Source organism: Dasypus novemcinctus, chromosome 13 (genome assembly GCF_030445035.2).
Source record: "Dasypus novemcinctus isolate mDasNov1 chromosome 13, mDasNov1.1.hap2, whole genome shotgun sequence".
NCBI lineage: Eukaryota > Metazoa > Chordata > Mammalia > Cingulata > Dasypodidae > Dasypus > Dasypus novemcinctus.
This window is the reverse complement of record NC_080685.1, coordinates 48,651,114-48,795,292: the sequence shown is the minus strand read 5'-3', so window position 1 is coordinate 48,795,292 and position 144,179 is coordinate 48,651,114. Positions and strand designations below refer to the sequence as shown.

The window sequence follows — 144,179 nt, the reverse complement described above, 5'->3', positions numbered from 1 at the left end:
ATCTTTTACTATAAAACTATTTGTATTTGGATCTATTTCTGGATTTCTTTTTTCTCCCACAGGTTTGTGTGTCTACTCATGTGCAAGTACCAAATTTTTAATTTTTAACAGATTTCTAATATGTTTTAAAACCCGATAGGAATACTTTCTTTCTCACTGATTTAGTTTTTCAGAAATTTTCTAGCAATTGTTACTTGTTCTTCTGTATGATCTTTGTAGCCAACTAGTTAGAACCACCATGATCCTCTAAAACAAAGACATCAAGGCTTTAAATTAACTTAGGTGAAATTGATACCTATATATTTTTGGATATTTCTAAGAACTTGATATTCATTTCCATTTATTCAAGTGTATATGTGTGCATGTGTATGTGTATGTATGTGTATGTGTGTATTTGTTCATGACTTTCAAGAACAGTTTTAAATTTTCTTCACATTCATCTTATTTATTTCTCTTAAATATATTCTTAGGTATTTTCATCATTTGTTTTGTTTGTTTTTTTTAAGAGGTATTTTTCTGCTATTAGATCATCCAACTGGTTACTGTTTGTATGTATAAAAGCTATTATTGTACATTATTTTTTACCCAACCACCTTAATGAATTCTCTTATTGTATAATAAGTTTAAAAATTAATTCCCTTGTTTTTTATCATCTGTAAATGATGATAATTTTTACCTCCTTTCCTTTTATACCTTAATTTCTTTTTCTTATTGAATTATGTTGGCTAATACCTCCAAGACAATGCTAAATGATAATAGTGATAATAGATGTCTATAACTTGTCCATGACTTTAATAGAAATTGTTCTCTGAAACAGTTTAGATACTGAAAAGATCAATTCTTTAAAAATTTGGTAGAAGTATCCCCTTACATAAGATGATGGTTGAGATGTATATGTCCTTGCATTACAAAATATAACTGCCATTCTATTTTACTGAGTTTTTAGAAAAATCACCACATACACAGGCAAGAAAAAAATCATTTAGCATAATATTTTCAAATGGAAACAATAAAAAAGATAGCATGATATGAATGATAGAATTAAGACCAAACAATACTGGCCTTCATAAATATAAGTGGATAACTCATTGTGGTAGTTTAAAGCTGTATGTACCCACAGAAAAAGAGGCCTTGAAGGTAATCCATTCCTGTGGATGTGAACCCATGTAAGTAGGACCTTTTGATGAGGCTACTTCACTTAAGGTATGACCCACCACACTTAGGAAGGGTCTTAATTCTATTACTGGAGTCCTTTATAAATGGGATGAATTCAGATATGAGAGAGAGAAAGCCACAGCCAAGCAGCTGTAAGCTGAAATCAACGGAACCTGGAGGAGATGAGAGAGAGAAGGAGACAATGCCATGTGCCTTGTCACCTGATAAGCTAAGGACAAGGACATCTGGCAGTCAGCCTCAAAACACCACAGTCTTGGGGAAAAACCCTTGATGATGCCTTGATTTGGGCATTTTCCCTACATCAAATCTGCAAGCAAATAAATTCCTGTTGTTTATGCCAAACCATTTCATGGTACCGCTGAAGCAGCCTAAGGAATGAAAATACTCATCTATTAAAAGAAAATAAAGTCAGATTTGAACACAATTCTATGCCTTATGAAAGAGTTATACTTAAACAGTCATGGAAGAGTTGAAAAGGAATAGTTTATGAAAAGGGAAAACAAATATGGTTTAAACAGATAAAAGATGCTTAACCAAACCATACTAGACAAATGCAAATTACAAAATAGCTCTTTTCACCTATGAGATTGGAAAAGATCATAAAGTTTAATAACATAGTTTGTTGGTGAGGGCAAGTGAAAACCAGGCATTCTTATATATAGTTGGTGTATGCATTGTTAAACCTCTTTGGAGAATAAATGGTGATAGCTATCAAAATTACAAATACATATAATCTTTGTCCTCACATTTCCACTTGTAGAAATTCACCATGTAAGTACACTTGTATGTGTGTATTTATAAAGATATTTGTTTCAGTATTGTTTGTACTATCAAGAGTCTAAAAACAGCCTACATGTGTAACAATATGGACCTGATTAAAAACATTATGGTACATTTGTACAGTGGAATAATATAAACCCCTTAAAAGGAATAAGGCAGTTCTTTAGGTATAACTATGGCATTATTTCTGAAATACATTTTTAAGTTTACAAAACAAAGGAAGAGGCCAATGTATGGTAAATTATCATTTAGTATTAAAATATATGAATATATTATGCATATATACATATACACACATATGTACACATATACACATGCATGCCTGAATATATATAGTCTATTTCTGTAAGTAAGGATAAATAAGAAAGTGTTCAAAGTAATTGCTTCTAGGGAGGAGAAATAAATGTCTGGGTGGAGCAACAGGGAAAGAACGCATATTTACTTTTCAAAATATACCCTTCTGTACCTCTTGAATTTTGTGTCATTTGCGTTATATGTAAGAGCGAAGACAAAATAAAAATATTCCAAACATAAACATTCTTGGAAATTTTATTTTCTTTATATCTTTACTGTAAGAACCACAGAAAATATATTCCAGCAAGAAAAAATATAGTAAGCATTTTTGAACATTACTGTAGTCTAGGTAGTATTCTTGGTGTTTTAAATATACAATCTAATTTAATCTTCACAATATCTGGATAAGGTAAGAATTATTATTATCTTTATATTGGTGGTGTGGAAATGGAGATTTCCAGAAGGGAAGTAGTTTTCCCAAGGTCACATGATAAGTAATGCGAGAGTACGGATTTGCCTTCAAGTAGCCTGGTGTAGAGCCTGGGTTCTCAGTAAGCTGCTATGCTCTTCTGTCCTTGTAAAAGGTAAGAGGGGATGTAAGAAGCAAAGGTGAGCAAATAAAACAGTAAAACACATTTATCATTCTAAGTAATTACTTTCTGTTAAAATAGTTTTTGTTTTTTTCAAGTGGGTCAGATCTAATTAACAATAACTTGATGGTTATTTTGTCTTGTTTGAAAGCAGAGTAGAAAAACTATTTCCCTTTAATTTTTAAAGAAAATATAAATATTTAGAATACAAAAAGGGTAATGATGAAAATAATGAAGTTAATTAAGTAAAAGTAAAGGAAACAAAGAAATGTAGTTCATGGAAGTTAGGCAAGGAGGAAAAAAGAAAATAATTGTTATAAATGGATAAAACAAAATAAGAAAACGTAAGTTCATCATATCCAGATGCATAAGCACAAAACTATAAGTGAGTTCAATTCATCTAATAAAGGCATCTTTTATAATATGTTCTTCATAAGAAAGACAAAACCAAATGACACAAAGGTCTGAAAATAAAAGAGACAAAGATACGCCAGACAAAAATTAACCAAAGAAAGCAAATTTAGCTTTACTTGAATCGCCATAGACAATTTAAAGTGGTATGCATTCCACATTTCCCAAACTTCTTTTAATAAATATTCAATTTGCCTTCAATAAATTTACTTAAAGACTCTTTAAGCAACTTTTTACTTTTCAACTAGGAATGTGTCTTTGGAGAAGAATTTTTATATCTTTTTGACCTTTTGTTTAAAAAAAAACCTTACAAATATTGATATATAAGCTAACTTTTCCAACTTTAGAAAGGATCTAACGTATCCCTATTTATTTTTTTTTTGTAAACTTAGGCATTTTACCATTTTCATCTTCTCTCTTTTGGATTAAAGAGCACTCTTGTTATTTTTTAAAAGCCTGTATTCATACAGAAGCCTCTCCCTTCTCCGTGTTTCCCAGACATCTGCTTTTCTTTCTCTGGCACCTCTTCCCACCTTGTTATTATTGAAAGAAGTTCACTGAGAAGATCTTTTGCTTCCAAAATTAAGATAAAGTTTTCTTTTTAATTTCTGGCTTGTTTTTGGGTGATGTGCAGAATAAAATTGCCCTGTATCTTAAGGATATAGTCTTTGGTAACACCAGGTTTCTTCTTTTGCGTGGTGACATCTTAAATCTCTGGAATCTCAAATAAGAAGTTGTTTGGGAGGAACAACTTTTTTTAGGTAACTTGAAATCAATTCCAAGTTTGAGTGCCTACTATGCTGCACTCAGGTAGATATTAAGAAGTGATTGAAGTGTGATCCTTACCTAAGGAACACTTGAGTGAATTAGGTTCCATGAGCACTTAAGAAGAAACTAAATGGAAAACAAATGTTGGCCACATACAATTTAATCCTGGACTTGTATTCAGAAAAGGGGAGAATTTTCCTAATGGAAGACAGTGACAATTCATCTCTTTTGCTTTTTGATTCTTCAGGTTTAAGTGACCTGATACTCAGAGAGTTCAACTAAATCACCGGTCCTCCTTCCCTGTCTTGTACTTGTTCAATAAAAAGAAATCCGTGGTGGAATTGAGGGTCAAGTACTTTATTTTAATTATTTTATTAATGCTTTCCAAATTCCTTCCCCTGCAATCACCCTGGAGTTAGCTTTTGAGTTTCTGTTTAAGGACAAACATCAAATGAAAAACAACAGCAGAAAAAGTCTGTAGGGAAAACTGAAATGAGTTTGGTCTGTTGATACTATTGCTTTTTTCCTTCCTTCCTTATTTTTTAAAAGTGTTTACATTCAGAAGGATGGTGTATTGTCTGGAGGGAGACTCTTTAGGAAAGGCAGAGAATGCAAGATTTTAGTAAGACCAGGATAGATTTAGGTAACTGGAAGTATATTAAGATAAAATTCCACTTCAAAACACATGCATTGGAGTTGTCCTGCATGACACTGCAGAGACGGATACAGGCCATTGCATATTTTGTCATAACCTACAAAATTGTGCGGGACAGAGTGTAAACTATAATGTAAACTGTAATCCTTTGTTAGTAGCAATGCATCAATGTGTATTCATCAATTGTAACAAATGTACCACACTAATAAGGGATGTTGTTAACGTGGGAAAGTGTGGGAGGGGATGTGGGTGGGGCATATGGAAATCCCTTATATTTTTTATGTATCATTTATGTAATCTAAAACTTCTTTAAAAATAAAAAAAATTAATTAAAGAAATGCATGCATGTACCCCACACCATTGCAAGGAGTTAATAACAGGGAGGTATTCGGCAATCCTGTATTTTATGCATGTTTATTCTGTATCCCCACAACTTCTCTAATAAAGAAAAAATGTGTGTATGGGTAAAGGATGAGATGTTTTTACAATTTTGAATTATGACAAAGAATACTACTATTATAATGGCAAATGAATAAAAATGACTGAGCAATTTTATTAAGTGAGTTGGGTGAGAACGCATTAAAAATGTTATCATAAACCAAGTTTGCACAAAGCTGTGTAACAGGACAGGGGTGTGCCAAGAATGGGTTAGTGGTATGCTGGGAGATTTGATCTGCTTGAGATGCCAGGAGAAACACGGACAGCTCCTGGCTGGTCTCTTCCACCTGTGGAAGCTTTTTAGACAACAGTGGGTGACCAAATCATCCCCACTTGCTTGGAACTTCCCCGCTTTTAGCTGTGAAAGTCCTGCGTCTGGGGAAAACCATCAGTCCTGGGCAAACTGGAATGGTTGGTTACCCTGCCTCACGACAGTCTGTGCAGAGCAGTCTGGAACACGTCCCAAGGTCCCCAGAGGCAGGGAGAGCCTAAGCAACCTTAGCACTTGATGCTCAGAACTGTAATAAATTCCCATTGTGAAAGCCAATCCATTTCTGGTGTATTGTTCCCAGCAGTTTTTAGCAAACTAAAACACTTCCCTCCTCTCCTTCCTTTAAAAATCAAAATTGCTAGATATTATTCAAGATTTCATGTTCTCATAATGAATTGTCCCTTTAATAATATGAAATGTCTCTCCTTATTTCTCTTAATTCTTCTCACTTTAAAGTCTACTTTAAAACCAGTATAGCAATGCCATTTCTCTTTTGGTTAATGTCTGCTTGGTATGTCTTTTAAAAATCCTTTAACTATTGTGTATTCTTATGTTTATGATGTATTTCATATGTAGCACATATTGTTATTAAAAATTTAGTCTGAAATATTGTTAATTGAAGTGTTTCATCCATCTAAATAAAATGTAATTGCTGGTATAGCTAGATTTATCTATCATCTTGCCTATTTGTTTTCTATTTGTCTCATCTGTTTTTGCTTCTTTATTACTCTTTTCCTACCTCATTTTATCATCAGCACATTTTTATATTCCATTTTATCTCCTCTGTCATATTTTGATATACTTTTTATTATCATTCTTTTAGTGATTACCTTAAAAAATTTTAAACTAAGTTATAGTGACTTACATTCAATGAATAAGCTTATCACTTCTGCAACAATGTAAGAAACTTAGAAGAGTTTACCTTCATTATCTTCCATACCCCCTGCTATTTTTACTATTGTTTTCATATACTGCTGCATGTTATAAGCTCCACAGACATTGTTACTATAGTTGCTTTAAGCAATTAATTTTCTTTTTGTATTTACCAATATATTTACTCTTTCCAGAGCTGTTTGTTGATCCTAAAAATTTCTATCTAGGATCATTTTCATTTAGTCTAAAAAAAAATTCTTTAGTATTTCTTATAGTGAAAGACTACTGTGGTAAATTATCTCAATAATTGTTCGTTTTTTCTTCAGCACTTCAAATGCCTCGTTTCATTTCAGCATTTCAAATGCATCATTACATTGTCTTCTCATGTCTGTATTTTCTGTTAAGAAGTCATTGAAATTTCTTACTGTTGTTCCCATGAAGGTAACATGTCTTTTATTCTCTGGTTGTTTAAAAATTTTTTCCTTGATCTTTTGTTTTCAGCAATTTGATTATGATATGCATAGGTGTGGCTTTAGCTTCCATTAGTTATTCAACCGTATCACCTGAATTGAATATGTCTTGTTGAATCTAAGCTGCTTTCCATAGTAAACGTTAGTAAGTTTGCTTAGAAGACTTTCTACTGGACCACTGATACCTCCTGTCTGGCTACTATTAGATTGAGGCAATCCTTCTTTGGGTTTCTTTCTTCTTTAGGTTTTACCTTGGCCATTATTTCACAGGTAGGTAGGAAAGACAAATGGGTTTAGATGGAAGTAGTCATGATATGAGGAGAAGGGGAAAAGAGTGAGAGAAAAGAGGGATGGAGAGGGTGGTTGTGAGGGCAGCAGGGTGGTAGCAGTGAGATATCATGTGAATGATTCAGCTGCTCTCCCATTGCAACTCAACGATTCCATAGTTTAGTAGGTGTCATAATATTTTTACAATTGTTAAAAGAGGTGTAATTACTTTTGTACTTTTTATTCATGTCCATTTCTTCCATTAATCAGTAACCTCTATGAAGGCAGGGACACTGATTTATTGACTGCAGCTTCCCTAGGGTCTAACACAGTCCCTGACACATGGTACATGTTCAATGCTTCTTGTTGAATAAATAAATAATTTCCCTCAGTGCTACCACTTCTAATTCTTTTCTTCCTCACTTTATTTCCTCAACTTCAAAATCATTTTTTCAGCACTTGTTACAAGTCCCTTCTGCATAATCTTTCCCCCTTTCCACTAAATTCTATATCTATCATCATGTAGATGTGTTATACTTTCTGCCATGCTTAAGAACCCCTCTCATAATTCCACACCCACCTCTAGCTAACTCCCCATATTTTTGTTCCTCTTTGTTGAAAATTCCTGAAATATAATCATTACTACATGTCTCCAGTTCCTCTCCTTAAACACTCTTGAAGTTATTCCAGGCAGGCTTCCACATCTTCTAACCCACTAAATGTGCTATTGTTAAAGGCCAACAATGAACTCCACATTGCTATATCTAAAGATCAATTCTCATTTCACATTTTACTTAACAACAGCATTTGACATGGTTTATTGCTCCCTCCCTTCTTCATCTGAAAAATCTTTCCCAAATTTTTTTCAGATTGAAGATTCCAAACTCTGGTTTCCCTTCTACCTCATTGGCTACTCCTGCTCATTTCATTTTCTGATTGTTCCTCAACTTTCGAACTTCTTAATTGTTGGTGGATATCAGTGCTGTACTCTGACCCCTACACTTCACTCATCACACTTACCTTCTAGGTGAATCATCAGTTTGTGGTTTTAATATTATAGTAATTTACAGTACAAACATTACTTAGTTTATACCTTTAACTAGTCTTTTTGGCTCTACTCTGTCTCCTCCCTAAAATGTAAGGTTTAGGAAAATGCAACATTTGTTAATTTTGTTCACTGCGATTTCTGCAATATCTCAAAACTGGGCATGGATGCCTGGCATATGAAGACACCCAATAAATTTTTGTTGAATGATTGAATGAATGAGATATATGAAGTTACTAGGAGAAACATCAATACTTCCAAAGAAAAGTGATATTTTTAGGGTCTTATCATTGTTAGAGAGCTGTGTCTTTAAGACCTCAATAGCCTTGTCAATCTTAATTTTTTTCTTTTAATAAGATTATAAAACATTTACCAACAGTCATGTCATATATATATATGATTCATTTTGTGGTGTGGCAGTTTTCAAGTTCTGATTGGAAAAAATCTTCTGGCATTCCAGTTATAGATCCTTATGCCAAATTTAAAACATATGATTAGTGGAGCCATGTCATATGCACATTTAACTAATAAAATTCAACCATACATACTGTGCCAAATTAAAATTAAAAAGAATATTTTGAATAGAGTGGAAGATTTTACCCACTGTTTCCCTCTATGAGCACATGAGCCAGGCAGAGTATGAATCAGGAGATGTGAATCTGTTCATTCGTCAGACAGGCTGCCCCCTGTGTGCCTCTTGTGGTGTGAACATCTTATTGCCTTGATCCTGGAGCCTGAATCCCAATAGTGAGCATAATGCCATTATAAAGCCATACTCACAGGTAATGAAATATTCTTTTCACTTCTATTATAACAACCCTCCCCCAATTATCCAGGAGCATTTAGATGCTCTTTCATTTGACTATCCCAAATCATTTTCTCATAGAAGTATGAATTGGTGGTCATCTGTAATAATATGAAATATGCTCCTATGACTTTACTACATAACTCCACTAGATATTACCTTTTCTCTTACAGATTCTTTGATGGTTAAGAGCATAGTCTCTGCGGTCATATATCCTGGCTCCCGAATTTTACTTTGGGCATGCTTAACTTTCTGAGCCTCAGTTTTTCTTCACTAAAGGGAAGCAATTATCAAGTACCTAATCCACAAAGGCAACTGACCTCATGGGTTTCTCCCTGAGCAATATTTCAGAAAATTAGTTTCCTTATATTTTCTCTATCAAAACTTCTCTTAGGATATTGACAATGACAATAGCTAACATTGTTGAACAATTATTATGTTCTGGACACTGTTCTAAGTTCTTTACATATGTTGTGTCCCTGGTTCTTCACAACAATTTCATGAAGTAATATTACCTTATCTACAATATAGGCATAATGAGGAGATTGACCAACTTGTTTAAGATCACAAGGTAGTAAGTGGCTGAGATGAAAAAAATCTGAAATCATTAAACAAACATTAATTGAGTATCTCATACATCTTGGCATTGTGTGGGACACTGGGTATATAAAGATAATAAAAAATGACACTATTCCCAAGAAGAGGATCGCAGTCTAGTCTAGGAGATATGTACACACACACACACAAAAATGGGCAATATATAATACTCCCTAAAAAATGCTATATAATAGAGACTTGTAAAAGTACGTGTTCTATAGGGGAGGAGGAATTTTAGGGCTATGTGTCCAAGAATTATTAGGTAGGCAAATGGATTGAGGCCAATCATTATAATCAGTGAGAATATCATGGACAAAGTCTCCAAAGAATAAAAGGATGCAGCAGACTCTTAAAAAGGAAAACATTTATTATGCTATTAAGATATTATGATATTAATAAGATATTTCTATATAAAACCCAAGTGTATGTTGAGGGTAAATGAGAGTGGAAAGGAAGGCTTATTAGAAAATAAATTAAAATGCTATTCTAAGAAATTTGGACTTGATCCTTTTGTTACAAAAAACCATTATCTTATTTGGTTCTCAAATATCCCTTGTGAGAAACTGTGACCCAGTTCTGAACAGCACACCTACCAAGGGTAGGACTTAAGCTCAGAATTCCCAATCCAAATTCAGTGCTCTTTTAACTCCATCATGCTGCCTTTCATGGTGGGCGCTAAGTCACCTCTTCTACATATAGGTAAGGCCAGTGTAATTATTCACTCACTACTGTTCTGGCAATGATCCCCTCGCCTGGCATCTTATGGGCTAGTCCAAATCCTGACAATGACTCTGGGCATTTCCTCCATTTGGAATTTCAAGATGGTGGCAAATCTAAAGAGTTGTCAAAAGCAGTTTGACGGTTGGAATGTAGGAATTACTTGGCTGTGAAATCTCTGTGGAAAATTCAAAACACCCTACACTTAATGCAATGCCAGAGCTGATTAGTGCAGTTTATTGCTAAGCCCCAAGGGACACCTGCAGGTTTTTACCTTCAGTCTAGAGCCCCTGGCCCGAGGGAAGGTGTAATGTCACGTTAGTTCCGCACTCTTTCTATTAGAGCTTACTCAAAGCTGCCGACACCAGATGTGTTACTTACGAACATTAATTCTCCTTCTGCATCTGGATTGCATGTACAACGAGGGGCAAGATTTATGCCCTGCTGAAGCATTTCCCGGTTTTTAGCATAGAAATGATTGAACTCCAGATGTTAACAAGATGCAGAGACTTTTTAGTATGATTAAAAACATGATTTCTTGTTTTGCTCATGACAAAAACCATTGGATTAACTTATTAGAAGTGGAGCTGCTGTCCTGCTCATTGGAAGCTTGTCTACTTTAGCTATTGGTGCTTGTCGTCGAAGATTTTTATGAAGAAAGAATGACTCACTAACTCCTAAAATCAACAACTTCAAAGGCCCTCTCAAAGCAGGAGTTCCGAAGGTATAAATTCTTTGCGAATTGTAGATAAGGTTTAGATGAGAATGAAAGTTGACACAAGTCTTTGTATGGATTAAACAAATTAAGATCTGCCCCCTTTCAATAATTTCATTATTATCAGGAAATATGGAGGCACTACCTTAGAGCCTTAGAGATAGAATTGTCCTTTAAAGATCTTTTGATCTGCCCCTCCGTTTATCCTTCTCTTCCTTTCTGAGAGGAAAACAGTAATCTCCTTTCAGAGTTGAGGCAACTGAGAACCAGAAACATTCAATATTTTGATATAGGTCTCAAACCAGTTAATTAGCTGAAATCATATCTGCTATTTTCAAAGTACAGTATTTTCTCAATGATAGGATGCACATTCCCCATAATTAAATTTTACCATAGTGGAATATATCATATATTCAATGTGAATATTTAACATGTTGTTTATCTATTTTTGTCCCCAAAGTTGGTGTTAAATTAATGGTGCATATGGCAGTCAATGGCACCTTAAATCAAGGAAATGTGGTTACTCTATTGATTTCATTGGACAGCAACTTTGCACTAATAAGCAATCATCTGGAATTTTTACTACTACCACAATCTAAAATCTGTAACACATGTTATTATATTGATGGGAAAATTCCTTCCTGGGGAGATGCTCATGTTGTGAGTTCTCAGCCTTAACAAATCAGGCCTGAGTGGGGGAAATATTTGATTTTAATATAAAACTTTAAAATAGAAAATATTATGTTGAAGAGTATTTATTTGCCATGAGTTTGGTTTTATTATTTCCAATATACCTTTCAAGAATTTGGGGACTCAATATCTGAATTGTTTATGAATTTTAAGGTAAGTACACATTTACCTTCAGTGTCTTTGGTTATTTTATTCTGTGCTAGTTCCTGCCCATTTAGAATCCATTATTTTCCTATGTCTCAGTGTGATTTTGAAGAACATAATCAACATAACTATAGTGTGTGAATAAAAAATAATGTACTCATAATCATGCATGTCATCTTTAATATCCTTTGATGGTTATGAACCCTAAAGAACAAAGAAGGGCATTTTCCTAGATTTATTTATACGCTTATTTACTGTGTTACTTGAATTTCCCTTGCCAAACTTGCTGCAGAACTCAGAACACTTCACATTTCCCTAAAAGAATTCTCACACCCATTATAGATTTAACTAAAGGATTTATAAGGGGATGAGAGGCAGTGGTTGCGTTCCATCATAAATTGATAGTAAACAATTTAAATACAACTCATAGCTAACAACTTAAAAATCTCCATTAGACATTTTAATTCTTCCCAAGAATTGTTTTGTTACATTTTCTCTTCTCAAGTATGATACCCAGCCTTGTATTATTTTTCTTTGTCTCCAGGATTCTCTTCCAGCTCCTTAAAGTCCCTCAATATCCATTCATTGAGGCTTACATTCAACAACAGATGAAGGCCTTACTGTAATACAGTCACTGAGGGTATTAGGGATATGATGGAGAACAAAACAAAATCCCTGCTTTCATGGAGCCTACATTACCACTTTACAAGAAGTGGTGTTAGGGATGGGATGAGAGAGGGGTGGGATGGCAGATGTCGGGTGGTAAGTGCCATGTCAAAAAATAGTGTGTATGTGTGGTAGGGTTCATTAAATTATTATTAAAGGAGACATTCGAGAGAGCAGAATATGTGGATCCTTTCATCCCACTCCAGCTCCTACTTCCCAATGTTCATAGATGAAGACTCACAGGATTCAACAAAGCAAAGGGTCCACCAGAATAGACCTTACCTTCAATGGGCAGTTTACAATATCTTTTGTCCCAACTCCTAAGGGGCTAATTTGTCAATATATATTTTCCAAACAAATCTGGATTCCTCTGAAGAGTAATTCTCTTACCAGCTATTGAAGAGGTAAAAAATAACTGTTTTGAAAGAATCATAATCCAGAGTTTTCAATGTGCTAGCCTTTTAAATAGAATATTTATAAGGCAAATTTCAAAAAAAATAGGGGCTACGTGCAAATATTTTATTCCTTTACTTATAACCTAACTCTATTAGTCTGCCAAATGGGTGCTGGTGCAAAGTGTCAGAAATCTGTTGGCTTTCTGCAAGGGAATTTATTTGGGGTAAAAGTTTACAGTTTCAAGGCCCTAAAGATCCAACTCAGGGCTGCTTTCTCACCAGTGTCTGTTGCCACGTGTTGAATCAGGATGGTCGCTGATCTCTGTCTGGTCTCTCCTTCGCGGGCTTCCTATTCTTCTTGAAGTTCTTTGGGCCCAGCTCCTTCCCAATCTCAGCTGTAGGCTGGCATAGGGCTTATCTCTCAGGATTCCCATATCAGTCTATGGCACAGGACTAATTTCTTTCCAGGCCTTCTCAGTTGCTCAGCTGCTTTGTTCTTTCCAGCTGCAAACTATCAGGCAAATGGTTCATCTCTCCCCAGGGCCCCAGGTTCAAACATGACAGAGCTCTCTCTCTTCCCGTGTGTCTTTTTGAGTGAGGGTCTGTTTTCATAGCCCACCAAGGTGGCAGGGACTCAACCTGAGTCACTCCTTAATGACATGGTTGAATAAAAATCCTAATCTTAACAGGTAATTTAATCAAAGCCATCTAAGCTGAATTTGAGGTAATCAAAGGGTATCATACCCAAAGGAATAAATCAGTTTATAAACATAATCTTTTTCTTTTTTGGCATTCCTAATAATCTCAAAATGCCATACTAAACCAGTCTTCCTTTCCTAGAAATATTTCCCAAATAAATTACACAAGTGTGGACAAAGCTTTATGTGCAAATGTGATCACTGGAGTATTACTTATAAAAATTGAAGATCTAATTTCCTAATTATGAAAGAAAATTTTAAATTAAAATTATAAAGCAGGGATCATTAAGCTAATAAATGTCTGTGAATAACTATCGATGATAGGGTAAATTGCTTTTAAGTGGTAAGGGTAAAGAAAAGGATATCAAATAATGCATTTTAAAATGAAATAAAAATTTGAACAAGTCAGAAGGAATTATAACAAATATAAATATATTAATAGATAAATATAAATAAAAATTAGTTTTAATGTATAAATATATATTTATATTTTAATGTATAAATATAAATAAAAATTAATATAAATATTAAAAAATTTAAGTTAACATAATTTATATTGAAATATAAATTACTCATAATAAAATACACATATTTTGAGTGAACAGTTAGCATGTTTAAATATTACATATTTACCTATTCTGGAATTTCATATAGTATAATGATATAGTATGTACTTTTGTTTTTGGTTTCTTTTAGTCAACATAATATTACTGAAACTTTTCCATATTATTGCATGTATCCGTAGTTCATTCCTTTTTTTTTTTTGACTAAATAATATTCCTAAATTGTTTATCCATTTATCTATTAGGTTGTATGGGGCTATAATGGATAACAACATTATAAATATTTGGGTATAAGTCCTTTTGTGGACATATGTTTTCAGTTTTCATGGGTAAATAGCAAGGAATGGAATAACTGGGTCAAATGAAACTATATTAATTTTATACAAATTGCCAAGCTGTTTTTGCAAGTGGTTGTACCATTTACACTCCCATCCATGTGTGAGGTTTTCAGGTGCTCTTCATCCATAACAGTACCATCTATTGTCAATATGCAAGTATTTTATCCATTATGTTTGGCGTGCAGTTATATTCATTGTGGGTTTGATTTGCATTTCCTTGATGACTGATAATGTGAAACAGTTTTTCTTTTATTTGTTGGACATTTATATATTTTCTTTTTAAGGTGTCTATTCAAATATACAGCCCAATTTTATAAAACTGAGTTGTTTATCTTCTTATTACAGAATTGTGAGAGTTCTTTATATATGCCACATATAAGCCCTTTATCAGACATAGATATTGCAGACATGCTTTTGTCCAGTTTGTTCCTCACATTTTCATTTCCTAATTGTCTTTTGAAGAGCAGAAGTTTTGCTTGTTTTCATTTCAATGAAGTTAAGTTTATGATTTTTTTCTGTTATTATTGTTATAGGTTTTATTGTGGATGTATGTGTATGATTAGTCTAAGATATCTTTTGCTATCATAAGGTAAAATATATCTTTTCTTTTCTTCTAAATGTTTTATAGTTTTAGCTTTAAAGTTTAAGTCCATTTTATATTTTGAGTTAATTTTTATGTTTAGTGTGTGGTAAAGTTTGAGGTTCATTTTTTCCCTAGAGATTCATCTTTTTCTAGCACTGTTGGTTGAAATGAGTAAATTTTCACCCATTGAATTACTATAGCACTCTGTTAGAAAGAAATTAACCATATATGGGGCATCAGGGATGTCTTTTTTTTTTTTGGATTCTATTCTGTTCCATTGATATATAAATCTATTTGTATGTCAAAGCCAAACTCTCTTGATAATTGGAGACTTGTTTTGAAATCAAGTTTTTTAAATGCTCCAAACTGTTTTTTTCCAAAATTGATTTGGTTCTTTTAGGTCTTTTGTATTTCCAGATAAAGTTTAGAATAAGAGTGTCAATTTCTTTAAAAAACAAATAAATAAATAAAGCCTCCTGAAATTTTAATTGGAGTTGCACTGAATTCAGAGACTGATTTGAAAAGAGTTAACATATTGTTAATATTGCATCTTCTAATCCATGGACATACTCTATTTATTAAACTTCCTTAATTTCTTGCAACAATGTTTTGTTTCTAATTATTTGCTGCTGGTATATAGAAATGCAATTGGTTTTTGTATATTATCCTTGTATCCTATGACCTTGCTCGTTACTTATTTGTTCTAGAAGGTTCTTTTTTTTTTGTAGAGTTAGGATTTTCTATGTACATGATCATGTTGTCTGGTAAGAAATAGTTTGACATAATTTTTTTCTTGTTTTATTGCATTGGCAAGGCTCTTTAGTGAAGCATTAAATAAAAGTGGTAAAAGTGTATATCCTTGTCTTCTTCCCAATCTTAGGGGGAATGCATTCAGTCTTTCACCATTAAGAATAAAGTTAGGTAGGCTTTTCTTATATGCCCTTCAGCAAGTTGTGAATATTGCTTCCTATTCTTAATTTGCTTTTCATTTTAAATAATAAATGATTATTGAATTTTATCAATTTTTTTCTGCATCCAAAAAAATCATGTATTTTGCTCTGTTATCCTGCTACCATGGTGCATTACATTGATTTTTAAATGATTTTTGTTTACCTCCATGTTTGAAGGATATTCTCTCCTGCAGATAGAATTCTAGGTTGACATATTTTACATTCAGCACTTTAAAGGTGTTTTGCCAGTATCTTCTTGCTTGTTTATTTCTGAGGAGAAGTGAGTAGTCATTTTTGTTCCCAAATATTTAATATGTCTGCTTTCTATGCCTGCTTTTTTTTTTTTTTTTTTGGTATTTTCTCCTTAATTTATAAAAATTGCCAGCCTTTGGGGGTTTACAGATTTTCTTCATCATAACTGACAAGTAGAGATAATGGGAAGCTCTTAGGGAGAAAAAAACAATTCTAGGCTTAGGAAACAGCACGACTCCTTCCGTTAAGCTGGGGCCCAAGAGCCTCCCTCTCCTGTCACAGAAGGGCGCATGCCCGGCAACATTCCACCCAGCACTTCTGAAGCCAAAAGGCCCCTGTCCCCACCTCGCAGCCCCCAAGTGAAGCTTTCGTTTCTTCTCCTTGCTGAGTGGCGACGTCACTGTGCTCTGAGAACTCTCCCTCCAGACCTCCTTTCCTTTTCACATTCCTTTCCGGCTGCCCCCAACACCAGTTGGGCCTAACCACACCTGCAGATATCTGTGCTCTGCTGCTCCTGCCCACCCCCATCCCCAATAAACCTGCCCGCCCCCAGATTAATGAGCCGACAGGGACATTTACATGAACACTTCGTGTGGGAGGATCACCGGAGTTCTCTCTCCAAGAAGGAAACGACAGAGTGGGGCTTCCGTAAATATGCGCAGAACAAATGATGCTCATAAATCATCAACTGCTGCCCCTGCGGAAAACCCAGGATTTTCCTTCTAATACTCCGGGATATATGCCCAATGATTGGGCAGGTCACCTCCGTGGCTTTCAGAAAACAGGGAAGAGCTGAGTGTGCCCAGTGACACTTGTGAATGCAAGAGGCCCAGGTCATGCTGCGATCAGTATGCCTGCTTTTTAAAAAACATATTTTAAATTTATTTTAGAAAGATACGTAGATTACATAAAATGTTACATTAAAAAATATAAGGGATTCCCATATGCCCCACCCCTCCCACTTTTTTCCACATTAACAATTTCTTTCATTAGTGTGGTACATTCATTGCAATTGAGGAACACATTTTGGAGCATTGCCACACAGCACAGATTATAGTTTACATTGTAGTTTACACTCTCTCCCACTCAATTCTGTAGGTTATGGCAGAATTTATAATGGCCTGTAACTGTCATTGCAACGTCATTCAGGACAATTCCCAAGTCCTGAATATACCCCCATATTACACCTCTTTTCCCCTCAACCTGACTTCAGCATCTGCAGTGGCCACTGTCTCCACATCAATAATATAATTTTTTCTATTGATAGAATCACAATAAGTCTGTAGTAGAATACCAATAAGTCCACTCTAGTCCATGTTTTATTCCCCAATTCTGAGGATTCGGGGATGGTAATGCCCACTCCACCTTTAAGTGAGAGGGGACTTTGATCCCATATGGCTTATGGATGGGACTCTTTTGCTTGTACCTGTAGACTCCCTCAGTTCCTTGGTGCAGTGAGTGTCCATCCTCACCTCCTTGTTATTTGTCCTGGGTGAGTCTAATGAACTAGAGAATAGGTGTTGCAACTCTGCTGAGGTGTTGCTACTCAACTGCAACCCAGCTGGCACATGGACAGCCCAGAGATTCAAGTCTCTTGGACATATACCTAGCAACTCCAGCACCAACTATAGGTTCAAATAAAAGGGACAAAAGAGGCATGTGTAGAGAAGTCACATCTCAGTCCAACTCTATCACCCTCAGGAGCACAAACTCCAAATTAGGGCCCACTGGCAAGGCACCAAAGTCCAGATTTATCTGTCATGACTGCAGGGACTTGGGTTTCTCCAGAGCCCTCTGGGGCCCCACTATTTGGGGTAGTATTTACTTTGAGATCCTGCTGAGACATGCATAAGGGTTACCTCTCTGAGAACCTCCTCACTTTGAAGTCTCTTAGCCATATGAACTCATTTGTCTTTAGCTTTTCCCCATTTTATTCAAGGTCTTTTTCCAGGTGCATCACCAGCTGGTGCTTGGTAGTAATCCCTTGGTGCCAGGGAGGTTTATCCCTGGGAGTCATGTCCCACACTGGGGGGAAGGTACTGCATTTATATGCTGTGTTCAGCTTAGAGAGCATTTGAGGAACATGGAGGTTCTCAGGAGGTAACTCTTTTTTTTTTTTAATTTTTTTATTTTTTATTGACTTTGTAATAATATTACATTAAAAATATATATGTGAGGTCCCATTCAACCTCACCCCCCCACCCCCCCTCTCCCCCCCCCCAACAACACTCGTTCCCATCATCATGACACATCCATTGGATTTGGTAAGTACATCTTTGGGCACCTCTGCACCTCATATACATTGGTTCACATCATGGCCCATACTCTCCTCTATTCCATCAAGTGCGCCCTGTGAGGATTTACAATGTCCGGTGATTACCTCTGAAGCACCATCCAGGGCAGCTCCATGTCCCAAAGACGCCTCCACCTCTCATCTCTTCCTGCCTTTCCCCATACCCTTTGTCCATTATGTCCACTTTTCCCAATCCAATGCCACCTCTTCTATGTGGACATTGGATTGGTTGTGTCCATTGCACCTCTATGTCAAGAGGAGGGTCAGATTCCACCTGGATGCTGGATGCAATCCTCCCATTTTCAGTTGTAATCACTCTAGGCTCCATGGTGTGGTGGTTGTCCTTCTTCAACTCCATCTTAGCTGAGTGTGGTAAGTCCAATAAATCAGATTGTAGGTGCTGGAGTCTGTTGAGGCTCAGGATCTGGCTATCACATTGTCAGTCCAGAGATTCAAATCCCCTAAATATATCTTAAACCCCAACATTAACTGCACCTCCAGCACATTAGCATGAAAGTCTTATGAAGGGAGATCCCATCTGAGTCCAGATTCATCACACATAAACACCATTTCCAAAGAGGGGCCATCTGCCCTGGTAGTTAACCCCATCGGCCATGACCATAACTCCCATGGGTCTCTTTAGCCCTCAAAGGAACCAATATCTGGGGGTTGTATCTGCTTTATCTGTCTCTCTGACTCTGCTCAGTTGTGTGCATGAGGGCAAACCTTCTGCCAGCCTCCAGACTCTTTTTTAGAAACTCGTAGCCATATAAACTCATTTCTCCTTTCCATTTCCCCCTTACTTTAGGTCAAACAGCATTTTAAAGTCATGGTATTTTATGTAGACATGGATATTCTGCTGATCCGCATTGAACCTTCCGTATAAGGTCATTTTCCAGTTGCATCATCAGTTGGTAGTTGATAGTGGTCCCTCGTTGCCAGGGAGGCTCATCCCCGGGTGTCATGTCCCGCGCTGGGGGGAAGGCATTGCATTTACATGCTGAGTTTGGCTTCGAGACTGGCCACATTTGAGTAACATGAAGGCTGACAGAAGGAAATTCCCAGGCACAAAGTTGCTCTAGGCCTTGTTCTTATTTTGGGTTTATCAGCTCACAAGCATAGTCATTAGCATCTGGGGCTCACTGTTGAACCCTCACTCCCTCCCGGTCGCCACCACTGTACCTGGGAGACTGTCGCTGCTCCCCTAGGGACCACGACAGAGCACCACTGGCCAGGAACCCAGTACCCCCCCTACTGTGGTTTTTAATTGTTGCCACTATGAGTATATCCAAACATTACCATGCACCCTGGACATATGTTCTGTACAGCTCCCTGTCAGTCATATATCACCTGTCATTGGTATCCCATACCAGTATCCCTCCATTGCCATTGTTGAAACACTCTGTGATCCAGAACTCCCCGAAATTTGAAGCCCAATATAATGTCATGGTCCCTTACTAGGGAATGGCATATAGCGATGAGTTTAAAGGATAGATAAAGAACTTGGATAAAGTTAGATAAAGAACTTAGATAAAGAATGTTGACTTGAAAAAATTCCACATCCTATTTTTTTCTTTCCCCCCCCCCCCCTAATTATTCAGCTTTTCTTCACAGGAGTCCTAGACCACAGCAATGTATATATATAATATACAGCACTCCCACACATCCACCAGAAAACCTTTTCCCTTCCACAGTGATACTCTTACGCCCTATTCATATCATATTTACTTAAAGTGATGTACAGAGTCTGAGACATTAGCTTTCTAACAAGGTGACATCTGTGCTTACATTATGGTGCATACTTTAGGATACACAGTTCTTTACATTTTTAGTTATCCTATGTTTTACATTATGGTTTACATTATCAGTCTGTCATCTCCTATATGTTATGGTGTAATATTACATGTTTTATATCCATCTTTGTGTACTCTCAAGAAACTCCTCTCTTACCCCCCATTTACTTTGGTTCCACACATTTAACGTCCATTTTCCCTTCCACCTTGGTGCCCTCAGTGATAGCCAACCTCCGTTTCCTGAGGAGCCACTTCCAGAGATAGATGGAATAGTGTTCAGGGCCTAACTTGCTCAACTGCCCCAATGCCCTGGGAGCCACCCTTTCTCTCGAGGGTTACAGTTCCCTCTATTGGATGGCATTAGTCCTCCCCAGGATGTGGGTCCACCCCCACTCTCACTACTTGGGTTTCTACCCCATGGTGTCACCCACTCTGGCAGAATGAGCATTTAGACATTCCCCAGGAGCCCGTCCTGCATCAGACCCTCCCCTCCGAGCATTCTAAACAGGTAACCCTCTTTATTATATTTTGATATGATTTTCTCGGCATTTTACTCTCCACCAACACCTGATCCTCTCCTGGTTCGTATGCTACCCCTCCCTCCCCCCACTTTTGGGCAACGTTACCCATCCGTCCCTCCCCAGCCACCCTCAAACCCGCAAAGCCCCAAGCAAAGGCAACCCCTTACCCCCCTTTTATCTCTTCTTTGTGTTCATACTTACCACCATCTCGTCTTAAATTCCACCCCTGCAGACATCGGCTCATATCCTTCCTCCACCCTCCGATTTCCTGCAAGCCTATCGTTCAGTCTCTTGCTATCTGGGGCAGCTTGTTTATTTCATATCATTGAGGTCATGTAGTATTTGTCCTTCAATGTCTGGGTTGCTTCACTCAACATAAGGTTCTCAAGATTCATCCATGTTATCACATGTGTTTGTAGTGTGTTTGTTCTTACAGCCGAGTAGTATTCCATTGTGTGTATATACCACATTTTATTGATCCACTCATCTGTTGATGGGCATTTGGGTTGATTCCAACTTTTGGCAATAGTGAACAATGCTGCTATGAACATTGGTGTACATATATTGGTTTGTGTTCTTGTTTTCAGTTCTGCTGGGTATATTCCCAGCAGTGGTATTGCTGGGTCATATGGCAAATCTATGGCTAGTTTTTTGAGAAACCGCCATACTGTTCTCCAGAATGGTTGGATCCTTCTGCATTCCCACCAGCAGTGTATGAGTGTTCCCCTTCCTTCACATCCTCTCCAGCACTTGTATTCTTCTGTTTTTTTCATAGCTGCCAATCTTATGGGTGTAAGATGGTATCTCATTGTGGTTTTGATTTGCATTTCCCTGATAGCTAGAGATTTGGAACATTTTTTCATGTGCTTTCTTGCCATTTGTATTTCTTCTTCGGAGAAGTGTCTGTTTAAGTCTTTTTCCCATTTTTTAAATGGGTTGTTTATCTTTTTATTTTCAAGATATAGGAGTTCTTTATATATGCAAGTTATAAGTTTCTTATCAGTTATATGATTGCCAAATATTTTCTCCCACTGTGTGGGCTCCCTTTTTACTTTCTTGACAAACTCCTTTGAGGTGCAGAAGGCTTTAATTTTGAGGAAGTCCCATTTATCTATTAGTTCTTTTGCTGCTCGTGCTTTTGGTGAGATATTCATAAATCCATTACCTATTACAAGGTCCTGTAGATGTTTCCCTACACTGGTTTCTAAGGTTTTTATGGTCTTGGCTCTTATATTTAGGTCTTTGATCCATCTTGAGTTAATCTTTGTATAAGGTGTGAGATGGTAATCCTCTTTCATTCTTCTACATATGGCTATCCAGTTCTCCAGACACCATTTGTTGAATAGGCCACTCTCTCCCAGTTGAGAGGGTTTGGTGGCTTTATCGAATATTATGTGGTTGTATATGTGAGGTTCTATATCAGAGCTTTCAATTCGATTCCATTGGTCTATATGTCTCTCCTTATGCCAATAGGAGGTAACTCTTAGGCACCCTACAACACTAGGCTAAGTTGCAATTTCAAGAGCAAAATCTCATAAGCATATTTATCAATATCAAGGGTCCATCAATGGACCATCCTTCTTCATTGTCATTGCTTCTGTACTTGGGGGATTGTTGCTGTTCCATTAGAGAATGTGGCAGAGCTCCCCAGGATGGGAATTCAAAATTCTTTTGGTTGTTTTGTGAATCTCTACCACTGTGGCAATGCTCCATGAACATTTGAACATATTTATATACCTTATATATATATGCCCAGATGAACTTCCTCTGATGTATCCCCCATCACTGAAGCCCCACAGCATTGATCTTCCCCAACACCATTGTAACCCTTCTGTGATCCAACACTTCTTCACAAATGAAGCCAAGAATATTGCCAAATTCAACTTATTGGAAAATGAAACAATAATCATAGGTTTAAGTATAAAAAATAAAATACACAATAATTTAGAAAAACTAAAAGTAAACAAAAAATTGGGGTATTAAAAAAATAAAAAATATAAAAATTTTTTTTGATGTTTTACCTTTCATCCCTGTCATATCTGTTGTCCAGTATGTACAGTGGCATTTTCTTCCATTTATTTCCCAGTGTTTAATTTTTTTTCATTTTGTCTTCAAAGAAATTTTAGGTCACAGTAAAGTTACATACAGAATATGGGGACTCCCATGTAACCAACATTCTCTCCTTTTTTCCCCTTGCCATATTAATAACATTTTTACATTGAATGGTACATTTGTTACAACTGATGGACAAATTTTGAAACATAGCTACTAGCCATGGTCAATGGTTTACATTATGGTTTACATTTTAGACCATACACTTTTATAAATTTTTGATGAAATTTAACACCGTCTGTATCCATCATTGCAAGATAATGCAGAACACTTCCATTGCCTCCTAAATTCCCCTTCTTCCATCCATTCTATTCCTCTCTTCCCCTCCCCTCAGAGCCCCTGGTGACCACCAGGCTTCATTCCTTGAAGGACGAGATTTATAGATATTTGTAACAATGTTGAGGGCTTGACACACTAGTCTGTCCTTCCTTATTAGGAATCACCCATACTCTCAAGAGACACCTTCCCCTCTGTCTGAGAACACATCAGGCCTCCCCAGGACAGGAGTCCAACTCCTTCCCACTCATTATGTGGGTCTTCCTCTAGTGATACAGCACACTATGACAAAATGGTCACTCTCACATTCTCTAGAAGACTGCCCTAGGTGCACCCTGTTTCAAATGCCCCCCCCCCGCCCCATCCAACACCCTAAACCTATAACCCTTCCTTGTCATTACCAAAAGAGCTTTCTCAACATTGTAGTTTCAACCATGTACCCACCAATCCCCAATGTTCACCCATTCCTTCCCCCAACCCTCCCCCCAGTTCGATGGACTGTCCAATCCATCCTCCCCAACCTACCCCTCTGCCAAGCTTGCACTGCCCATTCCAATAGTACCCCTATATCCCTGCCATATCCCTTCGCTTCACAATTATCATATATTTCATATGGGCCTTGGCTCACATCTTCTCCCTTTCTATTTCCTATAAACCTGTCTTCCAGACTTTAGCTCTCTGAGTCTGCTCAATTTGCTTAATTCATATCAGAGAGGCTATGTAATATTTGTCTTTCAATGCCCGGCTTACTTTGCTCAACATAAAGTCCTCAAGATTCATCCAGATTATCCCATGTGTTAGTACTGTAGTCCTTCCTACAGCCGAGTAATGTTCCATTGTACATATATACCACATTTTGTTTATCATTCTTCTGTTGATGGGCATTTGGGTTGATTCTGACTTTTGGCAATAGTGAATAAAGTTGCTATGAAAATTGATCTTTTGTGTCCTTGCTTTCAATTCTTCTGGATATATACCCAGCAGCTGGCAGATCTATAGTTAGTTTTCCGAGAAACCATATTGCTGCTACTTTTAATATTTTCTCTTTATCCCTGGTTTTCGGGAATTAGATAATAATGTACCTTGCTTTGGGTTTTTTTGTGTTTATTTTGCTTTGTGGATATATGGACCTCTTGTATATATGGGCTATAATTTTCATCAAGTTTGAAAAAGTTTCTGCCTTTATTTCTTCAAATATTTTCTTTCCTACACTTTTCCTGGGAACCCAGTTACATGTTGTCCAACTACATGATATTATTCCACAAGTCACTGAGCCTCTTATGTTTTTTCTTAAGCCTTTTATCTCTCTGTTTTATGGTTTGGATAGTTTTATTGCTACCAATTCACTGATGTTTTCTTCTGCAATGTCTAATTTTTTGTTATTCTAAAAGTCTTTAGAACTTCATCTCTAGAAGCTCAATTTGATTCTTTTATATCATTTTCCACTTCTCTTCTTATTATATTCAAGCCTTATTTTAGAATAATGATTATATTTATAATAGTGGTTTTAATATCCTTGTATGCTAAGTCCACCATTGTTTATCATTTCTGCATTTGTTTCTACTGACTGATATTTTTCTCTTGGTTCTGGGTCATATTTCCTTGCTTTGTTGCATATCTACTAATTTTTGCTGAACATCGTAAATATTTCATCGATGAATCTGTGCATTTTGTTTTTTTCCTTTGAAAAGTGTTGAATTTAGTTTTCAGTGTCTGTTAAATTACTTGGAATTCCTGTCTGCTTGTTGTCTGTTCATGATCTGCTCATTGTCTCAGCTCATTGACTCTGCTCCTTGTCTGCCCATTGTGTTCATTCACTGTCTGTTCATTTTCTTTAGGAGGTGCCAGTAACCAAACCTGGAACCTCTCACATGGGAGGTAGGTGCCCAACTCCTTGAGCCACATCTATGACCTACTTGTTGTGTTTACATGCTACATAAGCTCTTTGTGTCTACTCATCTTCTTTAGGAGACACCAGGAACCAAACCTGGGACTTTCCATGAGGGAGATAGGTGCCCAACTGCTTGAGCCACATCCACTCCATTGGAATTTAATTAATTCTTTCAAGGCTTATTTTTAGGCTTTATTAATGGAGCTCTAGAGTTGCATCTCTTCTAGAGCTGGTTTAGAACTATAAGAAAGGTGAAATTATTTTTAAATCTTGTCTATGTGCCACAGATGTTCAAAAAGGTCTTTACTCTGGATGATTGGAATCTGAATACCTTTCAAGTTTGTTTAAGCTCTAGAAATTGTTACTCATAGCTCCAGTAGTTATTCTTTGCTCAACTTCATGAAATTTTATCTTTTATCTTCTGAATATGGGGCATAGTATTCAGTGAAAGATCCAAGTAGATCCCAATCCAAATTGCTGGAACTGTTTTCCTGCATAGATTCCTCTTTTCCAGGAAACTGCCTTGCAAATTCTAGCTGCATTATCTCTAAACTCTCCAAACTCTAATCTCTGTCACCTCAGTTTAGCAAGACCACTATATGCGGCATGATTTCCTTCTCTGTCTCAAAAGTATTTTCAAGAAGAAAGTTAAAAGACTGTAGGGTTCATCTTATTTCCCTCCCTTCTCCTAAAGAGTACAGTCCTATGACTATATATACAGTCCTATGACTATATAACAGTTGTTCCTAATATATTCCATTTTCTAGTTATTTATGGTGGAGGTTAATTCATATACCAGTTATTCTGTCATGGCCAGAAAAGTAAATTTGATTTTATATTATTAAAGAATTCTTTCCATAATTTATAAATTTTCTATTATTATGATATGTTACTCAGAAAATTGAATATTATTGTATTGGTTTCCTATTGCTGTTGAAACTAATTACTACACATTTATTATTTAGCAGCTTGTATGCCCAAAGTCTCGTTAGGCTAACATCAAGGTGTTAGCAAGCCTGCTTTCCTTTCAAGGCTCTTGGGGAGAATCTGTTTCCTTGTCTTTTACAACTGTTAGAAGCTGCTGGCATTTCTTGACTCTTGGTCCCTTCCTCCATCTTCAAAGTCAGCAGCATAGCATCTGTTTCCTAGGCTGCTTAAAACACATACTATCAAATGGGTTGGTTTAAACAATGGGACTTTTTAGCTTACAACTTGAAGCCAAGAAAATGTTTAAATCAAGGCATCACTTAATCACCTCTGCAGAATTCTTTCTGCCACATAAGACTACATATTCACAGGTTTGGATGATTAGGGAGTGGTCACCATTTGGGGGCCTTTATTCTGCCCCCACAACTATTAATGTATATGTAATGAGTTATTAAGAAAATAAATTCTCTTAGAATGTTCTAAAACAAAAGATAATATAGTGACATATGTCACACACCCTCTGTAGAGCAATAGGGCACTTGGGCTTCCATAACTTAAATTTATCTCTTCTAAATTCATTTTCCTAAGGTCCTGTGGTAAGGTTGATATGCCCATTTTAATGTCCAAGTGGATAATGTTTTGTCTACAAGGTAGCTAGTATACATACGTTGATATTTGCTAAATATAGCCCTATATTCTTTGGTTCCTATCTCTTATTTTCTCTAGCCTAACCCTCATTTCTTGTGACATTCCTGAACATAACTGCCAGTACTAATTTTTATATCTATTACCACTCCCTAAGCACAACACTAAAAATGTGTTCTTAAAAGTGACTAAAATACTACTTTTTGACATCCATGGTCTATAAATGGTATCATATTTTCTAAACCAGGCTTAAAACCACACTCACTCTTGCTTGCTTTTAGTCCTGTTCTTCCTTTCTCCACCTAATCAGTTGTCAGGTTTTATAGATTTTTCTCCTAAAATCTCTCCCATATTTCATTTCATTTTAATTCCCACAACCACCATTGCATTTACAGACCCTTATTCCTGCATTGAAATATCACAAGAGTTTTTCCACTCAAAAATTTTTAGATACTCCCCAGCATCTATAGGTTAAAACTCTAAGCCTTCAGCATGACATACAAGCTCTGATTTTCTCTAGCTTAACCCTGATTTCTTGTGACATCCCTAAACATACCTCTCACTTCCATTTTAACAATTTAAGTCCTTCACATCTAATCTCAAATTTACCTTCCTTCCATTTTGTTTTCCTTGACTATTCTAGTTTACAGCAGTCTCTCAGAATGAATTTCTATAGCAGTTTCCCATAGATCCTTAGTAATTTTTCAAGTTTAATATCCAGTGCCTAAGGGTAATGCACATAATAATTGTGGATAAAGGAGAATGAGATTTAGGGCTACATTCATCTAGATTTTGTTTTGTATTGCTTTGGTGGGGGGGGGGGGAGGGTGATTGGTATGAAATAATCGATGTTTCCTAATAATGAAGCCCTCCAAATTCAATAATATATAGGATGTCGTATTGATCAGGGTTCTCTAGGGAACAGAATCAACAGGACATATCTGTAAATAGTATGAGATTTTATAAGATTTTCTCATGTGACCATGGGGATGCACAAGTCCAGGTTCCACAGGCAGGCTGCAACCAGGGCTCTGATGAAAATCCAATGAAGGTCGCTGATGAGTTTCCAGGAGACATTGGATGTCCAAAGACAAGCTAGGAAATTCTCTCTGAATGCTGACATCACTTCCCCTTTTAAGGATTTCAACTGATTGGATAAAATGTCACTCATTGCTGACGGCAATGTCCCTGATTGAGGTAGATGTAATCAGCCATCTATGCAGTAAACTCACTGATGACTAAAGTCCATAAATGTCCTTGTATTGCAACTAGCCCAGTGCTTACTAGACCAAACAACTGGGCACAATTACTTGGCCGAATTGACACATTAGCTTAACCATCACACATGTGTGTATTATTTTACTTTTAAAAAGTTTTATTATGTTCTCATAGCCATTCTGTAAGGTTAGGTTAAATATCCCTTTTTGAGCACCTAAGTGAGTGCCACAAAGCTGTACAATTCATGCTGGACAAAGCCAACATTTTATTGCTATTTTGATGTTTCTCTGGCCTCTCAGAATTTCATACAATATTTCTCCTTCAATTTAAAAATTTTTAGGTCTTTATACAACTATATCAATAACCACACAGACCATGCTGATAGGTTTTCTCTAAAATGGGTCTTACTCTTTTGTGCTCTGATGGCACATGAATCACACCTGCTTATCTTCACAGCAGAACCTAATGGAATCCTTCCTTTACTTCATCAGCTTATATTCCCCCATTGCTCTGTTTCATTTCATTCCTTTGTACAAAACGAGACATGCAAAGTATACTTGGATTGTTTTAAAATCAGCCCATGTATCTCTAGGATTGTCTCTCTGTTAAATACTATGGTAACACTTGTTTATTTGGCTGAACCCAGGACGGGGATTTGGGGAATTGTGATAATTATGGCTCATCTTATGATCTCCAGCCAAGTATTTCATTTTTCTTCACTTTAGTTGTTCCATCAGCAAAAGGTAATATCTAGTATGTGTAACCAGAAGGTTGGTTGCCAAGGATAGCAAAATTTGCGTGCAGTTTGTGACCATCAGACTGTATATAAAAGCTAAATATAGTTATTCCAACTACCACAGGGGAAAGGAGCGTTCAGATCTTTCTCCCAGGGGGCCCAGCAATGACTACATTTCCAGCTCATTTTCCACACCAAGTCACATTTTTAAATGATAATTCAGAGATAGTTTAGTATCTCAATAATGATGATGATGATGTTGATGATGATGATGATGATAGTTACTATTTGTTGTGCCTATAGAGTGTATCAAGCTCTGGGATAAGCACTGAACATAAATTATCAAATTCATCTTCACAAAAATCCTTGGAGGTATGTACTCTTAACCTCCTTTGCAAGTGAAAACAAAACACTGAGGCTCAGGACAGATAAGTGGCATGTTTGAAGTCACAGAATTAGTGTGGGGTAGAACCGATACCCGTCTCAATGCCAAACCTAGGCTTAAAGCCAACATAATGTACCATTTCGACTGACCAAGACATTGGGCACACAGCGGTGATGGGCAGTGGGAAATATTCCTGTTCTTTGTGACAAGATGGCTCATTATCTAGTTATGAATTTGACTTGTTATAATAATGATATTTTAAGAAAAAAATATGAAACTATGCTTCCATAACTTGTTGAGCTGCCTTTTTCTGTTTTGTTTTGTTTGTATTTGAAATGAAGCTTGAAAAAAACTATAAGTTTCAGCTAATTTATATTTTGGTTTAAATATATGACCCTATATCCTCCCTCCCTCCTTTCCTTCCTTCCTTCTTTCCCTCTTTCTCTTCTTTCCTTTTCTTTCTTTTTCACATTTAATGGCTTTAGACTTCAGCTCTAATACAGGAAGACTTTATTAAGCTGTTGTTTATCTCCCACACCTATTCACCAAACCTTCATTACTTTGTAGCAATATTTTGGATATGTTCAGGACATACTTTTCACTTTTTGACATGCCATCTATTTTGAGATAATAACAGTGCTATTTATTTATAATAATTATTATTTTATAATAACAGTGCTATTTATTGGACAGTTTGTTAGTAGTATGAGAACTTCTCTCTAAGCAGTTGATCCCCAAGTTCATTGATACCAATGTAGAATGTCAGGCATTTTAGCAAAGTAATAAGATGCCTTTCTTCATCCCTTGGATGGTATAGCCAAGGGAATTGGCAGAGCTGCGTACAGTATAAACCATCACCCAGAAGGCACAGAGGTCTAAATATCGTCATCAGCCTCCTGCCTTGTATTAAAGCTTTGGGCCCTTACTATATCTCACCAACCTATTCATTTATGCTACACCAAAATATGGGGCACAGGAGTGAACAAAATAGATAAAAACCCCTGATTTCATGCAGCTTACTCAATTCACGTGTTCTAGTCATGTTCAATGATCTTATATACTCTTAGAGTTAGGGAGGGGTATTTATCTAATGGCATCAGAATCTGGGGAATTTGGTAATGAAACTCAGCTTGAAATTTCAGATTAATTGTCATAATTTTTTTTTTAAGTTTTACTCCTTTGGTCATATTAATCTAGATGTATTTGTCTTGGGATAGCCTTGGTTCACCTACATTTTTCCCTTTGTCTCTTATTTTCTTCAATAATCCCAACCCTCTCACTTCCTCCCTTGCTACTTTACTATTCTTAAGAGCTCGGTGAGGCTACATTCTATAAACGAGGAAATTTTTTTTTTTTTAAGATTTATTTTTTATTTATTTAATTCCCCTCCCCTCCCCCGGTTGTCTGTTTTCTGTGTCTTTTTGCTGCGTCTTGTTTCTTTGTCCGCTTCTGTTGTCGTCAGCGGCACGGGAAGTGTGGGCGGCGCCATTCCTGGGCAGGCTGCTCCCTCCTTCGCGCTGGGCGGCTCTCCTTATGGGTGCACTCCTTGCGCGTGGGGCTCCCCTACGCGGGGGACACCTTCTGTGTGGCATGGCACTCCTTGCGCGCATCAGCGCTGCGCATGGGCCAGCTCCACACGGGTCAAGGAGGCCCGGGGCTTGAACCGCGGACCTCCCATGTGGTAGACGAACGCCCTAACCACTGGGCCAAAGTCCGTTTCCTAAACGAGGAAATTAAGGTACAAAGAAGCAAGATAATAACTTTCTCAAGTCTACACACTAGTAAGTGGTAGAGCTGGGATTTTTATTCAGATCTGAATCCAAAAGTTCTATTTTTTGTATTGTCAACCACAATTTCATTCTTGAACTCTTAAAAAGTTTCTTCCTTGTAATATGCCATTAAGTATTTAATCACATGCAATTACAACTTCTCTGAGCTCATATGTGCCACTTGAAACAGCTCAAACTCAGTGGTCTGTAAATATGTGAATGATATAAACATATATTCTTCCTGGCATTACTTTCAGTTTATGATAGCTCTGATCCATTGCAAAATTTAGCGTTTCAAATACTGTTCCATTTCAAGAGGAAAACAATCATTTTCATTGGGGCATCCTTTGGTCTTTGTTCAACACTTCTTATACTACCCCCCACCCCCACCCCCTCACCCCTGTAAATCCCCCAGCAGAATTCTTGCTCTATAAATAACCCTGACATTTTTTGAATGACTGTATGTAATTATCACTTACTAAAGTGTCTGAGGAATTTCTTTTTTGCATTTGTGAGCTATCCAAACTGCTAGTGTCTCAGGTCCCCTTATATAAACCTTCTTACCAAGAACAGATGAACAAAAACACTACCTTTTCTAATAGCTGCTCTGAACTCACTCCATTATTCCAATTACTGCCTGAGTCAAGGGTAGTGAGATTTGAAAGTGGCCTTATATAAAAAGAATGAATCTACTTCAGAGAAATGCGTGGGTTCAAGGCACATAGGAAAACTGCATGGTTAGGAAGCATGGAGCACAAGCCAAAATACAGAAATACAAAAAAGAAGAGTGGAGAGCAATGTGGTACAGTTGAAAGAGCATTAAGGAAGATTCAGGCCACCTGTTTACCTGACATTTACTTAATCTTTCTGGGTCTGAGTTTCCTAATTTATGGTACTGAGTACATTATATTAGCCAAGGAGATTCCTTAAAAGGCAGATTCCCAGTTCCCAGTCAAAGATTCTGGTATAGAAGTTATGCGATTAGACTAGAAATCTGTGTAGTTTAACCAATTGCCCAGGTGATTCCATTGGAGATTGTCTTTGAGAAGATTTTTTGTGGGAACCAGGCAATGATTCTAATATTCTATGCACATTTGGTGAGACTTCATTAAACCTTTTTCTCCCCCACTTAGAATCCCCATTGCAAAGAGGGGAGGGTTAGCATCTCAGTTGTAAACCTTGCATTTAAGTTTCATACTGCAGCCAGCAGCATCCTTGGAGTCCAGTTCAAAGCTGGGGAGAACTAACTATGGAGCCAGGAACCATTGGTGGAGGGGCTGGCCTGAAGGAAGTGAAGTGTTTCAGCCAGAATGTACTGACGCACAACCAGGAAACCACAAGACTGGTGAGAGTCTTTCCAAGACTGAGCCTTATGATCAAAAGAGGTACAGGAAACAGCTCTGCCAAGAGTTCTTTCTGCTGTTGGCTGGAACTCTGAGTAGAGATTCTAAGTTCTCTGAGTCAACTATGAGCAGATGTTGTCACCCAAAGAGGAATAACTAAAGCATTTTCTTGCTTTCCTCTGAGGTGGCCCCACTGTGGGTGGGAGTGAGTTGCTGTCTCTTGCTCTTTCCTGCTCCTTCCATTTGGCGTAGATTGTCACCTGACTGCTCACCCTGATTTTTCAGAAGCCGTAGATGGATCCATTTTTGCCCTTGACAACTGGCTATTGTTTAGTGCTCAGAGCCTGTACACAAAGGCCAAACTGTGACTCTCCTACCAATACCTGTCAATAACCTTGACTTCAACAGGAAAGAAAAGTGGCATTTCCTTCATTGCTCACACCATAACCATTTTTACTTCTCCCCAAATAATCTTTCTTTTGTCTCCCATAAGAATAGACTCAACCAGGAATTGCATTCAGATTTCTGTATAGATATAGATCATGTCTGGATACAAGGTTAAAACAATTGTGTTCCCATGGGTTCTCTCTTTTTCCTTGACTAGTGCAACTGCCAGTTGCCACACAATAAATCACACCATCATATGGCAGATCCAGTTAATAGCTGAGACTGAACTACATCCTGAGTGCTATAAGAGGGATAAATTGGACTGCCCATAGAGCATTTAAATTGATTACTTAGTAATGGTATATTTCTCCTGGGAAGACAACAGAATAATTCTGAACTATTGATTCTGTCAAGGGTACAGCCTCCCATATACAGGAAAATAAAACAACTGTGATAATTTTTTTCATTTGGCTTTTCACCTACTTTTTCCCTTTCTGCCTGGCTTTGCATGCATGCCCATACATCACATATGTCCATTTTTATTCTGTAAACCCTAACTGACGCAGCAATATTATCCATGTGGCATGAAATCCACAATCTTAATCTACTTCTTACCAAAATGTCAGCAAGTACAAGGTGGCCAACAGCAGTTTTGAGATATTCTAAGCCTTAGCTTGAGTTTCAGTTTAGGAAACACGAAAAGTTCAATGGAAGAAGTCTTAAACTCTTTGTAAAGATGTCAGATATCAAGAGTCAAGAGACTATCCATGCACCCTGAGCAGTGCCAGTCAAGTGTATCCTGAATCATTCCTCTCCTCGACTATTCTGAGAGGTGGAGGCTTTGCAAACACATTGTACAGCAGTGCATTTTGGGACATGCCTTTTTTTCGGAAGTGCTAACTTTGTACTCTGCTGACACCAATCATTTGAAAATATAATCTTTTTTTTTCCCTCCCTTTTTTGACCCACTTTTGGCTCAGCTTATCCTACCAAAACACACTTCAAAAGACTTCTTTATAAAAGGAATGTTTCAAAAATATAATATTTCCATCTGTTATTTCAATAATACATGCTTTGGGACTCTCTTTATGATCCATTTTCCTTTCTTTGCTCCCATTTAGATGTACAAATATTTGATTCTAAAGCCCTGAGGGATGGTCAGCCAATCAAGTTGCTGAATTGTGAACATTCCTAACCCTATAATTTTGCCTGTAGCAGGCACCTCCTGCTGTGGAACTAACTGCTAAGGGATTATAGCAATGTAATCCTCACACTGTTCCATCTCAAGGTTACTCTGAAGTGGAAAGAAGGAAGCAGTTTTAATTTTGATAAAATAAACTTTATTTTGTAACTTTATTATTTGTTTTTCTTTCTCCTTTCAACACTTCATTATAGAGGAGTCTGGTAATTTGAAGTTAGCCTCCCTGCCTGACGTGCCCCTAGGCCACCCCATAGTCTTGTTGCTTTTTGAAATAGGTAGCCACCCAGTGTTTCATGCCGTTATTCCTAAATGCAGAACCTGTGTTTTTTTCTACCGTACATGAACTGAACCAAGTCATACACTGACTCTTATTACACATACTCAAATTCTATTTTCTTAATGGGAGGCAACAGGTAATGTATAAGCACTGTCATGCCACCCAGAATTGTTGAAAGTGGCAAACCATGTGCAAAATTTTAAGTTACTTTTCTCCTTGTTGGACTTTGCTCACCGGACCATTATTTTAGCAATAATTGAATTGATTGTACTTAAGGTTACAACATGAATTCAATGAGAATTCTCCCTTTTGACACAAACTGACACATGTTCCTAGGAACAAAAGATCTTTATGGATGAAATTTAATATATTTTGAATCAAGCCCAATGTGATCTTTTTCTGTATGTGAAGAATAAAGTAAAATTTCCTTTTATAAAATTATATGGCTATATGGGTAGGGGAAACCTTTCCCAGGATTAAAGTATTTTCCTTTTTCTTCTCAAATTAAAAGAAATACATAGAGGTAGACATTCAATTAAGACTACGTTTAATTATCAGAATGTAAATAGTCAAATATTTTTGGAGACCAGAAAAAAAAGCAAAAATTTTGCATATCCCTGAAGATATCTACATGTTAAGCCTAGAGATTTTGCTTTTAGTATTCTAACCAGGAAATAATCAGATAATCATCACACAAAAATTTATATTCAGGGATGTTTATCACTGCATTATTTAAAAGAATGAAATATCTAAATAGTTTAACTGTAAAAGAAATAGCCTATTAGCAGTTATAATAAGAAATCACATATATTTGGTAATTGTTTTAAATAATTGTTTTCTATGTATTAGAATCTTGTAATTCTTTAGTGTTGTTGAATTAAATACTTCACTATATTTAAATCTTCTCAGGTCAATCTAGATATGGTAGCTGTTAAGTTCTGTCATATAATCTTTATAGGAGAGGTTAACTTTTGCTTCCCATTAAAGCAAACTAACTTGTATCCACCAATAATACTTGAAAAGCTGTATGAATGAAAATAAAGTATTTTGATGACATTGCAGAACTATAAAACAGCCAGAAATTGAGGGGTCAAAATCCTTAAAATAATGGAAGAAAAAGAGATGAGCCCAACATCTGGTGCTGCTTTTGCCTTTAAGGTAGGTCTCAGTAAAAGCAGCAAAGAAAATGAATAACTCGGGGCAACTTTTAGTAGTCTTATGGGACTGAGGAGAAAAAAATAGATATTGGAGTCTGTGAAGGTGGAAGGGATCTGGTGAACAACCAGGCTTTCTGATGCCACCCCTGACAGGTGATAACAAAGAGTAAGAATGAACAGAACCAGCCTTTACAGGTACTGAAACAAATCCTTAATTTGGTTTAATCCTAACTAGGTTAAAGTGACCTACCTAGACTAATCATTTTTCAAAAGCAATATAAATACTCTGTAGAGGAGGAGAAGATCATTAAAAGCTCAAAATTATCTCTAAAATATTTCACATGCAACTTTGGCATTTAATAAAATATTACTAAGCATTCTAGGAGACAAGATGAAATGATCAAAAAACAAGAGGAAAAAAAACAGTCAGGGAAAATGCAACAGGCCTATAGGAAACACATCTATTAGAGTTATGAGACATGAACTTTTAAGTAACTATCATTAATATGCTCATGAAAACAGAGAACAGGATGAAGAATTTCAGCAGAGAGCTAGAACCTATAAAAACAATTAAATTGGAATTCTAGAATGAAAAAGTACAATAATGGAATTTAAAAACATCAATAGAATTTAGAGCAAATTACACATAGGCAAAGGAAAGATTAATATTACTACAATAGAAGGTAAATCTGTAGAAAATATTCAGAGAAAATATGGCGAGACATAATAAAACAAAGTAAAGAGCATAAGGGATATATAGTACATTGTGAAAAGTTCTTGCAAATTGGGGTTTCTGTCCCAGAAGGAGAAAAGAGAGAGGTAAGCAGCAGAAGTAATTTTTGAAGAGAAAATGGCTGGTAATTTTCTGAAAATGCTGAAAAAGATCAATTCATAGATTCAAAAAGTGCTATGATAAATATGAAGAAAATTACACCAAGAAACATGATAACAAAGCTCTGAAAACTAAAGAGAATAAGAAAAGTCATAAAAGTTGATTTCAAAGAAACACTAAGAATAACAACTTATGTGTCAGTAAAAATGGAAGCCAAAAGTTGATGGAATATCATATTCAAAGAGCTGAAAAAGAATTTCTTACCCTAAGTTCTGTATCTAGTATGAGTATCCTTCAAAATTAAGGCAGTATTAGGCAAACAAATAGTGAGAGTATTTATCAGAATTGCACTGGTGCGAATTCTAAAGAGATTTCTTCAGACAGAAGAAAATGATCCTAGATGGAAGCAAGGGAATACAGGAATAAATGAAGACAAATTAAAATGGAATGAAGAGAAATGGAAAGAAAAGCATTTAAATTAATGTAAATAATAATTATGATGATATCCTTTTTTTAAAAAGATTTATTTTTATTTATTTCTTCCCCCCAACCCCATTCCCCCTATTGTCTGCTCTCTGTGTTCACTCACTGTGTGTTCTTCTGTATCTGCTTGTATTCTCATTAGGCGGCTCTGGGAACAAATCCTGGGACCTTCTGGAGTGGGAGAGAGGCAATTACTCTCTTGTGCCACCTCAGCTCCCCTATTCTGCCACATCTTACTTTCTCTCCTCTGTGTCTCTTGTTGTGTCATCTTCTGCACCAGCTCTCCACATAGGCTGGCACTCCTGCACTTTTCCCACATGAGGTGGCATTCCCATGCAGAGTGGCTCTCCTGTGCAGGGCCACATTTCCGCATGGGTCAGCACTCCACATAGGCTACCTCACCAGGAGGCCCTGGGCATCAAACCCTGGACCTCCTATATTGTATTCAGGACCCCAATTGGCTGAGCCACATCTGTTTCCCTGATAACCTTAAAAAATATACATATATATACAGAATCAAAATACATGATTTCAATAGCACAAAAAAACGGATAGGGGTGAAATAGTTACAGTCTTAAGGTCCCTGCATTTATAAGAAATGGTAAAAATACTAATCTATACCAGCCTTTTATAAGTCAAGGATGCATGTTGTAATATGAAAGGTAACCATTAAAAATAGCAGAAGCATGTATAAATAACAGACCAATAGAAAACAAATAGTAAAATGGTATGTTTACACCCAATGTGCTCAAAATTACATGAAATATAAATGGACTAAATACTCCATTTAGATGTCTAAAACCATCAGACCTATATTAAACACACACACACACACACACACACACACACCAGTATGCTGCTTACAAAAGAAACACCTTCAGTATAAGTACCACAAGGAATGAAGGTAAAAAGTTACAGAAATATATACCATGTAAACTCCAACCAAAACAAACCTGGTGAGCTATATTAAATTGGACAAAAAAGTACTTAAGGTGAACAGAATTCCAAGAAGTACAGAGGCTCAATGTACCAAAAAGACAAAATAATCCTAAATTTCTGTGTGTCTAACAAAATAGGCTTTGTATTAGTCAGGGTTCTCTAGGGAAACAGAAACAACAGGAGATATCAGTAAATATCAGTGGGGATGCATGGGTCCAAATTCTGTAGGAAAGCTGCAAGCCAGGAACTGTGATGCAGGTCTTAGATGAGTTCCCCAGGAGCTCAAGTTGATTGTAGATGTAATCAGCCATAGATGCAATCAACTCACTGATGATTAAAGTCCATGAAATGTCCTTGCAGTACAATTAGCCCAGTGCTTGTCTCACCATACAACTGGGCACCATTACCTGGCCAAGTTGACAAATTAGCCTAACCATCACAGCAAAAGCTGACAGAAGTAAAAGGAGAATGGATTAATTCCTAGACAAAGTTGGAGAATTTAACCTATCTATCTCAATATCTGATAGACCAAGCAGACACAACTAGTGAGGGTATAGGAGATTTGAACCACACACTTAATAGATTTGTCCTGAATGATATATAAAAATTCCACATTCACTTTTAGTGTACCTGAAAGATTTACCAAGATTTAATAAAGTAAGTCTCAACAAATTTTAAAGGATTGAAAGCATACAGAATATGTATGAACACAGAACTTTAAACTAAAAATCAATAGCAAAAAGCAACAAGGAAATCCTCAAATATCTGGAAGTTAAGCAATGCTGTTTAAAATAATCCTTTGGTTTAAGAAAAAATATCACAATGAAAATTATAAAATATCTTGAAAAAATTATAGTTAAATACTACATATAAACACTTGTGTGATACAGCTAGAGTGAAATTTATGACCTTAAATAAATAAAAGAGAGAAAAAGCTGAAAATCAATCACCTGGGTATTAATATCATAAAAGTAAGAAAAGTATAACAAGTTAAACTGAAGTACAGTATAAGGAAAGAAATAATAAAGATAGGAGCAGACATGAGTAAAAGAAAGATAAGGTGCATTTAATAGAGAGGATTGACAAAATCAAAACGTGAAATAATAAAGAAAATTGATAACTGCATGGAGGGAAAGGATTACCAAAAAAAGGACATAACACCTTAATTACCATGTCAAGAATAAAAAGGGGGAGTGGCATTTCTCTAATTCCTTCAGTTAATAAAGAGATTAAGATTATTAATGACTTTATGCCTATATAGTTATATATTTTAAAATTTGAGTGAAATGAAGAAATATTTTGAAAACTGTAAATTATAAACTAACACAAGAAGAAATTGAAAATTTGAGAAGTCCTATGTTTGTGAAAGAAACTGAGTTCATAATTTAAAATCTTATCTGATAAGGAGAACTTTAGGCAACAATTGTTTCACCAATGAGTTATTCCAAACTTAAAAAATAAAAGTTAAACCAATCTCATGTATACCTTTCCAGAGAATGAGGCCAGCATAACCTTGATTCCAAAATCTGGCAAACACCATTGAGAAAGGAAAAAAAACTCACATTCAGAGGCAAACAAACTAAATGAAATAAGACCAATTCAAATCTAATGGTACAAAAATGCACAATGTATCACAACCAAGTTGAATTTATTCCAGAAAGGCAAGTTTTGCTTACCATTTAAACCAATTAATGTAATTGACAATTTTGACAAAAAAGTTAAAAATGTGATCATTCATAGATACAGAGAAAGCATTCAATAACATTTTTGAAAGAATTTAATCAAAATGTAGCTGGAATGGACATGCCTATTTTCTTTGTTTCTTCCTCTCATAAGAAGGTATAGAAACATCCTGCAATAGCTTTTGCTTTTCTACTTCTCAATTACCAAACCTTCAAGTTCCTAAGTTTTCAACCTCCTTCCACATCTTCTCTTGTTAATGGTTGCCATCACCTCCATCACAGGGACTATTCCTTGAACCTGATATGTACTTGGTTACAATTTTTTTTTATGCTCTCCTTTCCTAGGCACACAAATTCTTTGTCTTTTTACTATAAATTCTCATGGGGAAACATCTAAAGAATGACAAATATTGGGAGGTTGGAAGTGCACATATTTCTTAAAGTAGCAGATGCTAGTTTAAATTCCCTATTCCCTACTTCATTACTTCTATTACTGGGAGCAGAATTCATAAATATTTCCAGTCATTCTAGTGAGAGACACAGAATATTAAGTCGTGAGTTGTTAGCCTTTCTGAAGTTCCCCAGTTAGAATGTTATAAAAGTCAGCACTTCTGCTCTTCTCCAATAATGATTCTTTCTCAGAATTTCCTTATAGATGATTACTCTTTATTAGTGCTGTTACCATTATTAACAACACACATTTATTGAGCACTTTCTACTTGCATAGTGCTTAAGAGCACAGACCCTGGGATCATACCATCTGGATTCAAATTTCATCTATATTACAAGTTGTGTGACCTTGGGAAAATTTATTAATTGCCTCAGTTCTTCAGGTGTAAAATGGGATTGATTGTAACACCGACCTCACAAAGTTGTTGTGATATTTAAAGGAGATAAAGTATGTAAAGACTTAGAACAGTAACAGGCATATAATAAGCTTTATATAAGGGTTAGCTATTATTATAATCTGCAGGACACTATACCATATACTAGAGATATGATATTGTATCTCAAATGGGTTCAGAAGCTTGTTGAAACAATCAGGATAACTCAGACTCCTGTCTCAAGTCAGTCATCTAAAAGGTGATTACTATGTCAGCCAACCTCAGTGTTATATATACGAGTGCAAGTCATGTGAATTAAATTAATACTAAAAGTTCATTAAATTTATTTGATTTCTTTAAGCAATATTATATCAAAACCATTACTTGGACCCTATTTATTTAAGACCAGATTTACCAATGAGGAGATTCTGTAGTCTTTCTCAACCTCAATACATAAATGCTACTTTTTCCTTCAAGTTCATCACTTTCCTCTGTTTCTTTGGAGCACTTTCTGAACCACTAGAGACCCTACACTTGGGACCTATGATTTTAAACATGCAGAGTTTATGGCGTTTAAATGACACAAGATACAAGAAACTCATGGTGCGATTATCACAGCAAGCTCATGTAAGATATTGCTATAAAAATGCCTGACATCCTCAAACCAGTGCATAGAACCACAGTTCTTTTACTACAGATTTAGTTTTAAGAAAAAAAATTGTATAGATATTTATTCATTATTAAATAGTAAAATACATACTGTATTGTTATTATACATAACAGTACATACCTTTTATGCATTTATGAGTTACTAAACTTTTAAAGATATCTCTACATTTCTAGCCTTTATGTGTCATCTGCTGACTTTTGTGTTCTTTCACAAAGTTTAAGTTTTTACTTATTTTAACTTTAAAAAAGAAATGGTTCATATTTGTGATATTAATAGATAAAACATATTGATGTTATACAATACTATACACATATCCAATGCATTTCTGAGTTTCTAAACTTTTTCTGTGTCATCTGCTGGTCTTTGCATGTCATCTGTGGCTTCTGTGGAACACCCCCCCAAATTTCCATTTAATTTCTTATCCCCACTCATGATATAGCAAAACTGCGATGTGGAAAGTCCTGATGTGGAAGGTATAATTGTACTCAATTTCATGATAAGCTCATCCCTACTCATACTCCCAGGAGGTAAAATGCAATCTATAGCTTATTCCTGAGAAATTCATGATACTTTAGTGTCCTGGGATTTCCAATGCTCAACAAGTGTTTAATATTGACATTTGGAAATCATTTCATTCTATGTTGTGTTCTTAAGAGCAAGGGCAATAAAATCATACTTTCTGTGCTAATTAAGCCAAGATCAGAAGCTTTTTACAATGTTTCATGACTCTCAAACTTGAGCATTTATGAAGGTTTTGTTAAATGGGATCTTTCTTGGAAATGTCATGCTGTTGCTTCTAAACATAGAAAAATCTCCTTTCAGCTCCCCTTAACTGACTCTTTATCCTTTCTATAAAACATATTGATGGTCACCCACAGCTCCTGCAATGGATTTTCCACTTCTCAACTACCAAACTTTCATGTTCCCAAGTTTTTAACCTGTTTCCACACCGTGTCTTGTTAATCATCTGCAGCTATATATAATTACTCTCTGTTATACCCATATACCTCAGCTCCCTCAAACTGAGTTAAATACTTTTCAAGAGACAATTGTTTTGTTCCTTTACCAATTTATGACATTTGTGCTATTTACATGTTGTTTTACCAGTGTCTTTAAGCTCCTTGTCCACTTCTAAATCAGAAGTGGCAATCATGGCCAACAACTTGTTTGGTTTATGAGTTTGGTTAGTATAGGAGAGAAAATTTGAACTTTCAGTCAGTGGATACAAATTCAAAATAAAGGCCTCAATCTTACACCAAATGATTGGCAAATAAATGGAGATTCATGTTTTGATTTAAAATAAAATATTAATGTGTAATTTTTAACAAAATGATTCTGTGCTTTTACCAAATTTTTAACTAATAAGCCTAATAGACCACTTAATAAGACAGTATTGCATGATGGTTAATAGAGTGGACTCCAGAGGCAGAATGTCTGGGTTTCAGTCTCAGCTCTGATACTTAGTAATTGTATACCTTGAGAAAGTTAGATAGTCTCCATGTGCTGAGTTTCCTTTCTGTAAAAGGGGCATAATAATAATACCTACTTCATTAGGATATTGATGAAGATTAAATGAACAATACATATAAAGCACTTAGAACGATACCTGGCACATAGTTAGTGGTCAATCAATGCTGAATATAATTGCAAGTTTCAAATATGCTAAACCGCAAGCAGGTTTTTTTAACAAATCAATTTTATTGATACATATTAATAAAGCATAAATCCATCCAAAGTGTACAATCAATAGTATTCAGTACAATCACATAGTTGGGCATTCATCACTCTAATCATTCTTTGAGCATCCTCACTATTTCAGCAACAATTACAATAATACTAAAAAACAAAACCCAACCAAACAAATAAACAAAACTCATCACCTCTCAATCTCTCTATGCTTCCTCTGGATATTAAACATTTATCAGATATGTGATTGCCAAAAATTGTCTCCCATTGAATCAGCTGCCTCTTCACTCTTTAGACAAAGTCCTTTGAGGTGCAAAAATGTTTAATTTTGAGGACGTCCCAACTTATCTATTTTTTATTTTGTTGCTTGTGCTTTGGATATAAGGTTTAATAAACTACACCTAACAAAATATCTTAAAGATGTTTTCCTTTGTTTTCTTCTAGGAGTTTTATGGTTGTTGCTTTTATATTTAGGTCTTGGATCCATTTTGAGTTAATTTTTGTATAAGATGTGAGATAGGGGTCCTCTTTCTTTCTTTTGGATATGGATATCCAGTTCTCCCAGTTTCATTTGTTGAATAGACTGTTCTGGCCCACCTGGGTGGGCTTAACAGCCTTGTCAAAAATCACTTGACTATAGATGTGAGGATCTATTTCAGAGTTCTAAATTCAGTTCCATTGGTCAATTTGTGTCTCTTTATGCCAGTTCCATGCTGTTTTCACTACTGTAGCTAAATAATATGCTTTAAAGTCAGGAAGTGAGAGTTCTCCAGCTTTGTTCTTTTTAAAGACATTTTAAGCTATTTTGGGATGCTTAACCTTCCAAATAAACTTGATTATTGGCTTTCTGATTTCTGCAAAAAAAGGCTGTTGGAATTTTTATTGGGATTGTGTTGAATCTGTAAATCAATTTGGGTAGAATTGACATCTTAAGGATATTTGGTCTTCCAATCCATGAACACAGCATGTCCTTCCATTTATTTAAGTCTTCTTTTGTTTCTTTTATCAATATTTTGTAGTTTTCTGAACATAGGTCCTTTACGTACTTGGTTAAGTTTATTTCTAAATATTTGATTATTTCAGTCACTATTATTAATGGAGTTTTAAGTAATTTCCTCAGATTAAACATCAATAGTATATAGAAACACTTGATTTTTTCATATTAATCTTGTATCCTGCCACATTGCTGAAATCATCTGTCAATTCTAGTAGCTTTGTTGGGGATTTTTCAGGATTTTCTAGATATAGGATCATATCATCAACAAATAGTGTAAGTTTTACTTCTTCCTTTCCTATTTGGGTGTCTTTTATTTCTTTATCTAGCCTAATTGCTTGAGCTAGAACTTCTAGCACAATATTGAATAATAATGGTGACAGTGGGCATCCTTGTCTTGTTCCTGATCTCATTGGGAAAACTTTCAATCTTCCACCAATGAGTACACTGCTACCTGTAGGTTTTTCATATATGCACTTTACCATAGAGAAACCTACCTTTTATTTCTATCCTTTGGAGTGTTCATATCAGGAAAGGTTGATGTCTTTTGTCAAATGCCTTTTCTCCATCAATGAAGAGAACCATGTGATTTTTCTTCAATTTTACAATGTGGCTTATTACACTAATTTATTTTCTTGTATTGAACCACTGTTGCATACCTGGGATAAAACCCACTTGATCATGGTATATAATTCTTTTAATGTGCTTTTGGATTTTGTTGAGGATTTTTGCATCTATATTCATTAGGAATGTTGGTCTGTATTTTCTTTTTTTGTAGTATCTTTAACTGGGTTTGGTATTAGGGTGATGTTGACTTCATAGATTGAGTTTGGTAGCCTTCTGCCCTGTTCAGTTTTTTGGAAGAACTTGAGAAAGATTGGTATTAGATTGTCTACGGATGATTGGTAGAATTCACCAGTGAAGCCATCTGGTCCCAGGCTTTTCTTTTCTGGGAGGTCTTTGATGATTGTTTTAATCTCTTCACTTGTGATTGGTTTGTTGAGGCCTTCCTTCTATTTCTTCTAGGGTCAGTGTAGGTGGTTCGTGTGTTTCTAGGAATTTGTCCATCTCCTTTACATTGTCTATTTTTTTTTTTGCATTAAGTTTATCATAGTATCCTTTTATGATGTCTCTTATTTCTGTCAGGTCAGTGGTAATATCCCTCTACTCACTTCTGATTGTATTTATTTGCATATTCTCTTTTTTTCTTTATCAGTCTAGCTAAGAGTTTGTTAGTTTTGTAGATCTTCATGTTATCTCTCTCTCTCTTTTTTTTTTTTTTGGTTCTCAATTTCATTCATTTCTCCTTTTATCTTTAATATTTTTTTCCTTTAGCTTGATTTTGGATTAGTTGGTTGTCCTTTTTCTTTTTTTTTTTTTTTTTTTTTTTTTTTTTTAATTTTTTTATTTTTTATTGACTTTGTAATAATATTACATTAAAAATATATATGTGAGGTCCCATTCAACCCCACCCCCCCACCCCCCCTCTCCCCCCCCCAACAACACTCGTTCCCATCATCATGACACATCCATTGGATTTGGTAAGTACATCTTTGGGCACCTCTGCACCTCATATACATTGGTTCACATCATGGCCCATACTCTCCTCTATTCCATCATGTAGGCCCTGTGAGGATTTACAATGTCCGGTGATTACCTCTGAAGCACCATCCAGGGCAGCTCCATGTCCCGAAGACGCCTCCACCTCTCATCTCTTCCTGCCTTTCCCCATACCCTTTGTCCATTATGTCCACTTTTCCCAATCCAATGCCACCTCTTCTATGTGGACACTGGATTGGTTGTGTCCATTGCACCTTTATGTCAAGAGGAGGCTCAGATTCCACCTGGATGCTGGATGCAATCCTCCCATTTTCAGTTGTAATCACTCTAGGCTCCATGGTGTGGTGGTTGTCCTTCTTCACCTCCATCTTAGCTGAGTGTGGTAAGTCCAATAAATCAGATTGTAGGTGCTGGAGTCTGTTGAGGCTCAGGATCTGGCTATCACATTGTCAGTCCAGAGATTCAAATCCCCTAAATATATCTTAAACCCCAACATTAACTGCACCTCCACCACATTAGCATGAAAGTCTTATGAAGGGAGATCCCATCTGAGTCCAGATTCATCACACATAAACACCATTTCCAAAGAGGGGCCATCTGCCCTGGTAGTTAACCCCATCAGCCATGACCATAACTCCCATGGGTCTCTTTAGCCCTCAAAGGAACCAATATCTGGGGGTTGTATCTGCTTTATCTGTCTCTCTGACTCTGCTCAGTTGTGCATGAGGGCAAACCTTCTGCCAGCCTCCAGACTCTTTTTTAGAAACTCATAGCCATATAAACTCATTTCTCCTTTCCATTTCCCCCTTACTTTAGGTCAAACAGCATTTTAAAGTCATGGTATTTTATGTAGACATGGATATTCTGCTGATCCGCATTGAACCTTCCGTATAAGGTCATTTTCCAGTTGCATCATCAGTTGGTAGTTGATAGTGGTCCCTCGTTGCCAGGGAGGCTCATCCCCGGGTGTCATGTCCCACGCTGGGGGGAAGGCATTGCATTTACATGCTGAGTTTGGCTTCGAGACTGGCCACATTTGAGTAACATGAAGGCTGACAGAAGGAAATTCCCAGGCACAAAGTTGCTCTAGGCCTTGTTATTATTTTGGGTTTATCAGCTCACAAGCATAGTCATTAGTATCAGGGGCTCACTGTTGAACCCTCACTCCCTCCCGGTCCCCACCACTGTACCTGGGAGACTGTCGCTGCTCCCCTAGGGACCACGACAGAGCACCACTGGCCAGGAACCCAGTACCCCCCCTACTGTGGTTTTTAATTGTTGCCACTATGAGTATATCCAAACATTACCATGCACCCTGGACATATGTTCTGTACAGCTCCCTGTCAGTCATATATCATCTGTCATTGGTATCCCATACCAGTATCCCTCCATTGCCATTGTTGAAACACTCTGTGATCCAGAACTCCCCGAAATTTGAAGCCCAATATAATGTCATGGTCCCTTACTAGGGAATGGCATATAGCGATGAGTTTAAAGGATAGATAAAGAACTTGGATAAAGTTAGATAAAGAACTTAGATAAAGAATGTTGACTTGAAAAAATTCCACATCCTATTTTTTTCTTTCCCCCCCCCCCCCCCCTAATTATTCAGCTTTTCTTCACAGGAGTCCTAGACCACAGCAATGTATATATATAATATACAGCACTCCCACACATCCACCAGAAAACCTTTTCCCTTCCACAGTGATACTCTTACGCCCTATTCATATCATATTTACTTAAAGTGATGTACAGAGTCTGAGACATTAGCTTTCTAACAAGGTGACATCTGTGTTTACATTATGGTGCATACTTTAGGATACACAGTTCTTTACATTTTTAGTTATCCTATGTTTTACATTATGGTTTACATTATCAGTCTGTCATCTCCTATATGTTATGGTGTAATATTACATGTTTTATATCCATCCTTGTGTACTCTCAAGAAACTCCTCTCTTACCCCCCATTTACTTTGGTTCCACACATTTAACGTCCATTTTCCCTTCCACCTTGGTGCCCTCAGTGATAGCCAACCTCCGTTTCCTGAGGAGCCACTTCCAGAGATAGATGGAATAGTGTTCAGGGCCTAACTTGCTCAACTGCCCCAATGCCCTGGGAGCCACCCTTTCTCTCGAGGGATACAGTTCCCTCTATTGGATGGCATTAGTCCTCCCCAGGATGTGGGTCCACCCCCACTCTCACTACTTGGGTTTCTACCCCATGGTGTCACCCACTCTGGCAGAATGAGCATTTAGACATTCCCCAGGAGCCCGTCCTGCATCAGACCCTCCCCTCCGAGCATTCTAAACAGGTAACCCTCTTTATTATATTTTGATATGATTTTCTCGGCATTTTACTCTCCACCAACACCTGACCCTCTCCTGGTTCGTATGCTACCCCTCCCTCCCCCCACTTTTGGGCAACGTTACCCACCCGTCCCTCCCCAGCCACCCTCAAACCCGCAAAGCCCCAAGCAAAGGCAACCCCTTGCCCCCCTTTTATCTCTTCTTTGTGTTCATACTTACCACCATCTCGTCTTAAATTCCACCCCTGCAGACATCGGCTCATATCCTTCCTCCACCCTCCGATTTCCTGCAAGCCTATCGTTCAGTCTCTTGCTATCTAGGGCAGCTTGTTTATTTCATATCATTGAGGTCATGTAGTATTTGTCCTTCAATGTCTGGGTTGCTTCACTCAACATAAGGTTCTCAAGATTCATCCATGTTATCACATGTGTTTGTAGTGTATTTGTTCTTACAGCCGAGTAGTATTCCATTGTGTGTATATACCACATTTTATTGATCCACTCGTCTGTTGATGGGCATTTGGGTTGATTCCAACTTTTGGCAATAGTGAACAATGCTGCTATGAACATTGGTGTACATATATTGGTTTGTGTTCTTGTTTTCAGTTCTGCTGGGTATATTCCCAGCAGTGGTATTGCTGGGTCATATGGCAAATCTATGGCTAGTTTTTTGAGAAACCGCCATACTGTTCTCCAGAATGGTTGGATCCTTCTGCATTCCCACCAGCAGTGTATGAGTGTTCCCCTTCCTTCACATCCTCTCCAGCACTTGTATTCTTCTGTTTTTTTCATAGCTGCCAATCTTATGGGTGTAAGATGGTATCTCATTGTGGTTTTGATTTGCATTTCCCTGATAGCTAGAGATTTGGAACATTTTTTCATGTGCTTTCTTGCCATTTGTATTTCTTCTTCGGAGAAGTGTCTGTTTAAGTCTTTTTCCCATTTTTTAAATGGATTGTTTATCTTTTTATTTTCAAGATGTAGGAGTTCTTTATATATGCAAGTTATAAGTTTCTTATCAGATATATGATTGCCAAATATTTTCTCCCACTGTGTGGGCTCCCTTTTTACTTTCTTGACAAACTCCTTTGAGGTGCAGAAGGCTTTAATTTTGAGGAAGTCCCATTTATCTATTAGTTCTTTTGCTGCTCGTGCTTTTGGTGAGATATTCATAAATCCATTACCTATTACAAGGTCCTGTAGATGTTTCCCTACACTGCTTTCTAAGGTTTTTATGGTCTTGGCTTTTATATTTAGGTCTTTGATCCATCTTGAGTTGATCTTTGTATAAGGTGTGAGATGGTAATCCTCTTTCATTCTTCTACATATGGCTATCCAGTTCTCCAGACACCATTTGTTGAATAGGCCACTCTCTCCCAGTTGAGAGGGTTTGGTGGCTTTATCGAATATTATGTGGTTGTATATGTGAGGTTCTATATCAGAGCTTTCAATTCGATTCCATTGGTCTATATGTCTCTCCTTATGCCAATACCATGCTGTTTTCACCACCGTAGCTTTATAGTATGTTTTGAAGTCAGGTAGTGTGATTCCTCCAATTTCGTTTTTCTTTTTCAGTATGTCTTTGGCTATTCGGGGTCTCTTTCCTTTCCAAATAAATTTCATAGTTAGTTTTTCTAGTTCCTTAAAGAAGGCTGCATTGATTTTTATTGGGATTGCATTGAATGTGTAGATCAATTTTGGTAGGATAGACATCTTAATAATGTTCAGTCTTCCTATCCATGAACAAGGAATAGTCTTCCATTTATTTAGGTCTTCTTTGATTTCCTTGAACAATCTTGTATAGTTCTCAGTGTATAAGTTCTTTACCTCTTTAGTTAAATTTATTCCTAAGTATTTGATTTTTTTATTTACTATTGTGAATGGTATTTGTTTCTTGATTTCCTCCTGATCTTGCTCATTATTGGTGTACAGAAATGCTACTGATTTTTGCGCATTGATCTTATAACCTGCGACTTTACTAAACTCATTTATGAGTTCTAGAATCTTCGTTGTAGATCTCTCAGGGTTTTCTATGTATAGGATCATGTCATCTGCAAATAATGAAATTTTGACTTCTTCCTTTCCAATTTGAATGCCTTTTATTTCTGGTTCTTGCCTCAGTGCTCGAGCAAGTACTTCTAAGACAATGTTAAATAGGAGCGGCGACAGTGGGCATCCTTGTCTTGTTCCTGAGTTTAGAGGGAAGGAGTCTAGGATTTCTCCATTGTAAACAATATTGGCTTTAGGTTTTTCATATATACTCTTTATCATGTTCAAAAAATTTCCTTGTATTCCAATCATTTGGAGTGTTTTTATCAAGAAAGGGTGCTGTATTTTGTCAAATGCTTTTTCTGCATCAATAGATATAATCATGTGATTTTTTTCCTTCAATCTGTTTATATGGTGTATTACGTTGATTGATTTTCTTATGTTGAACCATCCTTGCATACCTGGGATGAATCCCACTTGGTCGTGGTGTATAATTCGTTTAATGTGTTGTTGAATACGATTAGCAAGTATTTTGTTAAGTATTTTTGCGTCTAGGTTCATTAGAGAAATTGGTCTGTAATTTTCCTTTCTTGTGATGTCTTTGTTTGGCTTTGGTACTAGGGTAATGTTGGCATCATAGAAGGAGTTGGGTAATGTTCTTTCTGTTTCGATGGTTTGGAATAGTTTCAGCAGGATTGGTGTCAGTTCTTTACGGAATGTTTTATAGAATTCACCTGTGAAGCCATCTGGCCCTGGGCTCTTCTTAGTTGGGAGATTTTTAATAACTGATTCTATCTCTCTGCTTGTGATTGGTTTGTTAAGATCATCAATTTCTTCTTTTGTCAATATGGGCTGTTTATGTGTTTCTAGGAATTTGTCCATTTCCTCTAGATTGTCATTTTTGTTGGAATATAGTTTTTCAAAATATCCTCTTATGATAGTCTTTATTTCTGTGGGGTCAGTGGTGATATCGCCTTTCTCATTTCTTATTTTGTGTATTTGCATCTTCTCTCTTTTTTTTCTTTGTTAGTGTTGCTAAAGGTTTGTCAATTTTGTTAATCTTCTCAAAAAACCAGGTCTTGGTCTTGTTTATCTGTTCAAGTGCTTTCTTATTTTCTATTTCATTTAGTTCTGCTCTTATCTTTGTTATTTCCTTCCTTCTTCTTCCTGTTGGGTTACTTTGTTGTTGTTTTTCTAATTCCTTCAAATGTGCAGTTAGTTCTTCAATTTTTGCTCTTTCTTCTTTTTTGATATATGAATTTATGGCTATAAACTTCCCTCTCAGTACTGCTTTTGCTGCATCCCATAAATTTTGGTATGTTGTGTTATCATTATCATTTGTTTCAAGGTAGTCATTGATTTCTTTTGAGATTTCCTCTTTGACCCACTGTTTTTCTAAGAGTGTGTTGTTTAATTTCCAAATCGTGGTGTGAAATCTGGGCTTCTTTCCCTTGCAAATCTCCAGCTTGACTCCACTGTGGTCAGAGATAATGTTTTGTATGATTTCAATCTTTCTGAATTCGTTCAGCCTTTCTTTGTGGCCTAGCATATGATCTATCTTGGAGAATGATCCATGTGCGCTTGAGAAAAATGTATATCCTGCTGTGTTTGGGTGTAGCGATCTATATATGTCTATTAGATCGAGCTCCTCTAATATACTATTCAGATGTTTTGTTTCTTTGGTGATTCTCTTTTGAGATGTTCTGTCCAGAATTGATAGTGGTGTATTAAAATCCCCCACTATAATTGTAGATGTATCTATTCTTTCACTTAGTTTTTCCAGCGTTTGCCTGACGTATTTAGAGGCACCCTTGTTAGGGGCATAGATATTTATGATTGTTCGATCTTCTTGACAGATTTTCCCTTTGACTAAAATGTAGTATCCTTCTTTGTCTCTCACAATTGTTTCACATTTAAAGTCTATTTTGTCTGATATTAATATAGCTACTCCTGCCTTTTTTTGGTTATTGTTAGCTTGTATGATTGTTTTCCAGCCTTTCACTTTCAATCTCCATGCGTCTCTGGGTCTAAGATGTGTCTCTTGTAGACAGCATATGGATGGGTCATATTTCCTTATCCAGTGTCCCAGTCTGAATCTTTTGATAGGTGAGTTTAATCCATTGACATTCAGTGTTATTACTATCAAGGAATTATTTGTGTTAGCCATATTTTGATTGGATTTGTGTTTGTCATATTTTGTTTGTATATATTTTTTTGTCTTTTTTGTTGTTGTTATTGGTCTTATACTCTCCTCCAACTTTGCCTTTCCTGTTTTTTCCTTTCTTCCTGCAGAACTCCCTTTAGAATTTCTTGAAGGGGAGGTTTCTTGTTGGTATACTCTTTCAGTTTCTGTTTGTCTGCGAATATTTTGAACTCTCCATCATGTTTGAATGCTAGTTTAGCTGGATAGAGTATTCTTGGTTGGAAATTTTTTTCCTTTAGTACCTTGACTATATCATACCACTGTCTTCTTGCCTCCATGGTTTCAGAAGAGAAATCAGCACTTAATCTAATTGAGCTTCCCTTGTATGTGATGGTTTTCTTTTCTCTTGCTGCTTTTAGGATTTTCTCTTTGTCTTGAGCATTGGATAATTTGACAAGTATATGTCTTGGGGTGGGCCTGTTGGGGTTTATGACTTGTGGAGTGCGCTGTGCTTCTTGGATATGTACATCTGTCTCTTTCAGTAGATTTGGGAAGTTTTCAGCCATTATTTCCTGCAACACTCTTTCTGACCCCTTTCCCTTCTCTTCACCTTCTGGAATGCCTATAATACGTATGTTTGAGCGTTTTGCATTGTCATTCAGGTCCCTAAATCCTAATTGGATTTTTTCTATCTTCTTATTGACCCCTTCTACTATCTGTTTGATTTCTGATGTACTGTCTTCCACATCACTAATTCTCTGCTCTGTCTCTTCTAGTCTGCTGATATTTGCTGCAAGTGTATTTTTGATTTCTTGAACTGTGGTGTTCATTCCCATCATATCTGTTATGTTTTTGCATATGTCTGCAATTTCCCCTCCAAGTGATGTCTTCATGTTGTTAACCTCTTTCATTACTGCATCAAATTTGTCGGTGATAAATGTTCTGAGATCTTTCATTGCTTGTGCCAAGTTTTGCTCCCCTTCGTGATTATTGGTTTGTTGATTGGATTCAGCCATGTTTTCCTGATTATTGGTTTGGTTCGTAGATTTTTGTTGCTTTCTGGTCATCTCTTTATTTTGACGAATTTAATCAGTTCCTTAGCTTCTTTGTCTGCTCTTGGAGGTTAATTAGTTGTTATTTTTGCACAGGTGTTATATCTTCTCTTTGTCACTTTTTTCTTCTTATTCTAGTTACTTGTTGTTGGTTAAGTTCACTTTAGAGGAAAGTATTAGTGTTGGGGAAAGGCAATTGTGTAAGCAAGGGAAAAGTGTAGAGTTGTATTGGTGATGTATGTTAATAAAGCAGGAATATGAGATCTGGAAGGATGGAGGTTAGATTCATGTAGATTGTATAGGGTTATAGCTGTAGGTAGAGTACCTTTTATGAAGTTGATGACTGAATTTGGGAGGAATATGGTATGAACTACACAGCTATTGTTTTCATGAGAGAGGGAAAAAGAAAAGAAAGGTAATAGTTTCAAGAGTGGATAATAGACAGAAAACAGAGCAAAGGTATTAGAAATTAAGAGTTAGACACTTTGTGGATCAAAGAACGGGAGGTGGGGGGTGGAATATAGGAGAGACAGTAGATGATAGTGGATATCAAGATGCAGGGGAAGGGGGATAGTGTAGGTAGCCTAAATCAGTTCACACAGAAATGAGGCAGTGGAGGATGGGAAAACCCAGCAAATGTGAGGTGTTCCCTGTAGCACCTATTGTATACTTGAATTAAAGTAAAAATAAGTGGAAGATGAGGGACAAGAGGGAAAGAGAAAACCGAAAAAAAAAAAAAAAACAAACTAATTATAATAAAGAAAAAAGAAAGGCAAGAAGAAAGGAAGAAAGAAAAAGAGGATGGGCAAACGGTGGGGAACGGATAGGGAGAAGAGAGATACAGGTACACACGTGTCACAATTGCAACACTATCTAAAACAACAACTTCCCCCCGCTTTGCCCTAAAACCCCCCCGTCTGTCTGCCCAAATGGGTCTGCAAGCACCTCCCTTCCCACAAACCCCCAATAGGCCGCCCAGGGCCCACGAACTCCCCAGTACTGCAGATGCTCAAAAAAAAAAAAAAAAAAAAAAATTAAGTAAAATTAAAAAAAAAAAACAAAAAACAAAAAAACAAACAAACAAAAAAAAAAAAACAAAAAAAAACAGAAACCCCTCCGCAGGCCCGGCTCCGCCCGCCGCGGAGGCTTGGACCGGCTCTGCCCGGCTCCTCACGCCGCCTTGGCCTGGCCTGGCTCCGCCCAGCTCCGCTCGCTACAGCGGCCCAGCCGGCTCCGGCATCCACCTCCCGCCACCGCGGCCTGGACCGGCCCTGCCCGGCTCCGTACCCTCCGCGGCCTGACCCGGGCCCGCCCGGCTCCAAACGCTACCGCGGCCCGCAGCCGGGGCCTGAACCGGCCCCGCCCGGCTCCAAGCGCTACCGCGGCCCGCAGCCGGGGCCTGCACCGGCCCCGCCCGGCTCCAAGCGCTACCGCGGCCCGCAGCCGGGGCCTGCACCGGCCCCGCCCGGCTCCAAGCGCTACCGCGGCCCGCAGCCGGGGCCTGCACCGGCCCCGCCCGGCTCCAAGCGCTACCGCGGCCCGCAGCCGGGGCCTGCACCGGCCCCGCCCGGCTCCAAGCGCTACCGCGGCCCGCAGCCGGGGCCTGCACCGGCCCCGCCCGGCTCCAAGCGCTACCGCGGCCCGCAGCCGGGGCCTGCACCGGCCCCGCCCGGCTCCAAGCGCTACCGCGGCCCGCAGCCGGGGCCTGCACCGGCCCCGCCCGGCTCCAAGCGCTACCGCGGCCCGCAGCCGGGGCCTGCACCGGCCCCGCCCGGCTCCAAACGCTACCGCGGCCCGGCCTGGCCTGGCTCAGCCCCACCGAGCGGGGCTAGATGCCTCGTCTCCGCCTACCCAAGAAGGGAATCCTCTACAGGTAGCTGGGATCTCCGTGTATATTTCACAGACGAATCCTCTCTGTTACCTTCCCTCCAAATCGATGTCCAGACACCTCCGGACCAGCAAAAATCCCGAAACAATCCGGTCCCAAAGAGTCTCCAACGCCGCCCAGCCGATTCCCTGCAGAAGACTCTAACAGGGATGTTCACTCAGCCGCCATCTTGCCCCCTCTGTCCTTTTTCTAATACCTCCACTGTGCAGTTAGATCTTGAACTTTAGCTCTTTTTTCTTTTTTAATATAAACATTGAGGGCTATAAATTACCCCTTCAGTGACCCATAAGTTTTGATACGTTGTGTTCTCATTTTCATTCATCTCAATATATTTGCTGAATTTTCTTAGAGTTTATTCTTTGATCCATTTTTTATTTATGAGTGTTGTTAATCTCCAAATATTTGTATATTTTCCCTTTTTCCATCCATTATTGATTTCCAGTTTCATTCCACTATAATCAGAGAAAGTGTTTTGTATACTTTCAAGCTTTTAAAATTTATTGAGACTCGTCTTGTAAACCAACATATGGTCTATCTTGGTGATACACTTGAAAAGAACATATATCCTGCTGTTTTTGGGTGCAATGTTCTATAGATGTCTGTTAGTTCTAGCTCATTTATCATAGTATTCTAGCTTTCTGTTTCTTTATTTATCCTCTGTCCAGATGTTCTATCCAATATTAAGGGTGATGTATTAAAGTCTCCAACTGTTATTATAGAGACATCTATTCTCCCTTCAGCTTTGCTGTGTATCTTGGGGCACTCAGGTTAGGGGCATAAATATTTAGGATAGTTATTTCTTGGTGAATTGCACATTTTATTAGTATATAATGACTTTCTTCTTCCCGCATAACAGTTTTGCACTTAAAATCTATTTTTTTCCCAACATTTGTTTCGCTACTCCAATTCTTTTTGGGTTACTATTTGTATGGAATATCTTTTTCCACCTTTTAGTTTAGCCTTGTTGTGTCCTTACGTCTGATGTGAATCTCTTGTAGACAATATATAAATGGCTCATATATTTTTTTTTCCATTCTATCAGTCTGTGTCTTTTGATTGGGGAGTTCAAGCTTTTAACATTCAATTTTATTGTTGTAAAGGTATTACTTACTTCATCCATTTTGTCCTTTGGATTTCTGTTGTCATATCATACTATTGTCTGTCTTTTTACCCTTTTATTTACTCTTCCTAATAATCTTCATTTCTACACTCTTCTCCAAATCTCTCATCCTTGTTTTTTCTATTCAGGCTGCAGCACTCCCTTTAGTATCTCTTACAATTCTTGTCTTTTGGTAACATATTCTATCAGTTTTTGTTTTCCTGGGAAGACTTTGAACTCTCATTTTTGAAGGACAACCTTGTGGGACATAGAATTCTTGGCTGGCAGTTTTTCTCTTTCAGTACCTTGAATACATGATACCACTTTCTTCTCCAGTCCATGGTTTCAGATGAGAGGCCAGCACTTGATCTTATTGAGGGTTCCCTTGTATGTGATGCTTTACTTTTCTATTGCTGCTTTCAGAATCCTCTCTTTATGTTTGATATTTGTCATTCTGAATAGTAGGTATCTTGGGTTAGGACTATTCGGATTTATTCTGTTTGGGGTATGTTGTCCTTGGATATTGCTATTTATGTCCTTCATAAAGGTTGGGATGTTTGCATTAATTATTTCCTCAATATTCTTTCTGCCCCTTTTTCATTCTCTTCTTCCGGCACATGATAATGCACATGTTTACACATTTTGCATTGTCATTCAATTCCCTGATACTCTGTCCCATTTTTTCCATTCTTCTTTCTTTCTGTTCTCCTGTCTTTTCCAGTTTAGATGTTCTGTCTTTGAACATTTCAAATTTGCTCTTATGTGCTGCTATTGAATTATTTTTGTGATTTTTTAAAAATTAATTTTTTAAAAAGAAGCTTTAGATTACATAAGCACTACATTAAAAATATAGGGGATTCCCATATGCCATGCTCCAAATGTGGTATGTGTGTTGCAATTGATGAACATATATTGAAGCATTACTACTAACCATGTGCTATAGTTTACATTATAGTTTACACTCTTCCTCACACCATTTTATAGATTATGTCAAAATGTATAATGGCCTATGTCCATCATTGCATGCAGGACAGTTCCAATATCCTGAAAGTTGTCCCATATTATAACTATTCCTTCTTCCCCCTCTCCTTAGAACTTCTGGTGGCCTCTGCCTTTATATCAATGATAAAAGTTCTTCTGTTGCTAGAATAAATCTAGAATAGAATAATAATAATTCTACTTTAGTCCATTGTTCTTTCTGCAATTTTGAGGATTTGGGGTTGGTGATGCCCACTCTGCTTCTAATTGGGAGGGAGCTTAGATCCCTTGGGCAGACAGATGGAACTATCTTGCTTCAGTCATAGACACTCTGTTCTTTGGGATAGGTATTGTCCATCATCATTTTCAAGGGAGGCTTTACATATGGAAGGAATAAGTAGGCTTCTGGGTGAGTCCAATGAATGGGAGAGTAGGTATTGCAAGTCTGTTGAGATTCAGGGCTCAACCAGCACATGAACAGACCAAAGACTTAAGTCTCTGAAACATTTATTTAACAATTATAGGGCTAATTATAGGTTCAAGTAAAAGGGGTAGAAGAGCCAAGTGTAGGAAAACTATAAATGAGTCTATGTTAAACTGGGGAGCATAAATTCCACAATATGGCCCACTTACAGGGTGCTGAATTCCTGACTTTGTCTGCCCTGCATATAGTGTCTAGATGTCTCTATAGTCCTCAGGAGCCCTGCTGTTTGTGGCACTGTTTACTGTGGCAATCAATGAGCTCCTGTTGAGACGTGCATAAGTATAACCTCTGGAATGACCTCCCAACTCACTTTGAAATCTCTCAGCCATAAAAACTAATTTATATTTACCATTTCCCAATTTTCATCAAGGTATTTTTCCATATGTGTTGCTAGATGGCACTTGGTAATAATCTTTTGGTGCCAGGGAGGCTTAACCTCAGGGGTCATGTCTCATGCTGGGGGGAAGGTACTGTATTTATCTGCTGAGTTTGACTTTGAGAGAGGTCACATTTGGTCAACAAGGAGGCTTTCAGGAGGTAACTCTTCTACAATACATAATACTAGGTTAAGTTTCAATTTGACAAGAGAAAGTTAATAAGTACAATCATAATTATCAAGGGCTTGGCATTTTGTCCTATCTCCCTTCACTAGGCATTTTCCTTGTCTTGGGGGATTCTTGCTGCCCTATTAAAGAATGTAGCAGAATTCCCCAGAATGGGAATTCAATATTCTTTTGGTTTTTGTGTGGATTTCCACCCACTGAGACAATGACCTATGAGCATTGAACATATTCAAATGCCTTAGAGGTATGCCCTAAGAGAATCCCTCCCCATGCATCCCCCCATCACTGACACCCCACATCAGTGATTCTCCTCAGCCACAGTTGTTGACTATTCCGTGATCCAAAACCTCTCCAAAAATGATGCCAATAACCAAACAAAATTAATAAGAAAATGTAATAATCATTTTTAAAATAACAAGCAAAATTCAAAAATAAAAAAAATTGAAATAAAATAAAAAATGTTTAGACATTGTATCATTCATCACTGTAAGATCTGTTGTCTTGTATGTACAGTGACAATTTCTTCTGAATATTCATGTGTCTTTTTTTTTCAGTATATTTGGTTTATTCCTTTGGCTGGGCCATCTCTTCTTGTTTCTTAGTATAGATTGTAAGTTTTTGCTTATGTCTAGGCTCATGAATATGTTGGTGAATTTACTCTGATTGCCAGTTTCTCTCTCTTGCCTATTTTTTTCCCCATAGTTCTTCCTTGATATTTGGTTTCTCTTATTCTAAATCTTTAAAATTGCTCAATTTAAGTTATCAAAATTATGCCAGAAACTGAGTAATGGGGCACAGATTTTCTTCCAGGGGTTAGAGTAAGGTGAATACCGAAAGCAGTTTTTGTCCATGCTATTTCCAGACTGGCCAGCAGATGGTGCTTGTCAGTGCACCTTTCCTCAGAGGTCTTTCTCCATTTTCTTGTGTTTTGGTCTGGTCAGAGCAGAGATTCAAAGTGTACTCTTCTGGCCAAATTCACTGATGAAAAGTCCCCCAACTCCCCTTTCCTTTTCCCTTGTAACAATTGACAGGGAGGAAGATGTCTGTTCCACTCTCAATCAGCTGCAGTAAGCCAGGGATTTTACCCCAACTTAATATCTTGGTGGTGGGGTAGAGGATCCCTTACCAGCTGCCACAGGGGTTTGATAACTCATGTTTTTTTGTTTCAGGGTCTTTGTCTCTCTGTCCCTCACCCTCCTGGGAGTTGTGGAGCACTGTCCTGGTCTGCTGACCCCCAAAAGCAGGCCCTTAGATAGGTTTTGGGTCTTTTTCCATTGTTTTTGTAAGAGCACTGAGCCCTGCCTGTTAGTCTGACAACATCGTCCCACAATTCAAAACCATAAGCATTTTGAAAGATTATATTCATATTATGGCAGGGTCCCTTGGGTGATACCAAACTAAGGTTCATAATCTAGTAATTTGTGGAAATGGTCGATCTCTGCCAAGTATCTGTTTATATGAGTTGGTATGAACATAGGGTTTTGCTTATTAGGTGGACATTGCAGTTGAGTATAATGTCAAAAATCACAGTGTACAAGGATGACTAAGGAATTGGAATGGTGTCTGCTGTTTGCACCTGGCCTGAAAAAAAGTATTTTAGCCAATTTGTAGAAGGGTATTATGGACCAAAGTGATAAGATCTGTTTTCCAGAAAGATTTTAAGGGACTCAGAGCACAACCCATGCTGCCGTGGGACCCCAAAATCAAAATGCAACATCAAGTAGGAAACTGAAATTTCTCTGTCCCTTGTCTTACAATATAGGTCTAGCACCCTGAGGCTCAAAAATCCACCAGTATAGACTTCTGTGCTTGGTATGGCAGGGCATTAGCAGAAGAGGCAATAGCAGAATGCCTTGACAAGGACACTTTCATATTCTTCCCACATGTAAAGCCTCCCTTGGGGGTTTGCCGAGATACTTGGGAGAGAGTGTGAAGCTTAAAGTACCCAGGAATAGTGTGGTATTTTGAGGCTTTTATAGACCCAGAACATCATGTCCTTAGGGCTAATCCATCCCTGTGAGTGCAAACGTATTGTATGAGGCACACTTTTGATTAGGTTACTTCAGTAGGGCATGACCCAGGGTGGGTCTTAATCCTCTTACCAGAGTCCTTTATCAAAGGGATGAATACAGAGAGAGAACAGAGAGAAAATCACAGGAGCAGAGAGAAAGCCAAAGGAGCCAGAAGCTGAAAGCAATGAAACTCGGAAAAGAAGGGAGAGACTAGCGGAAACCACTATGCCCCCTGCCATATGAGAGAGGAGGCCAGGATCACCAGCAGGTGATCTTTGGGGAGAAAGTGTCAGCTGACAATGCCTTGATTTGGACATTTTTCTCACTCTTGAAACTGTAAGCTTATAACAATAAATTCTCATTGTAAAAGCCAACCCATTTCTGGTATATTGCATTTTGGCAGCCTAGCACACTAAAGCAAGTAGAAAGTGACATGGTCATAAAAAGTGAAATTTTAAGTGTTGGTTACTTTATTTTTACCTTATGCTGTGTTGCATGACACAATCTCTACCTTCCTACCTCCCTTTTTAGGTGGGAAGAACTGATTTCCCTAACTGTTGGGAGTGATGCTAGCTGAAAACCTTTATCTGCCAACTCTCTCTCAGAATTTCCTCATCCAAGGTCAGATCCTCTTCCAGGGACAACCTGTGTCCAGTGACTGGGTGTATAAAGGCCTGCTCCCTAACCACAACCAGAGCAACTCTTAAGGAGAATTCTAGCTTTAGAGCTTCCACTGGGGTCAGTTGAGGTCTTTTGATAGTACTTCTGTCAATCCTAAGAGATTCCTTAATAAACTTAACTGCATACAGATCTCTATCTCTGATTCTGCTACTTGGGGAACCACCTGTAATAGGCTTGTCCACCAGCTTCCATCTTTCTTCATGGTTCTCCAGGATGTTGAAAGGGACTTAAATTCATTGAGGGTACTGCAGTTCATTGCTGTAGACTAACCTTCCAGATATCTGAGTGGCAAGGTTTCCTAGGGCTTGTCACAGGGCATTACAGGAAGTTCAGGAAACAGAAGAAAATATTACCCAGAGTTTATCTCATCCTTTACCTAATAAACTGTTTTATCTTGCATTTTCCCCTCTAGCATTTTTGTACAAATTTCTATTAGCTAGGCATGTTTGAGTGAAGGAAAAAAAAACTATTCAAATTAGCTAAAAGATGGGGGTCACTAAAGGATGCAAGACTCAGAATCCAAGGAAAATAAAACAACTAAAATTGAGGAATGTGGGGTGGGGGCAGTTCTGCTTACATCACTGGTCTTGGGGAAGATAGAAGTTTTCCTTGATTCAGAACTTTGGTTGGATTGTTTTGCCTCTGAGCATGTTTCATTGGGTATGATCCCATTTTCCTCTCACCTCCCAGTCAATAACCTTGATTGTGACAATGTTAAAGCCTTCCTATGTGCTTTGTAATTTTTAGTGGTGATCTGCCCTACCTGGGCCTGGAATTACATTCAGTGGCTTCAGTACCTTGAGTTGTAAAATCCCTACCCCTAACTGGCTTTGTCCTTTGAGAGAGAGCCCAAGCTGCTTGGAGATCTAGGAAAGAAATATAGGATGAAGATTATTGTCATTTTTGTGAAGCACAGGAATTCCTTGGATTTTAAGACTCAGATGCAGTTTCTAATATATTCCATCTATCCTGAGAATTCATCAAGAATTTAACATTCATAGCTAGGCACTAGAACCTAGAAGAGCACCAAGAACCAACAATGATGGTTAAAATTAAGGAACTCTGTTCATCAAGAGATACCATTAAGAGTGAGAAGATAAACCACAGGGTAGAAAAATATATTTTCAATGCATACAGCAATTAAAGGACTCATATCCAGAATATATAAAGAATACCTACGAATCTGTAATAAAAAGGCAGATACCTAGTTAAAAATGGGCAAAGGATTTGAACAGGAACATCAAAAAAGAGGAAATCCAAATGGCCAATAAACATATCAAAAGGAGCTGAAATTATTAATTCATCAGGGAAATCCAAGTTAAGACCTCAATGTGAGCCTCCTATACAATCACCAAATTGAGTTAGCAAGGATGTGGAGCAAATGGAGTTCTCATACAGTACTGGTGGAAGTGTAAGTTGGTACAACTAACTTAAAAACTGTTTTACATTATATTTTAAAGCTGAGCATGCCCCATGACTCAGCAAATACACTCTTAGGTATGTACCAAAAGAAATGTATACATTTGAAACCAAAAGGCATGTATGAAGATGTTTATATGAATATTATTCATGGTAGTCAAAATTGAAAAAAAGCCAAATAAAATGTCCATCAACAGAATGGATAAATGCATTGTTTTTTAGGTATAGAATACAGTACTAAATAGCAATGACAATGATCAAACTACAGTTATACACAATAATGATTTATGAATACTTCAATAAATGAAAATACTCCAAAGGGAGTTTTGTTCACATTATGGGAAAAGCACATGTTCTGTGTGTGCAGGTATGTTTGTTTTTCCAGTGAAGGAAAGCGAAAGAAGGTTAATAGAGGACAAAAATAGCTCATTTGAGTTTGACTTCCTTAAAAGGGGTTTTTAATAATTTGAAGAGTACTTCATGGAGTTTTGGGTTTTTTTTTTAAATCAAAGCTTAAAGTTTATAACCCTTTTCAAAATTTCCTTCTATAATTAGTATTCAGTCATGACTTCTGATTCTTGGGGCTCTTAGACATGAATTTTTTCTTAAATAAGATATGCCTCTCATTAATCCTGACTAATAAAGAAAAATGTGGTCTTTTACATACAGCCCTCATAGCCTGTGATTTAGAGCTCTGGAGAGTCCCAAGGACGGACCATTGCTTGATAAATGAGGTAGTTATTTAACACTACATCTGCTTCATGCACAAATCCAGAGGGAAAAGATACAGGTGATAGGTAGACATTAAACTTTCTTAGAAGCTAACAAAATTGAATACTTTCAAAAATTCGGGTTACTGTGAGAATGAAGGAGACCAGGGAGATAAACCTCTGGAAGACCTCAGAAAAGGAAAGATAAAGACAAAATTAATCCATTCCCAAGGGAGCCATTTGGATAAGAGTGAGTCCATATCAGATCATTCTTTTCCCTATTTTGCTTTTAACATGTGTCTAGGAAACTATTGCAGCTGATAAATCTCTTATAGCACAGTTAGAGATGGGATGATTTAGCTTGACCTGGAGATTCCTATTGGCCAAGAAACAGAGTAACAGAAAATGAAGGTGCTCTGCTATAGCTAAGTTAGTTGTCCAAAGCTGAGAATGAGTTTCTGTTGGAATGTAAGGCAGAACTTCTTTCTTCAATGACATATATATGCCTAGAAATTAACATGGTCAAATGCTTATTTTTCATATACAAACTACAGTGATTTACACATAGATATTTTAATGTTCTCAATCATAGCCTTTAATCAGTTTGGCTTCAGAAATTTCTGAATGAAGGAATTCCTTGTAAACACCAGTCTGCTAAAGTTGATTTCTGTGACTAGCAGCCAAAGGAGCCCTTATGAATAAAGGACATTACCAAAAATGATAAGATGGCTAGGGACCACCAACAGCCTCTAATTAGGAGCTCTTTATTTATAGTATCTCATCCAACTGGTCTCTCTTCTTTGTATGGGTCCTTGACAATTGGCCATGAATATAGTGATAATTTCTAAAATATCCAACTCCAGGAACTCCATATAGCTTTTCTCTGGGAGCAGTCTCTCTCAAATTTCAGTGACTCTCAAGAGCTAAAGACTGGTTTTCTTGACATCAAATGTGACATCTGCAGTGTAACTTTGATTAGCACAAAGAGGTCAGTCACAGCATCTACTATATTCTAGGCACTGTGCTTGGTGGGAGAATTCAGAGTTTAAAAAGTCTCAGACCTCCAGTGACTTATGACCAGGAATCTCTTTATCTCTGAAAAGAATATGATATGCTGCATTTATTGTTAATTAAAGAAACAATATTTGATACAAACTCTGATTAAACTAGAAATTAAGAAGGGACAAGCACGATGGGTTGGGAAAACTGAAGAGATATGGAATTTGAGTTGTGCCCTGAAGGACAGATAGGTTCAGATTGTGCAGAAGGCACAGAGAGAAGAAGTGGGGGTGGCAAAGACTCTGAAAAGAAAGAATGTTGGTATATTTGGCAGGGTGACAAGTTAGATCTATGTGCCTGAAATGGAAGCTTGATGAATAAGAGGACATGCAAACTATCACTAACCATTTAATCCTGACTTTCTCTTTACTGACCATCTTTTCCAATTGCAGTTTCTTGATGGATTTTGATCTGGGCATGTGAAGCTGGAGCCATCTCACCTGCATCTCTCCTCAACACATGTGTCGTAAAAGCATTTCGTATGCTTCTCTTCTCTAGGGCTCCTGTTCTGATCATTCATCAAAGGAAGGGGCCATCTGTTTTATGCTCAGTCTGCTTCATGAATGAAATCAAGGCATGTGTTATGTGGCTCCTTTCCAGCTATCCCTCCTTCACAGCTTCTGTGCCACTTTGAACAGCCCATGAGGCATAGCTGATGTCTCACCTTACTGCAAGGTACATGACCCCTTTGCTTCCAGTTCTATTTTACTTTGAAAAATACCTGCACCTCATGCTGTTCAGGTATTATTTTAGAAACCCTCACCATACACCAAACCACTAGTTATTAAGACTTCTTTGGCAATAGCCCTTTTGCCAGTGAAAGGTTTTAATGGAAATTTAACATTTCAACCAATTTCTCTATTACAGGAAGAACAACACCATTAAATTTATACAGCCCAATCCCTTTGAAGTACATTATTGACATTTGCTAACCAATATCCTCTATCTCCTGGGATCCTCATCTCACAGGAAAGGGCTCAATCTGGAATCAGCCTTGAAACTCCAGAGTCTAAAATAAATGAAAATGGGTCTAGTGAATGGGAACAAAGCAGTAGAACTAAAAAGAATGCTATAAAGGCCTTCCCAAAACCGTGTGTGTGTGTGTGTGTGTGTGCATGTGCGTGCATATCTGAAAGCATAATTCACAAATGTTTTCTCCCAGACTGGAGAACCAGAGAAAAACCTGTGGATGACTAGATGGAAGATATTTTCAGTTTAATATTTGTATAGGAAAAATTTAACTTTTCCAGGGTTTTATGTGTCCTAGATAACTTAACTTGGACAAGTACTTAACTTCTCTGATCCTCATTGTATTAATCTGTACATTGGTGATAATAAATATCTACATAAAAGAGTTTTTATTAAGGACTAAATATTGTGCACAGTCCTTAGTATGTGCTAGGCCTCAGGAAGTATCTCTTGTTTGAATGAATGATTGAGTCAATGAAAATAATATAAAGAAAGATTATTGTGTGCCAGGAAAATACTCCCAACATAATTTCCAGAATGGTTGATTTATAGATCTTTGCTTAGCTTAATATGAAAAATAAAAGCTGCACTATGGAAGTGCTCTTAATCAATAACTAAGTGACTGGTAATATCCCCACAGTCTCTGTGAACTGGCGGCATTAATTTTTAGAATTTCAAACAAAAAATAAGTCTTTAAGAGAAATTAGGGCACAGAAAGCAAAGGTTTAATTAAGGATCAGTTTTGGACAGTGAAAAAGGCAGGCAAACTGAGTTTTGAAAGAATATATGATATTTTTAACAGCTTTATTAAAGTATAATTGACACACAATAAATTCTATGCATTTAAAGTGTACACTTTTATAGGTTTTGTCATATGTATAGACATGTGAAACTATCAACACAAGAGAGTAAACACGTCAATCACCACAAAAAATGTTATCTTTCCCCTTTGTAATCCATTTCTCCTCACTCTTCCCACCCTCCTGGAAATCTTTGATCTTCTTTCTGTTACTGTAGATTAGTTTGTATTTTCTAGACTGTCATATAAGTAGAATTATACAGCACATGTTCTTTGTATTATCTAACTTCTTTTATTCATCACATTTTGAGATTCATCCTTGTTGCATTTATCAAGAGTTCATTTCTTTTTATTTTTGAATAGTGTTTCATTATACTGCTATAATACAATTTCTTTATTCATTTGCCCGTTGATGGATATTAGGTTGTTTTCAGGTTTTTTACTATTATAAATAGAGCTGTTATGGTGATTTTTGTTAAAGTCTTTGTATGGACATAGGCTTTCATTTCTCTTTTGTAAGTACTTATGAGAAAAATGACTAGATTATATGGTAGGTATACATTTAACTTTTAAGAAACTGCCAATCTTACTGCACCTAGTTACCATTTCCACCAGTATTTTCAGTTCCCCACATCTTTGCCAATCCTTTCTAAGGTCAGTCTTTTTAATTTTAGACATTCAAATATGTGTCTATGATTTTAATTTGTATTTCTCTAATGGCTAATGATGTTGAGCAACTTTTCATGAGCTTATTTTCCATATGGATATCTTCTTTGGTGATATCTTCTGTTCAAGTCTTTTGCCCATATTTTATTGGGTATTTTGTTTTCTTATTATTGAGTTTTAAGTGTTCTTTATAGATTCTGGATACAAGTTCTTTATGAAATACATGGTTTGAAAATATTTTCTCCCAGTTTGTAGCTTGTTTTTATCATATTCTTAACAGTGTCTTTCAAGGAGTAGAAGTTTTAATTCTACTGAAATCCAATGTATCATTTTATTTTAATGGATCATGCTTTTTAGTGTTAGATGTATGAAATCTTTATCTAATCAGAGGTCATAAAAATGTTCTTCTATTTTTTCTTCAGCAACTTTCATAGTTTTAGGATTTACATTTAAATCTATGATTCTTTTTAAGTTTATATGTGTGGTACACAGTGTGAATCATAATTATAGTTTGCATGTGGATATCCAATTGCTCCAGCACCATTTATTAAAAAGTATGCTTTCTCTGAAGAACTATCTTGGTATCATTGTAGAAAGTCAGTTGTTTCTCTCTCTGTAGGTCTATTTTAGGGCTTTTTCTTTTCAGTGGTATATATATTTTTATGCCAAGATTGCACTGTCATTATTAAGGCAGAATAAGTCTTTAAATCAAGTTTAAATACTTTGTTCTTTTCTTACAAAGTCTTTTGACAGTTCAATATTCTTTGCACATCAGTATGAATTTTATGAACAGATTGTCAACTTCTAAAAAGAAGTTTACTGGAATTTTTATTTCCTGTTGTTAAATCTATAGCTCTGTGGATCAATTTTGGGAAAACTGATGTCTTAACCATTTGGAATAGCCCTACCCATGAATATAGAATGTCTCTTTATTTATTTAGACCTTGAATTTCTCTCAGCAATGCTTTGTAGTTTTCCATGTACAAGTCTTGTACATAATTAGTCAGTTTTATCTCAAAGTAGTTCATATTTTTTGTTTCATTGTAAATTATATTGTTTTTAAAATTTTCTGTTTTGTAGTAATACCATGGATTTTTATGTATTCTCTTGTAACTTGCAACCTTTATAAATTCACTTATCAGTTCTGTTAGCTTCTTTGTAGATTCCATTGGATTTTATAAATAGATCATCATGTTTCCTCTGAATAAATGCAGATTTATTTCTTACTTTTCAATCTTAATACCATTCATTTGCTCATGATATGTTATCCTTTTCATATATTGTTGCATTTATTGGCTAAAATATTGTTTAGAATTTTTGCATCTATCTTCATAAATGGTCTGACAATCTTTTTTTCTCTATTTTTTTAAATGTTACATTAAAAAAATATAAGAGGTCCCCATATACCCCCACCCCCCTCACCCCACTCCTCCCACATCAACAACCTCTTTCATCATCGTGGGACATTCACTGCTTTTGGTGAATACCTTTTGAAGCACTGCTGCACCACATGGATAATGGTTTACATTGTAGTTTACACTCTCCCCCAGTCCACCCAGTGGGCCATGGCAGGACATACAATGTCCAGCATCTGTCTCTGCAGTACCACCCAGGATAACTCTAAGTCCTGAAAACACTCCCACATCATATCTCTTCTTCCCTCTCCCTATACTCAGCAGCTACCTTGGCCACTTTCTCCACATCAATGCTACAATTTCTTCCATTACTAATCACAATAGTTTCATAGTAGAATATCAGAAAGTCCACTCTAATCCATACTCTATTCCTCCATCCTGTGGACTCTGGGAAGGTTATGTCTCCTCCACCTCTATATTGAAAGGGGGCTTAGAGTCCACATGGATGATGGAAGCGATTCTCCTGTTTTTAGTTGTAGACACTCTTGGCTCCCAGGTGTGGTGGTTGATCTCCTTCACCTCCCTGTTAGCTGGCCGGGGTTAGTCCAATAAACCAGAGGGTAGGAGTTGCAAGTCTGCTGAGGCTCAGGGCCTGACTGTCACATGGACAGTCCAGAGATTCAGGTCTCCTGAGTATACACCAATCCCAGTGCCAACCACAGGTCCAGTAAAAGTGACAGAAGAGGCATGTGTAGAAAGGTCACATCTGAGTCCAGCTTCATCACACTCAGGAACACAAACTCCAAAGTAGGGCCAACTGACGTGCACTGAACTCCAGAGCCATCTGCCATGGCCATAGAACTTGTGGGTCTCTGTAACTCTCAGGAGAACCAGTACCTGGGGTTGTATCTACTTCGGCTGTCTCTGGGACCCTGCTGAGGCGCGCATAAGCACGACCCCTCTGATGACCTCCCAACTCTTTTTTGGGGACTCATAGCCATATAAACTCATTTGAAAATCTTTTTACTGAATGTCCTTGGTTTAATTAGAGTGATATAGGCATCATGTAATAAGTTGAAAGTATACTCTCCTCTTCAATTTTTTGCAAGAGTTTGTGAAAAAGCGGTATTATTTCTGCCTCAAAAGTTTGGTAGAATTCACCAGTGAAGCATATGGAACTAGCATTTTCTTTGTGGAAAAAATTTTAACTGCATACTAAATGTCTTTATTAGATGTGTATATTCAGTTTTTGTATTTCTTCTTGAGTTAACTTTGGTAGTTGTGCCTTTTTAGGAATGGGTCCATTCCATCTGAGCTGTTGAACTTATTGGTGTAAAGTTACCCATAGTTTCCCCTTATTATCCTTGTAATATGTGTAGACGCTACAGTAAGGTACTTCTCTTACTGCTGAAATTGATAAATTTTTGTCTTCTCTCTATCTCTCTTTTCCTGATCAGTCTATAAAGAATTTTTATCAATTCTATTATATTCTCAAAGAACCAGCTTTTGATTTCATTGATTTTTTTCTCTATTATTTTTCTATGTCATTGGGATCTGTTATGGTCTTTATTATTCCTTTTCTTCTGCTTTTTGGGGATTTAATTTCCTTCTCTAGTTTTCATTCCTTAGGTGGATAATGAGGTCATTGATTTGAGACCTTTTCTCTTTTTAAATATAAGTATTAACTGCTATAAATTTTCCCTAAGTACAGTCTCAGGGACATCCCACACATTTAATATTCTGTGTATTCATGTTCATTCAGTTCAGAACACTCTCTAATGCTCTCTAATATCCATTTTGTTTTAGTATTTGGCCCAATGATTATTTAATAACATAATGTACTATTTAGTTTCTGGCATGATGTACTATTTGGTGGCAGTTTGAGATTATTTATGAATCCCCAAAAGAGAGATTAGGTTTGTAAACTGGTCTGTTCCTCTGGGTGTCATACCCTTTGAATGCATTAGATTCAGCTGACATGCCTTGATTAAATTACCTTTTAAGATTAGGGCTTTGATTTAACCAGGTCTGTAGGACATGACTCAGGGTGATGTCCCCAACCTTTTGGTGGGTTGATTTAAATGGACACTCACTCTAGTAGACACACTGAAGGAGACACAAGAAGAGATCGAGCCCCATAGATGCCAGAGGAGAGGACTTTGTCATGTCACAGAAAGGAGAAGTCTCAAACAGCTAAAGCTCCAGGGAGAGATGAGCCATTTGCCTGATAGTTTGCAACTGAAGAGAAAAGGGCAGCTGAGCAGGCGGAGAAGGCCTGGAAAGAAATAAGCCCTATGCCAGACTAATATAGGAAACCCTGAGAGACAAGCAGTATGCCAGCCTACAGCTGAGATTGGAAGAAGTTGGGCCCATGGAACCTCAAGAGGAAGAAGGAAGGAGAGACAAGGAAGGAGAGACAAGGCAGAGATCACTTGCCATCTTGCTTCAAAACATGGCAACAGACTTTAGTGAAAAAGCAGCCGTGAGTTATACTCTTTAGGGCCTTGTAATTGTAAGCTTCCATCCCAAGTAAATACCCTATATAAAAGTCAACAGATTTCTGGTACTTTGCATCAGCACCTTTTGGCTGACAAATATAGTTCCCAAAATTTGAGGGATACTTCAGAGATCTTTTTGTTTCTTATTTCTAATATATTTCTAAGTGTGGTCAGAGAACACATTTTTTGTGAATTGGGTCCTTTTAAATTTATTGAGGCTTGTTTTATGGACCAGGATATAGAATATCTTAGAAAAATTTCCAGGTGTACTTGAAAAGAATGTGTATTCTGTTGTAGAGGTGGTATGTTTAGAAATGCTGGTAATATCAATTTGTTTGATAGGGTTGTCTTAAGCTTTCATATTCTTTCTGATTTACTGTCTACTTGCTCTAATAATTATAGAGAGAATAGTATTGACATTTCCATCTATAATGGTGAATTTGTCTATTTTTCCTTTCAGTTCTACCAGTTTTTGCTTTGTATATCTTGGAACTTTGTTATTAGGTGCATTAACATTTAGGATTGTTATGCACCCTTAATGATTTGATTCTTTTATCATAATAAAATGACCTTCTTTATGCCTGGTAATAGTTTTTGCTCTCAAATAAGCTTTTTATTATTAATATAGTCACTTCAGTATTGTTTTGATTAGTATTAATATGGTATATCTTTTCCATCCTTTTACCTTTAGCCTCTTAGATGGTTTGAATCTATATGTCCCAAGAAAAGTGTTATTAAAGTTTATACATTCCTATGGAAGTAAATCCATTTTAAGTAGGGCTTTTAGTTAGATTATGTCCGTTAAGCAGTGGCTTAGGGTAGGTCTTAATTCTCTTATTGGAGTCCTTTATAAATTAGATGAATATGGAGAGAGAAAGATAGAAAGCCACAGAAACAAGAAGCTGAAGCAATGAAACCCAGAAGAGAAGGGAGAGACTAACAAAGGCTTCTATGTACCTTGTCCTGTGACAGAGGAGTCCGAGATCGCTGGCAGTCAGTTTTGGGGAGAAATCATCACCTGATGATGTCTTAATTTGGACATTTTCCTCAACCTCTGAACTGTTTGCAAGCTAATAAATCCCCATTGTAAAAGCCAAACTATTTCTGGTATATTGTTTTTAGCAGTCCAGCAGACTAAAACAACTTCTGTGTCAGTATATTTAAAGTGTTTTTCTTGTAGTCAGTGTAGAATTGTGTGTTGGTTTTTTTACTCCAATCTGACAATATTTGTCTTTCAATTGGAGTATTTATACCATTTACATTTGTTAGTCTATTACCTTGCTATTTGTTTTCTATTTGTCCCATCTGTTCTTTCTTTTTTCTTTACTTATTTTAGATTAATTGAGCATTTTTTATGATTTTTATCTTATCTCCTTTATTCACTTTAAACTATAAAAAGAAAATCTTTAAAGGACCCATCCTGATTGGGCCACAATTTTTTTTTTGCAAAAATTTTTTTATTGCCTTTTATATCTTTATTTTTTAATGTTACATTAAAAAAATATGAGGTCCCCATATACCCCCCACCCCCCTCATCCCACTCCTCTCCCCCTAACAACAACCTCCTCCACCATCATAAGACATTCATTGCACTTGGTGAATACATCTCTGAGCACTGATGCACTTCATGGTCAATGGTCCACACCATAGCCCGCACTTTCCCACAGTTCACACAGTGGGCCATGGGAGGACATACAGTGTCTGGTAACTGTCCCTACAGCACCACCCAGGACAACTCCAACCCCCAAAAATTCCCCCACATCACATCTCTTCCTCCCACTCCCTACCCCCAGCAGCCGCCATGGCCACTTTCTCCACACCAATGCCATGTTTCCTTCAATTACTAATCACAATAGTTCATGAATAGAATATCAGTAAGTCCACTCTAATCCATACTCTATTCCTCCATCCTGTGGACCTTGGAATGGTTGTGTCCACTCCACATCTATATCAAGAGGGGGCTTAGATTCCACAGGGATGCTGGATGCAATTCTCCTGCTTTCAGTTGTAGGCACTCTTGGCTCCATGGTGTGGTGGTTGACGTTCTTCACCTCCATGTTAGCTGAGTGGGTTAAGTCCAATAAACCAGAGTGTAGGAGTTGCAAGTCTGTTGAGGCTCAGGGCCTGGCTATCACATGGTCAGTCCAGAGATTCAGGTCCCCTGGGTATACACTAAACCCCAGCACCAACTACAGATCTGGTAAAAGTAACAGGAGAGCTTTGTGGACAAAGATCACATCCAGCTCCATCACACAGAAATGCAAACTCCAAAGTATGGCCAACTGACATGGCATTGAGCTCCATCTGCCATGACCATAGAACCTGTGGGTCTCTGTAGCCCTCAGAAGAACCAATACCTGGGGTTGTATCTACTTTATCTGTCTATGGGACTCTGCTGAGGTGTGCATAAGGGCAACCCCTCTGATAATCTCCTGGCTCTTTTTGGAGATTCATAGCTGTATAAACTCATTTGTCCTTTCCATTTCCTTCTTTTATTCAGGTCAAAAGCATTTTTAACTCCTGGTATTATATGTAGACTGAGATATTCTGCTGGTCTGAGTTGACCCTTTTATTTAAGGTCATTTTCTAGTTACATCATCAGCTGGTACTTGGTAATAATCCCTCGGCACCAGGGAGGCTCATCCCCAGGAGTCATGTCCCACGCTTGGGGGAAGGCAACACATTTACGTGCTGAGTTTGGCTTCAAGACTGGCCACATTTGAGCAACACAGAGGCTCTCAGGAGGTAACTCTTAGGCACCCTGCAGCTCTAGGCCTTGTTCTTATTTCAGGTGCACAGGCTTACATGCATAATCATTAGTATCAAGGGCCCATTGTTGGCCCTTCCTTCTTTTTTGGTCTTTGCCGTTGCACTTGGGGGATTCTTGCTGTTCCATTGGGGACTGTGATAGAACTCCCCTGGCTAGGAACTCAGCACTCCCCCAGTTGTTGTTTTTAATTGTAACCACTATGAAAATATCCAAACATTTTTATGTACCCTGGATATATGCCCTGGAGAACTCCCTGATGATTGGGCCACATTTTAACAGAAGTAAACCTCATCTAAAGAGCCTCCTTATAATGGGTTCACAAACACAGGCATGAATTAAATTTAAGAACATGTTTTTCTACAGTACATACTGCTCCAAACCGCCAAACCACCATAGGTTCCTATAAATATTTTTAAACTTTTTTCTAGGATAAAGTTAAGTTATTTAGAAATCAGTTTGATCTTTTCAGTACCACTTTTAAGATATTATTATATGGGCCCAGAATATTACTTCATCCAGGGCTAATTATTCCACACTACCAAGTCAACACCCTTATGAATACTCTACTCAATTCACTATGAATTATGAACTTTTCTAGTGACTGATAATAACAGACCCTCTTCCTGGTCCTATGTGAAAGTCAGATTTATTTCCTCTAAACTCAGGTATTCTTTTCCCCTGGCCTCAGGTAGTTTCCTTACATGCATGTACTGTCAGTGCTCTATTAAATATTCAAGGAGACCCTTTGCAGATCTCTGGAGTTCTTTTTCTATGAAACTGTGTGTGTATACCTGGTTTCCTGCCTTGTAAACCATTGTTATCTCAGTTTCCCTGGGCTTTCCTCTCTGTCTCCTCAACTCAGGGAGTCTCTGGGCTCTATCTAGATTCTCTCTCCTTGGGTTATGCCCTGAAAACAATAAAAGAGTAAAGTTGGGGTAATTGTGAATGGGCTCCCTTCATTCATTTCCCGTCTCTCATTGTTCTATGATCCTAATGTCCAGTGTCTTGAAAATCATTGTTTCATTGTCTTGCTTGCTTCATGTGGGAAGATAAATCTACTCTCTATTATTAAACCTTAGTTGGAAGTGGAAATCTTGAGACAGATGATACTTAAAAGCAATACAACAGATGCTAAGAGAGTTGGAAATGTCCATAATGATGGTTTTTGTTCAATTCCAGTATGTATCCCAGATTTGTTGCTAACCCTTAAATGTAGAGGCTAATTACAGCAATTTATCTCAAATAGAGAAAATGATTCTCATTTTTAAAAAGTGTTTTAATAATTGATGGAAAGACAAAAAAAAAAGAAAAGACAGGGCACCATTTTTTTTGGTTTCTGTGGAGAGGGAATTTTCAACCTGATACTCTCCAAGTTACTGTAACAAGGGTGTCCATTTTTTTCTCATCCAAAGACCTCAACACAACCAACTTCATATCACTTCCTACACTTCTTTTATGACGGAGCTCACGCATCTGATTTCTTTGATAGAAAATTTCCATTTTCCTTCCCTGATCTTTCTTCAAGTTTCTGCCTTCTGTTTTAGGATGCCAATATAACAAAGCAAAGGAAAGAAAAAAAGTATCTCATTTTACTTCTTTCCTAACATGTAAATCTTGAGGTAGAGCTCATACCTCAGAAACCTAATAGGTGAACCGTACCTGAAAGGGACTAGTAGGCTATCTGCTGAGCCATGACCTTTTTCTTCCATAAAATATCCAAACCCCTATTTAAAAAAGGTCTCTCTCTTTCAGTGTACCTAGCCCAAGAGCCAGAATATCTGTGCAGAGATGGGTATCTCTCAAGGGTATCTTCAACAGGCAAAAGGACACCTTAGGGTAAATGTTATATTCTCCCCAAGCTCTTTTAAGATATATAAGTAAGCTGGACACTAAGCATATTTCTTACATCCTTTGTCTTGGAGTCAATCTCCATCTCCCAAATTCCTCACTTGTATTGAATTCCTTCCCCAACTAAAGAGGACTCCTTCAATTTTTCTGATTCTCTACTCACTTTCAAGTCTTTCCTAAGAATATTGCCCTTTACAAAGGCTGCCACACTGGGGTTAGATCTGGGGGATTGGAATGTTTGCCCCACCCTCAACTTGTTGGTCCCTGCTCTAACAATTTGACTCTTTCTCTGCTCCCTTGTAGAAAAAGCTGAGGCATGGGGTTTGTCACCCTCAGTCATATATCTCAGGGTTTGTGTTTCTTATTTGAAAGGCAATTAACTAAAGGATCTTACTGTACTAATTGATCTCATGGGCAGAGTTTTCCACTGTTTGCCATGAGCACAAGTTTTCTTTTAGATTTGACATCCTTGTACTCTTGTGTCCCACCCCCCACCAAAAAAATTATCTTTAAGGTTCTCTTCATCCCCAAAAAGTCCCCTAAAGCTTTCGAGTCTAGCTTGGTCACCTTAACCAGCTTCTCCTAGACCCCTGTGATATAGTTCCTCTTGGCCGGTCTATGCCATCTTCACTGTGGCCTTCTGTTCTAGGTACCAAGTAAAACCTTAGGTTGATGATGGAGGAATAGAATAAGACATGGTCAACCAACTGAGAAACATTATCAAAGAAAAACATAGGTGCTCTAGGCCTAAAGAATCAAGGTCCTCTCTATGGGGTTGTAAATGAAGTTACAACCCCAATGAAAGGACATAGTTTAAAAATGCTGTTGCTCAAAATGACCAAGCTAGACTCAAGGGCTTTACTAATATATTTTGTTCTCAACTGCCTTTTTATAGCTTCCCTTCAGCATTTAATCGGCACCTTAACAAGTCCAAAAATGAGCTCCAGATATCCATTCTGCCTCTATTAAACCTGATTTTCCTACAGTCTGGCCCAACTTAGTAAATGTAAACTCCATTCTTCTAGTTGCTCAAGCAAAAATCCCCATCAAAACCATCAGCAATTTTTTTTTGCCTCCATCCTCAAAATAAGTCTAGAATGTGACCATTTTTCACCACTTCCTGCTATTCTATTCTCAATACAACAGTTAAAACAACTCTTTTAGGACAAAATCAGATCATCTCACTTCTCTGCTCATTTCATTCAGAATAAAAGCTCAAGTCCTTACAATGACGCTATGGAAGTTGGCTCTTCATTATCTTTGTAAATGTATCCTATATTGTCACTCTCCCCTTCCCACTTGCTCCAGTCACATGAATCTCCTGTGTTCTTCAAACAGGATAGGCATGTTCCTATCTCAGGGATGTTTTGCTTGTTGGTCCCTCTTTCAGAATTCTTTTCCACCCACCATCTGTGGTTTACCTCCTTACTGCCTTCAGGACTTTACACAAATGCAGCTTCTCATTGAAGCCTTTCTTGGCTGACATATCTAAAAGTGCAGTCCCCCCACCTCTGCTTTATTTTCCTCCTTGGCACTTCTCATTCTCCAATCTACCATATATTTTATAATTTATCACATTTGTTTTCAACCAACCCCACTAGAATGTAAACATCATAAGACAGGGATTTTAATCGATTTCTTACAGTTTTGTTCTCTACTTTTTCTCCATTTCCTGGTACTCAATAAATGTAAGTGTAAATAATAATGACCCATCAATCAAAAAAAAAAAATGGATTCAAGTATGCCCAGGATATTTTGCTTGAGACCCAGAAGAATTAAATATAATTGGAAATATTTTTAAGTAAAATGGTTAAAATATTATTTGGGAAGTGAAAGAGCTAAGTTTTAGTTATCTGAAATGTTCCTAAACTTCAAATTTTATTGGGACCATGGAGGTCACAGTCATAGAGATTGGCTGGACACAGTAATGTAATATCAGCAAACTCTGAGATGGGAGTAGAGATCTTCTCAGTTCTGCTCCATGACCTTCAGCAATGTTATTTGACTTCCCTAAACCTCAGTTGCCACATCTGTAAAATAAAGCATTAGACTATTAGATCTCTAAGATCCCTTCCTGTTCCTGAGAAGCCAATATGTCCATGAAGTCAATTATCTCTCTAGGCCAGGCGTTCTTGGGTTTGGTTCCTGGATCAGCAGCACCAGCATCATCTGGGGACGCATTAGAAATGCAAATTCTCAGGCCCCAGTCTAGACCTACTACATCAGGATTCTGAGGGTGGGTTCCAACAATCTGTGTGGTAACAGGCTCCTGGGTGATTCTGATACTCCCTTAACAGCATCTCACAGAGCAAAGACAAGACTCTAGATGCCTTAATTACCCTTTGATGAGCCTGGCCAAAGAGGATGGTATTGTTCAATGTCAAGGTATAAGACTATTTCTATTCATGTCTTTTATCTCAACTCTGAAATGTTACTTGAAGAATGTTTTTCAAAGTACTGTTCAGACTTCTTTAGGGTTTGAAAACTGGACTCAAAGTATATGAACTGATACAGAGAATATGGACCTATTCAGATAATATAAAGAGTCTGAAAATATGTCCTAAAGGGAAAAATAAAAGAAAGTGGGACTTTTCTTCCTAGAAAAATGCCCAAAGATTTAAGAACATATAAGCTCCATACTGCAGGGCCAAATACCCAAGCTGTTTTCCATCTTCCTGCAGGGTAGAGCAGAAGGAAAATCTTAAACCATTATAAAAAAGGTTTAAAGTAGCTATAAAGAAGAATCTTATAAGTACAGGAGACATAGTGGAATCAGTATGCTTAATACCTAAGCCATCACAGAAAAAAATGGCTTATTTTTCATCTGACCTTAAGGTAAGGGAATTGTTTCTACAAACTCCAGGAGATGCTATTGCTTAGTTTAACAAGCCATCTAGATTTTAAACTTGGCTGAATATCCAAATGACCTGGATGACTTTAAAAAAAAAAGTATTTATAAATTCTTGGGCACCATTTCCAGAGAGAATTTGTGCTCTTTGAGAGCAATTTAGGTCATTGTAATGGGCATTCAGATGTGGGAAACACTGGACTGAATACAATTATCTGAAAATGTAAATGGATACTTATTTTATTTTAAAAAAGATGTACAAATACAAATGATTGCCAATAAACCCTAGTATCTTAGCTTAATTTTTAGAATTCATAACATCATCTGTGAGAAATTAGTATCAAGGGTATGTACTTCAAGTGTAATGGTACTTTCTAAAATTGTCTACATCCCCCCTGAAAGCAGAGTGTTGAATAAGAACTTGTGTAAGGTAATTTATTTAGGAGACTATCCTAGGGAGCAAGAGTGAAAACTAGGGAAAGTGGAAAACCCAAAACAAAGGTGTACTATGAAGCTGGTCACTTCTGTGGGAAAACAGGATGTTTGACTTCTTCAAGATCTTCTGAAGAGCATATAGAATATCTCAAAATTTTCCACCCAAACCCAAAGGAGAAGTGTTCATAGTGGTCTCTCATCTGTCATTGTTTGAGGGTCATCTGTACATGGAAGCTTGCCAAATAGCACCATGCTGGCATCCCATCCTGAGGTACCAGAGAAGCACCAGAGCACACTTGAAGCGAGATCTTGTCAGCTCAAAGAGAGAGGAAGCCTCCAGGACTGGAATCTGAGGTGAGACAAAAAGTATATGATTTGGGGAGCAAGAGCCATCTGAATACATGTGTTAATTTAAATAATATAATTATAATGCACACCCATCACAAAGTTGTATATTGAAATGATATGTACGTTGTAATTAACTGAGCATAAAGAATCAGATAAAGAATAATGCCCTCTTAATTCTACTTTAGTCTTAATATAGAATGCCCTACAATAAAATAGGTGATAGAATGTAACATTTTCAATTATTTTCCAGAAACCCTGAAGAATATTCAGATATACTGTATATGAAGAAAACATTTTTAACCTTTTATTATAGAAAAAATTTAAGTATAATATATAATAAATAATGTATATTACTGGCAAATAAAATAGAGAGACACTTGCCCACCTCCAACCTTCAGCTTTAATAAACATCAACTAAGAGCCACTCTTGTTTCATCTATACCTTCACCTCCTTCCATTCAATTATTATGAAACAAATCTCAGTCATCATATCATCTCATGCAAAAATATTTCAGTATCTCTAAAAGAATCATTTAAAAATATGTAACTAAAATTCATTAACAAATCCAGAAACAGTGAAAAACAAGTCCTTTTAATATCATCAAACCTCTAGTCAGTCTTTAGTCTTTTCAATTATCCCATAAATCAATTTTTTACAGTAGGTTTGTTTAAATCAGGATGTGAAATATGGTTCATGCAATGCATTTAGTTGTCATATATCTAATATCCCTTCTAAATTACAGGTTCCCCTTTGTTCTCTCTTTTTTTATTTTCCTTGTGATTTATTTGTTGAAGAAACTTGGTGATTTGTCCTGTAGAATTTCCCATATTCTGGATTTTGTTCAAAAACATTTTTCAGTGTAAAATATTCAGGCCTTCAGAAGAAAAAGTCTAGGGTTACAGATTAAGGAAATAGCTAACCTAGGTCCACAGATCTTTTTTCTATTCTTAGTCACTCAGATACCACTTTTGTAGCAGATGGTTTATTCATTTCAACGGTCATCAAAATCAGTGCTGAGTTCCAAGGCATAAGTGATTAACAGTGCTTAGAGATCCAAAATTCAGGAATGTATTCAGGCAAAGGTGCAGACTATGAAAATAATATATATATATACTGTATTCGGATGTGTATATGCATATATACATATATCTGTCATGTACATATATAGATATGATTATAAACTTATTTAATAATATGTATTAGAGGCTTGTTTTCATTTTTCTTATGAAATTTACTCAGTTAATAAATGAAAACTGTGACTGAGCCTACATTTCTGCTAGTAAACACAAGACAGAAACATAAGCAAACCCATACATTCTAACCATCTTTTCCTGGGGATTTCTTTCAACCCTAAAAAATGTATTCATGCTTTGCCTACATTATAACTGTATTTGAATACAGCCCTAATTTCTGTGATTTATGGTAAATAAATATTTTGTTCCCTCAAAGCCATGTTATGTTTATATTCAGAATAAATAATGTAAGGTACTGGCAAATAAGGCATTTGTTTGAGTTATTCAGATCCAAAGAAGCAAGACAAAGTCATTTCTGTAGTGATATGCCTAACTCATCTCCCTGTGTCCATTTCTACCACCACCCCCAACTTATTCTCCACCTGGCAGACAATATGATCTCATTTTATTTACATAATTTTATTAATTTTTTTATTAAAGAGGTTGTAGGTTTACAGAAATATTAAAATAAATAAAATACAGAATCCCCATATACTGCCCTTTTATTAACACCCCTTCATAAGTGTGGTGTATTTGTTATAATTCATGAAAGAACATTTTTATAATTATACCATTAATTACAGTCCATCATTTATAATAATGTTCACTGTGTTGTACAATCCTGTGCTTTTGTTTTTTTTAAAATAATTTCTTTTTTTAAGATTTATTTATTTTATTTTATCTATCCCCCACTCTCCCCACCCCAGTTGTCTGTTCTCTGTGTCTATTTGCTGCATATTCTTCTTTGTCCGCTTCTGTTGTTGTCAGCAGCATGGGAATCTGTATTTCTTTTGGTTGCGTCACCTTGTTGTGTCAGCTCTCTGTGTGTGCAGCGCCATTCTTGGGCAGACTGCACTTTCTTTCACGCCGGGCGACTCTTCTTACGGGTCACACTCCTTGCGTGTGGGGTTCCCCTGCGTGGCACGGCACTCCTTGCACACATCAGCACTGCACATGGGTCAGCTCCACATGGGTCAAGGTGACCCCGGGTTTGAACTGTGGACCTCCCATGTGATAGATGGACGCCCTAACCACTGGGCCATGTCCACCTCCTGTGTTTTTGTTTTTAATTTTTATTCTAGTAACATATATATGCCCTAAAATTTCCCCCTTTTAACCACATTTACATATATAATTCAGTGCTGTCAATGACCTTCACAATGTTGTGCACCATCCCCATCATCCATTACCAAAATTTTACAATCTACCCAACTAGAAACTCTGTACAATTTAAGTATTAACTCCCCATGCCCTACACCCAACCCAACCCCTGGTAACTATGTTCCAAATTCTGACTGTTTGCTTATTCTAATTATTTCGTGTCAGTGAGATCATACAATTGTCCTTTGGTATCTGGTTTATTCCACTCAATATGATGTCTTAAAGGATCACCCATGCTATTGCATGAATCAGAACTTCATTCCTTTTTAATGCTGAACAATATCCTATCATATGTATACACCACATTTTGTTTATCCATTCATCAGTTGATGGAAACTTGGGTTGCTTCCATCATTTGGCAATTGTTTGAGTAATGCCACTATGAATATTTGTGTGCAAATGTCTGCTTGAATCCCCACTCTCAATTCTTTTGGTTTTATACCTAGAAGTAGGATTGCCAAGTCAAATGGTAATTCTCTACCTAACTTTCTGAGGAACTGCCAAACTGTTTACCACAGTAGCTACACTATTTTGCATTCCCACCAGCAAAGGATGAATGTTCCTATTTAACCACATCTTCTCTAACACTAGTAATTTTCTGCTTTTTAAAAAAATAGTAGCTGGGGAGCAGATGTGGCTCAAACATTTGAGTGCCTGCTTCCCACATGGAAGATTCCAGGTTTGGTTCCTGGTTCCTGCTAAGAAAACAAAAACAAACAGGCAATCAGATGAAGAAACCAACTCAGGGGAACCAATATGGTTCAGCGGTTGAGCACTGGCTTCCAGCATATGAGGTCCTGGGTTCAATCCACAGGCCCCAGTACCTGAAAAAAAAAAAAAAAAAAAGTAGCCATTCTAGAAGGTGTGAAATGGTATCTAATTGTGGTTTCAATTTGCATTTCCTTACTAGCCAATGATGTTGAGCATCTTTTCATGTTGTATTCAGCCATTTGTATATACTCTTTGGAGAAATGTCTATTCAAGGCTTTTGCCCATTTTTATTGGGTTTTTGTATTTTTATTATTGAAGTGGAAGGATTTCTTTATATATTTTGGATATTAACCCCCTTATTTCTCCCATTGAGTATGTTGTCTTTCCACTTCCATGATAAAATAATTTGGTGCACAAAATTTTTTATTTTGATTAGGTCCCATTTATCTATATATTTTTTCTTTCTTTCGTTGCTTGTACTTTTGGTATAAAGTGTAAGAAACCATTGCTACCACAAAATCTTGAAGATGCTTCTGTAAGTTTTCTTCTAGAATTTTCTATTCTAGTCCTGGTTCTTATATTTAAGTCTTTGATCTATATTTAGTTAATTTTTGTATATGGTGTGAGATAGGGGTCCTCTTTCAATCCTTTGCCTATGGATATCTAGTTCTCCCAGCACTTCTTCCCAATTGAGTGGACTTGGCAGCCTTGTCAAACTTCATTGGTCATAGATGTAAGGGTCTATTTCTGAACTCTCAATTCTATGCCATTTGTCTATATGCCTATCTTTTTACCAGTACCTTGCTGTTTTGACCACTGTAGCTTTGTAATAAGTTTTGAAGTCAGGAAGTGTGAGTCTTCCAACCTCATACTTCTTTTTCAAGGTGGTTTTGGTTATTTGGAGCCCCTTACCCTTCCAAATAAATTTGATGATTGGCTTTTCCATTTCTGAAAATTTGATGATTGAATTTTACTGGGATTGCAATGAATCTGTAAATCACTTTGGGTGGAACTGACATCTTAACAATATTTTGCTTAAAATCCATAAGCATGGAATACCCTTCCATTTTTTAAATGTTCCTTGATTTCTTTTAGCAAAATTTTGTAGTTTTCCATGTGTAATTCCTGTACATACTTGGTTAAATTTATTACTAGCTATTTGTTTTTAGTTGTTACTATAAATGGAAATTTTTTATTTCTTTTTTATAATTAGAGAAATTGTTAATTTACCAGTCATACCTAAAATATACTATTCTTACACACCATACCACCACCAACACCTTGTATTGGTGTGGAACATTTTTTACAATTGATGATAGCATTTTTTCGTACTTGTACTATTTTCAACAGTGATATTGAGCATCTTTTCATTTGCTTTTAAGCCATTTGTATATCCTATTTGTCTTTGCTCATTTTTAATTGGGTTGTTTATATTTTTTATTGTTGAGTTACAGGATTTCCTTATAAAACTCTGGATATTAAACCCTTACCATATATGTGGTTTCCAAATATTTTCTTCCATTGCATAGGCTGTCTTTTCACTTTCTTGACAAAGTCCTTTGACACACGAAAGTGTTTAAGTTTGAGGAGGTCCCATTTACCTATTTTTTCTTTTGTTGCTTGTACTTTGCGTGTGAAGTCCAAGAAACCTTTCCCTACCACAAGATCCTGATGGTGTTTCTCCAAGTTTTCTTCTAGGAATTTTCTAGTCCTGGGTTAAATTTAGGTCTTTGATCCATATTTAGCTAATTTCTGTATATGGTGTGAGATAGCAGTGTTCTTTCATTCTTTTTCATATATCTGTCCAGTTCTTCCAGCATTGTTTGTTGAGAGATTATAGTTTCCCAGTAGAGTGGACTTGGCAGGCTTGTCAAAAATTAATTGGTCATAGGGAAGCAGCTGTGGCTCAATCAGTTGAGCTCCCGTCTACCATATGGGGGGCCCTCGGTTCACATCCCAGGACCTCCTTGTGAAGGCAGGCTTGCCTGCATACTGCAGAAAGCCGCTGACCCAGGCACCAAGCTCTGCAAGCACCACAGAGAGCTGGCTCAGCAAGGCGATGCAACAAGAAAGGGAGACAAGCAAAAATGCAGAAGAACGTGCTTGCACACAGAGAGCAGACAGCAAGCAAGTTGCAAGGCAGGGGGAGGAAATAAATAAATTAAATTAAAGAAATACAGACACAGAAGAATGCACAGCAAATGGACACAGAAAGCAGACAGCAAGCAAAAAGCCGAAGGGGGGAGAATAAAAATTTTAATTGGTCATAGATAAAAGGGTTTTTTCTGAACTCTTACCTTGATTTCATTGGTCAATATAATAACAGCTATCCTTATGTTAGTACCATGCTGTTTTGACCACCGTAACTTTGTAATATACTTTAAAACTGGCAAGTGTGAGTTCTCCAACTTCATTCTTCTTTTTCAAGGTGGTTTTGCCTATTACCCTTCCCCTTCCAAATAAATTGATAATTGACTTTTCCATTTCTGCAAAGTAGTCTCTTGGAATTTTGTTGGGAATACTTTCAATCTATAAATCAATTTAGGTAGAATTGACATCTTCATGATATTTAGTCTTCCAATCCACGATATGGATTATCCTTTTATTTACTGGGTCTTCTTTAATTTCCTTTAGCAGTGTTTTGCAGTTTTCTGTGTGTAAGTTCTTTATTATATCCTTGGTTAAATGTATTCCTAGATAATTGATTCTTTTTGTTTCTATTTTAAATGAATTCTTTTAATATCCTCCTCAGATTGCTCATTACTAGTGTATAGAAATACTACTGATTTTTCTCTGTTGATCTTGCATCCTGCCACTTTGCTAAACTTGTTTATTAGCTCTACAATATTTGTTGCAGATTTTGGGGGACTTTCTATATATAGGATCACATCATCTGCAAATGACAGTTTTACTTCTTCCTTTCCAATTTGGATGCCTTTTGTTTCTTTTTCTTGCCTAATTGCTCTAGTTAAAACTGATGGTACAATGAATAACTGGTCACACTAGGCATCTGTGTCTTGTTCCAAATCTTACAGGAAAGCTTTCCGTCTTTCACCATTAGGTAAGATGTTAGAAGTGGGCTATTCATATATTCCCTTTATCATGTTGAAGTGTTTTTATCAAGAAAGTATGCTGGATTTTGTCAAATGCTTTTTCTGCATCAAATGAGATGATCATTTTCCCCCTTTATTTTGTTAAAGTGATGTATTACAATAATTGATTTTCCTTTTTGAACCATCCTTGCATACATGGGATAAATCCCACTTGATTACAATTTCATAGAGTAGAGTTATATGTTGAGGATAGGTACTATTGGATTTTGCATTTACCCTTTAGTTACCTTTACTTAATATCTTCACTTCTTCACACTGCTGTAAGCCACTCTCTCCTGTCTTTTCCTTTCAACCTGAAGAACTGCCTTTGGTGGTTCTTACATGGAAGAACTTTTGCTGGCAAACTCTCTCAGTTAGTGTTTATCTGTGAATATTTTAATTTGCCCCTCATTTTTGCAGGACAGTTTTGTCAGATAATGAATTTTTGGCTAGAGTTATTTCTTTCAGCACCTTAAATATATCATACCACTGACTTCTTGCTTCCATGGTTTCTGATTAAAAATCAGCACTTAGTCTTATCGAGGATTTCTTGTATGAGACAAATCCCCTTTCTCTTGCTGCTTTCAGAATTCTCTCCTTATCTTTGGCATTTGACATTCTAATTAGTATGTATCTTGGAGTAGGCCTGTTAGTAATTATTCTGTTTGGAGTACATTGTGCTGCTTGGACATATATATTTATGTATTTTATAAAAGTTGGGAAGTTTGGGGTCATTTTTCCCTCACATATTCTTTTAGTCCTGTTTTCCTTCTCTTCTTCTCATGCAGATGTTTGTAAGCTTCATGCTGTGATTCAAGCCACTGAGACACCACTCAAATTTTTCTTTTTCTTTTCTATATCCATTCTTCCAAATGTATGATTTTGATTGTCCTATCTTCCAGTTCTCTTTGTTTTTATAATTATCTTTTTTTAAAAAGATGCATAGATCACACAAAATGTTAATTTAAAAATGTAAGAGGTTCCCATATACTCCACTCCCACACTCCCCATTCCTCTTACATCTACAACTTCTTTGATTAGTGTGGTACATTCGTTGCATTTGATAAGTACATTTTGGAGCATTGCTACGTAGCATGGATTATAGTTTATGTTGCAGTTTACATTTTCTCCCAGTCCATTCAGTGGGCTATGGTAGGATATATAATGTCCTGCATCTGTCCCTGCATTATCATTCAGGACAACTCCAAGTCCTGAAAGTGCCCAATATCACACCTCTTTTTCCCTCTGCCTGTCTTTAGCAACTCCTGTGGCCACTGTCTCTACATCAATGATATAATTTCTTCCATTGCTAGAGTCACAATAATTCTATAGTAGAGTGCCAGTAAGTCCACTCTAATCCATATTTTATTCCTCCATCCTGAGGACCCTGGGATGGTGAGGTCCACTCCACCTCTAAAGCAAGAGGGGACTTAGATTCCACATGGATGATGGATGGAATTTTCCTCCTTATAGCTGCAGATTCTCTCAGTTCTCTGGTGTGGTGGTTGACCATCTTCACCTCCCTGTTAGCTGATCTCTAATGTTTTTATGTAGAATTTTCTCCCCAGCTCCTATGATTGTTCAACTTCTCTTCTTCACTCAATGTCCTCTTTTCATTGCTTGTTTCAGATCTGGGACCCATCTTGTCTTATATTAGTTCATCCCTTCCCCATTTTTTTCCTAAGGCTTTTCTGCCTCTGATTTCTTCTCTGTTAGGGTATCCTGCCCCAGGCTGCCAGATGTGGTCAATCCAGAAAGGTTCATTTTTCATTTAGGCAATCCAATAAAGAGAGACTAAACTGAGTATGTACGTTTCTTTCCAACAGTTCTGCCATGGTATCTTTTTATGTCCTGGGGGCCCTATTGAATGCAGTATTTTATCAGCTGCTTGTGTTCCCCTTTAGGTCCCTGCAGATTTGGGTCCTGGGTATGCATGGGGTTATAACTCACTGTTGTGAGTGGCTCTGAGTCTGCATCTGTGACAGGAGTTGCCTGGACTGTGCTGTCTCTTTGCAACTCTTAAGGTGCACAAGACCAAGTGAGAGGGTCTAATGGGTTTGGAATATTAATCTCCTACCTGGCTTTGGTGTATTTTTTCTCTTTTTCTTTGAGTCACTATTTGTGGAGTCCTCCTCCAGTATCTGTTGTGCTATAGAGCTCCAAGTCAGTGAGTGGTGCTTCTATTAGTTGATTCTGAGAGGGTTTTTTCCAGGGCATATCTTACGTTGCCATGTTGATGATGTCCTTTAAATTTATTTTTGATTAGCAGTATAAGAATTTTTAAAAATTTTAGTAATATAGAGATAAATTTCAGAAAGAAAAATAATGATAATGGTTAATAGTGCTTCTTTGGAGTAGGAATCAGAGAGTGGAGGGGTGAGGGTAGGAGATTTACAACTTTTTCTAATTATTGTAATATCTTTTTGTTTTGCTATTTGATACTTTAAATTATATAAACATGATTATATAAAGGGTATTTTTAAATACACTTGTAACTGGTTCATTCCTGAGTAGGATGCGTACTACCATCCTGCCACCATGGTCTTGGGATTGCTGTGAAATTATCCTTCCCAAGGCTTGGTTCTTCTGCTTTTCCTTAAATTGTGTAGGCTTGTAAGGTCTTTCCAATTAATTTGGGTCTATTTCATTTTTTTATGTTTGCATTTTTTAGTTTGGGTCTATTTCATTTGTTTGCAATGTAAGAATTCTGACTAATACATCTGTCTGAAATGCACATTCATTTTATACCTACTACTCCTCAGTAGATCCCCACTGCCTACAGAGCAGTCAGAAGCCTTGGCTGGGCATACAAAGACCTCTTTGTCCAGGTCTCTCTTTCATTCTCAGCTCTTCTACCACCAACTTTATCTCTAGAATACCAAATCTACTAATAATCAGCTCATATGCACCATGATAGATTTGTTAGGCTCTTACCTCTATCTGGACCATATGTCTCTCTTTTCTTTGTTTGGCCAATTGTTGCTCACTTTCAGTTCTTTGCTTTATTTTCATTATTTGTGGCATCACTTCCTCCAAGAAAAGACCAATGAATCCTTCATTTGTGCTCCTATATATTTTTTACAATTGCTTATTGTAAAATATTGGTATTATCTCTTTATGTATCTGTCTTCTCCATTAGACTGTGAGTTCTTTGAAAGCAAAGCCTTGTTTATTTTTATACTCCTAATACCTTTTGTCTGACACCCAAAACAACAAATGTTTTGTGTACTGAAATGGATATTTAAGAATCATGAAAGGGATTAAATGATATACCATGTAATAGATTTGAGCACTCAAAGCATTCAAAAAAGGTTTATAATTTCTATCCCAAAAGTTGCTTTTAAAGAACAAGAATGCTAAGCCTTAACCTTCAAAAACCGAGACAATGTCCTATATAAGATGGTTTTTCACTAATGGCTTTGTAAGGTTCTATTTAGCTTCTTTTGGGGAAATCATCAAACTTTCCCCTGTTGTACTGCTGTGACCAGATAGCAACATCAATATGATCTTTTTAATGATGTTCATCAGACCATGTTTAAAATCTTACAGTATCTTCTCATTGCATATGGACTAACATGTAAATGCATATGGAATCTGTCCCTGCCATTTTTCTGACATCACCTTTTGCCACTGTCCTTGCTCTATCCACATTTCTGAAGCTTATCCCTCACCTACCTGCTTTCACATTAGCCTATTTATTTCTTTACAATACTTACCACTGTCTGAAGTCATGTTCTTTTACGTTTGCTTGCTTCTCCTACTTCAAACAGAGGCTCCAAAAGAGCAGGGCTCCTACCTGCTTTCTTAATTACATATCCTCAGCACTTAAGACAGTACCTATTACATAGGAGGGGCTCAATAAAAATTAATATTTTGAATCAAATGTACTCAAAAGTAGAGTATTAAAAAAAATAATCATTTGGAGTCTTATCACCAGGTAACATAAAAAAAAAAACTTACCAAGGAAATTAACCAGAATCTTTTTTTTTTTTCCAAAATGAAAACAGCACTAGCTCCTTTCTCCCAAGATTCAAAATAGTCTCTGCTCAGGTCATCTTTTTCATATGGTCTACCCTGACCATGCTACTTAAAATACAATTCCAAAAATGGATGTAGCTCAGTGGTTGAGTACCTGCTTCTCACATACGAGGTCTCAGGTTCAACCCCCAGTATCTCCAAAAAAATCCAAAACTCCCCACCTCGCAATACTCCCATACACCTATTTTCTTGCTCTATTGTTTCATAGCACTTATCACCTATAATATACTTACCGATACTGCTTTTCCTACTGTATTTGGTCTTCCCAATTTTGGATTTCTTCATTGAGATATACCAGGAATATAGAATAGTGCCTGACACATAGTAGGTATTCAAAAGATATTTACGGATGGCTGAATGAGAAGTGCTGCCTTACCCTTTCTGATTCCAGTTTGTTTACCGGAGTGTCTATGGCATTAGAACTTTATTTGTAAAAGAAAATTTAAAAAGAATCACGGATTAGAAAAAAGAAAATCCGTCAATCAGGTGTGTCTGTTGCACAATGTTTTTATATGGGATCAGCCTATCTTTGCCCAACACTTAAAGGTTTATTGGCCCTCACTTATTAAAATCCTATTGGGTTGGATGAACCTTGGAGGGATTGTGTTAATCCTGAACCTTAATTTTCCCTCTTGCCTCTACTAGCACTGGGGTCTTGTCATTTTTTGGGCCATGTGCTTGGTAGTCAGATCCTGGTCTCCAGTCAGACCCAATGCATTCCCTTCTCCTACAGAAACTTTTTTCTGCCATACCAACATGAGAGGTCTCCCAACAATTCAGGCCAACCTTTGTCTTACTGGAGCCTTCTCTTTATGATGTGTTGCAACTGAAGTGGGAGATATAAAGTTTGCAGCTATTATGTAATCAGAACCATTTGTGTTTTCCCAAAGAGGAAGGAGAAGAAGGCAAGAAAGGGATGGGAGGCAGGGGGAGGAAGAAAAGGAAAAATCCCAGAATTGGAAGCTTAAAGCCTGTGCAGTGAGCAGGAAATTGAAACTCATCCAGCTGTCACACAACAACAAAAGAAAAATGCTTTATGTATTCAATCATTATTAAATATTCTTCATGTATATTTCCCACATTATTTGCCAGTATATGTTGGTTTTCAAATGCTAGGATTTAAAGACCAGGAGAAATATTTGCTCTTAAGATAAAACTGTTTCATTTTTGAAGGCCATAAAAACAAAAACCCATGTGGTGAAAAAAAAGTTATACTCACCCTCACCTTTTGCACTCTTTATGGAAACCAAAAGACCTCTATAGCTCATTATTCTAAAACGAGCTTTCTAAACAAAGGACCACTCTAGGCTGAGTCAGTAATATGCCAGTCCCACAGATACATTTTGAGAAAAAAAGTATCCAATGTCTAATGTGCAGTAGAATTGGACAGGACTTCAAAGCAAAAAGGTGATTGTCCAGTGGGCTCCCAGCTTATGTCTCCCCTTCCTCAAACACCAAATTTAGAGACAGAAGAATTTGGAGAGTAAATGTTTTTGTGGACATTTTTCTCTTTTAGTTCTCAACAGGGAAATCTCAATTAGAATTGAATCATTAAATTTATGAGTCTTAGCATTGTGGAATGCCAGGACTAGAAAATATTGAAGAAAGCAAAGGTCCAGCTCTCTATTTTACAGACAAGAAAATTGGAGCACAGAGAAATGCTGCGGTGACTTCTCCCAAGGTCATATATCTATTCAATGTCTGAGCCAAGCTTCAAATACAGTTTTATAGTTGAAAATAAACTTTTTTTAAACCTTATTTTTAAAGATGTTTTAGAGCACAGAAATGTTATATCAATTACATGGGGATTCCATATACCCCATCCCTCCCCCTCTCCCATTTTCCCCCATTAATAACATCCTAAGTGAGTGTGGTACATTTGTTACAACTGATGAACAAATATTGAAGCATTGGTACTAACCTTGGCCTATAGCTTAAATATGGGTATTCTGTTCGAGATACAGTCATCTTTTCTTTCTCTTTGGTCGTGTAAGCACCGCTCTGCTGTACTTGGAAACCTTAAAAAAGGATTGTCTTTCTCCCTCAGGCAAAGATATTCCCACATTACTCTTCAATCCATTTACTTTGTTCCTATAGAAGATCATCTTGAGAACATTTTTTTATACAGCTCAGGTCAACAGAGATGTAAAATTTGATCCCTTGTAAACAGAAATAATTTGCAGAATTCTGATGCAGGAAAATGTTGCCAAATCTCCCATTGGCTGCCTACTCTTCTGGGATTTAAGGCTTTTTACTTCACACAGAATGGGTACTGCACTATTAATCCTGAGCAGCGTGATTAGTATGAGCTTCCTAATTTTCAAAAGGTAAAACTAAAGTTTGCATCTAAGGAAGCGGACTTGGCCCAATGGATAGGGAGTCCGCCCACCTCATGGGAGGTCTGTGGTTCAAACCCCGGGCCTCCTTGACCTGTGTGGAGCTGGCCCATGGGCAGTGCTGATGCGTGCAAGGAGTGCCCTGCCACGCAGGGGTGTCCCCAGCATAGGGGAGCCCCACACTCAAGGAGTGCGCCCCATAAGGAGAGCCACCCAGCATGAGAGAAAGTGCAGCCTGCCCAGGAATGGCACTACACAGCTGACACAGCAAGATGATGCAACAAAAAGAAACATAGATTCCTGGTGCCACTGATAAGGATAGAAGTGGTCACAGAAGAACACACAGCGAATGGACACAGAGAGCAGACAACTGGGGGGGGAGGGGAGAGAAAGAAATAAAAAATAAATCTTAAAAAAAAATGTTTGCATCTGAATAATAGCCTGTAGACTTTTCCTAAGGCTTACAGTCAAGTGACTAAGCCTGGTGCCTTCAGAATGGATCCAAGTACATATCATGTGAGTTTCTTCCTTTTATGACCAACAGTTGGCTAACAGCAAAAGCAGCATGCTGTCCTGGCATAGCAATGGTTTCACTGATAAAGGACACTCAGTACTCATCCCATCTTGGCAGGGACACATTATTTGATCATATTTAGCTTCTTTTTTTCTCATCTGTAAAATAGGGATGATAATCTGTTTTAGCTACTTCATGGAATTACTATGCAATGTATGCAAAAATACTTTCTGCAAACCACATTGTGACTTTGGAAGGCCTTCAACCCGCAATCAACCCTTTTCTTCACTTTCAAAAGTTTTCTTTCTTTCTTTATTTTCACTCTCTGCTTACCATGCAGAGTTTAAAAAGTCCCACTCATTTCTGCATTGCTCAGGCTGCCTGGCTCTGTGCTCTGCCTTGGTAGGTGCTTAAGAAACAAGGAATAATAAATAACTGAACAAAGTATCTATTTGTTTCCTTTTCATCCCTGCTGACATTTCCCTTACTTCTTCCTGGAGTTTGACAGGCAGTTAAGGTGTCAACAAGAGCTCTAACCTAAGGCACAAAGTGCAAAAAAGATGCAAGGGCACACTATCACAAAACAAAACAATACCTTGGGCTGCAGGTTGGATGTTAGGTATGTGAATAGGGAGGTGAAGATGCAGAAGGCATGCAGCTCGGTTTTCCTCAGGGCCCTGAAATTATATGAACTAACACCATGTATGGGTTCAAACCCAGGGCCTCCTGGCTGGTGTAGTGAGCTGGCCCACGCACAGTGCTGCCACGTGCAAGGAGTGCCATACCATGCAGGGGTGTCCCCCACTTAGGGAGAGTGTGCCCCGCAAGGAGAGCAGCTCCATGTGAAAAAAAGTGCAGCCAGCCCAGCAGTGGTGCTGCACACATGGAGAGATGGCTCAGCAAGATGGCACAGCAAAAAGAGATGCAGATTCCCAGTACTGCAGAAAATGCAAGCAGACACAGAAGAATGCACAGCAAATAGACATAAGAGAGCAGACAACTGGGGAGGAGGGAGGGAAGGGGAGAGAAATAAATAAAAAATAAATCTTTAAAAAAAACAAAACCGGGCAGCAGACTTGGCCCAGTGGTTAAGGTTCGTCTACCACATGGGAGGTCCGTGGTTCAAACCCCGGGCCTCCTTGACCCGTGTGGAGCTGGCCCACACACAGTGCTGATGCACGCAAGGAGTGCCGTGCCATGCAGGGGTGTTCCCTGCGTAGGGGAGCCCCACATGCAAGTAGTGTGCCCCATAAGGAGAGCCACCCAGTGCGAAAGAAAGTGCAGCCTGCTCAGGAATGGTGCCATACACACGGAGAGCTGACACAACGAAGATGACACAACAAAAAGAAACACAGATTCCCATGCCACTGAAAACAACAGAAGCAGACAAAGAAGACATAGCAAAATAGACACAGAGAACAGACAACCGGGGTGGGGGGGGGAGAGAAATAAATAAATAAAATAAATAAATAAATAAGAACCAAAAAAAAAACCCAAAAACCAATATATGAGTAGACCACAATTTATTCATCTGCTTTACTAGTGATTGACCGATACTTGGGGTATTTCAAGTTATGTGCTCTTACAAAAATTGCTGTTATGAACATGTTCATGTATATTTCCTGGTTTATTTATTTATACAAGTTTCTCTAGGATGTAACACCAAGAGAAAAATTGCTAGGTCATAGGCTATGAGTATTGTCAACATTACTAGGTAATGTCAAATTGTTTCCTAAAAGGAGCATATCAGTTTATACTCCCATTGCTCCATATTCTCACCAACACTTGGATTTATACAACTTTTTGCTATTGTTGTTGTTGTTGCTAATTTGTGTGTGTGTGTGAAATTTTATCTCATTTTTGGTGTCAATTTGCATTTCCTAGTTATTAATGAAAGTAAGCTATATATTATTTTAATAGGCATATAGATCATTCCTGTTTCCTCCTCTAATATATGCCTGTAGCTGTATTTTGCCTACTTTTTAAATTGGATTGTCTATCCTTTTCTTATTGATTTGTAGTTCTTTTACATATCCTTGATGCCAAATTTTTGTCCATGGTGTATTGCAAATATCCTCTGCCATTGTGTGACTTGTCTTTATACTTTCTTTATGGTGTGCTTTGATGATCCGGAGTTCCTAATTTTAATGTAGTCACATTTATCTATTTTTCCTTTATAATTTGCATTTCTTGTGTTTTGTTTAAAGAATATTTATCTACCCAGAATAAATATATTCTGCTATTTTTTAATAAAATTATACAATTTTCCCCTCAACATTTGAGTTCTTTAAGAACATCTTTGCTACAAGTTGTCTCATCAGTTTTCTGTAAGAATGACATGATCTGTTTGATAGAACTTGTAAAATGTCTTGACTTGGTGCTTTGTTTTGTGAGACTATTTTAACCACTTACTCATTTTCTTTAATAGTAAATTTTAATTTTTTTCTAAGTCAGTTGATTATATTTCTCCAATAATTTGTGCATTTCACCTCACTCCTCAAATTTATTGGCATGAACCATTTAATGATATTCCCTTAAATTCTTTTTTTAGGTGGGATGCTTTCTTCTTACGCCATTATGTTCTCTTTTCAATTTGTTTTATTATTTACTTGCGCTTTATATCTTCTTTGGACCAATTGTACCAAAAGAGGATCAATTTATTAGACTTTTAGGAGGACAATTTTTTAAAAAATCCTATTTGTACCTTTGTTTTCTATTTCATTAACTGATCATTCTCCATGCAATGATATATGATTTATTTCCAATACTGCCCTAATCCTTTAGCAAAGAACTTCATACATAAGTACATAGTTTTCTAGTCCATCTTTTAGGGCTGAAGGTCCAGAGGGACAGGTCTGGGGAATTCCACCCTATCCCCTTCTTGACTTTAGCAGAGAAGTTCAAGTGGGAAGAAAATGGCTTTGGATCCTAGAAGGTGGTATGTGTTATTATGAATACCCATAACCTCACAGGAAAAGTCTGAACAAGATAAATCTATCATAGTCCTAATCACATCACAGCACCACACACTTGATAATCACAATTTTACTTCTTGCTTCTGTAAACTGCATGCTGGTCAATTTCCTAATATTCTATTCCACACTTGGGTGAGAGAGATAACCTTTTCCCATTGATTAAGTATTTTGAGTGAATGGGGTATTTGTGAGGGAAGGATGTTGAGGGTGGAATTGACCCTTGAAAAAAATTCACTTGACCATGAAATAAAATGAAAGAATAGAAAAGGGAAGAAATATTGCCAATTATTTGCCATTTATGTGACAGTTTATAATTTTCTTTTTAAGGCATCTTAGCAAACAAACCCTCATTTGACCTTCTAACAACCCCAATTTCAGTAAATTGGGCAGGGCAGGTATACTGGAAGCTATACACCGAGAAGCAAGTATTTCCTTGGGAAAGGAAGTCATCAGTTTGACTGAAGTCAGCCTTGACAATGATAGAGCTGATAGTTGAGTTTAAAAACTTTTTGCTGAATTCCTGTGATGCATAAAGTGTCTAGAATATATTTTGAGATGAACTTAATTAAGAAATTTGTTGTTTCTATTGGCATGATCTCCCTGAAAGTTGTTGTTATTGTTCATATTGACTTGTTTTTCAGGACCTATGATATAACATGTGAATTTTACTTATCACTTTAGTGAGGCATTTTCCAGGATATGCCTTTGAATTTGCTAACTAAACACATATCTTTATATCTCTCATATCCATGAAAGCTGGTATTAAATACAAAATAAATACACTTAGGGAAAGATAACATTTTCCACAACAAATGTGAGAGCAAAGAAACTGCTGACATGTTTATTAGCAATGGATAAAGTGAACGTTTCAGTTTGGCCCAGCACCCAGAAAATACAGATGTGTATCCAGATGCAAACCTCTAGAGTCTGCAAAATAAAATTTGTATTGGACTTTTTACAAGATTTCTGGCACTTCCTCCTTGACAAGAAGTACCCCTGGAGAGCCACCTATCTCATGATACTTTGGCAGTCTTTTTCCAGCTCTGATCAGAGCCAAAATGTACACAGGGGCATGAAAGAAAGAAAAGGGAGAGACAGAGAAGGAGGGAGGGAGAGGGGGAGGAAGAAGGAGGGAGGGAGAGAGGAAGGAAGGAAGGAAGGAAGGAAGGAAGGAAGGAAGGAAGGAAGGAAGGAAGGAAGGAAGGAAGGAAGGAAGGAAGGAAGGAAGGAAGGAAGGAGAGAGAGAGAAAGAAAAAGAAAGGAAGAGAGAAAGAGAGAAAGAAAAAGAGAGGAAGAGAGAAAGAGGGTTGGAGGGAGGGAGAGAGAGAGGAAGATGGAAGGAAGGAAGGCAGAAAGGAAGGGAGAAATCTAAATGAGAAGTTTACTAACATTTTTTTCACCATCGGAAAAAGTGGGTTTGGGTTAGAATATGGAATGCCTGGGTCATCTTTCTGCATCCTAAGTTATTTTTACTAGTTGTGAATAAACGAAGGATTCCTTAACTCTTGAACATATTTTTTTTTAATGTATAAAGCCTTAGTTTAAGTCCATGATTGTCTCTTTTTCTCTGTATAAAAGAATTTGACTGAAGTATTAGCAAATCTCGGCATGTAGTGACATTTTTTATGTATGGGTTAATCCCAAACAGAAAGTCAGGCTCAGCATAGGAATACATGATTTTAATATTTATTGAGAATCAAAAAATATTAGATAGTGTCCAAAAATTAAGAATTTGACTTTGTGTCTATTGTGAGGGTTCATTAAGTCAATTAAGTTCTTGATTAAAGCATCTTCCTGTCTATTTAATTAGTAAGTTTTTTTTATTATCCATAGTGACTTTATTTTATTTTTCTTCTTTATTTTCTTTTAATATTATTCAAAAAATATGAGGTCCCCATATACCCCACACCCCACCCACCCCACCTCTCCCACATCAACACCTTTTCCAGTATCATGGCACATCCAATTCACCTGCTGAATATATTCTGGAGCACTGCTGCACCACATGGACAGTGATCCACATTGTAGTCCACACTCTTCCCCAGTCCACCCAGTGAGCCGTGGCAGGACACACAATGTCCAGCATCTGTCCCTGCAGCACCACCCAGGACAACTCCAAATCCTGAAAATGCCCCCACACCATATCTCTTCTTCTGTCTCCCTACACTCAGAAGCCACTGTGGCCACCCTCTCCACATCACTACTACAATTTCTTCCCTTACTAATCACAATAGTTCCCCAGCAGAACACTGGTAAGTCCACTCTAATCCATACTCTATTTCTCCATCCTGTGGACCCTGGGATGGTTATGTCCAGTCCCCCTCTACGTCAAGAGGGGGTTTAGATTCCACATGGATGATGGATGCAATTCTCCTGCTGGCAGCTGTAGGCACTCTTGGCTCCCTGGTGTGGTGGTTGACCCTCTTCACCTCCCTGTTAGCTGGCCAGGGTAAGTCCAACAAACCAGAGGGTAGGAGCCGCAAGTCTGCTGAGGCCCAGGACCTGGCCATCACATGGACAGTCTGGAGATTCAGGTCTCCTGAGTATACACCAACCCAAAGACCATCCACAGGTCCTGTAAAAGTAACAGAAGAGGCATGTGTAGAAAAGTCATATCTGAGTCCAACTCCATCACACTCAGGAACACAAACGCCAAAGTAGAGCCAATTGACATGGCCTTGAACTCCAGAGCCATCTGCCATGATCATAGAACCTGTGGGTCTCTGCAGCCCTCAGGAGAACCAGCACCTGGGTTTCCATCTACCTTGGCTGTCTCTGGTACCCTGCTGAGGCAAGCATAAGCATCACTCCCTGATGTCCTCCTGGCTTTTTTGGAGACTCTTAGCCATATAAACTCACTTGTCCTTTCCATTTCTCCCTTTTATTCAAAGTCAAAAAACAGTTTTTAACACCTGCTATTACATGTAGGCTGAGATATCCTGCCAGTCTGAGTTGACCCCTTTATTCAAGGTTTTTTTCTAGTTATGTCATCAGCTGGTACTTGGTAGTAATCCCTCGGTGCCAGGGAGGCTCATCCCCAGGAGTCATGTCCCACACTGAAGGAAAGGCAATGCATCTACATACTGAGTTTGGCTTAGAGAGTGGCCACATTTGAGCAACATGGAGGCCCTCAGGAGGTAACTCTTAGGCACCCCACAGCTCTAGGCCTAGTTCATATTTCAGGCACACAGGCTCATAATTGGAGCCACATCAGAATCAAGGGCTCATCGTTGGACCATCCATCTTTGTTGGTCTTTGCCATTGCACTTGGGGAATTGTTGCTGTTCCATTGGGGAATGTGATAGAGCTCCCCTGGCCAAGAATTCAGCACTCTCTCAGCTATCGTTTCCAAATACTATGAAAATATCCAAACCTCTCTATATACCCTGTATACATTCCCTGGAGAACTCCCTCCCAACCATGTGCTCCCCCACCAATAACACCCCACACTAGTGCTCCTCACCCACCATAGTTGAACCTCTCTGTAGTCCCAAACTTCTTCAAAAAGGAAGCCCAATATATTGCCAGGTTCCATTAATAGTAAAATGGAATATAGTGATGAGTTTAAAGGTTAGATATAGAATGCATAGTAATTTAGAAAATTTAAATAAAGGAAAAATAAATTGGGGAATCAAAAAATGAAAAATAAAAATGCTTTGTTTTTGACATTTTGCATTTCATCACTGCTACAGGTGTTGCCCTGTACGTACAGTGGCAAGGCAATTTCTTCCTCAGTGTCTACATCCTTTCTTTTTTTTTTCTTTCTAATTATTAAGTTTGTCTTCATGTAAGTTTTAGTTTACAGTAATTCACATATACAATATATGGTACTCCCACATATCCAACATCAAACACTTTGTCCCTTCCCCAGCAATGATCTTTTTACATGTTCATATTATATTTGCTGGAGCTGATGTACAGATATTGAAATGATAGCTTTCAAACATGGTTCCATTTGGGTTTACATTATGGTTTATATTTTAGACTATACACTTTTCAAAATTTTTAGTTATCTAATGTTTTACATTATGGTTTACATTTTAGCCTATAGACTTTTATACATTTTTGGTGTAATTTAACATGTCCTATATCCATCATTGCATGATCTTGTGGAACACTTCCATTGCTTCACAATTACACGGATTCCATGTATTCAACACTTCTTTCCCCCTCCCCTCAGGCCCCACAATGACAATCAATGTTCATTACTTGAAGGACCATATTCAGAGATACTTGTAGCCATGTTGAGGACTTGACATACTTGACTGTCCTAACCCATTGGGAACCACCAATTCTCTCGAGAGATACAATTCCCTCTGTTTGAGAACATCAGTCCTACCCAGGATGTGGGCATACACTCTCATTGCATGGGTCTCCATCCAATGATAAAACCCACTATGACAAAATGAGCACTCACACACTCCCTAGAAGCTTGCCCTGTGTCAGATGCCCCCCCCCCTTAAGCATCTTAAACAGTTAACCGTCTGTATTATATTTTCTAAAGAGTTTTCTCTACAATATAATTTCAACCACATACCTAACAATCTCCTATGTTCAAATGTTCCCTCCACTCTCCCCCCAATTTCTTGGGCCATCTGACCCATCCCCCAATCCCTAGCCCCCCTCAAACCCACAAAACCCCACCCAAAGGTATCCCTATGCCCCATTTTATCCCTTCTCTGTACAAATACTTACCTCCAGCTTATCATAGATTTCACCCTTGTAGATGTCAGTTTGCAACATTCTTCTACCCCCCAACTGCCTTTAAGTTTATCATCCAGTCTCTAGCTCTCTGAGACAGCTTGGTTTACTTATTTCACATCATTGAGGTCATGTAGTATTTGTCCTTCAATGCCTGGGTTGCTTTAATCAACACAAAGTTTTCAAGATTCATCCATATTATCACATGTGTTTGTACTGTATTTGTTCTTATAGCTGAGTAGTATTCCATTGTATGTATATACCACATTTTATTTATCCATTCATCTGTTGATGGGCATTTGGGTTGACTTCAACTTTGGCAATAGTAAATAGTGCTGCTATGAACATTGGTGTGCATATATCTGTTTGTGTCCTTGTTTTCAGTTCTACTGGGTATATACCCAGCAGTGGAATTGCTGGGTTGTATGGCAAATCTATAGCTGGTTTTTTGAGAAACCACCAAACTGTCCTCCAGAATGGTTGGATCCTTCTGCATTCCCACCAGCAGTGGATGAGTGTTCCCATTCCTCCACATCCTCTCCAACAATGGTAGTCTTCTGATTTTTTGATAGCTGCCATTCTTATGTGAGTAAGATGGCATCTCATTGTTGTTTTGATTTGCATTTCCCTAATAGCTAGTGATTTTGAACCTTTTTTATGTGTTTTTTAGCCATTTATATATCTTCTTTGGAGAAGTGTCTGTTCGAATCTTTTTCCCATTTTTTAATGGGCTGTTTGTCTTTTTATTTTCAAGATATAGGAGTTCTTTATATATGCAAGATATAAATCTCCTATCACATATATGGTTACTAAATATTTTTTCCCATTGTATAGGCTCTCTTTTCACTTTCTTGACAAATTCCTTTGAGATGCAGAAGGCTTTAATTCTGAGGAAGTCCCATTTATCTATTTGTTCTTTTGCTGCTTGTGCTTTGGGTATGAAGTTCATGAAGCCGTTTCCTATTACAAGGTCCTGTAGATGCTTCCCTACATTGCTTTCCAAGGTCTTTATGGTCTTGGCAATTATATTTAGGTCTTTGATGAATCTTGAGTTGATTTCTGTATAAGGTGTGAGTTGGTAATCCTCTTGCATTCTTTTACATATGGATATCCAGTTCTCCAGGCACCATTTATTGAAGAAGCCATTCTTTCCCAGTTGAGAGGGTTTGGTGGCATTGTCAAATACCATATGGCTGTATATATGAGGATCTACATCAGAATTCCATTGGTAAGTGTATCTATCCTTGTGCCAATACCATGCCATTTTCACTACCGTAGCTTTGTAGTATGTTTTGAAGTCAGGTAGTGTGATTCCTCCAATTTCATTTTTCTTTTTCAATATGTCTTTGGCTATTCAGGGTCTCTTTCTTTTCCAAATAAATTTCATAGTTAGTTTCCCTAGTTCATTAAAGTATGCCATGTTGATTTTTATTGGAATTGCATTGAATCTGTAGATCAGTTTGGTAGGATAGACACCTTAATAATATTTAGTCTTCCTATCAATGAACAGGAAATATTCTTCCATTTATTTAGGTCTTCTTTGATTTCCTTGAACAGTGTTGTGTAGTTTTCTGTGTATAAGTCTTTTACATCTTTAGTTAAATTTATTCCTAGATATTTGATTTTTTTATTTACTATTGTGAATGGTATTTGATTCCTGATTTCCTCCTCAGATTGCTCATTATTCGTGTACAGAAATGCTACTGATTTTTGCACATTGATCTTGTAACCTGCGACTTTACTGAACTCATTTATAAATTCTAGAACCTTTGTTGTAGACATCAGGGTTTTCAACGTATAGGATCATACCATCTGCAAATAGTGAAATTTTGATTTCTTCCTTTCCAATTTGGATGCCTTTTATGTCTGGTTCTTGCCTCAGTGCTTGAGTAAGGACTTCTAAGGCTATGTTAAATAGCAGGGGTGATAGTGGGCATCCTTATCTTGTTCCTGATCTTGAGGGAAAGATTTTAGGATTTCACCATTGTAAATGATGTTAGCTGTGGATTTTTCACATATACTCTTTACCATGTTCAGAAAGTTTCCCTCTATTCTGTTCTTTCGCAGTGTTTTTATCAAGAAAGGGTGCTGTATTTTGTCAAATGCTTTTTATGCATCTATAGATATGATCATATGATTTTTTTCCTTCAATCTGTTTATATGGTGTATTACATTAATTGATTTTCTTATGTTGAACCATCCTTGCATACCAGGAATGAATCCCACTTGGTTATGCTGTATAATTTGTTTAATGTGTTATTGAATACGATTAGCAAGTAGATTGTTGAGGATTTTTGCGTCTAAGTTCATTAGAGAGATTGGTCTGTAATTTTCCTTCCTTGTGGGAGAAAATGGTTTTAAGACTTTCAATTCTTTGCTTTTGTAATGTTGAGATCATTTCTACAAATTTCTTTGCAACTCAAAAGGCCTTGAAAATTGCAATGGCATTTAATCCATAAATCTAACAAATCATATACTGAAATGATGATAATTGGCCATTGCTATTCTCTCCTTGGGGCCAGGAGAATGTGTGGATGTGGGTGAGTTGCTCAAAGAACTGAGTTTGTTGGAGGCAGCAAGATACAAATACCAAGCACTCAGGGCAGACCTATCTCACAAAAGAAATTAGAACAAAAAAGTACACATATAAAATAATGGAATTATAGCTGATCAAGCAGCAATTACAGACTGAAAGTGTTACTCAGACATTGAGAATGCAGTCCATTTGGGATCTTTTCTAGCACTCTTGATTTCATACCCTTAAAATTTGATCTGAAAACATTTGGGTTAAAAAGTCATCAACATGGGTGAAATTTGAGATATCATGTTGAATTAATGTATACAAGACTCTAGTACAATATGAATGCACAAATGTATGTCCAGGAACATTTAGAAGCAGAATATTTTAAATATTTGTTTCTACAGGTAAAATGTAATATTTTTAAGAATTTTCATTACAAATAAATATAGTGATTGTGAAAATGTGCATATGTTTGTTAAATATATTTAACCTAGTATTTAATGAGAGCCATTCAAGGTTCTCATTTAGGACCCCAAACTCTGTTACCCTGCTTGGTCATTTACCTTGTTCACCAGATGTGTTTCTAAATGATTTTGATTGTTGCTTACACTCAAGTCCACTTTTATAAAGTATAGATTTGTACCACTAACTAGATGACCAAAGAAACCTTTAGAGGTCATTATGGCAACATAAAAGGTGTACTCTCCAAATTGTTAGGTCTGAGGAACAGAAATGTCATTGAAATAAATATGTCTTCTCCTGAAGCAACTGCTTTCTTAAAATGTAAATTGAGCAGTATTTCCTTCAAACATGCCAAACTTTATACACTTAGACCAGTTGCTTCCAAACTTTAATGCACATAGAGTCATTTAGGAATTTTATTAAAGTAAATATTCACATTCCCTGGGGTCTAAGTCCCAAATAATTCATTGGGTCTAGAGTAGGGATCAGGAGTTTGTATTTTTAACAAGCTCTCCAAGGGATTCAGATATACATGATCAGTAAGCCATTTTCTAAGAAACACTGATCTGGAGTCATTACTACATAGCCATATACTATACACTCAGGAACATAACTTTACTACTCCAGGTTTTCTTTTCATTTTTTAAAAAGATTTATTTATTTATTTCTCTCCCCTTCTCTCCATCCACAGTTGTCTGTTCTCTGTGTGTTCTTCTGTCTTTGTTTGTGTCCTTGTCAGTGGCGCTGGGAATCTGTGTCTCTTTTCTTCTGTTGCGTCATCTTGCTGTGTCAGCTCTGTGTGTGCGGTGCCACTACTGGGCAGGCTGCACTTTTTTTTGCGCGGGGCAGCTCTCCATGCAGGGTACACTGCTTGCACGTGGGGCTTCCCTACACGGGGGACACCCCTGCATGGCACGGCACTCCTTGTGTGCATCAGCACTGCACCTGGGCCAGCTCACCACATGGGTCAGGAGACCCTGGATTTGAATCCTGGACCTCCCATGTGATAGGCGGATGCTCTGTCTGTTGAGCCAAATCTGCTTCCCAGGTTTTCTTTTCTTAAACCACCTTGACATAACTTAATACCATATTTGAACTCTCACAGTTTTCAGTTTCAACCCTAGTATGATAGCTTAACTTCTCATTCTGACTTTAAACCAGTTAATTCTTACTGAATTACAAATGAAATTGCTCAGATTCAGAACTGTAATCTCTCTATAGGCATGAGGACTATAGGCTTGTATATTTGTCTGTCCCTAGATTTTTTCAGTAGCCCTTGGGAAGGAAGCATGGTTTTATGTCGACACCGAAATATACAGGACAGGTTTCCAGCTTTGAGGGCATTCTATTCTAGAGAAGAAGAAAAGGTGTACATGCAAGTAACTGAAACTTAACATGAATCAAATGAATATAATTTTTTAAATTTTGTTCTTGTCCCCAGAGATTTTAATAGATCTTACAAGTAGAAAGGATTTCATATCAAAAAGTTAGAGAAATGCTGAGATAAACTTAAAGAGTTTATTATGGGACTAATCTAAATTTTCAACATTATCATTGTACATAGAGATTACGGTATAGAGTTTTCTAATCTTACTTGATGTTGAGGATTTTTATAGATTGACCAGTACAGTTTACCTGGACAGCAGTGTAACATATATTAGGGTTTGGGAAATTATGGTTCAGACAAAGGCATGGGCATTCTAAGGAAGGTGAAATCATTCTCAACAGGGTGCTCAGGGAAGATCTCATGTAGCTGCTATGCCCAGTGACTATTAGCCATCATTCCCTAACAAGGACAACATATTCGTGAAGAGAAAGGATTTAACTATAGAGTTATGTTTAAGTAGACATCATCTTTGACATGAAAAAAAGCTTTTTAATTCTCAACCTGGAGATCATTAATCTTTGAATCTTTGAGACAACAGTGGGTAGGGAAATAGATTAGTAGAAACCAAATATTACAAGATTGAGAATGAAGAATTAGTGAGGAGGTAGATTCCTAAGTAGATTTTTAAGAGAAGATGGCAACTTGACGTGGATAAAAGAGTAGAATGAGGGAAGTTTTTTTTTTTTTTTTTTTTTACTGTGGAGATGCCTAAGTATTTTCATATCTTAATGTGGAAATTAGTTTAGCATCGAGGTTGTTTCTTAATTGCGGAGTTGTGACTCAAGATAATGACAAGATTGTTGTCTTAGTTTTCTAGAGTTGACATAGCTAAGTACCACCAGCTGGATGGCATAAAACAACATAAATTTTTTGTCTCACAGTTAGAGGCTGGAAGTTCAAAATCAAGGTGTCTGAAGACCCTGTTCCCTCTGAAGTGAGTAGGAAATAATCTGTTCCATGCTTCTCCCTTGGCTTCTGGCTGTGGCCAACAGTCCTTGGCATTCCTTTGGTTGTGGCATAACTCAGTCTCTGTTGTCATATGTTCCATCTTCTCACTGTCTCTTCACTTGATGTTTCTTCCTCACTCTCGCCTGAACACATCTGTCTGTGTCTTCTCTACCCTTCTTATTAGGATACCAGTCAAACTGGATTAAGGGCCCACCTTACCCCAGCACCTCATTTTAACTTTCTTAATTCCATCTGTAACAACCCTACTGTGGATAAGGACTTCAAAATAACTTGTCAGGGGACATAATTCAACCCGTAACAGTCATTCGTCCATTCATCAATATTTGCTGTGTACCCACTCACTGTGCATCAACTCTGGAGGTTCTGTAAATATAGAAATGACTGGTTTAATCTCTGTTCTTAAGTCAAGCCAGTAAGAAAAGCCTAACTGCACAGCTAAATTGGCTGAGCTGGAATCTGATATAGTAATGAAACCTTGAAAGAAATAAAAGATCTAGCCATAGATTTAGGGAAATGAACGTCTATCTCTTTCCTTTGCTCTAATTCCATAACCTTATCATGGACTTAGCTCAATAAGTTAAGTAAGACTGACAAAAAGGAATTTCCCACCTAATTTCATTTTTATTATTCATAGGTAAAATTCATTCTGAAGAGAAGTCATTCTCTTCATATTTCTCCATTTACTAGACTAAAAGCAGACAAGAGAAACCTTTTTGAGCCCTAAATGCTCACCTCTGCATTCATCTTCTTCTAACAATGACTTGCCTGCTGTTCCTAAAGAACTACTTACCACACTTTGCATTAATTCTAGTCGGAAGAAGTAGCATAAGATTAAAATGCAAAAGGGGGCCAAGAAAGAAAGATACTTTGAAAAATGTAGGAGGAACCTGGTTTACCTACATCCAGATTTATAAGAAAGACATAGTAATTACAATAATGTGTTTTTGGGCACAAGGGCAAACAGAATAGATTAATGCAATAGAATGAAAAGACCCAAAAACAGCTCCACTCATAGATTGACACCTGATATATAACAAAGGTGGTGTGAGAGTTTAGTGGGGAAAAGAAATTTTCAATTTCTAGGACAATTGGATATCCATATGGTAAAAGTGGACTCCTGCATCAGCCCATATATAAAAATAAATTCTAGGTAAGAGTAAAGCCTACATTTGAAAGTAAAACCTGAAAACTTTTTGAAAGATAATAAATGGAAATAGCTTCAGAATGGGGAAGAATTTCTTAAAATAACCATAAAGAAAAGGTTGATAAAGTTAACACAGTTTAAATACTTCTGTTCCAAAAACACCATAATCTTACTAGTAATCAGTAATAAAATGAAATACATTTATACTCCACCAGATTTGAAAGGACAAGTATGACAAAACTAAGTGTTGGTCAGTTTATGGAGCAGTGGAAACTCCTATATGGGGCTGATGGGAGGGAAACGCATATAAATTCTATAGAAAACAAGTTGACATTATCTATATAATTTGAAGATAGATCTTATAACCTAGCAATTTTATAACTAATATATAATTATATAATCTAGAAAAATGTCTCTCAAACTTTTTGGTCTCAAGACCACTTTACACTCTTAAAAAAATTATTAAAGCATGTTATATCAGTGCTGGAGACCCATACAATGAGTGGGAGGGATATACACCCATCTTGGAGAGGTCTAATGTTCTCAAACAGAAGGGAGGTGTCTCTCAAGAGTATGGGTGGTTTCTAATGGGGAAGGACAGACTAGTGTGTCAAGCCCTCAGCATTGTTGCAAGTATCTGTGAATCTTGTCCTTCAAGCAGTGAAGCTTGGTTGTCACTGTGGGCTCCAAGGGGAGAGGGAGAGAGGAAAAGAATAGATGGAAGAGGGGGTAATTGGGGGACAATGGAAGTGTTCTGCATGATTGTGCAATGATGGGTACAGGCCATGTTAAATTTTACCAAAATTTATAAAAGTGTATGGTCTAAAATATAAACCATAATGTAAACTACTGACCATGGTTAGTAGCTCTGTTTCAATATTTGTACATCAGTTGTAGCAAATGTAACATCCACATGTAACAAAATCATTGTTGGGGAAGGGTAAAAAGGAAATAATGTTGGGTATATGGGAGTCCTGTATATTCTGTATGTGACTATACTGTGACCTGAAACTTTTTGAAGACATAATGGAAAAAAAAAAGGAGGTAAGACACTGAGGAAGAAATGAAAGAGATTGCCTTGCCAGTGTACATTAGGACAACACCTATTACAGTGATGAAAGGCAAACTACCAAAAAAAGTTTTTTTAATATTTTTCATTTTTTTAATACCCCAATATTTTTTCTTTATTTTAGTTTTTCTAAATTATTTTATTTCCAATGTTTAAGCCTATCAATATTATTTCATTTTCCTATTAAGTGAACTTGGCAATATATTAGCCTTCATTTTTGGAGAAGTTTTGGATCACAGAGGGGTTCAGCTATGGCAGGGGAGGAGCACTGGTATGAGGTGTCGTTTATGGAGGATGCATGGGAGGGAGTTCACCTGAGCATGCATATAGGGTATGTAGATATGTTTGGATGTTTGCTGGGTATTGACACAGTGGGTAGAGATTCACACAACAACTGAGGGAGTGCTGGAGACCCATACAATGAGTGGGAGGGTTATACATCTTGGGGAGCTCTGCCGCATTTCCCAATAGAACAGCAACAATCCCTCAAGTGCAAGGGCAATGACCAGTGAAGAAGGATGATCCAATGATGGGCCCTTGATACTGATGACTCCTATGCTTATGAGACTGTTGAGCCTGAAATTTCAACTTGGGCAGGGTGCCTAAGAGTTACCTCCTGAGCCTACATGTTGCTCAAATGTGACCATCTCTAGGCCAAACTCAGTGTATAAATGCATTACCTTCCGCCCAGTATGGGACATGACTCCTGGTGATGAGCATCCCTGGCAGTGAGTAAGTACTACCAAGCACTAGCTGGTGAGTCAACTAGAAAAAGATCTTGAATAAAAGGGAGAAAGGGTAAAGACAAATGAGTTTATATGGCTAAGAGACTTCAAAATGAGTCAAGAGATCAGCAGAGGGGTCACTCTTATGCACGTCTCAGAGGGATCTCAGAGACAACCAAAGTGATACAACCCCAGGTAATGGTGCCCCTGAGGGCTACAGAGACACCCAGGTCCTATGGTCATGGTAGATGGCTCCAGAGTTTGGTGCCTTGGAATTGTGCTCCTGAGTTTGATGGAGGTGGACTCAGATGTGACTTCTCTACACATGCCTCTTCTGTCCCTTTTATTGAACTTGTGGTTGGTGCTGGGGTTGGTGTATGCCCAGGAGACTTGAATCTCTGGGCCGTCCATATGCCAGCTGGGTCCTGAGCCTCAGCAGTGTTGCAGCACCTACCCTCCAGTTCATTGGGCTTACCCAGGTCAGCTGACAGGGAGGTGAGGATGGACAACCACAACACCAAGGAACCAAGAAAGTCTACAGCTGCAGAGATGAGAGTCCCATCCACCAGCCTTGTGGGATTGAAGCCCCATCTCAACTGAGAGGTGGAGTGGGCATTGCCACCCCAGGGTCCTCAGGATGGAGGAATAAAATATGGATTAGAGTAGACTTACTTATATTCTACTATAGAATTATTGTGACTCTAGCAATGGAAGAAATTATATCATTAATGTGGAGACAGAGGCCACGGGAGTTGTTGAAGGCAGGTTGAGGGAAAAGAAGGTGTGACATAGGTGCGTTTTTGGGACTTGAAGTTGTCCTGAATGATGCTGCAGGGACAGATGCAGTACATTATGTATCCTGCCATAAACCACTGAATGGACTGAAATAGAGTGTAAACTACATGTAAATATAATCCATGCTGTGTAGCAGTGCTCCAAAATGTATTCATCAATTGCGATGAATATACCACACTAATGAAAGAAGCTGTTGATGTGGGAAAAGTGGGGGTATGGGGAGTGGGGCATATGGGAACCTCCTATTTTTTTAATGTAACATTTTGTGTGATCTATGTATCTTTAAAAAAAAATACATTTAAAAAAATTATTGAGATCCCAAAGAGCATTTATTAATGTGGATTATAACTATAGACATTTACTGTATTTGAAATTAAAACTAAGAAAAAATTAAAATCTATGTTATTAATTCATTCTAAAATGACTGTCTTATTGAAATAATAGTGAAAATATGAAAACATGAATAATTTTTCAATCAAAATAATTATAATTTCCAAGAAAAGTGGCATCGGTTTTTATTTTTGTGAATCTCTTCACGAAAAGAAGAGATTTTGTGTCTGACTTACTTGAAGACAGTGGATTTTCTTGTAAGCTTCTACATTGAGTTTGGTGCAGTATCACACCTGATTTAGCCTCTAGGGAAAATGCCACTGTAAATTCATGAGAAAATTACAGTGAAAGCCAAAATAAAGTCTTAACATGAGAGGAGTTTTCTCATCATACACTGCTTCAAAGGCTCTTGAGGATCACTCTTTAAGACCTGCTGCCATAGAGAAACTCACGTACCAGGATGCAAGTATAACAATGTTCACAGCAGTATAGTCATAGTAGCCCCAAATTAGAAACAACCCAAATGCCCATAGAGAGTGGAATGGATAAATTGTGGTATGTCCTAACAATGGAATACTACTCAGCAGTGGAAAGGAACTAACTACAGCTACTTGACCAACATGGCTGAGCATCCACAAATATAAGTTGAGCAAATAAAGCAAGTAATAAGAGAATCCATACAAATCTATTCCATTCTTACAAATTTCTAAACAGGCAAAACTGAACCATATTCTTTAGTAACACATATGTCCACTGCAAAATGGTTAGGAAAACCTAAGCAATTATTATCACAAAAATCATGACAATGTTTACCCACAAGAGATGGATTATGATAAGGGCAGAGCATACAGCAATCCTTTGGGTGCCAGCAGTGTTCAGTTTCTGGACCTGACTAATGGTTACATAGGTGTTTGCTTTATAATTATTCAATTATGTTAAAGTATTGGTGTAGGATTTATAGGTGTAGGATTTATTTATTTGTCTTATTTGTTCTATATTCCACAATTTTAAAAAAATAAAAGCTAAAACACAAAAGGGGGAATGTATCACACCAATGCAATGTGTTAATAATAGGGTGGTATATGGGAACTCTGTATTTTACGCACGATTTTTCTGTAAACTTACAGCTTTTCTAAAAAAAAAGTTGCAAAATAAAAAAAAAATTAATGAAAGAAGGAAGTTGGAAAATTTCCCTGGATGTCATACACACACTGGGCACACATGATCGTTGCTATTATCTATTGCTGTGTTATATGCCACTCCAAACTTATTAGCTTAAAACAACACAATTTGACTATTCTTATGATTCTGTGGGTAGATCTGGCATGGTTAAGATTGCCTCTTCACTCACAGGGGATGGTCCTCTTCTGGGAAGGCTGTTGCTGCTGATGTTGATCAGGTACTTTCTTTCTCCATGTGATCTTTCTGTAGCAAGGTAGCTAGACCTCTTTACATTATGTCTCAGGGCTCCAAGAGCAAGCATTTTGAGGTGACAAGCCCTTATGTCCAACTGTTTATAAAGCCTCTGTTGCATCATGTCTCATTGGGATAAAGCAATGACCCCAAAGTCAATGTGGGTGGAGCCTACATAAGGGTGTTAATATCAGAAGGCATGGTTCATTGGAGGCCACCAATATAACAGTCTACCACCATTGTGTGTGCACACAAAGATATACATAACCACACAGATGTATAGACATACGGAATATGTAAAGATATACTTATCTATTAAAGCAAAGAGTCTGGGCTGGTCGAAGGAAGGTTCTACCTGAAGGTAGGGGGATAGTTCAAATGATCACTATGTCCCACCCAAACAAGTTTCTGCTACTTACATGAGTCACAGATTTCTCCTTTACACAGTCACTGCCTTCGCAATTCTTTGTAGCCCTGGTTAATTTGACTAAAGTAACCAGTAAATAAATTGGGTGTTAAAAGAAAAAAATGAAAAAACAAAACTTGTGTTGATAATCTTCCATTCCATCTGCACATGCACATGGCTGTGGTTATATGCAAGTAACTAGGAAGCCCAGCCATCAGCAAAGCTGTATAGGTTTCTATTCTTCACCAATAATTAATATCAACTTCATTTGACTCAGCCAGAAAATCTTTATAATGGTGATATAATAATGACTTCTACCTGTTTGGAAGACAATAAATATCAAATAGAAACAAATCAACTTTTGGCCCAGTTGTGCACATACATGAGTGTGTTTTGTGGGTGTTGTCCTTGAGTCCCTGGCTCTTGTAGTGCACATGAGAGTCTGTGTAGAAGGGAAGCAAACTTGAAATGGAAGACTATGCCAAGAAGCATATATATATATATATACACACACACACACACACACACACACACACATATATATATATATATATATATATATATATATATGCAATTTGGCCACAAGCCTGCTCTAGTCCGACATTTCTTTTAAGCAACTATAGGGTAGTTGTTGTTTTTTTCTTTCCTTTTTTGTGGGGGATAGTCCATTGGGTCATAAACTCTTGGAGGGGAGAGATCAGGTCATACTTTACCTTTGTAATTCCCTCTAGAGTCCTGAATTCAATAGTACACTGTACCTAGTGGGTACTTGATCACATTTGTTGATGACCTGGCAGGCTCAAAGCTCAAGATCCAGAGGCATTAGGAGCATGTTTAGGCAAATATTTTTGAATTTTGAAAGAGATCTTGTTTTGAATTTGAGGTGGTGATTCCACTATTTCTCCTCTATTCCAAATGTTCCTATATCTCTGATAGAAATCCTGCATAAAAAAGTACATATTTATAAAAAATTCTGCTCAGCTTACTACCTCTTAACATATGGCAGAACCTCATACTCAGACTTCTTCTCCAAGTCCCAAGAACCATTCATACCAAACTGGAGCAAGTCAGTCCATATAATGATGCAAATTTTCTGTAAGTCTGGATAAGTCTGTAAGTCCTGCTTGGCTCCTGAAAACTTCTAGAATGTATTCTTCCAGAGCACGTTCTTTTCTTGTTACTTTCTTTTCTTGTCAAATGCATTGACTGACATGTGTACCAATATATTTAAAATCATCTAATGTAACTCCTAATTTCCCCTTTTCCTCATAATTCTTTTCTGTAAAGGGAACTTCAATTAATACCTTATGTCCAAACATTTCATCTGAAATTTCTGTTTGAAATGCAATTAACTAATTCATATAAAAATAAGCAGTATTGAAATATCTACTTGGTAAAGAAATGTTGGATAATTCAGTCAAGATAGATAAGCCATCATTCACATGCCTACTAGGGGTCAGATACTATTCTCCAGATTTAATTGTATGGTTGATCATTTCCTGGCATGAGATGGTTTTAAAGTGCATCACATTTCCCTGCCCCTTTCTCTCTTGTTCTCTCTCTCCCTCTTTTATTTTATTTTTTATAGAGAAATAGGGTAATGAGCCTGAAAACTTTTGCCCTTTCTTTCATCTGGACTTAAACATTTTCAGGTTGGATTTGACCATTCTATGGCATATTTCCAGCTATACTTTTCTCCTGAAGACTGATTTTTGGGTCAAGAGTGCTAAAGGATGAATTTCATGTTAAATATTTCTCTTCTTAAGTCTAGGACTTTTTTCATTAAATTCCAGGTCTTGTGGTTCTGGCTAAGATGAACCTGTATAGGGTTTGGGTTTCATTATTTTAAAAGATGTTTTAATATAGCCTTGATAAAAACCATGAACATAACTTTTGAGGGTTGAGACAACCTGGAGTTCAGCACAATTTTACAATAGTGACAGGATTCCTATTATTCTCCCAGGAGTATTACCATGGCAACCATGCTAATCCCACTGTGTTAATGTAGGGCATGATGACAGCTATTTGGGTGGTTATTACTTTATATAATATGACCACAGCTCAGAATAAATTGAGTAGTCTTGCTTACCAAAGTGATGGCTCTGGCAGTTAGGAGAGGAATATTATTTGGTCATATATTCTCATAGGTGAGCTGCAAACTCTTCAACTGATAGGAAATTACCACAAAGATGCCCTCCATCTTCATGTTCTTTCTTCAGGACACCTACCTGACCTGACGACCATATGCAGGGGGCTCTCCCTTCTCTAAGGTTGGAAGAGCCTCCACTGGCCAAGAAAATACTAAATTATTCCTTTCCCAGCCTAAGAACTACCCTCACTCAAAGTTCCTTTTAACCACCTTCATTTTTAAGGTTATTAAAGCTGCCTCTTTCTTTCCAGAATATTGGGATGCCTGAGAGAAGTTTGTTTCCAAAAACCAAAAGGTCAAAGTCTTAAGAGGTAAAAAAAAAAGAGCTTGCCTGCAATACAGGAGATCCTTCAAGGTATTCCCTAGTACTACCATGCTCTGTGACTAAAGTCAATGAGAAATTGCAATAATACAACCCAGGCAGGACTAACAATGGCCCAGAATATTCAGGAATGAAAGTTTGGGTCACCCCCCAGGCAAAGATCCATGGCCAGCTGAGGTGCTTGCTCAAGGTAAAGAAAACATGGAATAAGTAGTGGAAGAAGATAGTGATAAATGCAGACTTTGACCACATGACCAGTTACAGAAATGAAGACTGTAATGATCATGAATATTTTTTCCTTGTTTTGTTAGGAGTATGTTTGTATAAGTACATAAAATGAACATCTTTGCTTTCTTCCCTATCCTTTCTCCTTATCGTATGACATAAGTTTTATTGGCTTTATGTCACAGTATTTAAGGATGTCAAGTTTAAGAGTGAATTTTACACAAGGACTTGCACCCTACTCACTCTGGAGGGATTTAGTACATTTCTGGTTGTATGCAGGATAACTGAGTATTGTTAGGCAGGAAAAAAATATGTCTATTATTGTTTTTATTTAGAGACTAAGTATGGTTTAAGGTGATATGTATGGTTGCCAAGTTGATAAGGGGTGGGCTGTGATGATTATGCTAATGTGTCAACTCAGTCAGGTAATGGTTTGTTTATTTAGATCAGTTGTTTGGTCAAGCAAGTACTGGGTTAATTGTAATACAAGGACATTTCATGGACTTCACTCATCAGTAAGTTGATTGCATAGAAGTTTGGTTGCATCTATAATCAGTTGAGGGGACTGCCATCAGCAATGAGTGACTGTCTCATCCAATCAGCTGAAGGCCTTAAAAAGAAGTGATTTCAGCATTCAGAAAATCCCTAGCTCTACTACAGATAGCCAGCATCTCCTGGGGAATTCAGTAAGGATCTTCATCTGACTCCCTGACTTGCAGTCTGCCCTATGGTATTTGGACTTGTGCATCCCCAAGTTTGCATGAGACGATTTTATAAATCTCATGTGGTTTACAGATATTTCCTGTCAGTTGTGTTTTTCTAAAGAACCCTGACTAGTATAGCTGGATATTAGTTCTTAGTTTGTAATTTTTTATTTCCAGCACTTGAAGTATGTTGACCCACTACCTTCTTGCATCCATGGTTTCCAATGAGAAATCATCAATTAATCTAATTGAGGCTTCCTTGTATGTGATACATTGTTTCTTTTTGTAGCTTTAGAATTCTCTTTATCTTTGGCATTCAAGAGTCTGAATGTAATATGCCACCATTTGGATCCATTTGGATTTGCCCAGTTTGGAGTTCATTAAGCATCTTGGAGTGTATATTCATGTTTTGTTAAATTTAGGAAATTTTCAACCATTATTTCTTTGAATATTCTTTTAGTCCCTATATCTTTTTCTTCTCCTTCTGAGAGTCCTACAATGTGCACATTGATATGCTGGAGGTTGTCCCACAGGTTCTTTAAAGCTTAGTTCACATTTCTTCATCCTTTCTGCTTCTCAAACTGATTGAGTTCAACTCTCTTTTCTTCAAGGTCACTGATTCTTTCTTCTGCCAGTTCCAATCTGCTGTTGAACTTCTCTAGGGAATTGAGAAATTTTGTTACTGTGGTCTTCAGCTTTGTTTGGTCCCTTTTTTAAGAATTTCCATCTCTTTATTGATATTCTATTTGTGTTTATCAACTTCTTGATTTCCTTTTGTTTATAGTCCATGTTTTCCTTTAGATTTTTGAGCATATTGAGGACCATTGTTTTTATCTTTGTCTAGTATGTCCAGGTCTGGTCCTTCTCACTGATGGTTATTTTTTACTGTCCTCCTTTGCCTGGGCCATCACTTCCTGTTTTTCTATATGTTTTGTAACCTTCTGATGAAATCCGTACATTTTGATATTTAATGTGCTATCACTGATATTTAGACTCTGCCATGTCTGTCCTTTAATGTCATTTCCAGTTAGTGTTATGATCATGTTTTTCTTGAAAGTTAGTAGCTAACAAAAAAAAAAAAAAAAAAAAGGAGAAAAAGATGGAAAAAGGGAAAACACCTTTCTCTGTCTTTGCAGATTGACTTATGCACAAGGTCTCCTTTTGGGCTGACCCATACAGTGGGTTGTATGAGAATAGCTCTACCTAAAAGCTGAGGGACTTCCCTGATCATTTCTTTCAAGCATCTTGTTTTGTCTTGGGCACAAAATCTCATGAGACTAGGAATTCCCCTATTTACACTATTACAAATGTCCTTTGGATCTTCAGAAACAATTTCCTCATGGTTCCCAGGCACTGCAATGTATGTCCTACAGACATAATTCCCTTGCCCCAGGCAGCATAGCTTGACTGCTCTCCCACTGTGTTCTGTAGGAGAGGTTTCTGAGCTTCTACACATAAAGCATGTTCTTAGATGGTGTATCCCTCAGGACACTACCAGACAGATTGGGACAGACATACACATTCCAAGCATGTGTACAATGACCACTTTGCTCCCCCTGGATCTAAGACCAGGGATCTGCACTGGGAGAATGGGCCAGTGCAAAGCCAAACTAATGGGATAAGGGTCAGACTGGGCTCTACGAACTCCTACCACTTTAAAGAACCTATTTCTTGATTGGGTAAACACCTTATTACTGCAGGTCTTTAACTGTTTTCTGGAATCCTGAGAAAGGTGTTTCCACCAGTTCTTGATGATTAAACAGAGTGAGCACCCTATATCCTAAAATTTTAATTAAAAAAACAAACTCTATTTGAAGATGCTTTAAAAATTTAATGCTAAAAAATAATAGAAAAAACGTCATTCCGAATTATCCAATATCAAACCTTAATTAAATTGATTCCAATTAGCCAAGGTGTCTAGACACCTCAATATTCATCATAATCTGTCCAAGCTAAGAGTGTGTTCTTATTAGATATAAAAACAACCGCCCAAGTATTCTGTATGACACCTTCACAAAAATTCCATTTATCACTCTTCAGCCAGAGTCAAAGAGCACTTTAGGCATCTCAAAAAATTATTAGGTAAATTTCTTCTAGAAATCTAGCCACCTTAAACCATGTTGGTATCAGGGGACTTCCACCAATAGACCAGTGATTTCCAAAACATATCTAAAGATGCTTGCTTAGCCAAGACAGATCTTATTTCTAACTTCTTTGGGTTTGGGAAGTTTTGAAAATCTTCACTGTCATAAAAAACAAACAAACAAACAAACAAAAACAACCATCTTGACAGAGCTGGGCAAGAACTTTTAGAATACATACTTTAAAAAGTTAGCAGATGGATTTTTTTCTCCTTCTTTAATTTAAAGGCAAATGCTTAAAAAACTCTTTCCTTGTCATAATTCAGACTGTAGTGCAAAGAAAAAGAAATTTCCAGGGTAAAAATAAACCCTACTATTTTCATGGTTATAAGTCAATATTCCGTGCCTGCTGATTTTCAACAAAGGGAATTTTGATATGAGAATGGGCAGGGAACAAAAAAGTCATGTGCATGAAAGGGAGCATGGAAGTATTTATGAAGTCTGCTCCAGATCAGTGAAGTGGCAACAGGGATGAGCTATCATTTAATTGGTAAGAGCATGAGGGTAAGAATTTGACAGACCTGGGTTCAGATGTAGCCTTCACCACTGGTTATCTGTGAATCTTTGAGCAAATTATTTACCCTCTCTGCATTAACTTCCTCATCTGTAACATGTGTACAGTAATGTAAAATCTACATCATTTTAAGAATTGAATGAGATCATTTAACTCAATGCCTGGTACAGGAGCTTTAAGCTGCTATTAGAGTTTTTATTTTTCTCTTCTGGTAACAGATTTTTGTGGCTGTTTTGACAGTTTAACCCCACATCTCTACCAAGTTGCCAAAATAGAATTTTCCATCCCTGTACCCTTTAAACCACACCCTACTTTAATCATGATCTAGATTTCAACACCATCCCTGAAAGGTCACCACGCACTACAGATTTTCTCTTTGTAGTTTTGAATTTCATTGCACCCATGAATGCTAAAAACAATCAGTCAAAGAAATACTGAGTATCTCTTATTAAGAGATTGTACCATTATAGTATGACATCATAATTTAAAAAGAAAAATGTGATTTAGTAATTCATGGGAGTGAAGGCATTTACTATAACCTCAATTCTAATGGCTTCATGACAATTGTCCATGTTTTGTGCAAGGAAGAGAAGGTTCACAGCATATAAAACCATCTTTCCAAGGACTACAAATAACCCACCAATCTCAGAATTATTCAAGATCGCCAAGTAGGCTTTTGTTTACTGATCTATTTATTTTACAAAATTGTTCCAATGGAGGAACATTGTAAGTTTTAAAAATTTATACTCAAACCTATGTTTTACATTATTTTGTTTCATATTTCAATTTTAATTGTGAAACATGCCACACCCAGTTTACAATGTAATTATCTCCAGAACATTGGGAGCTTTAATTTTGGAATAAATTTTGTAGATTCGATTATTCACCATCTGTATCACCCTCTTCTTGTGCAATGATGAGAAACCTAACTAAAATTGGCATAAGCCATAAAAGAGTTTATTGGCTCTCCTAACTAAAAAATGTCAGGGATAAAACCAGTTTCAGACACAGCTCTATCCAGAGACTCAGCGGGTCCACTAGGATTCAATTTCTCTATGTCTCTCAATTCTGTCACTTGAACAGTAGCTTTATTTTTAAATATTATTACTTGGCATAGTGGCTGCTTGGAAATCTAGACCAAGTTGAACCCAGTTTTGTCTAGAACAAAAAAGAATGTCTTTTTTTTTTTTTACCCCTCCCTCTTTTTCTCAAGTCCTAGTTAAAGACTCATTGCATGTCAGAATACTGTGACCAAAAATGGTTGAATAGACACTAGGTGGCAAAAGCAAGATGTCCAGCAGACTGTCTTCTCCTCAAGTGGCTTCAGGCAGGAGTGAAATGGTTATTTAAATTGGGCTTCCATACAGCTATCACACTTTTATATCTCCTAGAATATTTGGAAATAACCCAATCTATAAGGCCTTCTCCAAGTATCTCATAATATGATAAATAGCTTCGCAAGTTGTGTGAGGCAAACTATAAGGTTTGAAGAAACATGCAGACGACACCACAAACTCCAGAACATCCACTTCATGTAAGCCATCAGACATTTCAAGCTAGGGTTTAGGGGGGAAGTAATAAGGAGATAAGGAAAAGCAATTTTGGGGTTTCTGCATAAGTATGTGTGTGTACATACCCAGAGTTAAAAAAACAAAACAAAACAAACAAACAAATACACTAAACTCGAGAGCAACTCACATTTTTGAGATGTAACTGATCCCTAAAGATTGATCTCTTTTAGGTCTAAACTTATCCAGACCCAGGATACACAAAATGATTTCGCATATCACCACTCTCTTTTATTGGAAAAGTTCAGAGGGTGTTGAACTGTCACTGATTGACAACTACCATAATTTTTTTTGAAATTCACTCAGGAAGTTCCTGAGAATGCTTCCTGTGATTTCAGGGACTCTCACAGAACCCATAAATTTGTCTAAGACAGAGTTCACTTTGGAGTCTGTATTATCTTCAGCCAGGATTATTTGAATCAGTGTGAATAGCTGCTGTCATTTTTTCTACTTTGACATGTACTTGTAGATAATTGGCCCAAGCCTTTAGCTCTCACAGGCTTTTTCCCTGGGACAGGGATAGCAACATTACTTAATCAGTTCCACAATCTAAACAAACATTGGAAGAGGTTTTAACTCACAAAACAAATGAATCTCAACTATTTTCCTATCTGTTCCTGTGTTGGGTGGCCCATGACAAAGGAGTTTCTCAAAATCTCCACAATCAGGAAAAGACAAAATTGGAGTCATTCAAGTTACCCATGCATTATTATTCATTTTTTGAGACCTATGGAGAGAGTCTGGACTGATGAGACTGGGTCAGGGCACTGAAATTACACATTGTACTTATTTTGGTGAATGGTTGCTTCCCAGATAACAGGAAAATTCACTTTGAAAAGCAAATATGAAATGTAGTATCCACTCCTGTACACTTACATGAAATATATATATAGAATCTATGACTTAAAAAAAAAAAGTCTGGACAAAGTTCCTTACTCTAGTTTGTGCTCTACCATAGCTAGCAGGCAAAAGCTCCATCATCAGTATATGGAGGCTAATTTTGACACCACTTGGAACATCCTTGTTTTTCCTAGAAAATTAAAATGAGAGGAAGGTAATCTGTCCACTGTATTCCTGGGTTTTTCTTTTTAGAAATTTAAAACTGTGTAGTAGTTTTTTCAATTGGGAAACTTAAAATGAAGGGAAAGACTATCTTCACAAAAATAATTTTTTAACTTTTTTAAAAAATCAAAATTTCAGATTTCTGGGGAGAAGCCTAGCTCTTTTATTTTTATTTACTTAACTTTTTAAAAAATTTAAGCAAAAATATTTTAGATTCTGTGAGTGTGTATGTGCACATTAACTGAAGAAGGTGATTGAGTTACAGAGAGATTGGTTTGGGGAAGAAGCAACAAGATAAAGTTGAGTAGATTGTGGGATTAGACTGAAGGCAGGATTGACAAAATTTTATGCAATTTTGTCAATTTTATGTCAATTTTTATTAAATTGAATAGATCTTGAAAAGCCACATAACCTTCAGCTACTTCCAGTAGTGTCTCCTGAGTAAAATTTTTTGGACCTGTCTTTACTTGGAAAGTTGTTATACTCTTCCTTCAAGGTTTTGCTCAAACTTTAAGATCTCCATGAAAATATTCCTCAACCTCTGCCCCTTTCCAGGTACTGTCAGCTACTCTGCCCTCTTCTGTAACTATAAAACTCTTTCCTCTTTTGTTTACCCACAAGGCCATATCATCAGTGAAATAAGAGATCTGGCTTGTTCATTGTCCAATCCTCCATTCTAACACAGTGGAGCATGGTAAGGACTAACCAGATGTACCTTTTATTTTGCAAAAAAATGTCTGTGAGACATTTGTGAGAAGATGTCAAAACTCAGACATAGTTCATTTAGTAATTCATTCAAATACTTTTTAGCAAATATTATGTTCCTAGAACTGGTTTAGATGATAGAACATAGCAATGAACAAACAGAAACTCTGCCCTCATGGAGCTTATAATCAAGTGTGGGAGACAAACAATAAACAAATAAGAAAAAAGTAAAATATATAGTATGCTTGATAATGATAAAAGTTAAAGAGAAAAGTAACACTGGAAAGGAGAACTAAAAGTATTAGGGATAAGGAAGTTTTAAAGTTTTAGATGAAGTGACCAGGGAAGTCTTCACTAAAGAGATAATGTAGGAGTTATCTGTATACAGTCAAGGTACAAGACTTAATTAAAGTACATGAAGCATAATCATAATAGTTGCTATTTTAGGAAAATGTAGGATGCCTAAATTTATAATTGGTGATTAATTGGGTAGGAACTTACTTGAGTTTAAGTTCTGTGGGATGAGGAAGAAGAGCGGTTGAATAAATTTTTAGCTCTTAGGTTGTAAGATAAGCAAACCAAGCTGTCTCAGAGAGGTAGAGATTGCATGATAAGCTTGCAGGAAATTGTGGGGGAGAGGAAAGTTTTGAGCTGATGCCTACATGGGTGAAATCTATGATAAAGTGGAGGTAAGTAGTTGTACAGGAAAGGAATAAGATGGGAGCATAGAGATACTATTGAGTGGGGCTTTGCCAGCTTGAGCGGGGCTGAGGTTGGGAGGATGGGTCAGATGGTCCAAGGAATTGGGGGGAGAGTTGGGGGGGAGCAGATGAATGTGGGAGATTGTCGGGTATGTGGTTGAAACTATAATGTTGAGAAAAATCTTTAGACAATATAATAAAGAAGGCTTACTTGTTTAAGGTGCTTAACAGGAGGCATCTGGCACAAGGGCAGGCTTCTAGGGATTGTGTGAGTGCTCATCATGTCACAGTGTGTTATATCATTGGGTGGAGACCCATACAATGAATGGGAAGGTGTACCCCATCCTGGGGAGGTCGGATGTTCTCAAACATAGGGAAGGGTGTCTCTTGAGAGAATTGGTGGCTCTCAATGGGGGAGGACAGTCTAGTGTGTTAAGCCCTCAGCATTGTTGCAAGTATCTGTGAATTTGGTCCTTCAGGCAGTGAATCTTTGTTGTCACTGTGGGCCCTGAGGGGAGGGGGAAAGAGGAATAGAATCAATGAAAGCAGAACTGGGGGCAATGGAAGTGTTCCACAAGATCTGTGCAATGATGGATATAGGACATGTGAAATTTCACCCAAAATTTATAAAAGTGTATAGTCTAAAATGTAAATCATAAGTAACTAAAAATTTAGAAAAGTGTACAGTCTAAAGTATAAACCATAATGTAAACCAAAATGGAATCATGCTTGGTAGCTATGTTTCAATATGTGTACATCAGCTGCAACAAATATAACATGAACATGTAAAAAAATCATTGCTGGGGAAGAGGGAAAAGGGTTTTTGATGTTGGATATATTGTATATGTGACTTTATTGTGATCTAAAACTTTTTTGAAGACAAAATTAAAAATTGAAAAAAAAGGATGTAGACCCAGAGGAAGGAATGAAAGAAATTGCATTGCCACTGTACATACAAGGCAACACATATTACAGTGATGAAAGGCAAATGTCGAAAACAAAGTTTTGTGATATTTTTCATTTTTTAATTTACCAAATTATTTTTTACTTTATTTTAGTTTTTCTAAATTAGTATGTATTTATTTCTAATCTTTAAACTATCATTACTATTTCATTTTCCTACTATTTGAATTTTGCAATATATTAGGCTTCATTTTTGAAGAAATTTTAGATCACAAAGGGGTTGAACTTTGGCAGGGGAGGAACACTGGTGTGAGGTATTCCTGATGGGGGACACATGGTTGGGAGGGAGTTCTCCAAGGCATGTATACAGGGTATATAAAAATGTTCAGATATTTGTTGGGTATTTTCATAGTAGTTAGATGTACAAATGACAACTGAGACAGTGCTGAGTTCCTAACCAGGGGAGCTCTGTCACATTCCCCAATGAAACAGCAATACCTCACAAGTGCAAGGGAAAAGACCAGTGAAGAAGGATGGTCCAATGATGAGCCTTTGATTCTTATGGCTTCTAATTATGAGCATGTGTGCCTGAAATATGAACTAGGGCTAGAGCTGTGGAGTGCCTAAGAGTTACCTCCTGAGAGCCTCCATGTTGCTCAAATGTGGCCACTCTCTAAGCCAAACTCAGCATGTAAATGCATTACATGATTCCCGGGGATGAGACTCCCTGGTGCCAAGGGATTACTACCAATCACCAGCAGCTGATGCCAATAGAAAAAGACCTTGAATAAAAGGGGGCAAATGAGTAAAGGCAAATGAGTTTATATGACTAAGAGACTTCAAAGTGAGTTGGGAGGCCATCAGAAGGGTTGCCCTGATGCACATCTCAGCAGGATCCCCGAGAGAGCCAAAATAGATACAATGCCAGGTATTGGTGCTCCTGAGGATTACAGAGACGCACAGGTTCTATGGTCATGGCAAATGTCTCTGGAGTTCAGTGCCTTGCCAGTGTACCCTACTTTGGAATTTGTGCTCCTGAGTGTGATGAAGTTGGACTCAGATGTGACCTTTTTACACATGCCTTTTCTGTCACTTTTACTAAACCTGTGGTTGGTGCTGGGTTTGGTGTATACTCAGGAGACTTGAATCTCTGTACTGTCCATGGGTCAGCTGTGCCCTGAGCCTCAGCAGAGTTACAACACCTTCTCTCTGGTTCATCGGACTTACCCAAGTCAGCTAACATGGAGGCATAGATGGTCAACTACCACACCAGGGAACCAAGAGTGCCTACAACTGTAAGCAGGATAATCGCATGCATCAGCCATGTGGGATGTAAGCCCCCACTCAATTTAGAGGTGAAGTGGACATCACTATCCCAGGATCCACAGAATGGAGGAATAAAATATGGATTAGAGTGGACTTACTGGTATTTTACTAAAGAACTATTGTGACTCAAACAATGGAAGAAATTGTATCATTGATGTGGAGACAGTGGCCACGGTAGTTGCTGAGGGCAGGGAAAGGGAAGAAAGGATGTGACGTGGAGGCATTTTTGGAACTTGGTCCTAAATGATATTGCAGGGACAGATGCTGGACATTATATATCCTGCCATAATCCACTGAATGGACTGAGGGAGAGTGTAAACTACAATGTAAACTATAATCAATGTGGTGCTGCAATGCTCCAAAATGTATTCACCAAATGCAATGAATGTGCCACAGTGATGAAAGAGTTTGTCGATGTGGAGGAGTGGGTGGGGTGGAGTGTGGAGTATATGGAAACCTCATATTTTTTAATGTAACATTTTTTTGTGATCTATGTATCTTTAAAAAAAAAAGACAATTTAAAAAAATTTTTAAAGCTAAATGTATTTTTAAAAGATAGGTTGTAAATAGGATTTTTAAACAATTTAAGAGAAAAAAACTTTTCCAAGCAGTTTACAGCTTCAATCGAAATGTAAATATTTAGTATGCATAATTAAAATCATTTTCTGCCTTCACTAATGAGGTCCCCTGAGTGCCACTTTAGCAAGCAACATATTATTAGCCTAACACCAATTATTCTAAGTATAGAAAAGTAATAAAACTCTATTTCTAAATTTTTTTTTTTTGTTTTAACTATTTTGCTAATTCAAAGACACTTTCCTACCAAAATGAATTATTGCTATTTCCCTGAGCCTATTATCATTGGTACAAAATGCACATTATAAAGGGTATATTTTTCTTTTGCTCCAAAGTCTACCTGGAGTTTTATGGAACTAGTTAGGTAAGGGAAAAATCACAAATAAGGCTTTTACTAGAAACCAGCATATTCATTCCCTCCGGCCCCTCAATGATGAGATTTGGGAAATATCTCTCAAAACAGGAATGATGTCATTTTTCACTTCTGCTTCAACAAGACAGCAATGGGCATTTTAGTTTACTTCTGCTTCTGCATAAGCATACAGTGTGACTATTAATCACATCCTATTAGACCTTGGTGGGAATTGAATATCTGTGGTAGATAAGTATAATGTATATGTGATTTGAGAACCCTTATTCTTTGTTTCATTTTAATTAGTCTTTTCTCCCTAGGTAATTGAATACCAAATCTCTCCTTTGAACTTGTTCAGACTTTGCCCTAGTTCCTTGGCACCCTGTGATGTATTCAGTCCTCTGCTATCTCTTACAGCAGTACACAAGTCTGATTTTCTAGATGCTTTCTCCTGAATATCTTCTCCTTTCTGAAGGATGTGAATGTATTGGCTGGAACAAGTCATGCTAGTCTGCAGGCCATTAGGAAATCACTCATCTTTGGAGTGATGCTGTGACAAGGATTTCATCAGTTGGGGGTGCTTTTTCTCATTCAAAGGAAGACATAAATAAGGGTTATGTGGAATGCAAAGAACTTTTCCAAGGTAAAGTACATTGATCTCCCTATGAACTGAATATAGGACAAAAAGAGAGGGGCTAGGGCTTTGTGCTGCTTTTCAGAGAAAATTTTAGGCCTAATGATCCAAAGCACATTAGCTGATATTTTTATTTCACTTTAGACAAACATGGAATGGATCCAATTCGCAACTGTTCAAAAGTAAATTTCCAAGTCTGTAAATATTCCCAAGAAATTTACTATTTTTCTTTCTCTCTTCTGTTGGACACTTTTCAACTTAAAGCAAAAACATTGCATCATTCCCCCCTAAAAGACTAGATGGAAAATCAGTAAGAATTTTACTGAATAAAATGAAAATGTTAGACTATTGATGGCCTTGAATTATCCATGCTTCTTCTAGATTTAATTAACAGAAACTATCAAGTTACTATGCTCTATGACAGTTTTATGTGTTGTTAATTTTCATCCTCTCGTAGCCTGAATATACCTACTTCAGAAAAAAGTAGGAATTATGATTATCTCAAAAACCCACTATGATCTTAAGCAGCAAAAATCTTTAGTGAGTGAATGAATGTGAAGACTGAAACAGAAAATAAAGTTTGAAGGCATATTTACAAGTACTATCTTCTCCATAAGCATTTCCAATTTAGCCTCACCCCTCTCTATTTTTTTACTAGCCTCCTTCTGGAAAGCTGGTCAGCTCTTCTAGGATCAAGATAACTCCTTCTTAAATTACACTCTATATAGAAACTCTGTCAATTACTCTGGTTTTAAATGAAGGTTTTTATTTTATCTATGCCAAACAACTTCCCATCATTAGATCAGCTAAAGATAAAAGTTTTTGTTTTTGTTTTCCTCAAGTGACAACTTTGTATTAAGAGCATTGTGTAGATGTGTGCGTATGTTGTCTCTCTCTCTCTTTCTCTCTCTCTCTTCCCTTCTGTGTGTGTGTGTGTGTGAAGGTGGAATTTCCCTACCTCAAATATTGGTATCTACACTAACACACATCAGAAGGAAAAGTCTACTTCCTAAGTGTTCTCATAATTTTTCTTTTTTTTTTGGCTTTTCTTCAAGATGATTCAGAAAATATTCCTTCAAGATCATTGCAAAATCAGACTGATGAGACAAAGGGAATGTTTGTCTTTCCCCAACAACCTTTTCTTTCCTCTTTTCCCAAAGGTCTTTCCATGGACTTGTTTTCTCCATTTGATTCATTTCTCATGACCTGGTTTTTCCCATTCTTCAAACTTTACCCACTCTCAAAATGCTCATCAGAGGGACCCTCTGGAGTTCATGGTGGTCAGTGGCTTAGCAGGGGTGGGGAGGAGTGCTGCTGAGTCCTGGTACAAGAACAGGTAATCAATTCTGACATGGGAACTCTGTTGACTAAAACATCAAAAAGTTGGAGTTTCTGAGCAGAGCCCAAGAATTGAGAATCTATTTGAAAAGATTCTCTCTTCCTATCATAACATACAGAGTGAAACATGGGAAGGCCTGGTTGCAAAAATTAAATGGCAATTGCATTTGTTTGGGGGCCATTAACTTAACAATTGCTTTTAACTTTGGGCCATATGTATGTGTGGCAATTCTGAGGAAGAGTTAACCCATGGTAGCAGTCTCATTATTCTCCCCTTTATAGAGTGGTATTAATTGGCCTTAGATGGGTGTCTTCTGAAATTTAATTTTTAAAAAAATTTAGTTAACAGTTAGGACATTTGCCCATAACTACAAACTCGGGGTGGAGGAAACACTATTATCAGGTCTGAATATGGTTTTTGTGGAGTTTTGTTGTTTTTTTTCCAATTAGGTTGGATTAAAAATATTTCCAGTTGATAGAAATTTGGGTTGTTCCCAGGTTGGGGCAATTATGAGTAAAGCTGCTGTAACATTTGAATATATAACTGAGTCCAATTCCATCTCTCTCCAGAGCACACACTCCAAAGTAGGGCCCACTGGCAAGGCAACAAACTGGAGCTATCTGCCCTGCCCACAGGACCTGGCTGTCTCCAGAGCCCTCAGGAGCCCCACTATTTGGGATAGTATCCATTTTAGCAGTCTAAGACATCCTGCAGAGATGTGCATAAGCATTACCTTTGAGATGATCCCAGCTCACTTTGAAGCCATATGAACTCATTTGTCTTTACTTTTTTCCCCCTTTTATTCAAGGTCTTTTTCTAGTTGCATCACCAGCTGGTACTTGGTAGTAATCTTTCTGTGCCAGGGAGGCTGATCCCCGGGAATCAGGAATCATGTCCCATGGTGGGGGGAAAGTAATGCATTCATATGCTGAGTTTGGCTTGGAAAGAGGCCACATTTGAGCAACAAGGAGGCTCTCAGGAGGCAACTCTTAGGCACCTCATAACACTACGCTAAATTTCAATTTCAAGAGCAAAGGCTCCCGAGCATAATTTTCAGTATCAAGGGCCCATCAATGGACCATCTTTCTTTGCCAGTTATTGCCCATGCACTTGGGGGACTGCTGCTGCTCTGTTAGAAAATGTGGCAGAGCTCTCCAGGATGGGAATTTAATATTCTCTCGGTTATTTTTTTAATCTCCACCCACAGTGATAATGCCCCATGAACATTTGAGTGCACATTTATATACCTTATATGTATGCCCAGGTGAACTTATTTAAAAAATTTTTTTTTTATATTTTGCCTTTCATCACTATAATATCTGTTGCCCTGTATGTAGAGTGACATTTTCTTCCATTTATTCCATCTCTTATTTTCATTTTGCTTTCAAAGAAGTTTTAGGTCACAGTAAAGTCACATACAGAATACAGGGGACTCCCATGTACCTAACATCCTCCCCCATTTCCCCTTTCCCATATTAATACCTTTTTGTATGTGGGTGGTACCTTTGTTACAACTGATACACAAATAGTGAAATGTTTGAGTACAAGTCTTTGGGTGGATGTATCCTTTTTTTTTTCTCTTAAGTAAGGCAAAGCATAGAATTGCTGGGTTGTAATGGTAAGTATTTATATGTTTAACTATATAACACATCAGAAATGACTACAATTTTTCAATTCCACCAGCAATGCATATAAGTTCCAGTTGCTCTATATCCTCACCGATACTTAATATGTTCAGTCTTTTAAATTTTCACCCTTCTAATGGGTGTGTATTGATATCTCATTGTGGTTTATTTGAATTCCCCTAATGACTTCTGATCTTGATACTGCTTGTTTTTTTTATTTTCAAAACATAAAGGCTCATTACATATTTTGTGTAAGTTTTATATCAGTTTTATATCAGAAATATTAAAAATATTTCAAATTATTTTGAAAATATTTTTCCCAGTCTTTGGTTTGCATTTTCATTTTCTTAGTAGTGTTTTTTAAAGAGCAAAAATTTTCCATTTTGATGAAGTACAAAATACCATTTTTTCTTATATGTTTTGTATGTTTTGTTTATTTGTTTATTTGGTCTAATCCAAGATATCTTAGTCTAGCTGAAGGCTACTATTATAGTTTGCCATAGGGCTGCTGATGCAAAGTACCAGAAATGGGTTAGCTATTATAATGCAGATTTTATTTAGGATGAAAGCTTACATTGTAAAGCCATGAAATGTCCAAATCAGAGCACCGTTAGAGATGCTTTCACACCAAAGTCAGCTACTGGTGATCTTGATGTTCTGCCATGTAGTGATGATGGTGGCCGATCTCTGCTAAGGTCCCTACATTCCCTTCCAGACTCTACTGCCTTCCAGAGCTCAGTTCTGGACAACCAGGCATAGGGCTTTCTCTTTCTGGACCTCCCCTCTCAATCTTTACTGCTCCACTTTCTTCCCAAGTTCAGCTGTGGGCTATCAGGCATATGACTCATCTCTTCAGCCATAAGCTTCTCTGTGGGCCCAGATTTTGGGGGCTTCATGTTTAAGCTTTGACTGACAGTGATCCTTGAGTTCTTTATCACATGGGAGGATCAAAAATGGCAGCTTCTAAGTATAGACTTGCCATATGATCTGGCAATCCCAATACTAGGAATATACCCAGAAGAGTTGAAAGCAGGGATGCAAAAAGATATATGCACACCAGTGTATATTGAGTATTATTCACAATTGCCAAATGTTGGAGGCAAACCAGTGGATGAATGGATAAACAAAATGTGATATATATACATATGATGGAATATTAATCAGCTATAAAAAGAAAGTATTGACACATGTGACACAACATGGATGAATCTTTAAGTCTCTATGTTGAGTAAAGTAAGCTAGTCACTAAAGGACAAATATTGCATAATCTTACTGATATGAACTAAGGATATTGAGCAGACTCACAAAGATAGAGTCTGGAAGATACCAGAAGATAGAAAGGGAGTAGATAGAAAATGGTGAGCTGATGCTCAATCTGGACAGAATCTATGATAAGTTGGGTGGGAATGGTTTGGCAGAGGACAGGGGTGACGGTGGTACAACAATGTGAAGGGGGTTGATGGTGCCAGAGTGTGAATGTGAGTGTGAGTGGAGTTAGGGGGTTGGGATGGGCTATTCAAACCCTATTGAACAGTCAGGGCAACTTTGTAAAAAACATTGATAAAATATGTGTTAGTCTATTTCTGTATTCTCAGTTCTGTTCTGTACTTCTATTTGAATATCCTTTGCCAACACCACTCTGTTTTGATTAATGTATGTTTATAGTAAGTCTTGGAACATCATCAGTTCTCCAACTTGGTTCTTCTGTTTCAAAATTCTTTTGGGCTATTTTAAGTCCTTTGATTTCCACATAAATTTTAGAAGTAATTTTTCAATCTCCACAAAAGAAAGACTGTTAGTGTTTTGATTGGGTTTGAATTGAATGTAGAGATTAATTTGGGAAGACTTGACATCTTAAGAGAATTAAGTCTTTTCATCTATGAAAATGGTATATCTCTCCATGTATTGAAATCTTTCAAATTTTTTGCTTCACATTGTTTTGTAGTTTTCAATGTACAGGTCCTGCCTACAATTGCCAAAATTGTCCATAAGTATACAAATTGCTTTTTATGCTATTGCAATGGTAATTTTAAATTTCAATTTTTGATTTTTTAATATTATTATATAGAAAATAACTGATTTTGGATATTGACTTTTTATCCAGTAACTTTGCTACACTCACTTACTAGATCTTGTAGGTTTTTTCCTTTGTTTGTTTTGGGGTTCCTTAGGATTTTCTTTTTAAACAATTGTGTTGCAAATTAAAACAGTTTTACATCTTCCTTTCTAATCTACATGAGTTCTTTCTTTTTGTGCATAGAACAGTGATTCTCAAGTGCAGGTATTTGTTTCCCCCTCAGGGGATATTTGGAAATGTCTGGAGACATTTTTAGTTGACACAACTAGGGAATGTGCTACTGGCATCTAGTGGATAGAGCCCAAAGATAGATTCTGCTAAACATTCCGCAATGCACAAGACTGTCACCAAAGAGATATCAGGCCCAAAATGTTAATAGTGCTAAGATAAAGAAGTCCTGGACTAGAACCTACAGTACAATGTTGAGTAGAGGGATGAGAAAAGACAACCTTGTCCTTATCCTGATCTTGGAGAGAAAACATTCAGGCTTTTACCAGTAAGTATGATACAAGCTGTAGGATTTCCATAGAGGCACTTTATTATGGTAATTCTCTTCCTATACCAGTTTGTTGAGAATTTTTATCAATAAGGGTGCTGAATTTTGAAAACAGTTTTTCTACATTAAGGGAAGTAATTATTTGTTATCTTTTTCTTTTTTAGTCTGTTGATGCTGTCAATTACATTGATTGGTTTTTGAATATTGATCCAACCTTTGAATTCCTGAAAAGAAACCATCTTCCTCATGATACATTATTAATTTTATATATTGTTGGATTTAATTTAAAATTTTGTCAAGGATTTTAAATTTATGTTCATGAAGGACATTGGTCTATAATTTCCTTTTCTTGCAATGTATTTGTCTTGCTTTGATATCAGAATTATCATGACACCATAATATGTGTTAAGAAGTGTTCCTTCCTGTTCTGTCTTTTGGAAGACTTTTTGTAGAATTTGTATTATTTATTCCATAGATGCTTGGTAAAATTAAACAGTGAAGCCATCTATGCATGGAGTTTTTTGGGAAAAGGTTTTAACTTATAGTTCAACTACCTGAATAGTTATTGGGCTATTTAGATTATCTATTTATTCTTTTGTAGGTTTTGATAGTTTGTGCCTTTTAAGGAATTTTCCCATTTCGTGTGTGTTAGTTATTAAATGTGTGTAGGCACAAATTTGTTCATAATATGCTCTCGTTGTCCTCCTAATGTCTATAATATCTGAGTGATATCCTTCTTTCAAGCTTGTTGTTGGTAATTTATGTCTTTTCCTTTTATCTCTTAATCAGTCCTGTTAGACATTTATTAATTGTATTGATACTTTCAAAGAACAAACTTCTGGTTTCACTGACTTTATTTTTTCTGTCTTTCCAATGTCATTAATTTTTAAAATCTTAATTATTTCCTTTCTTCTGTTTGTTTTCAATTTTATATGCCCTTCTAATTTCTTAGGTAAGAACATGGATTTTTGATTTGAGACCATTTGTCATTTCTAATGTAAGCATTTAATATCATAAGTTTCCCTAAGCATTGCTTTAGTTGAATCTCAGAAAAAAAAATTTGAAAACCTCTGTTTTGGCTTAATTGATATGAAAGTAAAGACAATTTATTTTTACATATTTTTATATATGCTTATATAAATGTATGCTCATTTAAAGTGTATGATTTGATAGGCTTTTAGATATGTGTATATGCATGAAACCCTTACAGTCGAGATAGATTATAAACATATCCATCACTCCCCAAAGTTTCCTTATGCCTCCTTATAGTATCTCCTTCCTGCCCTTGCTCAACCCTTCCCCCACTTCTCCAGGCAACCATTGATCAGTTTTCTGTCACTATAGATTAGTTTGGTTTCTAGACTTTTATGTAAGTATAACCATGGAATATGTACTTTTTTATTTTTGACTTCTTTCACAGAGCATAATTATTTTGAGATTATCCAAAATAACCTGTGGTATATCAGTAGTTCATTCCTTTCCATTGATTAATAGTATTATATTGCCTGGATATACCACAATTTGTTTATCCATTCACTTGTTGATGGACATTTATCTTCAGTTGTCTTCAGTTTAAAATTTTTATGAATATTTGTGTACACATCTTTCTATAGCATATGATTTCATTTTTCTTGGGAAAATACCTGGGAGTAGAAATGTTGAGTTGTGTGTTAGGTGTTTGTTTAACCTTTTAAGAAATAGAAAATAATCTGTTATCCAAATTGGTTGTTTCATCTTATGCTCTCAACCCCAGTATATAGGAGTTTCATTTGCATTTTTACTACATTTTTCTGGAAATTCATATTTCATTCAAACATGCTAACCAAGAAAATCTCTTCCTTGTACCTTCTTAAGTACTCATGATTCCCATGTTGACTCTCATCTACAGACCAAAGCTCTTCACTCATGCAATCATTCTTTGGGGGACAATGCAACATGGTGATGCATTTTTACTACAGACACATAAAAACCTGTTTGACTCACTTCTATTTTGGTGTCAAGGCTGAAATGATAGCCTGAAAGCTGCTTGCAGCCATGTTTAAAGCTGGCCTGAGAGAATGTGACTGTCATGCAGAGAAAGAAACAGTTAAAGAGAGAAAAAAGGGAAGAATAAAAGGTGGGGGAGGGGACAGATAGAAATTTAAACTTGTGCTCCAGCGTTTGGTTACATGAGGCAAAATATCCCACTTTTTGCCTGAAAAAATAAATTATATGTCATTTCTACCCACAAACTACATATTGTAGTTAGCAAGACCATAATAACACAGGAAACAATAAAAGAACAAGATAGAATATAGCATAGTCCTAATTGGCAACTTTCTGTCTCTACCACATCACTGCCCAAGCTAGAGCTCCTGCCCAATATATCCAGTTTCAGGCGATTGTAAAGGTGAGAATCTACTGTGGACCACTGGGGGTAGATGGCTGCTTAATGGGTTTCTCTTGGTCCCAGAGTCTTCTGTAAAAAGCTCAGATCCCTATCAGACCTCCAGCTGGTATACTGGCACTGCCATCTTCTTTGTCTCTTGTGTTTCTACAGCATAAAGCTTGTTTTCTAGAGCCTGTGGGAGCTTCTACAGGAAGTATATTAAGGTGAATGGAATATAGGTAACCATACCTCTGCTTATAAACAATTTGAATAATTTTATAATTTTTTGCTCCTTTACTTATTTTTAATCCCATGCTTGGGCTTTGTTACCGTTCTTATGTACCTTGTTTTTGAGTTGAAAGGTGTTGTGTTAGACATGATCACAAGTCATCTTGTGTTTGAAAATTGTTCACAGATAAAATACATGAAAACCTTGTTGTGAATAAACAAACTGGTTCAAGTAAGTCTTTGGCCTGTCTGGGCAGTCCACTTATTCATGAAGAAACTTCCACTAATAATTGGTATGATCAAGCAAACTTATCAACAAAACGTTGTCACAGTGTACATAAAACTAGACCTGAAAATGCTATATGGTTTGAAATCTGATTAACTCTAAAATTATTTTTGCTTATACTTTGTCTTAACAATAAAAAGAAGCTGAAGACACACTTGACTTGTGGTAACCAAAGATGAATGCTTTTCCCTAAGGTTCTTCATTCTGGGCAGTTCAAACAGAGTTCTGTTAATGTAATATCATGGAATGCTGACCAGAGCTGCTGTTTTGCTGTCTGACAACTCCTAGAAAGTAGTCTTTTGACTATTTTTTTCCTCTGAGGAAAGAATTCAGGTCAGATTATTAACTATATAGCTATTTATGATACATTTATGGATGTCAGGGCCCATTGCTATGATTTAATTTAATAAATATTCCACACAAAATCTAAGTAGCTAAAAACTGACTTGCTAAATAATGTGAGCGATGGAAAACTAGAGGCTAATTTTCAAGGTGATTGAATTTACAGAGCGGATAAATTCAAAGTAGTAATAAAGAAGTCAGGCCTAGAAGAGATCTGCCTGGGTCTACTTCTATCCAACCTGACCAAGGCAATCAAGCCAGAGTTTTACCAGATGCCTAGAGATTCTGAATGAATTGGCAGCTTCCCAGTGCTTCAGGGAATAAGAAGAAGAATGGGGCAGTTTTCAATAAAAAACACAACTGAGAATTCTATCCCAGCTATATTACATCCCATGCAAGGGAGACATCTTGTGTTTCATTAAGCCCACAGGTTTTATTTTTAGTAAGGATGCATGAAAACTTTTCCTCCACAATCCTAGGTGATCTTTTAGAAGACAAATTTATCCTGAAGAACCAAACATAAATCTGTACGTAGATACAGATGGGGAATGTACATTTTTACCTTGGAATTAAAACACAGCAAACATTTTGGCTAAGGATGGAATTCTTTAGTCTCCTATTTTTAAAAAGAATGCCAGGCTTTGAAAATACAAAGAGTGTTCTTAATAGAAATTTTAAAGAGGAGGCTCATCAATTAGCCAGGATGAGTTAAAAGGCAAAATTAGATCTGAATTTATGAAGTGGGCTTTAATTCAACTCAACAATTATTTATTGAGAGTCTATGGTTTGCTCAAAATACAGTGCTGGGTGAAAATCATGGTAGCTGCTAGTTTAGGAGAGGTTATAGTCTAGTGGAAAAGAAAGATATACTCTGAATTTCCTATGTGTGGCCAATCAGCTTTTGAAGCATGTGAGAAAGCAAATGACTGCCTCTAACAGATGCCTTACACAAGGTTAGGGAGGGGACTCTGGCAGGATAGAAGGGTTGCTCTTTCTTCTCACTAATGCAATGGAATGTGAAATGAAAAAGCAGCTTGAATCCCTATTTACAAGTTTATTCAAAATTTTCTGGAACAGAAAGCCAGTAAATGGGTCAGTATGAATGCATAGGACAGCCTGAAATGACTGAGGAGTGAAAGGGGCAGAGAGACAACTAGAAAGTTGCTAGATTCCAGAAAGGATGCTAGGGGGCTTGTCCAACCCTAAATGGCAAAGAGAAATAAGTGGCAATGGAATTTGACTTGAAGCCTTTGGAGGTTTAGATTTTAAGTATAATCTTAACCTTGAGGCCAAAGTTCTGGCTGGAGAAATCTTATCTTGTGGTGAAGTCCTGTTTTGGGCCCAGAAATCTTTAACCGATCACTGACATGCAAAGGAGATTTTCTGGCAGGGTGTGACAATTTAGAGTCAGACCTGAAAGCCCTGGTATGTTTATATAGTCATGTTGAGTTTACCTGTGTCAGACAAGACTTTGACAGGCCTAAGAGAAGGAACTACGCAAGGTCGCCAGTTATCCATGCTGCTAGAAACACCGCTGTCCTGGCCCGCCAAAAGAAAACACATGTCCCTGCCAGAAGTAACAAAGTAATGGACTTTCCATGAAAAGCTATCAGTTCTGGACTATTTGGGGTTTTTAAGGAAAAGTCTTATGTCTTGTAGGTACTATGATCTTTAAGAACTGAACTAATGTGGCTCCTGCATTTAGCAAGGATGTGGGAGTGCTATTGAAGAAGTGATGCAAAGTTTGTGTTCTCAAAGGAGAAATATGGAACAAATATTGGGGAAAATACACCACGATCAGCACACTTTAAATCATGGAAGGCCAAAGTCTAAGGATTTCTTATGCCACCAGCAACCTGGCATGCACACACCATTTTGAATGAGAAACAAGTTTACGAAACATAAACATGCTTTACATATATTTGACAGCTGTTTGCTGTGCCTTAGAAATGAAAAAGCAAGAAGTATAAAATATTTCCCACATCATAATAATCCATAAGGGTCCCTGGACAAACATCCTGAGTTGGGATATATTTCACTGTTGCCTCCTAAATTTCCAAAAATTTCCTCAGGGCCAATTTAACACTTAGATCTTAAGAGTTTCTGATTTTTAAGTTTGTTTTCTGCAACTTATCAAATAAGATCATGAAATCTCTGAGACAAAGGTAGATTCAATATTTTGAATGGTACCTATGACTGAAAAACAAAAACCATCTCAAAGATGCCTGTGAATATCAAGTATAAAGTTGTAAAATGAAACTTCATATTTCTTTAGACCTTAGCACAGCATCCTGTACAAGGTAAGTACCTAGAAAACATTTGTTGGACTGATAGAGAGTGAATTTTTTCATTAATAAATGAATCCTAGATAAAAAAGATAATAATAATATTCTGAATACTAACCTAATTTATTTCACTTAGGACTGGAAGCATCACTTAGTCTAGCTAAGTCTAGTAGTGCCAGATGTCATCATTCAATAAAGTATTCAGCACTCTATCTATCTGAATATTCATGAACCCAGATGCCTAGGAAATGTCAGATTACTAATGCTCCTGTGAAATTGTGTAGCGGAAACTGTTCAATGCACTTTTTTGGGGGAAAACTAGTTCCAGGCTTGAGTCTCTGATTTTACTTAGTATTTAGCTGAAAGTCCACTGCTTTACTAAACACAGTTTCTAATTAAGACTGTAAAATATGGGTTGGAATTCCAACTTGTGCCTCTCACATAAAGCTGTCTCACATAAAACTGTCCATTTGGACCTAACATAGCACAAGAAAAGTATCACCTACCCTATTTTGAGCAAGATATCCTTCAAAGATTTTCTATCACAGAGAGAGTTAACACAGGTAAAATCTTTCTCATGAAATACTTCGACAATGTTTACTTTCTGTCAAGTTATGAGAAGCTATGAAGTTGAGCACACCAAATGAGAGATGGCATGATGCTTGCTGTAAAGAGCTTGATGTAAAGACCTATTAGTAAATGGTTTGCAATCCTGTATACCTATAGTTCATGATGCATTCACATAGGTTCTTATTACTGTTGTGCCATTTTGAACACTCACTGTGATACACTCACAGAGTAGAAGGACAGAAGATAATTCTACCCCTAGGGGACATGCCCAGAGGTTAATTGGTCAGAAACTAATGTAGGAAAATAGAAGCAGAATAGTATCTGGAAAGAATGTGAAGTGGTAATGAGAATTATGCAAAGCAGAGCAGAAAGGAATCACCGAGTACCAGCCAAAGATTAAGATTTGGTATTTTTAATGTGGCTATCAAACAGTCAAATGCAAATTTAGGAGAATGGACCACTGAGTTGAAGTGAAGAAAGCAGAATGTGATTTTTGTTGCCACTCTCTTTAAAAACTTCTACTGCATTTATAATAAAATCTAAGCTCTTTACCATAGCTTCCAGTACTACAGTATGTGACATCTGCTGACTTCCTTAGCCTCCTCTGCTTCTGCCCTCTGCCCATCTCCCAGCACTCTAGCCACATGGCCTCTTTTTCTGGACATACAAGGTCATTCTTGCTTTAAGGCTTTCACATAGAGTGGTCTCTCTGCCCTGAAGTGCCCTGTGTGGCACCCCTCTCTTCCTCCAGTCCCAAATCTTCCTGCGGTTAGTTCCTTCTCATCTTTAAAGGCTTAGCTAAATTTCTTCCTACTCTGGGAGGCCTCCCCTTAGCGCCTAATTTACAGCGACTCTCTAGTATCCTGGTCACTCTGTATCAAACATTTTGCCCTGTTTACTTTCTTTATTTTTTCTCCATAACACTTTTTATGACCTGAAGTATCCTTGTTATTTGTCAGTTTTCTGTTTCCACCACTGGACTCTAACCATGTTGAAGGCAGAGATCTTGTCTGTCTTGTTCATTACTTATCTCTGGCACCTGGTGTCTGGCACATTGAAGGTTCTTGATAAATATCTGTAGACAAATAGGGACCAAGTGGATAAAATAAAGTTCAGTTGAGGATAATTGGATCCTAATATTGAGCCTATGAAAAGAGAGCTTCACAAAACCAAACAAGAAAAGCCTATATTCAGCTATGGTAGGGCATACTGCCCAGATTTAATGTCCATGAGCAACTTTCTGACAAGTTCATCCAACCCAACCAATCTTCTCTTCCCTCACCCCTATTTATCACTTGTACCAGGCCTTTCATCTGGCCTCTCCTCTTGGATATTCTGCAAATGATACATGGAAACATGGACTCTGTCCATGGGAACCAACACACAATTAACCACTTTTCCACCAAAGCTCCATTTGGTCTCAGTGTGTTTGGACTGGCTGTTTGTCAGGGCCCAGGGTGTTGGTCACTCTCAGAACTTTCCATCCACTTGTTATGACTCTCTGTGTCTTAATGAGTGGTGCTGTTTTAGGTGGTGAGAGCTGCATAGTATTTGGCTTAAACCACAGGCATCCTGAAGGAAAATGGGAGGACAGGAGGTCAGCCGATCTGTGGTTGGATTCAGAATACCTAGGCCTAGTGGGGGCTGGTCTAAGTGAGTCTGTGTATGGGCTACATATACACAGTGGCCCAGGAATGAGAAGGGAGGGGTGCATGGTTCTGATGCTTTGGCAGCAACCAAGGAAGGGAGAAGGAAAATGTGTGGAAGGGATGGGAAGAACGAGGATCCAGTTAATGAAAATCACATGACTTAATAAATGTATTGCTCCATTTTAGGGTACTCAGTATTTTAGTGTAGGCTATACCTGAGGGAAGAGGGGTTAGATTTTTGTTGTCTTCAATCAAAATATTTTGGCAATATACCCACAAAGGCTATAGAATTCATGACCCCACAGCTGTTGGGTATCACCAACTGTCAGAATCATAAAGGTTACCCTTTACACTTCCAAACATCTTTCAGAGTTAATATTTGCATGCAACTTGATAATTCAACTGTGATGAACAATGAGACGAAAGAATAAAATAATTTTGTTGGTTTTATTTGTTCATTCTTATGGTTTTTCTTCTCTTTCTCTCTAGTGAACTCTTTAAGGAATCTAATGATCAGACCTCAGTTGTGCTAGTTCAATTATTATGGTGAGTTTGAGATTTCTTTCCCTAGGCAACAGAGGAGAGTGTTAAGTATTAGAAATGCAATGAATGTTTTGTTTTCTAGTACCCAAGTGGACTCTGCAGCCTCCTCACTGCATGCTATGGTTACAGGAGATGAAAGCCATCTGTTCCCTATCCAATAATCATGTCTTCTTGATCTGTCTCTTAAAATTACACAGTTATTAGAAAGCCCTGTCATCCATTTCCTGTTTGCCAAGACACCTGTCATATATGCTTTGCATCCAGAATCAATAGGTGGCATTCTATAGGAACACACACAGTTTCTCTGGACAATTCTTAAAGACAGCAGATTCAAAAGTCAAGAGTGCTGGGTCACACATTTTCTATGATCCTTAAAATGGTTAATACTATCATCCATTTCATGGGGTTGTTGCATGACTCAGATAGTTAATGAGTATAAAACACTTTGGAAATAGTAAACAATAAAATGAGGGTAAGAAGGAATGAAAGAAGTTGCTAGGTAATATATAGGAGTATCTTCTACAAGGCTCCATGTAGCCTCATTTACATTTTTTGCTTACATGCATTTTCCATGGATTATATAACCTATTTTTAACTATGGTAACATGTATATGTATAAAATATAAAATTTGTCATTTTAACCATTTTAAGTGTACAATTCAGTTACATTAATTACTTTTACAATGTTGTGCTACCACCTTCCTTTATTAAAACTTACAACACTCAAAACAGAAACTCTTTACCCTTTAATAACCTCCTCCCAATCTATCTTCCCCCAGCCCCTGGTAACCTCCTTTAATCTATCTTCTGTCTCTGCGAATTTTCTTATTTTAGGTATTTCATATAAGTGAAATCATATAATATTTGTCCTTTAGTGTCTGGTTTATTTCACTTAGCATAATCTTTTCATGGTTCACCTATGTTGTGGCACTTGTCAGAACTTTATTCCTTTATATAGCTAAATAGTATCCCATTGTATGAATATAATATATTTTGTATATAATCTATTCTTATGCTTAAATTTATACGTTGCTTTTGCAGTAAGTTTGAACTTAGTGCACCATCTAACTTGATCTAACTTGATCTCTTCCAAACAGGATGGTGGAATATTAAAACCCAGGCATTTGTAATGTTGGCTGGCAACATTCCTGGGGATGGTGAGAGAGGAAACCCCCCATCTCTCTGGTATCACTCAAGAACTATGAGCATTTCCTGCAGTTTAGAACATTCAGAGTATCTTCTTGTCATCAACATTGGCCATCACTGGTATGTTCATCTGGCTCACCATACTTGTATCCTTGAAGGTAGACAACCCTGATACTTCTATGTCAGCCTTGAGTTATAGGATATTTGCTGAAGCTGGGAGCTTCCATATATCTCAAACCCTTCCCTTAGTTATAGCAAGCAAATAATTTCCTCTGAATTATGGCCACCTTACCCAGGCCACTGGAAAGAAAGATGCCACTAAAACAGAGCAGAGCAGGTCACTGTTTCCCCAAGCTCTCCAGACCCACATGAATCCTTTATTCCCCAGTCTGAGAGACTCTCTCCAAATTTTCCCCTTATCTAGCTACTTCCAAATCCTCATCACCCAGCACTCACTTCCTATCCCTTTTAGCCAATCTATCTTTGTGCTCCTCAAAAGTTAGGCCTCAGGAAAGAAAATTTCAGTGATGTGATTGTCTTATGAGAATCTGGCATTTTTGGCTTTTTTCTGCCTTGAAAATAAAGCCCCTGAGTCAAGGAAGAAAAAAAAAAAAAAAAAAGCTTAGCTATCTTAGAAGAGGGAGGAGCAAATACCTGGTGGCAAAATTAACGTATCAGTTTATTCTGCTATACTGTCATCAAGTGGCTCATTGCCTCCCTTTTTTTCTTCCTATTTGCAGTTATTATGACTAGCCTTGTAATATATTATATTAAAGGCAATATTGAAGAAGAAGGTGAAGAAAGCAGCTTGAGCTAAAGAAGAAGACTGGCAATTATTGCAAAATAAAGAAGGAAGAGAGATGAGGGTCTCCCAACGGCTGCTCACAGTTTGAAAGGCATGGTGGTGGCTCTGGGGACCATTTTTATATTAACTTGTGGGATCGTTCTTCACATGTACTGATGCTGACAGCACAGTTTTACAAAGGAATTCTTGTTCCTGGGAACTATGACAGACTTTATCTGGGATGGCAATGGCCACATGAGACAGATGTGCCAGTACTACATATAAGAAAATATGGAAAAATAGAGACCAGGACTAGTAAATTTGTACTGGATTGGGCTGGCCCCTGCAGTGAAAATTGTTAAACTGAAAATAATTGAATAAGTCCTTGACTCATTTTCATATTATGTTTATGATACTTAATCCAGTAGAAAATGAAATATATTGTGAAATTGGCTGACTGGCTAATTTCTAAAAAAAATCTAGGAGTGATTTCTGATTGTAACAACAAATGAAAACTAAAGAAATAGAATTTTTTTATTTGACTATGAATCTGTATTGGTTCCGTCTTTTCACAAATTGATTGAGCAATTTCCCAGTTACTGTGGAGTTTACAGAGATGAAATTAAACAGAGTCCCTGGCTGTAACAATCTAGCAGATTGCAAGTTCTTTCATGAAGTTTTTCTAATTTGATCATTCCCTATGGTGAAAGCATAGGAGAGGTTATGTATTCTTGTTTGATAGACCAGCAAACTGAAGCTCAGAAATGTAACCTGTCTCACACAGTATCATATCCAGCTAGGAATGCTGAAAGTACAACCAAAAATTCCATTTCAGTAATCTTTAGATTATTCTGCCTTATTTCTGAGTCCTAGGGATTTCTTAAGAAAGGAAATTAGAATGGATTTGTTCTATTCACCAGCAGGTAGGAACACTTTGAGTTTGGGGAGTCCTTCCCTAAAATGAACTGTAAAGTGTGTCACCCAGCCTTATTAGATCATTAGAGGACCTAACAAATGAAAGTCTCCATCTCTATTGGCGTGGAAAAAGCATGTGTTTGGGTGGGCAGATGTTGATTCAAGTACCAATCCTCAACAGCTCAAACGTGGCATTAAATTCTGTAGGTTTCTGTTTCCTGAGATGTTCTGATGACCTACCTTGTAGGTCTGTTGCAAGGCGTGTGTTATAATTCATATGAAGTGACTAGCCCTGGGCCTGGCACCCTGACCCAGAGGAGGCACTCCCAAGGATGGTAGTTCCCAGCCACCCAACTGATGAAAGAAAACATTTTGATGCAATTTGGGATCTCATAATTTTATTGAACTATTCATGAATCAACCACCAACCCATTCAGAAAGTTAAGGAAGCTGCTCAGAGGGGATGGAACGCGGAAGCTCATTTAGGGTGAATGCGAAAGCAAGTGAGGATATGTTCTGATTGGTTAACTTTAGGTTTCCATTTTACATTGGGAGATATTACAAAGTAGGAAGCAGATACACATTAATTAGTATGGTGCACTTGTCCCTTCTGGTAAGCTCTCTCTACAGGTCAGAAACTAGTTTTACCCCGAGGTATTGTCCTTCAGTGACTCATGGTAGGGAGTGCTCCAGTTTCTTGGAAAACCTCTGCAGGTAAATTGTTTTCGTAATCTGGAAGAGACTCCTCTGAGAGGTCGTCTCTGAAAATGCCCAGTGCAGGCAGACATTTTATTTTACTTCACACAACCCACACACATTTTATTCAGTTCATGCATTCAATAAACATTGATTGAGCGTCTGCTACTTGGTGGTCTCTTTGCTGAGCAGTAGGGATACAATTATGAATAACATTTAAGCTTTATCTCAAGGAATTTGCCTTCTATTACTGTTAGCAGGGAAGACTTCATTACAATTAAGGTCTTCAATTTGGAGGAATATAAGGCTGCCCTCTCTTAGGAATGGAGAGCTGTCCTTCCCATTACTATTTGGAAGAGGCAGAGGAAAAAGCATCAAATTCCTTATGGATTTCATTTCTTAGGACTGAGTGGTAGGTTTGTAGCAGGGAATGGGGTTTTGCTTATTCTTCTCCCAAAAATGTTAGGAGAGCTGCATCCAAAGAGCACTCTTATTCTGTCTTTTGTTCCCTGGCATTTTCAAATTCTATCACAGGGAGGATGGGGGAGGCTTTGCTATTCATCTGCTTTTCCTTTATCCTAAAATTAATTTCCTGGGAAGGTGCAAGGTACAGGAACATCTGGCCTGATTGCTCGAGGCTGCCCCTTCCAGTTGTGTTCCTGATGTAAAGCAGCTGAGTGGCAGGACTATCTTTGCCCTGAGATATAGTGAGGCGCAGGGACCAAAAGAGACCTTTGTCTTTCCAGGTCCCCTTTATTATCTCTAAATACTGGAGACATTAATAATTCACTTGCCATTTTGACTCCAAATAAAACTAACCAGACTTGTGGTAGAAGAAAAGTGTTAGGACTCTCTGGAGTGCTTCTGTCCCCTTCCCCTTGAGAGTTCAGACTCTGAGCTCCAATAGCTCTCAAAGAGACTCTTCCAGTTTACTGTGTGCATCCAGTAGCAGTGGCAGTAAAGCATCAAAGGGTAAATACTAGTGTGTGTGTGTGTGTGTGTATGTGAGAAAGAATTAACAACTATTATTATATTACTATTGTTCTGTTCTGAAGCAGAGACATTTTTTCTTAAGTAATTTCAAAAAGTACTCCAAATTTTATATGACCACGTATACACTGGTCAGCCAAAAGCAGTTTCCCAGACTACATGTCTCCTGAGGAAAATGTAGAGTTTTTGCTTCTAACCAGACTGGAACCTGTCTCTGTGCACACCTCACCATGCCAAAGCTTTGATCCTAAAGACTTTGGTATTTCAACTTAAACCCACAATGTCAGACCTTGTAGTAGATGGATTTCACATTCATGATATTCCTAATCCGCACAAATTTTTTCAAACCACATTCGGTATGAGGTACATACCACATGCCCATTCCCATTTTCCTGACCTCTAGCCCCAGGTCCCCATCAGGTACATCATAAATTGTTTTTGTTTTCGTTTTTTTCATTGCACTTCCTTCTCCATCCACCATGCTTCAAGAGTTCCTCAAAGTTCTTTCCTCCAAAGCATTTCCCACTTAAAATAGAAGTCAGATGGGATTTCCTTTAGCTTTGGAGTTCCAAGAAGAAACTCACACCTTCAACCATGCTGAAAATGATAACTACCACAGTAATACTTTGGATTTAAAAGTTACCTTCTGTAGAACTTGAAACATTTTTAAAGATGGTTACACTTTGTTGGTGGTGCATTCTACAATATAAAAAGAGGGCAGGATTGTTTTTCCTATTTAGCAAAGAACAACACTGGGGTATGTATTAAGTGCATTCCCAAGAGCCTCAGCATGACTGAGGTAGGCAGGGCAGGGGGAGAACCTGCTGATTCTCAAAAGTAATGATCTGTGCATTCCAGGTCCAAATCTTCCTATGTCTCCGCTGTATCCTCAGTCATCATTGTACTTTACGACCTGCACTGCTCTTTGTTCTTGTTTCAGAATGTGTTCAAATTCTGTGTTTGAAAGTACTCCTTCCCCCAACACATATATCCATATATCTCCTTTCAAACACACATATATTTTCCCCACCAGCCTGGTGGTTTCTGAGATTCTGAACATGAGGATAGAAAGAGAAGGTTTCCTGCTTTCTCCTCCTCTGCTCTCCTCTCCTCCTGGGATGAAAGGAAACTGATACTGTTTGTTTAGTGCAAGATATATTTAATTTAATTTAATATTTATAACAATGTTACTTTGGTATTTTCTAAGTTCTCTCTTTGCAAGAGGAAGAACTAAGCTGTAAACCCCAAGGTCTTGCCAGTTCCAAAAACTGCCATATTGTTTCTTCTCATTTACTCTCTAATTTGTTCTTTATGTTCATTTGAAACAGATTTAGGCCACACTAATCTCCTTAGAACAGATGCTCAAAACTGGGATCAATGAGTATTTTTATCCTTGTTATGGACACTGAGGTTTTAAAGTTTGTTTTTTGTTTTTTTTTTTCCTAAGCATTAAGTTGACTGAGTTAACATTTTTATCCAGGGTCTGGGAGCAAAACGAAAACAAGGGTCTGACTCATTTCTTCAGGGATTCATTCATATCATACAAAGCTATTCATTAACTTGGCCCTTCCATCCCAAAGACCTTAATTTAGAGTGGCTTGATTTCATTACCAGTGATTGGGATAGTTTATTAGATGGAAGCAAACTATAGGACCCCTGGGAGACATAAGAAAGTCAACACCAGCTGAGATAACCTATGAATAAAATAGGTGAAAAGCATTCTTGAGAGGAAGACTCTGTAAGAGAGGTTATCTTCAGGGGAAGAAAATTATTGTTTAGACATAACAATATATCTTGGGCTAGATATGCTCATTTGTTCTCCTAAGATAGCTTCTGCAGGGTGTAGTAGGAATGCAGGATTTTAAAACATAATTTTATTTTATCTTCTTAAACTGGAATACATAATCGCTTTAAAAAATTAATTTGTTTAGGTTAGGAAACAAGCAAAATATGCAACATAATTCCACCCACCCAGATATAACCACAATAAACCCTTTGATATATGAACTTCCTGCCCTTTCCTATGCATATGGAAGTTAACATAAGCAGAATCATAGCATAGACATTCTTGAGACTTGCTTTTTTCATTTCATACAAGGGTTCTTAACAAAGGGCCCATGAGCTTGAGTTGAAATTCAAAAAACATTATTCTTGTGGGGACATATTGGTGCAGGTGTGACATATTTATTTAATAATACACAGTACAGTGTAGACTTAGTAAGGGGTCTATGGTTTTTACCTGACTGGCAAAGGGGTGCATGGAACAAAAAAGCTTAAGAACCCCTGATTTAATATATGAATAATA

At 37.3% G+C, this 144,179-nt stretch overlaps 1 long non-coding RNA gene across 1 annotated transcript; it reads left to right on the top strand.

The window, feature by feature from the left end:
- Positions 1–77,538: 77,538 nt before the first annotated feature.
- On the top strand, positions 77,539–139,925 carry LOC111765520 (uncharacterized). The gene is made up of 4 exons (XR_002797833.3): positions 77,539–77,677; positions 137,290–137,346; positions 138,441–138,609; positions 139,230–139,925. It is a non-coding gene; the product is annotated as an uncharacterized lncRNA (long non-coding RNA).
- Positions 139,926–144,179: the final 4,254 nt, after the last annotated feature.